Below are 144,179 nucleotides of genomic sequence, written 5' to 3'. Positions count from 1 at the left end.
AGAAGCGCTCAAAACGAGACTACAAGGCAGAAGAGAAGGAAACACAGAGAACCTTTTTTCATTCAATTTGCAAATTTAACGTTAGAGATCGTTCTCAAATGAATGACCCGGTTACATTAATTTGGGGATGCTTTTTCTCCCTTCTCCTTTCAACCCAGATTAAACGCTGAAGAAATAGGTCATTGCTTTCAAACCATATCGATTCCGCGCAGTCCTATATTGATTCATATGGTCCAAACAGACGCTGTACTGGGGTGGGGGAGAGAACGACAATAATAAAATGGAGAAAAGGGCAGAAGCTGTGGAATATTCCTAAATTGTGGGTTAGAGAACAAGCATTGACAGGCCTTTAGGATACGGTTATCAAAGGAGAATCAACACAAACAGCGTTTGCCTTTTTAGACATACCACCCACCATTACAAACAGCAACACCCCAGGCACCATTACGTCTGCGATTGTTATCCAGTTTCTGATCAAGCCGCAACATTGAGGGATATTTAGACATTGCTCAAAGTTTCCCTTTAACCCCGATAACTTCAACAAGGGTTGATTTCACAGGACAGTTTGGCAAACACAATCCCTTTCATTGCCCACGGCATTGGGCAGGGCTCAGATTGGTAGCATATCGCTTTATTCCCAGGGATATGAGCACAAACATCCAGGCTGACACTCCAATGCAGAGCTTGAGGGAGGGCTGCACTGTTGGACCAGCTCATTGCTGTTTGTGGGAGCTTGCTGTGGACAAATTGGCGGTGTGCCCCATATTACAACAGTGAATACACTTACAAGAGAACTGAAATTGGCTGAATTTGGGATGTCCTGTGGTCGTGAGAAAAAACTATATTTCCAAAACTTTCTTTCTCGATGTCCCACAGTCTCTCCATCGAATAGAGAGGGAGTGATTAGACATATAGGGGCAAGAATCGCTTAGGGGGGAAACACGATGATAACGGGTGAAAGGGGGCATGGGAGAGAAAGTATGAAAGACTGGAATCAGGAGTGGGAGGAGAGCAACAACAGGGAATCAATGACCAAATGATAGTCTTAAAAGTTTGACAGCACAAAGAGATCCTTCGGCCCATCAAGCACTTACCTATTCTAATATAGTGACTCTCTGAGTCAAAGAGCTGCAAAGGGCAAGGATCGATATGTTATATATATATTGCATTGTGGCTTGTACATGATAGGAATATATATTCTAAAATAGATAATGATAAAGTGTTAAGAGGTGGTTACAAAAGGCCCAGTTATCAGGTCGATTCTACCTGAACTCGGTATTATTTACAATGATTTCCTGCAGAAAATAGACCGAGCCAATTCAGCTGCTAGAAAATGGCTACACAAATTCTCTTATGTTCAAATTCTGATGGAGAACGTAAAGTGAAGTAAAATAATCCCAGCAGGATCACCCACCAAAAGCTCTTTCTCAATGAACCGGCTTCCCTCCATCCTCCTATTTTCTTTCCCTCAGTCAGCCTTTCCCCTCATAATTCCCAACGTGCAATTCTCTCTGCGGCCCTTCCTATTGTTGTCTCTGGCTACATTTACATGATCAGATTACAGCCAGTTATGATGAGGATGAGCTGAATTCAAGGTAATGTTGCATACAGTCCTCTGCCCCGATTCTGTTTATGCACTGGGCAGTATTAAATTACCAGCCTGATACATGCACTTGGCTTTCCTTCAGCACAGCCAGTCCCCAGGAGGTTCACATCAGCCACTGTACACCTGCAGCCCATTTTAAATATGGTTTCAGCACCTGGGAACATTTGAACTAAAATTGGAGTGAACGAACTCTGCCCAGGTTACAAGTGAACGCACTGCCAGAAATCAGTGCAATTTCACCAAGAAAACCTATCACTCTTTACAGGGAGTCTCTCCGTTTTTCCATGCTTCATTTCAGCTCTTATTTTGTCCTCGTTAATACACTTTGATGCTATGAGCTGGTGCAAGAAGCCAACAAGTAGCTGACATTGTGGAGCTCACCACTAAAACACCACTAAATATTTGCAATCTGGTACGGAAAAAATGCTTAAGACACGAATCCTGTGCGACTGAAAGTAAGAATTGCACACATCTGCAGATCCTTTTAAGAACGGCCAGCCAGTACGGGTTGTGGAGTGAGTAGAGAACAGTACAAGAACCGGCAGGGGAAAATAGAGAGGGAAGCTTACTGGGAACCCCAATTCTGTTGGCAATTTTTTAAAAATGCATTTCTTTGAGTGGTTCTTTTGTAGAAAATGTGGTCATGACTAAACAGGTGTTTAGGTAGGAACTGTTCTTTAACCACATTCACGATAATTGTGCTGATGCACACTGAACAGTTAAAGTCATTTTGTGTTTTTACAATCATAGAATAAGATGAAGAATGCACCACGTGTGCCCTCCCTGTCCATTAAATGATGACACAAAAATAGATAGGAAAGTTGTGAAGAGGACATAAGGAGGCTACAAAGGGAGATAGGTTAAGCAAATGGGTAAATATCTGGCAAATGGAGAATAATGTGGGAAAATCTGAATTTGGCAGGAAGAATAAAAAGTTTATTCTCTAAATGGTGAGAGATTGCAGAGCTCTGAGATGCAGAGGGATCTGGGTGTCCTAGTGCATGAATCACAAAAAGCTAATATACAGGTACAGCAAGTAATTCGGAAAGCTAATAGAATGCTATAGTTTGTGATGGGAATTTATTACTAAAGTAGGGAGGTTATGCTTCAGTTGTACAGGGCACTGGTGAGACCACATTGGGAGTACTGTGCACAGTATTGGTCTCCTTAATTAAGGAAATATTTAAATGCATTAGGGGAGTTCAGAGAAGGTTTACTAGACTAATACCATGAATGGGTGGGTTGTCTTATGAGGAAAGGTTGGACAGATTAGGTTTGTATCCACTAAGAGTAAGCGGTGATTCAATCAAAACCTTTAAGATCCTGCGGGGACAGAGATTAGAAATGTTTTCGCTCAGAGGATCATAGAATTCCTACAGTGCAGAAGGAGACCATTTGGCCCATCAAGTCTGCACCGACCACAATCCCACCCAGGCCCTATCCCCATAACCCCATGCATTCACCCTAGCTAGTCTCCCTGACACTAAGGGGCAATTTAGCATGGCCAATCCACCTAACCCAGTAAAGGATAATTCTCTTCCTCAAAAGGCAGTGGAAGCAGAATCTTTGAATATTTTTAAGGCAGAGCTAGATCGATTCTTGATTAACAAGGGGGTGAAATGTTATCGGGGGTTAGGTGGGAATGTGGCATTGATGTTACAATCAGATCAGCCATGATCTTATTGAATGGCTGAACAGGCTTGAGGGGCCAAGTGACCTACTCCTGCTCCTAATTCGTATGCATGTTCATAAAAGATGCCATTCATGTTGCACTCACCAGCCACTGGTATTGGCAACTTTAAAGGGGAAGGGTTTAAAGCCTGCGTTGGATTTGAGGAGAAAGTAAAGAAAGGTGCATACTTGAGAATGTTGGATAATGAACATGCTGACCATTGGTGATTGTGCTTTCAACCATCACAGCCCCAAGCTCTGGAATTTCCTTGTTAAACCTGTCACCTCTCCCTCCTCCTTGGAAGACACTCCTTAAAGACTCTTTGACCAAGCTTTTGGTCACGTGCCCTACATCTCGTGTCCTATGTCTTCTTCTTTGGATCGGCCACAATTTCTCTGATAAGCTCCTGTGAAGTGCCTTGGGGTGTTTACTGCATTATAAAGTGCTGTATCACTGCAAAATACTGCAGGTGCTGGAGATCTGAAAGAAAAATTTGTGCTGGAAAAAAACACAGCGGATTTGGCAGCATCTGTGGAGAAAGAAACAGTGTTAACTGTTTGAGTCCAATGTGACTCTTCTTCGGAGCTGAAGAGAGGCAGAAATGTCATGGGGTTTATGCTGTCAAAAAAGTGGGGAGGGTCAGGTGGAGCAATAAAGGGAAGGTCAGGGATAGGTTAGAGAGCTATTAAATTAAATTACAAAGATGTCATGGAACATGGTACATTGGCCTTTATAAATCGGAGTATCGAGTATAAAAGTTGGAGTGTTATGGTAAGGTTATATAAGGCATTGGTGAGGCCGAATTTGGAGTATTGTGTACAGTTTTGGTCACCTAGTTACAGGAAGGATGTAAATAAGGTTGAAAGAGTGCAGAGAAGGTTCACAAGGATGTTGCCGGGACTTGAGAAGCTGAGTTACAGAGAGAGATTGAATAGGTTGGGACTTTATTCCCTGGAGCGTAGAAGATTGAGGGGAGATTTGATAGAGGTGTATAAGATTTTGATGGGTATAGATAGAGTGAATGCAAGCAGGCTTTTTCCACTGAGGCTAGGGGAGAAAAAAACCAGAGGGCATGGGTTAAGGGTGAAAGGAGAAAAGTTTAAAGGGAATATTAGGGGGGGTTTCTTCATGCAGAGAGTGGTGGGAGTGTGGAATGAGCTGCCAAATAAAGTGGTAAATGCTTGGACGGGTTCATGGATGAGAGGGGTGTGGAGGGATATGGTCCAAGTGCAGGTCAATGGGACTAGGCAAAAAATGGTTCGGCACAGACAAGAAGAACCAAAAGGCCTGTTTCTGAGCTGTAATTTTCTATGGTTCTAAAAGGCAAATAGAGTGGGGATGATGGTAGTAAAGGAACAAAGCATTGGTCCAGAGTAGGTGTTAATAGCAGATTAAAAGTCAGCGCTGTCTGAAAACAAAATAGCAGAATGTGTTAATAGCAGAATAAAGGTCAGTTCAGTGCAATTTGTTGTTGAGGGCAGAATCGGACTGGACTCTCAATGAGTGAATGGGGTGCTGACACTCATTATCTAGCCTCACCAATGAAGTACAGCACACAGGTGAAATTCTGGAGGGTAACTTGCATCTGTGAAAGTGTACCCCAGTGAAGTCAATGCATTCAGTCGAGCAAAAAAAAAATGGACTGTTGATTCAAAGAATGACACAAGTCTTACCCCACACACAGAAATCTAAAATATTTGTAGGTTTATCCAGCAATTAATGCTGGCTTTTGGAAGAATTTGAAATGGTTAGATTCTCATCTAAATAGAAACACATCACGAATGAACTTGCATGCATTCTATTATAGTTAGCAGCAACAAAATGCCACCCAATTCTATCAGTAATACAATCCCATTGTGTTACTGCCTCTGCATTGTCACACCATTGCAATTCCATCGTCTCACTACAGTGTTACCATTCGCTCGCTTACCAGTGTCAGCAGCGGTAGTGGGACACAAGTGACTGTGTGACAGTGCCATGGTAATATAAAATTCAAATTGCAAAGCCATTATGTCATTCTTCTGGAATGAGAAGCAAAGTTTTAGTACAATCTATGCCATTGTTTTGCAAAACTAGAACTGATCCTTAAGGGTAAAGTGCCAAGGTTACCCACCTTCCAAGTAATGTGTTCCTTCTACATATTTCCACCCAACTTTTCCTACAGTGCTGTCAATTTTCATAATGAATTTTTATCAATAAGTCTGAAATATTTAACTCTATGTGTCCTGAAACAGTCACATCATTACTGATGACTGCTTTTCACAGCTGAAAACTGACAAATGCTCAGAATATTAACTACTAGAGAGGGATTGAATATGATATGGACAATATTAGCTGAAACATCCCATGAACATTCCCCTTTTAGCTCAAGGAGTTCATCCAGGGAGCCGCTGAGGCATAAAAATCAAGAATGGGTCAGATTCAACCCCTGGTACTGAGTTTAGCCAATTTCAACAGACGGACTACTAGAATAGGCCTTGATATTCCTCATTGGGGGACGAGGTTGGGGTGAAGAGAGAAATAAATTGGGGTTTGTCTGTCTGATCCTTGTCTATGTGAATGTAGTTAAATGCAGGATTGGATGTAATTGTGACACCCTGCATAGTCAAGTAGCCTACTGACCCACTGTCAAGCCTCATACATGAGTGATGGCTTCTTGGATTAGGGAAGTGCACCCACCCCCACCCCCAAGTTAGTGCTTACAGGAGAGCAGATGAGAAATGAAATACTGCCTGACAAAGGTGGTTCATAAAATAGGAGAGAGCAAGAACTCAACAATTGAATGCACAAAACAATTGTACCAGCAGCTTTCCGAAGGTGCCATTCTGTAGAATGTGGGGAGTATCATTAATTGGTGTTACTGGACTTCGACTCAGGTCATTTTCTCAAATGGAGTGGCTACAGTAAATGTGAATAGAGAGAGTGATCTGTATTTCTATATTAGAACATATAACATTACAGCGCAGTACAGGCCCTTCGGCCCTCGATGTTGCGCCGACCAGTAGAACCAATCTAAAGCCCCTCTAATCTACACTATTCCAATATCATCCATATGTTTATCCAATAACCATTTGAATGCTCTTAATGTTGACGAGTCCACTACTGCTGCAGGCATATTGTAGTACCTTTCGCAATGTCTGACAGCAATTAATCTCAACCAACGAAAACGTTTGCAGTGTACTCTCTATTGTATACTATACTGGAGATGTGGCATTGTGCATGTGTGCCAGCCCCATGCAGGAGAATAGGAATGTGCATTTGTTTTTGGCTGTGTAGGCAAGTTTCTGCTATACCTTGCATTGTGAGATCCACTGTGGTGTTTCTGTGCTGCAAAACCAAAACAAATCCACAACAGATAAACAGTATTAGACATTTCTCCAAAGTGAGGCAAGAGGCTTGAGGCACTATGCTAAGGAAAAGCAGCACAAGTGATGGCTCAGAGGGCACACGTATCAGTTGGCAAGGTACGGAGCTAAGGAACCAGGTTCAATCCTACTTATAGATAAGACAGGAGTAGGGGTGGATAAATTGGTCTCAATGCCCCAGGACAAAATAGGTAAATAAAATCAGTCAGAGTATCCATTCCCAAGTGAATACATTGGAAAGTGAATGTTTGGGTGTCAGATGAGAGGCATGGTCACCCGATACTCTGTCTGACCTTAAACATGGAAAATGGGCACTTAAGAACCATAGACGTCCCGGAATTAAACCAGAGCAGAATTGTTAAATACAGTCTTCAGCTTGCCTTCAGCTCCACCTCAGCACATCATTACAGCTGATGCTCCAGTGTGACATTGAGGGCATATGCATTGACGTTGCCCTTCAGTTAAGTGTCAAGACAAAGTCCTGTCTGCTGCTTCCAGTTGTTCAGGTGGGCCCTATGTCATTATTGAAGATGACCATTATTGAAGAAGAATTACCAGCATCCGGCTGGTAAATATTGCTCCATCAACCCAGAATATACTAAACTGGTCATTCATCTCATTGCTGTTGTTGACATCTTAGGAGAATCTTGCTATGTTGTAGCCCAGAAAACAACAGTCACTGTGTTGCACAAGGGCAGCAGTTACATGGGAACACCGTCATCTCCAAGTCACGCCATCCCAAGTTGGACAATTGCCATTTCCTCATCATCATTGGGTCAAAATCCTGACACTCTGTCTAACAGCACTGTGGTCGTATCTTCACCATATGGACTGCAGTGGTTCAAGGCAGTGGCTCACCACCACCATCTTCTCAGGGGCCACTAGTGATGGGCATTGCAGCAACCCCTACATCCCAACAAATGGGAAAAAAATTGGAAAGAAATGTAGTTGAAGTGCAGAAGCCTTTGGAAATGAGCCCCATATAAAAACAAAATTTTCTTTAGTGGACAAGGAAATGGCACTCAACAACTAAAGAGGAGCAAGGAGACCATTTTTGCTATCTGTTCAATTGAGACAAGATGTCAAATGTTGAAGGTCATTGTGGAGGTAAATTATATTTTTGTATTTTGTCCAGGGACAGACTACCATTAATTTTTAAACAAAAATCAAAAAGTACAATCACATTTTTAATTTCTACAAATACCATGTCTTTTTAAAAACAAAATGCTTCAACCTTTAGGAGTAATTTGATGATTTTGAAGAGGTGATTAAATGGAGTGTAAATAGCATTAAGCACGATGCTATGTTTCCCTCCACTCTGTTATTTTTCACAATACCAATAATTTGTTCCTGTTTCTCTCTTTCTTTCCCCAACATTTGCCATTTGCAACCAAAGCAAACGTCTCTCCATTCTCCTCAATATTTTGCTATTCCCATCCCAGCCCAACCCACCTTCTGTTTGGATCAAGGTGATGAGAGTTACTTGGAGCGCTGTTTGTGAATAGCATAAAGCTCTATGCTTTGAATGGGCTATGCAAGATGTCAGGAGTCTGTGAAGTTTCATAAACTTAGAGGGACCCAGTGAAATTCTTCCAATAGTAATACAACCCTACAAAATTACTATTAATCCATGAACATTTACCAGGGTTGGACAAACTTCTTTTGTCTCTTATTTTAACACGGGCGTTTATGGTATTACAGTGGCTTCATTAACACAGTCTGAGGAATCTCATCGAAATACATCGTGTTCACAAGCTAATAATGCAAACAGTAGTTTTTTGCCTTATCAATTTCACTGATGAATTTCACAGGGTGTCTCTCACCTCAGGGACTCCTCACAACCTGTGTAAAAGATACAACCCTATTAATCAGATAAGCTGAGTTGATAACATGACTGAAGTTTCCCTTTAAGATATGAAATCACTTGAGCTCTTCTACTTTACAATGCGGAAAAGTGAACAATGCATACTCCAACATTAATGGAACAAAAGAGGTCCTTCTCTCCAGTGGGTCAATCTAAAGTATGGCCTGATCATGGCCTCAGTCAATGTGCTGTGGGTAGATTGCAAGTGTGCAAATTGTACGTTTTGTCTGCATGTCGAGGCTCCTATCATGTTGACCCCAGTAGGCAGTGTTGAAGCAGATTGTACTTGTTCTGTCTGAATTCACAGAGTGTTTGAATTCAGCTCACAGCACATTGAATGTCAATGCTGCTGGCTTAGTATTTTATTTTGCAGCCACTCTTTCCACCAAGCCTCCATTCCCCAGCTCCAGAAAATGCTGATTTTGCTGGGGTACAGTTCCACAGGGTGTCCCCTCTGCTCAAGTGACCATTCTTTTGGTGTCAGGCTGGACAGATGACCACCAAACTATTTTACTGCAGAAGGCATCACACCATGTTCTAGTCCAATATTCACACACATACACAAACAAACGCATGCACTTTCCCATGGAATGTACTCGACAGTGATAAAGTGTGGGGAACCTGATTGACCGCTTAACCTCAGAGACACTAAGGGCCAATTGTAACCATTCACCACCCCTCACTGTTAGAATGTAACCAATGATAACATCAAATCTGTTATAATATAACCAATGGTAACATGCTGTGGTGGTCAGCTGACCAGCTGACCCAGTATAAATAACAAACAATTGGGAATTGTAGGGAGCTTGTATGGCCCAGGGTGTGGCCTCAAGTGTTGGAGTAATGAAGTTTCTTTATTAAATCTTTTTCTTTGATTTACTTTCTGAAGCAAGTTCTTTTTTTTGCTTGCAACTGAAGAATTCCTTCTGCTGGATGAACACTCACCTCCCTCCCTCCCCCCCGTCCCAGTCTCCCAACTGAGCTCAGTAAACTCAGCATAGACAAGGGATTAAACCTGGTTTATGTGGCTCAGTATAGCTTTATGTGGTAATGCATATAGGCACTGAGCCACTAGAACAATTCTTCAATCATTAATCCCTCAAATTCAGATTAGACACCGCTCATCATGAAAACGGCACTAAAGGTCACCAATAATATGTCACTGAAGATTATCCATTGTATATCCATAACTGAAATTATTTTAATAATAGCCTGACCAAGGAGGTTGGCAACTGACCTGTTCCCAATTTTTGGGCAATGCCGTCCTTTAACCAGGGCACACCAGCAATGCACTGGATGGCTTATCCTGCGTTTTTACCCCCATCTCTGTCAGGAAATGCCTGGACTCAACCCAATGCTACCCCTGATGGCACAGCACAGTATGTGAAGGACACAGTGACACAGGATAATTACAGATGAGGAAGGACATTCAATGCACCTTTGCTCATCCATCCAGAATGACACTCAAAAGTTCCCCAGTTGCACCAATTGGTTCTTCCAAAAATTCCCAAATTTTTCACTTCCATTACTCTATCCAAGTGTCTGCAGTGTCACTCGTATCCATAACTACAGTCCTGCAGGTACAAACACAGCAGATCAAAACAACATTTATTGTACTAGAACACCCCAAAGCGCGTTACAGGAATGTTAACAAAATTTGACACTGAGTAACATCAGGAAATATTAGGGTGATACCAAAGCTTGATCAAAGAGGCAGATGTTAAGAAGTAAAGAGAGGCGGAGAGGCTGAGAGGTTTAGGGAGTGAATTCCAGATCTTTGGGCCTATACAGCTGAAGGCCAATGGTAGAGAATGAAAATTGGGGATGTACAAGAGGCCAGAATTGGAGCAGCAGAGATTACATAAGAACATAAGAACTAGGAGCAGGAGTGGGCCATCTGGCCCCTCGAGCCTGCTCCGCCATTCAATAAGATCATGGCTGATCTTTTTGTGGACTCAGCTCCACTTACCCGCCTGCTGACCATAACCCTTAAAGATTGCAAGAGGATCAAAGAGGATGTTGTAGTGAGTCCATTCGAGTTCCTGTAAATGAAGCAAACTTTCCGTGCTTCTCCATTGACATTCACTGTGGAAATAACAAAAAAAATTCAACTTTGGGTCTTGACCATATAGATAGAATCCTCAGCAATGGTGGGGGTAATGAGGAGAGACCCTGGATTGGGCCTGTACATGGGGCTGTCACAGAATAGCTCACCAAACTCCTCATCTTAAGTTGCACCTGATTTACTGGTTACTCGAGAAGTACAAAGGTGCAAGCAGCAGTCAAGGCAACTCAACTTGTGGAGAGAAGAGATCATCGATGAGGGGGTAATAAGTTTGGCTTTTAAATGAGATTGATGGCGAGACTCAGCCTTGGGGAAAAAAGGTGACTTCTAGCGTTGCCATCACTCCAGATTGGTCTAGAGTCTCCCTGAATTAAGATCAATCTCTTGGATACTGCTGTGTGCAACCCTGAAGAAATATCGGGAAATTTTTTTTAAAAGATTTTCTTTGAACATTTCCTTTTACCGGATATAAAAATGTTGGAAATGTGGGGAGTACCAAATGTGGTTTGGCTGACTATCAAGCATCATTCAATTGGGCAATGAGTCTTTGTGCTTTCTGATTGGAGTAGGAAGGTCAGTACATCACAAGGATGGATGTGTTGGCCGAATAATGGCTGGAGCATGCAGAACAGTTGGAAATCCTAGTGACTAGAGTACAGCCAGTGGCTCTTATTTTCCAACACTGATTTAAAGAAAAGACATGAGAACATGTACTTCAGTGGGACTATGAGGTGGATCTTTCCTGCTTATCTGATGTAATGTACCCCCACAACTAGTTCATCAATTCTACTTTCATGCCCCATTTAGGGAAGATATGGTTTCGAAATGTCATTTGTGGGGCCTAACATGTAGGATTTTGTTTTCTCATCCGCAGGCTAGTGAGAATATAGGCAGCACTGACTCAGTGACATTGTTTAGTTTTCCAGCCACTGAACCCTTTTGACCTCCCAAGAATACTGTCAGAACCATCAAGAAACTTTATTACATTGAAGAGGTAAACCACAAAAAAATGTTTTTGCGCAATATACAAAAATACAATTGCGCAAACGTACAAAAACAAATTGATAAAAGTCTTTTCTATTTCTTATAATTAAAAAATTCTCCTATTCAATAAATAGTTAAGTCTTACCTTTTTGTTGTTTTAATGGGAGGTGATGCTGCTTCTTTTGCTCACAAATTCATTTAATATTAGACATGACCCACACACATGCTCACAACAACCCCTAAGCTCCTACTCCCTGGCCCCCACTCTTCATCTCTGCTCTTGGCCTCTAAGTCAGCCTCCCCTCCGTGCCATTGTAGTGGCCTACCTCAATCTGCAGCCCTCTCCGTGGTCCGGTCACCTTTGCTCTCGCACTGACTTTGCCTCTCTTTCCAGCTCGTCCAGAGGCCGACAGGACAGTATGAAACAAATCTGAAGGCAGCAGGAACTAATGGGAGGAGACGAGGCAGGTTCTAACCACCATGGAGGAGATGCTGTTAGCCATCCTGGTGAAAGGCCATGGCAGCAGGGCTGAAGCCACCAACGATGAGAGTTTCCTAATCGTCCTTGTCTCATCCCACACTCCCTTCTGATTTTAAAGTTGCTGATAGTGTCAGCATTTCTCCTGTCCGCCCACCAGAGTCTCTCTTTGTCTCGTTTCTTTCAGGTAGTCAAGAACTGTAACCTGTCCTGGAGGGTGGAGAAAGAGCAAGATGACAGTGAAGGTTCGGATACACTGTCACTCAATTCCCCAATCACATCCACCAACTCAGATACTGAAACTGCATTGGAAAGTCTGCCAGGCAGCTGGCAGTCAACATCGACGAGCATGGACAAGACTGGTGCCAACTTGGCATAGGACTTTATGCAGAGCTTGGAGTCCATAGTTTCCAACATGGAATGGGCGGCCAGCTTCATCACCACACTGATGGAGCCCAACCAAGATGCAGCGTCTGATGGTCAATGTCTCTCTTTCCAAAGCAGCATCAACCCAACAGCATTGGAAGTTCAAACAGCTGCCGTCAAGGCTCCTGAGGCCAACATGCAACATGCAAATCCCTCTGTGGATATGACCTCCTGCTCAGAGCCTTCCTCTCCGAGCAGCTTGTCTTGCTTTGTGTGGCCTCTGCTTATTCACCCAGTCATGTTCAATGCCAATAAACTTTACTGGGCCACGCGGCGATAGAAGCTACTGGTTTGTGCATAAATCTTTAAAGTTGGGAAAAAAAACATTCCTTCAGCAGCAGCCTGACCTCTCCCTGTACACCACTGAAACTTCTACATATGGAAAATGTGTGGAATTGCAGCAACAGCTAGAAAAAAGTAAAGCAACTAACCTCGAGTAGTTGCTGATTCTTCAAATAGTGCTGTTGGGGTGGAAAGAGTGGGGGTTGTCAGTGTTGTGGTCCTCCATGCTGTTCAATGCATGTTCTGCTGTGGGAGGTTAAGAGAAGATGTCAGTTCCAACATGAAGCTCCGAAGGTGGCAGCACTGGCATCAACTCAGCATTGCACAGTGATTTCAGTCACAATCTGTTTCTCTGTGGGAGTTGGATACGCCCATGCGAACCGCTTTATGACTATTGTGTCCAATGTACTTTGCATCAGAAGTGTGTATGTGTGTGCATATGCTGCATCCACCATTTTGAACCTTTAGTGCCCTGCAAAAAATAAGCAGTACAAGCCCCAATTCACACCCCAAAATTTTCCCGAGACCTTCAAAAACATCAAAGCAGCCAAAAGAAAACACATGCAACCTTGCCATGGCAGGAGGCAGTGGCAAAATGATAGAAAAATAAGTAACGTACATTTATATAACACCTTTCACAACCACCAGATATCTCAAAGCACTTTACAGCCAATGAAATACTTCTGAAGGGTAGTCACTGCTTGTAATTTAGGAAATGGAGCAGCCAATTTATGTACAGCAAGATCCCACAAACATCTATGCAAACATCCATTGACTCTGTCTACACTTCCCGCTGCCTCGGGAAAAGCAGCCAGCATAATCACGGACCCCCACACACCCCGGACATTCTCTCTTCCACCTTCTTCCTTCGGGAAAAAGATACAAAAGTCTGAGGTCACGCACCGACCCACTCAAGAACAGCTTCTTCCCTGCTGCTGTCAGACTTTTGAATGGACCTACCTTGCATTAAGTTGATCTTTCTCTACACCCTATCTGTAACTGTAACACTACATTCTGCACTCTCTCCTTTCCTTCTCTATGAACGGTATGCTTTTGTCTGTATAGTGCGCAAGAAACAACACTTTTCACTGTCTCCCAATACGTGTGACAATAATAAATCAAATCAAATCAAATCAAAAGCTATGAGACAATGGCTGGAAAATCTGTTTTTGTGATGCTGATTGAGAGATATATTGGCCAGGACACTGGGGAGAATTCCCCCTGCTCTTCAAAATAGTAAGAGTTTTAACAACACCAGGTTAAAGTCCAACAGGTTTATTTGGTAGCAAATACCATTAGCTTTCGGAGCTTACTCTTACTGTGTTCACCCCAGTCCAACGCCGGCATCTCCACATCTTCAAAATAGCGTCATGGAATCTTTTAGTGTCCGTCTTCCTGAGAGCAGAGTTCTCAGTTTAACATCTCATCTGAAAGATGACAGCTCCAGTGGTGCAGCCCCTCCCTCAGTACCGCCCCACTCCTGGCGGTGCGCCACCCACCCCCCCTCCCTCAGTACCGCCCCGCTCCTGGCGGTGCGCCCCCCACCCCCCCTCCCTCAGTACCGCCCCACTCCTGGCGGTGCGCCCCCCACCCCCCCTCCCTCAGTACCGCCCCACTCCTGGCGGTGCGCCCCCCACCCCCCCTCCCTCAGTACCGCCCCACTCCTGGCGGTGCGCCCCCCACCCCCCCTCCCTCAGTACCGCCCCACTCCTGGCGGTGCGCCCCCCACCCCCCCTCCCTCAGTACCACCCCACTCCTGGCGGTGCGCCCCCCACCCCCCCTGCCTCAGTACCGCCCCACTCCTGGCGGTGCGGCCCTTCCTCCCACAGTACCGCCCCACTCCTGGCGGTGTGGCCCCTCCCTCCCTCCCTCCGTACCACCCCCCCCCCCCCCCCCTCTTCAGTACCACCCCTGGCAGTGCAGCCCCTCCCACCCCCCCCCACCCCCTCAGTACCGCCCCACCACTGGTGGGGCGGCCCCCTCCCCCAGTACCGCCCCCGGTGGTGCGGCCCCCTTCCCCCCCACCCCCGGCAGTGCGGCCCCCTCTCCCACACCCCCAACCCTGACAGTGCGGCCCCTCCCGCCTCAGTACCACCCCACCCCTGGCAGTGTGGCCCTCCCTCAGTACCGTCCCTCTGACAGTGCGGCCCTCCCTCAGTACCGTCCCTCTGACAGTGCAGCACTCCCTCAGTACCGTCCCTCTGACAGTGCAGCACTCCCTCAGTACTGACCCTCTGACAGTGCAGCACTCCCTCAGTACTGACCCTCTGACAGTGCAGCACTCCCTCAGTACTGACCCTCTGACAGTGCAGCACTCCCTCAGTACTGACCCTCTGACAGTGCAGCACTCCCTCAGTACTGACCCTCTGACAGTGCAGCACTCCCTCAGTACCGTCCCTCTGACAGTGCAGCACTCCCTCAGTACCGACCCTCTGACAGTGCAGCACTCCCTCAGTACTGACCCTCTGACAGTGCGGCACTCCCTCAGCACTGACCCTCTGACAGTGCAGCACTCCCTCAGTACTGATCCCCTAACAGTGCAGCACTCCCTCAGTACTGACCCTCTGACAGTGCGGCACTCCCTCAGTACCATCCCTCTGACGGTGCGGCACTCCCTCAGTACTGACCCTCTGACAGTGCAGCACTCCCTCAGTACTGACCCTCTGACAGTGCAGCACTCCCTCAGTACTGACCCTCTGACAGTGCAGCACTCCCTCAGTACTGACCCCCTAACAGTGCAGCACTCCCTCAGTACTGACCCTCTGACAGTGCAGCACTCCCTCAGTACTGACCCTCTGACAGTGCAGCACTCCCTCAGTACTGACCCTCTGACAGTGCAGCACTCCCTCAGTACTGACCCTCTGACAGTGCAGCACTCCTTCAGTACTGACCCTCTGACAGTGCGGCACTCCCTCAGTACTGACCCTCTGACAGTGCGGCACTCCCTCAGTACTGACCTTGTGACAGTGCGGCACTCCCCCAGTACTGACCCTCTGACAGTGCAGCACTCCCTCAGTACTGACCCTCTGACAGTGCAGCCCTCCCTCAGTACTGACCCTCTGACAGTGCAGCACTCCCTCAGTACTGACCCTCTGACAGTGCAGCACTCCCTCAGTACTGACCCTCTGACAGTGCAGCACTCCCTCAGTACTGACCCTCTGACAGTGCAGCACTCCCTCAGTACTGACCCTCTGACAGTGCAGCACTCCCTCAGTACTGCACTGAAATGTCAGCCTTGATTTCTGTCTCGAGTCTTAGAGTGGGACGTGAACCCATCGCCTTCTGATTTCCCAAGGTGAGAGTGTTTCCCAGTGAGCCACAGCTAGCACCTAATGGGGTTTAAATAAAACACTTGGAAATCAGATTCCCCTGATGTCTCAGTGAGTTACCATATGGAAGGTCACGGAGGCTAAATCCCTGGTTTGTGCTGCATTTACTGATTGTATATGGAATACAGTAGTGGTGGAACATTTGAAGTCAACACCTGGCTAAAGGATGATAAAACAATCATTGGCTAGAGTTTCGCCTCCTGAATGCTATTTCCGACTCACTGCAACCTGTGCGCACACAGGCAGTGTTGGGCTCGGCAGTATTGCCCTCCCAGAAAAAAGGACAAACCTGCATTTCCATGGTTGAATAAGTGGTTGTCACCCAATATTTTGGCTCCCGTGTGAATAATGACCAGTTGGGGAAGGTACTGGAGGGGCAACCAGTGCTCATAGGACCCCAACTCATTAAGGAATCAACTTCTTGAGGGAAGAGGGAGAATGTGGAGAGATAAAAAACTCAGCTCATAACTCAGGCGGTCATATCTTTGGATCAATTAAACACAGCATAGGTTTTCGATAAAGTGTGTAAGAATAAGGGTAAATATTCTTATTCTTGCACACTTTCTGAACTGAAAGAATTGGCTCCAAAACGACACTCCTTTCTCTCCAAGATCTTTTCTCCAGTTTTCAGGAATGTTTTTTTTTAGAAGAGTTGGTGTAACCCCCGGTAAAGTGATTTGCTGGCTGGGATATCAGTCTTTGGCCAGTGAATTCCCGACTAAATTACAACCCCTTGCATGTAACTTCCTGCGATGCAATACGGTTTCCTCCACTTCCGAGCAAAGGAGTAAAAATAGCCAAAAGTGTGACACATTCTGGGTTGGGATATTCAATTTTCAAAAATCAAAATAAAATTGTTTTAGTTAGTAGTAAATGTACAATTAACGGAGCACACCTCTCCCACATTCCGGAATATAGTCGCGGTGCCAAAATCCATTCCAAAGACACTGGCCTTTCTCAGGATGGGAGTGAGTTGCAGAAATGTTTCCTCTGCCATTAGGGCCCGCTGCGTGAATTTTATGTAGCTCTTTCATTATAATCAGCAAAATCAATCAACAATTTTAGACAATAATCAAATCTGAAAGGAGTCATGCAATTAGCGGGAATTCATTTCAACAACTTAATCATAACATTGCCTTTCAGCTGGTGGTGCTATGATGTGCAAGCAACAGTTCTTTTACATGGGTCTGTTTAAGTGTTGCCCCTCTATATTGCAGGAGGGGAGCCATTCAGCAGCCAGTATTTCACAATCAAGTGAAGTAAACTTGGTTTACTTTGTGATTTCCCAGTTTCATGCTGTGGTTGTAAAGGCCTCGGCAACCAGTCACATGTACAGCCAGTGAGTGTTCAGTGGTCTCTGGGTCACAAACCAGCATTAAAGTCAAACCCAAACATGTCCTCACTTAATGTTGCTCCGTTTGAACTTGGGGCCGTGTGATGAGTTGGTGGATCTTAGATGGCAGCTAAGGTATTTCAATTGACATCTTTGTCCTTGGACAGAAAAATAAGCGATTCACTATCTGTTGGTCCCCAGTAGAACTATTTTATAGTCTGCAGTGCTTGAATTATCGATAATAAATGCGTACTAAGCCCCTGGATACTTAGGTTATTTAAATAACACACATAATATAGGATCTACATGTCAAACTATTGTTTCTTTGAGCGACAGAAAATAGTTTGGTGCATTCGGGGGGGGGGGGGGGGGGGGGGGGCGGTGGAGAGAGAGAGAGAGGGGGAGGGAGTGAATCACAATTGAATGTTCCTGTGGGACGGTTTACTAACACACAGTGCTAATGAGAAGTGGGATCTCGCTCCACCAATACAACTGCCCACAAGGCATGTTCCCAATCTCAGTCCAACAAATAAAATAGCAGGAATGCCAATGTGGTTCTCAAGGGGTTAAACAAATGTCAGTACAGTAAATGTAATGAGAACAGAAAACATCCAGAGAATATGACCTAGGGTTAAAAGCCAGAGGTCAGCAGCTCTGCAGATTGTTCCTGGCAGGAAGAGTCCTAAATCCCAGCGGTGACTACAAATGGAGCAGTCATTCAAGTATTTAGATGATGTTGAAACACAACATTAATTGTTGAAGTCAGATAGCTGAGGCTAGAACTATTCACAATAGGAATCCTACTGGGACCCTTAAGCAAGACAATCTTTTATGACTTACTCTCTATCTAAACCTTTTGGTGGTCTCACATCTCAATTCACAGCGAATTGTTCTTGCTCACGCCCGTACCAACCAGGAAAGGTTGTTAACAGGGCAAGATGAACCTTGGAGACCTGCACACTTTCCAGCAGCCCCACGCATCACTTTTGCTGTTAGCAACTGTCAGCTGGAGCAACCCACTCAGAAAGGAGGAACTTGTGTTTTTAAATCACTGTAAACACTTAAAATATCTCATGTCAACTTTTAATCTGATGCACACCGAGAAGCTTTCTGTCCTCTCCACCACCCTCTCACCCCCAACAACTCCTGCCCAGTTGGGTTAAAGTATTATATATACCCTCCCCAACAATGTTTCTCTCCTTTTTTGTCCTTAAAGTGTTGCTGCGGAATGTTTTACACGTCAACAGCTCTTCAGTACCTTCCCAGAGAGTAACCAGAATGATTGAGGGGATGAAGAGATTGGATTATCAGGAGCAATTATATAAATTGGGAAGGTTCTCATGGGGAAGAGCAGCTTGAGGTGATTTGATTGCTGTTTTTTTAAACAATTTCTAAAGGGAACATGAACCATGACAAGTTGTTTCACCTTGTCCAAAACATGGCCTGTGCTTGAAGGGTGCAAATTCAAAACTAGTCCACTGAGTACTTCAGTGAATGAGTGATCAATCGACGGAGCAAGAAGATGACAGAGAGTTGGGGTAACAGGAGCATTTTCAGGATGGCAACATGTAACTGGTGGAGTGCCACAGGGATCAGTGCCAGGGCCACAATTGTTTACAATATATATTCATGACTTGGCTGAGGGTAATGAATGTACTATTGCCAAGTTTGCAGATGACACAAAAATGAGGATGACACAGTCTACAGAGGGATATAGACAGGTTAAATGAGTAGGCAAAAACTTGGCAGATGGAATATAATGGAGAGAAATGTGAAGTTATGAACTTTGGTAGGAAGAATAAGGGAGCTGAATATTATTTAAATGGAGAAAGACTGCAGAAAGCTGCGACACAGAGGGATTTGGGGTCCTTGTGCATAAATCACAAAAAGCTAGCATACAAGTTCAGCAGGTAATAGGGAAGGTCAATGGAATGTTCAAAGGGAATGGAGTATTAAAATAGGGAAGTCTTGCTAAAACTGTACAAAGCTCTAGTTAGACTACACCTGAAATACTGTGAACAGTTTTAGTCTCCTTATCTAGGAAAAATATTGGCATTGGAGGCAGTCCAGAGAAGGTTCACTAGGCTGATCCCGGGTATGGAGGGATTTTTTTATGAGGAGAGGTTATTAGGGTGGCATGGTAGCACAGTGGTTAGCACTGCTGCTTCACAGCTCCAGGGATCTAGGTTCGATTCCCGGCTTGGGTCACTGTCTGTGTGGAGTTTGCACATTCTCCTCGTGTCTGTGTGGGTTTCCTCCGGGTGCTCCGGTTTCCTCCCACAGTCCAAAGATGTGCGGGTTAGGTTGATTGGCCATGCTCAAAATTGCCCTTAGTGTCCTGAGATGCGTGGTTAGAGAGATTAGTGGGTAAATATGTAGGGATATGGGGGTAGGGCCTGGGTGGGATTGTGGTTGGTGCAGACTCGATGGGCCGAATGGCCTCTTTCTGTACTGCAGGGTTCCTATGATTTCTATGAGGTTGAGCCTGTACTGATTGGAGTTTAGAAGAATGAGAGGCGACTTATTGAGATGTATAGGATTCTCAGGGGGCTTGACAGGGTAGATGCTGAGAGGTTGTTTCCCTTTGTGGGAAAGTCTTGAACCAGAGGGCATAATCTCAGATTAAGGGGGTTGTCCATTGAAGGCAGAGATGAGGAGGAATTGCTTCTCTCAGAGGGTAGTGAATCTGTGGAATTCTTTACCGCAGAGGACTTTAGAGGCTGGGTCATTAAGTATGTTCAAGGCTGAGATAGACAGATTTTTAATCAGTGAGGGAATCAAGGGTTATGGGGATAAGGTGGGAAAGTGGAGTTGAGGATCATATCAGATCAGTCATGATCTCATTGAATGGTGGAGTAGACTTGACGGGCCAAATGACCTACTTCTACTCCTACTTCTTATGGTCATTCAAATGCAAATTCTAGATATTGTTCAGAAATATTTTGGGACAGTGTACGAGTTATGACGGTCATGACATGTTCGAGTGTAACATGTTCAGGTGTTAGCATGTGAATTTCATCTATGGTTTCAAAGCTCTCCAACACTGCAGTTTTCCCCTCTCTTCTACAGTCTATCAACTCACTGTCTGAGACTGATAACAACTCCCTTATTGTTAGATCATACAATTACCAGCAAGGATGGTGGAAGGGGAATTAGATGGACCCTGTTAAGCTCGCAATCCCTATGTTAGATGAGAAAATGCACAGAGCCACATTTCAAAAATATAAATGCGCAAGGCCACCACACAGGATTGGAATTCCCAAAAAGAAAACATTCAGTCACTTAATGTTTTGGGTAGGTTGGGGTCTAAAAAAGTAGAAAGTACCGAGGTGACATGAAACTTTACTCGACAGTCAAACCCCACCTGAATCACACTGACTGACAGTTCCGAATAGAAAATTTGAACTGACTAAAAGAAACATGCTTAACGAGCCAATGATACCCAGCGGCATCCTAATTTATAAAAAGAAATGAATAAAAAAGGCTGACAGAGTTTGGTTCCCTTCCCTCGGCGTAAGGATAAAGCCAACAGCAAGTATGTCCAAAGATTCTAAAGACAGATCCCTGGTTTGCTTAGTGGGCCATGGTGCTACCGAGCCATACAAACCAGCAAAGATGGGGAGTTAGGAGTGGGCGAGGGATCAGAAACAAACCATAGCTCCCAGTGTCCAGTTACTCTTGTTGACAAGTGTGCACACATCTGCGCATATATACATTCGTATACACACACACACGCTGGTGATCAAATAGCCTGCTGACATTGATTGATCAAGTGGTAATTCCTTGTGTAAGGCAAAGTACGAGAGGATTTCCAATGTCATTCAAACTATGCCCCAGCAGAGGGCAATCTACATGCCCCACCCTCCGATTCCCAGTATTAAACTGTGTGTTTAATTCTGCAAATTAACAAACAAATGAAATAGTTTGTCCATTCTGCGAGGAGTTAAAATATGGCGGAATAAAAGACAAATACACATGAAACAAAGCAGGAAATACAATCTCTGTATCTGCAATATACAATATCAGCTTTCATAAGCATGTTAAAAGATCATTCAAAAAAAAGAAATAGGCCTCGTTTACCTCATTGCCTCTGCTCCAGTTACTGCCAGCTGTTGATGGGAGTACAAGGCCCTTAGGGTGTGGCTGTCTGTCCATCTCTTGCAGGTAGTGGCTGACACTTGGCTGCTTTCCCACACTGAAATTATTTGTAATTTTATTTCAGACGATATCTGATAAATCAACATGCTTCGTGACAGCGTATTGTCCTGGTAATCCAAACAATTTCTGATTCCAGCATGTGTGACGGGGAGGGTTGGGGGAAGGGTGGGGGCCCGGGACAGAAAGAGAAAGCCTCTGAATCATGGTTATGAACTGCTGTGACAGGAAGTAGCAGGATGTAAATACGACTTGGCTCCCAAGGCTGTTTCCAACTGGCTGACAGACTCGCGTGAGAGACAGGCACTCACACCTCATTGTATGGGTGAGGCAGCTTCAACTTGTCACTTACAACGCCGGCTGGGCATAAGGCAGAGCAAAGACACCTCCATCCACAGGCTCGTGCCTGAGCACAGGCCGGTCACTGGCTTTCAACACACACGTTGCAATGTTTTTTACCTCACAACCCTCAAAAAAAATTCTCCCTCCCCGTCATAAAACAACTGACCCTTTCCCCAGAGACATAGTCCCTGGTCACCTTTCAGTGTCTTGTCCCAGTGATCAGTCAGAATAGTCCAGCTCACTACTTGTGGCTCAGCGGGTAGCACTCTTGCCTTGGAATCACAAGGTTCCAGGTTCAAAACCCACTCCAGGACTTGAGCACAAAAATCAAGCTCTGCCCCTACAGTGGCATGCTACAGAGGTGCCATCTTTTGACTGAGATGTTAAACCCCCATCTTCCTCCTTATAAAAGATCCCATATTATTATTATTGAAGCATTATTTCAAACAAAAGCAGGGGACTTAGTCCCGGTATCCTGGCCAACATTTATCCCTCCTTTAACATTACTAAAACAGATTATCTGGTCATTGTCACATTACTGTTTGTGGGATCTTGCTGTGCACAAATTTGGCTGCCATGTTTCAACAGTGAAAGCACTTCAAAACTCTAACTCCAACTCTATTGGCTGTCAAGTCCTTAGATATCTGGTGTTTGTGAAAGGTGCCATGTAAATGCGGTGGCACAGTGGTTAGCACTGCTGCCTCACACTGCCAGGGACCCTGGTTCAATTCTGGCATTGGGTCAGTGTCTGTGTGAAGTTTGCACATTCTCCCCGTGTGTGCGTGGGTTTCCGCCGGGTGCTCCGGTTTCCTCCCACAGTCTAAAGATGTGCAGGTTAGGTGGATTGACTATGCTAAATTGCCCCTTCGGGTTACGGGGATAGGGCTTGGGAGGGATTGTGGTCGATGCAGACTTGATGGGCCGAATGGCCTCCTTCTGCACTGTAGGGGTTCTATGATTCAAATGTGAAATTTGATCCTAAAAAGGCAACAAACTCTTTTCCTTCTGGCTCAACAACCACATGAACACTATTTTCGGCGGGGGCCCCTGGATAATGAGTGAGTGGCTAATCATTAGCCCTCCCCAGCTAGCAATAGGTCGTTGGGGGCTATGGGGAGGGGGCACACCAATGCTAGTTCTGGTATTCCAACTGATATTCCATTCCAATTTTCTTGCTGCACCTAGTGGTGCACTAAGGCAGACTTTTGCCTGTTTCCATAGCTAGTAATTCCCGGAACAGGTCGCTTGTCTGTCGCCAGGGGCTTGTAGCTTGAGGGGCGCCTCTCCACATCAAGCGTGGCTGACCAGGAGTCTCCCCCATTCTTACCGCCAGCCATTTGCGTGTTTGGAAAGATTTACAGGTCAACACACAACCTGTTTGGCTGTGTTACGAATGCATCTTCCTTGGCCATCAAGTCCTGGGTGGGACTCGAACCCGGAGCTTCTTGCTCAGAGCAGGGACACTACCCACAGCGCCACAAGACCTCCCTTCCATCTGATATATCCCAGCTGGAGTCAGCTGACTCCGGTCATAGATCACATGACTCCCTTTCTTGGGCTGCACGTCTTGGTGTTACAGAAGGCCTTTATCAACCAGGCCACTGGGGGAAGCTGCATTGAACTATCCTTTAAAAATATGGTAGCAATTTCTTCCTTGAAGTTCTGTCTCCCTCACAGGACTGGAGAACCCGATTTTTGTCCTGCTTCGCCCCACTCCCAACTAGTATGAAAAACTCCATCATGGGTATCTACAAGGGCAGCAGTGCTCGAGCACAGTCTGATGGATAAAACTCGCAAGGGAAAAAAAAGCACTGGCAGTGAACAGGTGCTGCTGGCAGACTGCAGTCGGATCCTGCATCTTTTGGGGGCTGAGACGGGGGGCTGGTGAAATTAGGCAGGATTTCTGCTACTGATCAGTCTGTCCATTCCTGCTAGAACTGGCAGGTGTGCAGGTCAAGGGATGAGTAAATTGGTAGTTCAGGCTCACATACCACTTTGATCTGGTACCGGAGCACCCAGCACCCATAGGATGGCACCTTCAAAGGCAGTGAGATTAGAACAGAACTTTGGGAATAAAAAAGGTTGCTCCACAATGGTTGAATCAGATTACCTCCGCCCAGAATAAGAGTATCACTTCAATATATTGTAGCTGCGAGGCCTTCTACGTCACGATGACAGCACCCTGCTGTCCCATTCATCTTACAGATTCTGTAGAGTCGATACAGTTAATAATGGGAAAGAATGCTAAATATGTAAGTGTTATACTGGGGCAGCTTTGACTTTATTAAAATAAAAAAGAGGATTGGCACGTTGACCTTATAATTCAGTTCAAATCCAGCCCAGACAGACGGATTTACAGTCCCTGGTGCTTGTAAAGGTCCCATGTGAAATGAGCTTGAGGCCCTCTCAGTCCAGCTCCTCGTGAGTGTGGATCCACTGAAGAGGACTGCTTGTTGGTGCTGAATTTGCAATCTCTCTCGCTGAGGCCATAAGGGTGGACTGGAGAAAGGAATCTTTTCAAACAGCTGCAGTAGGGGGCACTGCAGCGATAAAGACAGAGAGAAAGAATTTCCATCGCTCATCTTTGACCAAAGCACAAATTCTAAATAAAAAGGAAGCAGAATCCAAATAAATCCAGCTACAAATTTTATAAACAGTTTATGTTCCAACCATGTTCCATTTATCAGCTTGGAAGGAGAACACAAGAAACCATCAGACCCCTCGAGCCTGCCATTCGGTCAGCTATGATCATGTTGAAACATTGTTTGAAGGGGAGAGCATGGGCTTCTTTTCAGAGCACCTGTTCCATGGTGTAACAGTAAAATCATCTTACTCAATGTTAATGGCTGAACCTCTGCTCAGCTCAGCTTGCTATTCAAAGGTTTAGCAAAGGGAAACTGAAGGGACCATACATTTCTCATATTGCTAAAAAGAGAGACATGTTGCTGAAGCTTTTCGTCTTCCACTCATCAACAAGCACAAGAATACCAAACTGCCACAATTTATACTACAAGAGAAAAGGATGCTGATTGGATGGCAAGTTGACTCTGGCCAAGGTGTTGCCATGGGTAAAGCAAGCAAAACTACAGGCTCCCCAAACTCCCAGATAATTCAAAAAAGCAGCATGTGTTGAACATAGTCCTTTTGGATGCAGAAAACAGGTCCCTATGTATAAATACATGTCACTTCTGGCAAGTGTAAATGGGCTACGTTATGAGCATGACTGATTATCTTAAATTGGTTGTTAGTGTAGCGATTAGCATACTCTGGATTGTTCAGCAAGTGCTGCCCAATTGCGGAATTGCATCTAACAGTATATGTTTTGTGCGTTATAAGTGCAGTTTGGTGGAATCTGATTTGTATCCTGCCTGTTTTAAGCAACCAAAGGAACATGCTGTTTGATTTGATCAGCCAATTGTACAGCAACTTACCTGGCATTGCTCTGGCACTGAAATCCATACACGCCGTTGCTCAATTGTGTGGTAGGCAGGCTGTCTTTTTTATTTGAACCAACAACAGCATCCTGTTAGTGGAAAATACCACTCGCGCAGCCATTGCATAGTAGCAGCGTCAACCAGCTTGCTTAACTTGTTCAATTTTTTGAGGGGATTTGCCTTTCCATGGTAATTTGAGGTAGACAGGGCACTTTTCAGTTTTGGAAGTGGAAGTCTTTGACCCATTTGTTCACTGTACATCGTGCAAACCTGTAATGTTCTGATCAAGATAGCCATTGTCCCACAGGATAGCTTTTTGATGCGCTCTATTTCTCAGTATGAGGCCAATCTTGCAATGCATGGAGCTATACAAATCTCAATGTGTATACATTGACCAGTGAAGGTAGGCTTAAGATAGACAATAGTGGAGAACCCATTAGTAGATTCCTCAACTAGTACGTCGAAGAGAGGGAACACATCAGACTGCCCATTTCAAAAGTGAATGTGTGTGTAAGGAAACCATTACACGCGGCTGTAGATTCAAGCATTGTGAGCCTATCATCTACATATTGGAAATATGCATGGGATGGGAGGGTTAGGTCATTCTGTCAAAAACACATTTTTTGTGGAAACCAACAAAAAACATCAGCGATTACTGGACCTGGAGGGATCCCATAGCTCTGCCACCTATTTGGGCATACATAGCGTCATTAAAATGGTGTGGTACAGGAAGACGATGGCTTAGTGGTAATGTCACTGGAATAGTTATCAAGAGGCCCAAGCTAATCCTCTGGGGACAAGAGTTCAAATCCCACCGTGGCAGCTGGTGGAATTTTAATTCATGTAATAAATCTGGAATTGTAAAGCTAGTCTCAGTAATGGTAACCATGAAACGATAATTGTCAAAACTCATCTGATTCACTAATGTCCCTTCAGAGAAGGAAATCTGCTGTCCCTACCTGGTCTGGTCTACATGCGACTCCAGAGCCGCAGCAATGTGGTTGACTCTTAACTGCCCTCTGAACTGGCCTAGCAAGACACTCGGTTCAAGGGGAATTAGGGATTGGCAACAAATGCCTGCGACACCCACATCCCATGAAAGAATAAAGTAAAAAATTTAAACTTGAACTTGACTGCACGTGTTCCTAGGTCCAATGAGTAGATTCAGAAAATGGTGACCTGTTTATATTGCCATGATAAAGTGACACGATGCAGAATGTCAATGGCGTCCTTCAGCAACATGTTCTTAAATTAGCTCGCAGCGTGGATGAAATTCAGTGCTGGTGCCTGTGTCCCAATGATCGGCTGATTGAATCCTTCAGCTGTATGTAGAGTGCAGATAGTATTCAACCAGCCTACACTTGCAAAACCCAAAACAAACGTCTACTGTTAGATCTGATTCCGTGATTGGCAACACTTGCTGAACAATCCTGTACAGGACCTTGGTGAGACCACATTTGGAATATTGCGTGCAGTTCTGGTCACCTCACTACAAGAAGGATGTGGAGACACTGGAAAGAGTGCAAAGGAGATTTACCAGGATGCTGCCTGGTTTGGAGGGTAGGTCTCATGAGGAACGGTTGAGGGAACTTGGGCTTTTCTCTTTGGAGCGGAGGAGGTTGAGAGGAGACTTGATAGAGGTTTATAAGATGATGAGGGGGATAGATAGAGTGAACGTTCAAAGACTATTTCCTCGGGTGAATGGAGCTGTAACTAGGGGGCATAACTATAGGGTTCATGGTGGGAGATATAGGAAGGATGTCCGAGGTAGGTTCTTTACGCAGAGAGTGGTTGGGGTGTGGAATGGACTGCCTGCAGGGATAGTGGAGTCAGAAACTTTAGGAACATTTAAGAAGCTATTGGATAGGTACATGGAGTACTTCGGGATGATAGGGAGGAAATAGCTTGATCTGGGTTTCAGACAAAGCTCGGCACAACATCGTGGGCCGAAGGGCCTGTTCTATGCTGTACTGTTCTATGTTCTATGTAATCCTGAGTGTGTTAATAGCTACACTAACAACCAATTTAAGATCATCAGTGCAGTGTGTAACATGACTCATTTACCCTTGCTAGAAGTGACATACCTTCACAGACAGGGGCTTGCTCTCTGCAAACAAAAGGAATGTGTTCAAGCCGTGTGTCTTTTTTGAATTACCCAGGAGTTAGTTTGCTGCTACTTTCTCCATGGCAACACCTCAGCCAGATTCGACTTGCCAACCAATCAGCACCCTGGTAGTGTAAATTGTGATTAGAAATTTGGCATTCTTGTATTTGTCTTGATGAGTGCAAGAGGAAAAGCTTCAGTAATGTCTCTCTCTTTTCAGCAAGATTCAAGTTGCATACTACCAAGTGACTGTTTATGAATTTCTCAGTTGCAAATATCTCTGTCTAATCAGGAGACCAAGATCGATAGTCATCTGATATGTTGAAGCTTTTTTTTAAAGGAATAGACTATACGATAAATTAAATTCAATGGATTTGTTTCCCAGTGCCTTCTCTAGTCTGGAGGTCATTACCCACCAGAACACATTCAGGGCCACAGCTAAACAGTCCAGAAACACGGCCACATCTCACACCGACTTAAGTTAATCATACACAAAGCAGACGGAGGGTCAGAGGTCCCTGGGACATCAAACATCATGAACACAAAATAAGCAGCATAACCTCTTCAGTACCAGACCACATCATCCTTGGCTGGGTTTGGGAGAGGATGTTATATATTTTCAATCATCAGCCACCTCTTCCGCTCATCTGAATCACTTCTCCTCACCTTGTGCCAGAGTCTACTTTACTCTGATAATTGCCTGCGTCGTGATATGAACAGCTAATCGCTTCCTCTGGAACATTTTCCAGGTTACCCTGTGAATCAGTTATTACTGACAGCTCCTTTCCTCTTCCAACACTGTCAAAGCTCAGCTGGCACTGCAGCAAGGATGAGCCAAGACCTTGCATCGTTAACCATTTTGCTGCCAAATCTGTTTACCTAGTACAACTTGCCATTAGCTCGGGAGTGATTGACTGCAGTGTCTAAGAACCTGGTTCCTGCCGTACTCATACAAACTAAACTTAAGCCCAATGATGCAGGCTTTGGAACAAAAGATATTAACACATTTACATTCTACTGGGTTCCCTGGAGCTTTCCGCTTCATTTATTCCACAGCTGCAATCTTTGCTCCTTGACATTCACTTCTGAAGAGAGGTGAGACCCAGTTGTTGTATTTCACACCAGTGCATCTATTGGCTTGACACAAGTAAGGGTTAAGATGCTAAACTATGGGTTAAGATAGTCACTTCTCTCGATTCTGCGAATTAGGCAGGCTCCACTCGGAATCTGTTGGCATTGCATGTGTGATGCTAAGTGGGACATTGACAAAAGATGTAACATTTACATAGCTAATGTGACCTGTATTTTAGGGAAGGGTGGGGGGACAGGTGGATAGAGGTCAAACCCTGACCCTTCACCAATTTTGCCTTTAGAGAGAGTCTGGATCATTGGCATCCAGCATGGTCCTTTCTGCCTCACTCCAGGGTTGACAGTGTTCAGACTCTTGCAGTCTTTTAAAAAGGTAATTTATGTTGGTGGAGCAGAGATGCCAGTGTGGCAACTTCAAATCACCACAGTCCATTGTTGGCCTGGAGGCAAATGGGAAGATCAAAGAGCTCCGCCCTTGGCGAGGCCAGGGAGCCATTATACTGTTAGTCCTGGCACTGGACCAGTACAAAAAACAAACAAACTTTACTTATTATAGGTCTTATCAATGGAGGGGATCTCAGGACAACTTAGTCAAACCTGGCAGCTACTTTCATATGTATCCTAGAGACTAAAGAAAAAAACCCAACTAATTATCGACGACCAACATCAATATTCTGCACAATTCAGTCTATGTACAGGATACACAAATTTAACCAATTGACCCAGTTCAGTTGTATTGCAATTCCTGTAGCAAATCTATACCCACAAAGAGCTTTTCCCTCCTGCACCTTAGTTTATTCCCCTCCTCTCCTGAAGAGATGGTTTCTTATTGGTGTACATGTCCACAGATTGCTGGCACTGTTACCCTAACTAGATGCTGGCTGCTCAAACATGCTACCGTTGCCAACTAACCACTCTTCATGGTTTTCATGACTATGAATGTTGCTAAGTTTGACCACGGGGGCCATCAGTGTGACTTAATCTTTTCATTACCCACTGCCCATATACATGCACCTACAAGAGTCGCTGAACATTGTCAGAAGTAAGATGATGATGAAAAATAAACAACTGAGAAAAGAATAGCATCAAGCACCAGCAAAAGAAGCTGAGGTAGGTGTTGTACAGAGCTCAGAGTATGGGAAATATACTGGGAATTTAGAAACTTGTGTCTCAGCAAGTTATAGATTTAAAAGCACTGATAGAAACTTGGCCCGGCCTCTCAAAAGGTAGGAATGGACAGTAAATGCATTGGATTCTATTTTTTTTTTAAAAGAGGGACACAATAGGTAAGAATATGGGTTGAAGTGGGAATACCTGCTGCAGAGGGGGTTGATATATACTAAAGAGACAATATGGTTCGAGATCAAAGATAAAAAGGAACAAAAGGGCAGCACGGTGGCACGGTGGTTAGCACTGCTGCCTCCCAGTTCCAGGGACCCGGGTTCGATTCCTGGCTTGGGTCACTGTCTGTGTGGAGTTTGCACACTCTTCATGTCTGTGTGGGTTTCCTCCGGGTGCTGCGGTTTCCTCCTACAGTCCAAAGATGTGTGGGTTAGGTTGATTGGCCATGTTAAATTGACCCTAGTGTCCGGGGATAGGGCCGGAGTGGGATTGTGGTGCATGCAGACTCGATGGGCCGAATGGCCTCCTTCTGCACTGTTGGAATTGCACTACAGACCCACAGACTAGGGGAGGGAAATCTATAGCCAGATCAAGGAGATGAGTACAACAAACCATTATTCAGAGAGATTTTAATTACCCGCTCATTGATTGGGACAAGGAGGAAATAAACAGAAAAGGGAATGGACTTCCTAAAGATGTGCAGCTCAGTACATGACCCCTCCAAGTTGTCTACCCTCTGCACCGCGGTAATATGCTCCTTAACTAATATCGCTACTCCCCCACCTTTTTTAGCCCCTCCTCTGTCTCGCCTAAAACACTTATACCCCGGAATATTCAGCTGCCAGTCCTGTCCTTCTTTTAACCAAGTTTCCGTCACCGCAACCACATCCAAATTCCGCACAAGCATTAAGGCCCTAAGTTCGTCTGTTTTACCCGTTACACTCCTCGCATTGAAGCAGATGCACTCCAGACCTCCAGGCCCAGTCAGGTCCTCCTCCTCCAGAGTGCTCCTCTTCTTAGCTAGCCTTGCCCCGGCCCCCAGCTCGACCCCAGCCTCAGTATTTACTGACCTCCTGTTTTGTTCCCCACCCCCCTGCCACACTAGTTTAAATCCTGCCGAAACACTCTAGCAAAACTCCCAGCCAGGATATTTGCTCCCTTCCAGTTAAGGTGTAACCCATCCTTTCTGTACAGTTGCCATCCTGACTTGAAGATTTCCCAGTTATCTATGAATTTAAAACCCTCCCTCTTGCACCAGTCTTTAGCCACGCGTTCAACTGTAGAATCTCCCTGTTCCGAGCCTCACTTGCACTAGGCACCGGGAGCAGTCCAGAGATTGCTACCCTGGAGGTCTTACTTTTTAGCCTAGCACCCAACTCCCTGAATTTCTCTCGTATGACCCCCCTGCTCTTCCTACCTACATCATTTCCCCCAATGTGTACAATCACATCCGTTTGACTACCTTTGACTATTGTTAATCTTTTGGAGACAACTTCCAAATCTTTACATGTGTTACGTGGTCCCCAAATTTGTTATCCTCCATCCTCACTGTGGGAACTCTTGGTGCGAGCTCCAATTTGTTAAATTCCAGATGTGATATCCCTAATTGTTACGCCCCCGGGTGAGGGACAGACAAACTAACTCCCTTTCTGTATTCAACCCCTCAGTTGGTCGCAACAAGATTTCAAAAAGGATCCCTTTCCTTTGGAACTGGGAAAAAAAGTCTTCTAAAGTATTTATATTTAAAATGAGCCACTTTAACCAGGTTTTGAGTTAGTGATTACTAGTGACTAAACGCAAGGAATATAAAATACATGCACATACATGCACACACCGAGTCCAAAAATGAGTAGATGTTGAAACATTGCAGCCATTTGAGATTAGTGATTCCAGTAGCGTTAACGGCAGCAGTTGAATAGTTGGTTTCAAAATTCCAGGGTTCTCCAGTTTAGCCAAGAAATTGCCCAGATTCCTTTTCAGATGTTGTTGATTTGGCTTGCTTCAGCAATGAGAGGGGAGGGTGAGACTTGTATTATTACCTGCCACAGTTTGGGTGCTGGCAGAGGAGGGGTCTCTTGTACATTCCTGGAAGGTGAAAATCCACAAACCAGTCTCGGACATAACCAACAGGATATAATTCTTGCTGAGATGATAATCAACTTCCATTATCTTCACAGAAGAGGGCAGCTTATGCTTGCATGGTTTCTTCCTTTCAAGTATCTGTATGAAACAGGATATGACATTCTATTGTCTGCAGCAATTCAGTCACTGAATTGACATTCTCAGAATCCCAGCCATCTCTGACTTTGTCTTATTTAAAAGTCCAATATGTCTGTACGCAATTCAGGGGTCTTGCACCAGTCCAGTTTCAAATTGAACCCTTCCTGAAATTGGAGTTCTCAGTCTAAGTTGCATTGTTCAATCTGACCAATCTTGATTAAATGTAACACTATTGTAACTGTTGTCTGTCTCAAAGGTGGTCAAAGTGATCCAGGATCTTTTCAGGATGAGAAAGGGATAACAGAGGTTCCTCTCCAAAAATTTAAAATCCACAAAAAAAATTGGAAACATAAAATATAAACCATTCAGGCAAGTCAAATCTGAAGGATTACCCAAGTCAAGCAGGAGTTTCACATGATTTGTAAAATGTGACAGCGATTAATCCATTTTACTTTTTACAGAGGGTCGTCTTGATGCTGCTCCTTTCATACAGGAAATAATAAAACAATAAAAAATTCAGTGTCCCCCCCCCTCAAGTTGTGACTCCCTTCCAACAGCTCCACGCGTGTCCATTGAGGCGAGAGATCTATTGAGAAACACAAAGAAAAGCTTGCATCAAAAATCGATGATGGAATTTGGAAAGGGGGGCATGTAAGATGGTAGTTCACCTGCTTCAGAAAACAGCTGCAGGTATAAACAGAAGCAACCATAGGCCAGTTCTACACCTAGACCTCACAAAAGGGACGACCCCTTACTCCCTGTAAGACAGAGAGGAGAAGGAATTTTAGAGGGGAGTGAATCTGTGGAATTCTTTACTGCAGAGAGCGGAGGAGCTGGGTCGTTAAGTATGTTCAATGCAGAGATAGACAGATTTTTAATCAGTGAGGACATCCAAGGTTATGGGGATAAGACGGGAAAGTGGAGTTGAGGATTAACATACAAGATCAGTCACAATCTCATTGAATGGCGACAGGCTGAATAGCCGATTTCTGCTCCTATGTCTTATGATCTTACTTTAGAGGCAGGTCATCTGCTAATTCCTAGGGAGAGAGGCCATGGGACCACAGCATGAAAAAAAGGTCCTTGGGCTTGTTCCTTCCACAGTTTGAAAGCAGCCATGATTACTTTGGAGTCGCCATCCTGCCTATCCTCCACTGTCGAGAGGGACTAAAGGACTAAACAACAACTCTGATTTTTAAAAAGGGGGAGCGATTCTGGGAGTTCTTAACTGACAAGTTGCCAAGGACAGTCACCACAGAGAATTCACATGTCAGATTTTTGAAATTGAATTTTTTTTTAAAAAACTTGCATTTAGTGACTTACCATCAGAAACCTTTCAAAAAGGTTATGAAAAATTGTGTGCGTCTGTTGTGATACAAGAAACACAATACAGACTAATTAATAACAAGCCTTGGGAAACCCCACTCCCATTTATAATACAACAGATTCATCCACCCACACCACATTCCTAGCTAGGTATACATTACTTTTGTAAATTTAAAGCGCTGTTGAAAGCCAACCTACATTTGCAGCTCTTGTTATCTCTAATCGGGGCCTATTGTTTCAGCACGGGGCACATTTCAAAGCTCATGCACAGGCAGCATCAGATGGCAGTGAACAGTTGGTGACATCCCAGCTGGAGCTGGAAAGCAGCCACGACCTTCAATGCTTTGGAAATGAGCTACAAGTGGGCCCGATGCAAATCGAGCTGTTGCACCCTCATTGATTGCTATTGAGGTTTGCTGTAACACACACCACATTCTAACGTACACATCTGGCTTGGAACCAAGAGCAACGTTATCACAAGGCACCTTTCATCAACTGGGATAGAATTAGCAATCAGCGCAAGTCGGTGGATCCAGAATTCCATACACAATTTAAAAGGTTAAACTGCAACTAAGAAAAGCAAGGCTTGCGTTTATAATAGCACCTTTCACAACCCCCAGGACATCCCAATGTGCTCAAGTCAGTTGTGTACTTTTGAAGTGGATGTATGCAACTTCTTCCGGTAATTGTCAAGTAATACCCCTCAAGGGTTTGCGCTTGATAGTTTTCAAAAAGCTGACAAACAATCTCCAAAGAGTGAGAGAACACGGTTTGAAATGGACAATCTGACATAAACCTGTGACGATTTAACTGCTAGAATCCTCACTGTAAGGAGAGAAGACTTGTGCTTACTTAACATTGGAATTCATAACCCATAGTATAGATCACTGATGTCCTGATGCTAACGAGTCCTCTTATCTCAGGAAAGATGGACTAGCATTGGAGAAAATTCACTTGGTTGATCGATCTCTAGTATGGAGGGATTTTATGAAAAGAGGTTGAATCGGTTGAGCCTGTACTTATTGGAGTTGAGAAGAATGAGAGGCGACCTTATCGAGACATATGGAGTTCTCAGGGGGCTTGACAAGGTAGATGCTGAAAGGTTGCTTCCTCTTTTGGGAAAGACTAGGACCAGAGGGCACCATCTCAGAGTAAGGGGTCACTCATTTAAGACAGATGAGGAGGAATTTCTTTTCTCGGAGGACAGTGAATCTGTTAAATTCTTTACTGCAGAGGGCTGTGGAGGCTGAGTCGTTAAGTATGTTCAAGGCAGAGACACAGATCAGTGAGGGAATTGAGGGTTATGGGGATAAAGCTGGAAAGTGGAGTTGAGGATTATCACATCGGAACAGTCATGATCTCATTCAATGGTGGAGCAGACTCGATGGGCCAAATGACCTACCTCTACTCCCACATTTGATGTCCTTAACACTCCATAAGTGTTATCCTGGGTGTGTACAGCTCAGCACAATTGAGCTAGTAGCATCTACATGACCGATGAAGTCGCAATCCAATTCCCCTTTCTTTCTTCCTTCCTTCCACAGAATGGTGTCAGGGACCTTGAATATCAACCCAGGTGGGTCCACATGGCCTCAATTTAACGTCACACCATCTCTGAATCCTGTATTGGAGATGGCAGCCTAGATTTGTGCACTCAAGTCTCTGGTGTGGGGTTTGAACCCATCTTCTATTGCAATGCTGCTCCCCACTAAGTCACAGCAGACAGCTCAATCCAATTCCCAGTCGGCCCACAAGCAGTTTGGGCAATCTCCATATGGAAAAATGGGGGAGATGGGGGTCACACTACTTCAATACCGCCTGGAGACTGATGTACATTGCTGTGGCACTACTGTGTATAGGTTTGCTACACTGGGTGAAAGGGAAAAATTCACAGGATAAGAAAGGTACTGCTTTGCTGGCTGGGTAGCAGTGTAAAGGGAACCAAAGTCACTGTGGGAATGGTTTGAGTTGTTCCAAATTTATGAGATCAAAATAACAGCAAAATGCAGTTTTCATCGTGCTTAAGGCTGTTACCAATACATCGCTTGATAAAAATTGAAATGCGGATGGAGTCGAACAGCAAAAATAGAACTCAAGGCAGGAAGAGATATTCTTATCCCTTTTGCCATTTTATAATGAGCGAGACCATTGAGTCAGTGCAACATTGTTTCATAGCTGAAACATCACCGGGTGCTGTGTGTTGCCAGCTCATTTTGATGTGTTGATGATAGATGTATGAACTGGCATGAAAATCACCCGGAACTGTACAAGTTTCACTCCTCTACATACACGTCTCCTGAGGAAACACAACTCCTCCTTTGATTTCACATTTACAATTTCCTCAGATTGCACCCAAAACATCCATCTGCATCAACACACGCAAAGACCAATCGGAAAAGGCTCATTAGGCAAAATAAATGCTTGTTGTGACGCAATCCAAATAATTAAAGCACACTTGACAGAAAGATGTACTCCACGTTTCCCGCCTTTCCTAAAAATACTGAGAAAGACAAAGCAACCCGGTCTGCTTCAACTAAAATTAGCCAGAAGGACACTCAAGCCTCAAGATTGGTACTGTTCCCAGACAATGCCAGTACATTTCCTTTCCAGCTGCCAGTATCTCAAATCACGAGAGTAACAATCAGTGATTACAATGTTACAAAGTGTGCTTTGTAGTTTTGTGATTATTTTCTTTATTTACACATTTCCCCATTTGTTTTCTCCCGTCTCCTTTGAGGTGTTGATTTATGCTGGGATTACAGGCAGTCTTCTATACTGCCCCACTAGCCAGATTTCATTTCTGACTTTAACAATGTGAATTGATGGATTCACATCTACCAAGCAGCATCCTGTCTTCATCCAATATCAGAACCCCATCAGCCTCTAGCAGAGGTCTTGTATAGTGATCAGACACAGGCAAGTTAGCACTTCGCAACTCCTCAGATACTGACGCAGTCTGTGCCTGTATTTGGCAAGGCCAGGGCAACTCAATCTTGAACAGATAAGTGGCAAGTTACATTCCAGGCAATGACCATCTCTAACAAGAGAGAGACTTCAACCATCTCCCCATGACACTCAACATGATTTCCATCGTTGAATCACCCACTATCACTATCCTGGGGGTTATTATTTACCAGAAACTGAACTGGACCTGACATACAAACACCATGGCTACAAGAGCAGGTCAGAGGCTGGGAATCCTGTGACAATTCACCTCCAAACTCCAAAGCCTGTGCACCATCTACAAAGCACAGGTCAGGAATATGATGGAATACTCTCACCTGGATGAGTGCAGCGCCAACACTCAAGAAGCTCGACACCATCAGAACAAAGCAGCCCCACTTCATTGGCACCTCATCCACAAATATTCACTCCCTCCACCACTAACAGCAGTGTACACCATCTTGGTATACCAAGGCTCCCTAGGCAGTATGTTCCAAACCCATGACCTCAACACCTAGAAGGGCAAGAGCATGGGAACACCACCAGCTGCAAAGCCCTTGCATGCACCCATGCTGACTTGGAACGAGATCATGGAACTTTCATCATTACTGGCTCAAGATTCTGGAACATTAACAATAGTGGGTGTACCTACCTTATACATACTGCAGCCGTTCAAGGTGGCTCACCATCACTTTCAGGCCAATTAGGGATGGACAACAACTACTGGCTTTGTAAGTGATGCTCACCTCCTTTGAGTTATTCATGGCTTCTTCCTCCTCCATCCTACCCAGCCACAGAGCAAGCGTGGTTTTCCTCAGAATGCTGGGCCAATACTTATTCCCTTAAACTAATATCACTAAAAAGATCATGTCAGTGTCCCATTGCTGCTCATGGGAGCTTACTGTGTGCAAATTGGCCATCATGTTTCCTACTCTACAATAGTGACTACACTTGTACATCGTTGGCTGCAAAGCACTTACGGATACCCTGATATTATAAATGTCAATCTTTTCTTTATCGCTTGTCTGAGATCAGTTACTAAGACACAGGACAATATAGTCAGATCGAGGACTATAATGTTTGGTAGGGCTTGATTCTACATTGGACACTATGTACCCATTCCTTTTGAGTTATAATCTTAGAAATAAAATATACTTACACTGTATATTGCAAACATGTATATACACACACACACACCTTAAAAACAAGGTAATTTTTAAATAACTGCTCCCAGTCACATACCAAAGGTCCCTTCCAAAAACTGCATACGTAGTAGGGGTATGTTTTCTCACATTCTCCTCTTGCAATGAGGTGGACTAGAATGATGGGCAAAAGGGACTTACAAAATGAGATCTATTTATTTTCTAGACACCACTTCCTAAATGTAGGTGACAAAAAAGGCATCAAGATGCGTGTGAACATTGGTTTTTTGACCTACAATTGCCTCCCTTCTTTAGAGCCAGCTGGAAGGTGCAGCTCCACTGATGCCTGCTGCCCTGACGGGACCCCAATAATTAACACATTTATTTTGAACAATTTTCATTAAAAGCAGGAAACTTCACTTCTTCCTTCTGACAGAGTATTAAATCATTTCTTCTGTTCTCCACCAGCTAGCTGAACTACATGCCGCAATGCGTCTGTAATTCAAGTAAATTCCAAACCCACAGATGGCGCACAGGATCCAATAAGAAGTCTCACATCACCAGGTTAAAGTCCAACAGGTTTATTTGGTAGCAAAAGCCACTAGCTTTCGGAGTGCTGCTCCTTCGTCAGGTAAGTGGGAGTTCTGTTCACAAACAGGGCATATAAAGACACAAACTCAATTTACAAAATAATGGTTGGAATGCGAGTCTTTACAGGTAATCAAGTCTTAAAGGTACAGACAATGTGAGTGGAGAGAGGGTTAAGCACAGGTTAAAGAGATGTGTATTGTCTCCAGACAGGACAGTTAGTGAGATTTTGCAAGCCCAGGCAAGTTGTGGGGGTTACAGATAGTGTGACATGAACCCAAGATCCCGGTTGAGGCCGTCCTCGTGTGCGGAACTTGGCTATCAGTCTCTGCTCAGCGACTCTGCGTTGTCGTGTGTCGTGAAGGCCGCCTTGGAGAACACTTACCCGAAGATCAGAGGCTGAATGCCCGTGACCGCTGAAGTGTTCCCCAACAGGAAGAGAACACTCTTGCCTGGTGATTGTCGACAATCACCAGGCAAGAGTGTTCTCTTCCTATTGGGGAACACTTCAGCGGTCATGGGCATTCGGCCTCTGATCTTCGGGTAAGTGTTCTCCAAGGCGGCCTTCACGACACACGACAACGCAGAGTCGCTGAGCAGAGACTGATAGCCAAGTTCCGCACACGAGGACGGCCTCAACCGGGATCTTGGGTTCATGTCACACTATCTGTAACCCGCACGACTTGCCTGGGCTTGCAAAATCTCACTAACTGTCCTGTCTGGAGACAATACACTCTTTAACCTGTGCTTAACCCTCTCTCCACTCACATTGTCTGTACCTTTAAGACTTGATTACCTGTAAAGACTCACATTCCAACCATTATTTTGTAAATTGAGTTTGTGTCTTTATATGCCCTGTTTGTGAACAGAACTCCCACTTACCTGACGAAGGAGCAGCACTCCGAAAGCGAGTGGCTTTTGCTACCAAATAAACCTGTTGGACTTTAACCTGGTGTTGTGAGACTTCTTACTGTGTTTACCCCAGTCCAACGCCGGCATCTCCACAGCACAAGATCCAAGCCAGCTTCAGCCACTATGTACATCAACTGCAAAAGTGAAGCAACCTTGTATTGCAGTGTCCCTTTCAATTTCAGGTCCCAGGTTCAAGTTCAGTCCAGACTGATGAAATTGGATGTTGCCTCCCTCCGCTGGCTCTAAAGGTCTTACTTGAAATGAGTTTAGGCATTCTCAGCTCAGTTATAATGTGTGGGCACTCAGTACAGAGCTGGTAGGCTCACAGGATGATGGTGTGGGAAGTGAGATTGATAAGCCAGTGCAATGGTAGGAGGAAACCTTTTGAGGTTGAAACAAAGAATGACTGTTGGGGCAGAGTAGAAGGAGCTTTTTATTCAGCTGCTATCCTAGTGTATCCAACCTTAAGTCTACTTAAATGGCAACACTGGGTAAAATGGAAAGCGCTCTTTACCCAGTGCCAAGATATCCCTTGATGTTGGGATTTGGGAAGGGTGGTTTGCAAAAATGGATCAAATCCTTTAATACATCTAAACCAGTGATGGGCAACCTAGGCTGGTGAGTGGGCCGCGTGAGTGGCCCCCCCTTCCATCTCAGTGGGCCACAAGATTGAATCAGGCTTGTTCAAAAACCACATCCCCATGAAGATGATTAAATATGTTTAATACACGCTGAATATTTCAGAGTTATAGAAAATGATCATTTCTATATTAATGGAACTGTCATCAACTTCAAATGGTAAAAACAAAAGAAATATTGACACTTTGGACACAGAGGGAGCGCACGGTTCTCACACTCAATGTTGAGTGTAATCAGCACACACCTCACTTCACTTACCCTTGCTTTACGTGCAAATCACTTCAGTCACACCGGTAGGAAATAAAACTACACGGACGGAAATCAGCAGAATGTGGCAACCCTGCGCCTGGAGCAATGGTCAACAAAATGTCTCATGGGGCCGCACTCAGAACCCAGATGGGCTGCACGTGGCCCCTCACCGATGTAAAGATTATGAACACGTTACCACAGCCTCTGAAGGATAGACTTTTTAAAAAATTCATTCTTGGGATGTAGGCATTGCTGGCAGGGCCAGCATTTATTGCCCATCCCCAATTGCCCTTGAACAGGGTGGCCTGCTAGGCCATTTCAGAGCAACCACATTGCTGTGGCTCTGGAGTCACATGTAGGTCAGATCAGGTAAGGATGGCAGATTAAAGGACATTAGTGAACCAGGTGGGTTTTTATGATGATCAATAGACAATAGTTCAATTGCAGATTTTTATGGAATTCAAATTTCACCGTCTGCTGTGGTGAGATTCAACCCCAGATCATTACCCTGGCTCTCTGGATTATGAGTCCAGCAACAATGCCACTGCACCACCACCTCCCTACTGTTTGGGTCTACCCTGACCACCTTGGAAATGGTCATTTTACTTCTGCTCAAAACTTTGTTTTCCTGTACATTTACCATCAAAAATCTGATTCCGTCACAAGTGTGGGAGGGAAGATTATTAAAGGAACCTCAGGAAACCCAAATGGTTATGTACTGTGTGGTTTTAGTACATCTCTCCTCAGCAAGGACTTTGGAGCAATCAGCAGGCAGGAAGCACAGAGCCATTAAAAAGAAAAATAAATTTCAAAATCCAAACAGAGTGGTGTCATTTTCTCAGCATTATCTACAAACAGCACAGGCAACATTTGAAATCAAAATTTCCTTTTTTTCAAAAAATAGAAATCCTTGTCGTGACAAACACAATTGTACTTAGTAGAATGACAAAATAAAATAGGAAGGCTTTCCTCCTACAATCCTCCCAGTACAAAGTGCTACTTGATGACAACCACTCAGGAACTGAAAGAAAAAGGCAGCTTTATAGATCCTGCCAGCAACTGGAAATCAAAGATATCTAATGATATGAAGTTAATTTGGTGCTTTGCATGCTCAAAAGTGCAGGATGATTATTTTAATCAGTTTCAAAATGACTTTCACCCCTGTTTTACAATAAACAAAAGGATAGAGACGGCTTTGTGTCTGGCAGGAAGAATGGTATGAGGTAAAGAGCTCCAATTTAGAAGCTTTACTATTTATGCAAAGTTACCAGAAATACCCCTCATCTTTTATTCCCCCCCCCCCCCCCCCTCCCCGCAACACCACACACTGCTTAGAAAATAAATATCCACAGTCCCCTCTCATCCCAAGTTACTTTGTGAACCAGCACCCACAGGAACTTCTGGTGACTACTGAATAGTAGAAATAAAGAGAGGGAAAGAAAGATTGGATTGTCAAGGAGCACCAATTAGCCCCATTTCCCTGCCTTTTCCCATAGTCTTGCAAAATCCCCCATTATAGTTCCAGTAAGGATCAGGGGATTATTTCCAGTGTACTGATTACCTTTCTATTTCGAGAAAAAGGATGTTCACCTCACTCATGACACCAAAGTTGAGAAAAGTAGGGATGACAAATAAAAACTAAAACAAGTGACTGGCTGAATCATTGTACTTGGATCACTGAGGGAAAGAGGGTACGCGTAGATGAGAGACCCAACTAGATGCTATGCAGGTGGGTCCATTCCATGACCAAAGAACAGATGCTGCCAGCAATTGTCAGATTTACAGGACACTGAAGTGAAACCCAAACCAAGGGCAAAAGTAAAATACCGCACATGCTGAAGATACAAACTGGAAATACAGGTCAGGCAGCGTTGTCTATTTTAATCTCAATGAAGTAATTGGGTTTACTAATACAGAAAATACTTTTGGAAGATTAAACATGCATTAAAATGAACTGATCCAAACTATGTTCAAGCTTCCAAGCTCCACACTTGACACAAACAAGATAGTCAGGCTAGGTAAATCACCTTGGGCAGGGGGGGCCTGATTAAGCCACTTGTAACCTGGGCACCGCACAACAGAGGCTACATCCACACTCATGCAGGACTGTATTTACTCCATATGCTCACCAAAATACTCTAGCATGTTAAGGCTTGAGAAACATACAATAGAGCATGGTTCTGCCACCATACAACATCGCGGTTGCTCCAAAAGCCACATGTCAACACACTGTCCCATCAGGAAGGAATATTGTTTTGGTGCTCACTACTCACTCGTATTATGTCAAAGTAACTCGAGTGTATTGAATTGGAGTTTGGCATAGTGGAATTTTTTAAAAAGTGCCCTTTTCTCCCAAAATTGTATTCCCATCCAAGATTTGACTATGGTGCACTTCTTTCACTGCCAAAAAAAAATATTCCAACAGAAATGTATGCAGTCCTAGCAACAATTTGTTTGTTTGAAGCAGATGTCAGAAGGAACAGACCAGCCACTAAGTAGCAACATATTTGCTGATTTGTTCAATGTGTATTTGATTGGCAGCTTGGTTTTAAATCAAACCGCTACTTAAATTTGCTTGGCCATGAATTTTATTTGGAAGGCATTTATCAATCCATCTTTCCCAAGAGATTGGAAAGGGAAAGAAACAACTAGCATAACTACACCGAAATGGAGTACTGCTACTATTCACACCATTTAAGAAACCAAAAGAGAGAATGCTGGAAAATCTCAGCAGGTCTGGCAGCTTTGACAAAGGGTCATCTGACTCGAAACGTCAGCTCTTTTCTCTCCTTACAGATGCTGCCAGACCTGCTGAGATTTTCTCTTTTGGTTTCAGATTCCAGCATCCGCAGTAATTTGCTTTCATCCAGTTTTTAAAAAAAACATTTACAAAGTTGTTTGCAGTTAAAACATGGTGTATATTATTTTGTTCCTTTCTGAAGGCAGGAGGATATGAAAAGTTAAAACCAGTGACTGAAATAAATGGAAGGTGGTACACTGCTCGTGCTACAAATTCACCTCGTTTACTGGGAATGTACAAAAGCTGTCAGAAACACTAGCCCCAAAAATATCTACAGCAAAAAAAAACCCAAACTGGTGACACACCACACAGTCTCAGTGGGGGTAGGAGTCTTAGACTGTTAGACAGGATAAGTGAAAACAAACAGGTTTTTGTAAAAAAAAGTATTTTACTTGTATTTAACAGATTGTAAACAAAGATACAGACATAGGTTTACATTACAATTTCAAATCACAACATTTATTTAACCAAACAATGTTTTAAAAAAAATACATTTTCACAGGAGTGATGATTATATATCAAAGCCATTTCACCCCAATATAGAGCAACTTTCAGAGACCAGGTTGCTGGGACTCTGGAATGCCAGGCCTCCAAAGCATTTCAGAATCCTCAACTAAAACAGCATTAAAGGATATGCCCCATGACTGAGAATTTCCACCATCCGCCCAAAAGTCCTCAGACCAGATTAAAAAATCTGAACTTTACATTTGGAATGTCAATCTTTGAAAAGAGGGACAGATATTCTGAGGGGCAAAAGCTGATGCTCACTGAAGTAAATTCCTCCTCTAAAAGTGTGGACTCATACTGGGGTACAGTTGAATGGGCACCAGCCTCTGCACCAAGTAGGCCTTCATGTGCAAGCCTAAGCAGCAAGGGCAATGCTGTTTGACTATTAAAGGCAGCAGACCAACTGATCTATATGGCTTAATAATAAACAAGGCAGTGCCTATTTCCCACTGGCCCATCTAGGGAGTGAAATGAACTACATTTGCTAAATATGTATCCAAGCGATAGACTAAGACAGACAACACATTGGAAGAAGGCACTCAGTAATAGTCATAGTCAGTTTTATAGACTGGTTTGGGGAAAAAAAAAACCACGCTCCCCAAAATGTATTTCCATCCCAACAAGAATGCACAAAACTATTTAATATGCAGAGAGCGTTCCAAAGATGACAGACATTATACACACATTACAACCAGAGGTCAACTTAATTATAAACAATCCCATTCTACATCTCAAAAACACATTTAACTTCTGCCAACGTATTTTTAAAAACAAATTTTTCAGCTAAATTGAACTGTTTAAAATGACAACTTTGAAAATTGAAAAAAATTCAAATAAAAAGATGCCAATAGAATTCATAACAGCATTAAAAAGTTTATCTGCCAGAACTGGACCCTATGACAATGTTGCAAAGATGGCTAATCTGATTAGTAAAGTCATTAACAGAGATCTACTAACTCGTCACTAACAGAGATCAGAGAAAGGAGCAACTCACCAGCTTTGCACTATCCCCACAAGGCTAATTCATTACAAAATTGCAGGAGTTGAATTTGAGAGCCATTATGAACAAGAACAAGCCCAGAATTTTGTTTCTGAAGATAACTTTGGGATCTTATTCTGGCAGTTCAGGACCTTGGGCAGATCACAAGACACCATACATCAGGTGTGAAAGTAACAATTTGCTCAGGGTCCCATGGCTGTGCTAAATAAAACCATTCTGGGCTGCAAAGGACAATTACGAATGAGACTTGTCTGTAATAAGAGCACAACACAAACATTGCACTGCTTGTTTCAGTCACAGTAGGACAAGATTCAGTTGCAAACAGTTTCTTGACCAAAAACCATCGTGATGCCAAAACTCTCTCCAGGCACGAGTCTTTAAATAAGAAAGCCAAGTGAATTTTAGAAATAATATTTTCATTACCCCATCATAATGAAAAGAGAAGCTAAGTTGGATATTAAGGATTTATGATCGGGATTTTGAGATATCCTTTTATTAAATTGCTGATGTTGACCACACAGTCCAACCAGTCTTTCTACCACCAAACCAAGGTGCTGCTTACCGACTAAATCAAACATTTTAACAAGCATTCTCCATCAGCTTCATTCATACATATTCTCATGTCTTGTACCAAAGAGGCATCAGAGAAGATTCAAGATACAAGGATGTGGGAGTTCAGAAGGTAACTCCTCCTGCAGAGGTAGGAATGCAAACGGTCCATTTCGCTTTTACAAATCATTTAGATCTCTATAAACAATAGCCATTAGCAACCAGCTGGAATCAAGTGGATTCTTTCCATCATTGCCTTTGTAGACAGTGTGCAATGGTTTCATTTGAGAAACCAAAGTCCAATTCAAGCAATGCAAGTCCATATAGTTGGTCTGGGTGGTAGTCTGCATAAACCCATGATGGAGATGTGTACTGTATAGACCTCTGGAGAAATTAGGCAAAGCAAATGCAAGGATAACAATTGGGTCACCCCAAACTGTAATTGCGGTTATCTGCCATAAAGGATATTTTAAGCAAGTATTACCGGGACAGGACTTGACTCAATATCAACTTTAAGAATGAGTGTTAGGCTTTCCCCCACCACATCCCTCCTAAACAACCTTCCTTTACTCTGGTGCTTCGGGGAGGTTCAGAGCATCGCCTCCATTCTGCCCAAGTAACTACTGCAAATCTTCAAGTTTCTGTCCAACTGTACCAAGATCAATCAATGCGTTTGGTTTCTATTACTAGTTCTTCACACCATTGATGCCTGCTGTTCTGCAGATGTTACCACTCCTAAACATTTTACAGGTTGACACAGCTTAAAACAGATGCTTATATTAAAATAAAACCTCAAATGGCATCCCAGAACCAACAACATCCTTCAGTTATTTACAACCTTTGCCAACTAGTCTAAGACTTCAACTTTATAAATTTAATAATACAGCACAGTTTTAAAGAACAGAACTGTTAATCAAAGCTTAAGGAACAGGAAAACACATCTCAAACTTGGGGGACAAAGGCCCAATGGTCAGAGTGCAGGGCTCAAATTGTAGAGCTCGTTTGTTCAACATTTTGCAGAGACAAGAGTTTTCAATTTTTGATGCCATCATGAGGAAGTTCATCAACAGGAGGGATTGAGGTGGCATAAGAGCCAGACAGTGTCTCGAGGGAGGGCAGGAGAGAGCGCCTGTCCTCCATGCACCTTTCATACTGGTTATGCAGCAGCCATGGTGGGGAGAAATGCATCGCCAAAAAAAACTCTGGCTCTAAAAATTGGTTAATGATAATATGCAATTTATTATACATGGGACTCCAGTGGAAAACTCGGATGCCTAAACTATCAGCAATTTTATAATAAACCCACAAAAACAGAACAATGGCCAGAAATCATTAACCATCATCTTGTTTGACATTGGAAGTGGTAATGGTTTCTTGACAGTCCATCTATTTAGACAGAATGTGTCTCTAATCCCATGTGCAGGCAGATAATTCAGTTAGCGCTGTTCAAATCCAGTAGAAATGAAGTGCAAAATCAATTCAATCCTTCAATCAAATGAAGTCTTAAGCTTTGGGCTGGGTAGGAAGCAGAGATTCAGTTCAAGCTCTTGACACTTGTTCCATTAACAGAACTAAAACACTGAAAGACATTAAAAACATCACCAAACATTGGGATAAGAGGTTTTCCTTAATTGGCATCCTTAGTTGCTCACTCAGTTTACAAAACACCAGTTTAGTAAAAAAACAAAATTCGCCAGTCACCAGTCCAAATTAGAATTCCAGTAAATATTGCCTCGAAACATGTAGTACATGAAAAACCACCACATTTCTCCTACCTGAATCTCAATTAAAGCGCCACTTTTACTACATAAAAACGTTCTCCAAGTCCCTGAAATATATGAGTAAATCTCACTCTCTGCATGGTTAACAGCCTGGCTTCTCAGTCAGCAGGTACTCTCCACTGCTTTCATTAAATGGTTCTGAAAGGAGCATGGCCTTGGGAGGAATATCCTGGAGGACGTTTCCCTTAAACAGCATCCTGTAATGTTCAAAACCCAGTCACTTTACAGAAAATATGTATATACATACACAAGTATATATGCAAATGGAAATTTGCCTCTCGGCTTTATTCTGAATTTCCCAGCCCTAATTCACACTGTTACCACCAGACATGGAAATCCTTCAGAGTTGCTTCATTTTGACACCACTACTAAAAAAACAGTTTAAAACAAAAACAGAAAGAACACCAATTGGTCACAGTAAACTTAAAAACACGGGCAACATCCAAGGGCAAAAATGTTTAAATAAAACATGCTAAAACCACATTTAGAAAAACCTATATTGCACGGAGTACGTAGTGTAAACATTTAACGGCTTGAAATATGTGCCTCTTTGGATTAATTCCACCCCATAATATGGTACATTTGCATAATGAGGTCCATCTCACTATGGTAATTCCAGCTCCGACTGATGTAAACAAGGCTTGGGTTTCTCTGCGGTGGGAAAGAGATATTTGATTGGGTAGGCCCAAGAGTCAGGATTTGCTGAAAAGAACTACCGTTCTATGGGCCTGGGGTTATGAGGGGCCTTGGAACTTAGAAACCCAACCGATAGCAGCATTCACAGTATAGATTTAATAGAATTCAGTCCCTTGTGTGGCTGGTCCATTTAAATTTCATCAGCCGTAACTTTCCAGCAATGTTACACGAGTCTCTTGCTGTTTGCTGGACACATCTTGGCAGAGATGCTGGATCTGGTGACTGGAAGAGGCAACCTGTCCAACCCTGAAAGAAATAAATAATGTTAAGAATCACAGTAATTTGTTGCAGAAATTTTAGTTTCTAAAAACGGGTTAAAAACCCTTTGTAGAAAAAGCTGAATGTCCATTTTGTTCTGTAATTACCCTAATTGCTTTTAAAAAAAATAATGTTGTGAAGATGTGCTTATATGGAATATTAAATCATTTCATCAGCTGGCTGTATAAAATGATTTTAAAAAAGGACAACCACTTTTAAGGAACTGCCACCTGCAAAGTCACATTCCATGGAGTTTCAAAGTCTATGGAGACCAACAGAGACAATGGCATCCCTGGCGGTGTGAACAGCTCATTCCTTGCTCATCAAGATGGAGGATAAGAACTCTGGCCATGAGTGGGGAATGCAGCCCCTCGTGCCTGCTCCGCCACTCAACGTGGTCATGGCTGATCTGATCACAGCCTCATCTTCACCTTCCTGCCTGCTCCCCAAAACCTTTCATTCCACTAATTAACTTATTTATCACCTTAAATTTGTTTAGTGTTCCACTACACTGAGGTAGAGATTTCTACAGATTCACCACCCTTTGAGTGAAGTAATTCCTCCTCAATTCTGTTTTACGTCTGCCTCCCCCTTATCCTAAAACTATGCTGAAAAGCCATTTGGCCCTTAGAGCCTGCTCCGCCATTCATTACGATCGCAACTGAATGATCAGCCATGATCGTAATGAACGGCAGAGCAGGCTCGAAGGGCCAAATGGCCTCCTCCTGCTCATATCTTCTTTGTTTCTATTCTGGAATGAGAAGTCATAGTTTCAGGATAAGGGGGAGGCAGACGCGAAACAGAATAGAGGAAAAATTACTTCACTGAATCTGTGGAAGTCTCTACCTCAATGTCCAACAAGGGGAAACATCCCACTCTACCTCTACCCTGTCAATCCCCTTTGGCATCTTATACACCTCAATTAGATCTCCTCTCATTCTTCTAAACTCCAGTGTAGGCCTAAACTGCTCAACTCGCTTCAGAAGACAAGTCTTCATCCCTGGAATCAATCTCGTGAGCTCTGAACCACCTCTAATGCATTTATGTCCTTCCTCAAGTAAGCGGACCAAAACGGTGCTCAGTGCTCCAGGATAGATCATTTGGAAATTAATGGCTGGGACATTTAAAATAAAAATCACCTTGGCTGTGAAACAACGCCTAAAGGGAGGCTATGCAAGACATGAGCTAGTTCTTTATATTCTTTGGAACATATAACCAACATGGAGAAATCATATGTTGTCGTCTGGATGCTGGAATCAGGATCCAAGCAGAGAAAACAGAAAACAGGAGTCTCCCTCTCTCTCCATAATGTTTAATCCAAGTCTGCACCCGGTTTTCTGAGTATGTATTTTCTAATACCTCTGCAGCAGACTCTTAAAAAGTCACTGGATATTCTACACCAGTGATTCCAGGGGAAAAGTGGATCTGCCAGCCACAGCTTTAAACTGATGGCCTCAGCCGAAGAACCAATGCCTCCTGATACAGTTAATCCTTACTGACTTGACCTATTTATCACCTGCACGTGGCCTTAAGTCTATGGGTGAGATTTTTTGGCCCTTATTGCTGGCGGGATCTTCTGATCCTGCCGAAGGTGACCCACCCTTAGCAGGTACCCTGATGATGGGGCGGGCGAGCCGCAAGAAACACTGTAGACAGTAGTGGGACCACCCTGCCGTGTGCAATGACGAGCTGCCCCTGCCACCCAATTTGTGCGTTGGGGAGGGGGGGGGGGGGGGGGGGAGGAGAGTGGGGAGGGGGGGGGGGAAAGAGTGGGGGGGGGGGGGGGGAAGAGGCAGGCAAGTGTGAAAAATCTAAATAATTTTGTGCACTCTTCTCTGTGCAAATGCTTGGCTTTTGTTTCATCATCCATGTGCATTGCAGGGCAAGGAAATCCAGATTCCAACCCATGAACTCCCCAGCCTACAGGCAAGTGCTGCACAATATTAACTTTTAGAACAAGGACTACGTTTCACCACTGAATATCTGATAACTGACATTACACAATTCCTCAAAATGAGGCTGGTGATAAAAGTTATTTTAAAAACCAAACAGGTCTCAAGATTTGCAATCCATGCATGAGCAGGAAAAGCAAAAATCAGATTCCAACAATCAGCTCATATAACCTACCTCTTTGCTCAGCGATAAGTCAGCATTACAAGAGTTTACAGTCTATTTTAAAGTAAAGTAATCTTATCAAATTTAATTATAAATAACTTAGCACTTTTTTTCCAGTCAGAATTCATTGTGATCAAGGAGGCCCCACTGAGAACCCAGGCCTTCTCAGGCCTGTTTGAATTTTTTTTAAATATAATCTTCACATCCAGAAATGGAAGTTAATTATTTTAGAACACAGGATTTGAGTCAATACTGCTCAAGTTCTTTCCATATTTTGGATTTATTCCAGCTGGTCAGAGACTTTAGTTATTTTGAAAGGTTGCCCTTGGTCAAATAAATTATTCAAAAAAAAATTGAATGTGAAAAATCAAAGGCACATTTGTCAATTGGGCGACTCAAGTGTCTGCAAAGCAACCTAACATTTTAAAAATACTTTACAGACAAAAGCATTTTAATTTTGATCTGAAACTCCTTTTCCATTTCATTAGGATATGTCCATACCAGATAATGGACTAAATGGCCTCCTCGGTGTCATAATTATTTCTGTGTTTCTATCATAGACAGAGTTGGGGGTGGGCCATGGGTGTGAAGAAAAACACCACCAACTACTGTCCAAAAGAAGCAGTTATGCCCAGATACCACTTGCTAGGCGATTTTGGCAAGTCACAAAAAAAAGGAACACCGACAAAATAGGATAGCAGCATCTTCTAACAAAGCAACAGAGTGTCTATCATCAAGGAGGACAAAGGCAAACACTGATCACATCAACACATTTAAAATAACTTGCATTTATTTACATGCTGCTGTTCCCATCCTCAAAACACGTCACAGCCAATTAATTACTCTTGAAGCAGTGACTATCCTGTAGTCAAATACTAATTTGAACGCAGACATCAGATATCAGGGGTCGATCACTTTGCTGGGAGTTTTCTATAGGCCGCCCAATAGTAACAGGGAGGTGGAGGAGCAGATAGGGAAACAGATCCTGGAGAGTTGCAATAATAGTAGAGTTGTTGTGATGGGAGACTTTAATTTCCCAAACATAGATTGGAATATCCCTAGGGTAAGGGGATTGGATGGGGAGGAGTTCGTTAGGTGTGTTCAGGAGGGTTTCCTGACACAGCATGTGGAGCCAAGCCAACAAGAGGAGAGACCAATGAACCTGGACAGGTGTCAGATCTCTCAGTGGGAGAGCATCTTGGGAATAGCGATCATAGCTCTATCTCCTTTATGCTTGCATTGGAAAGCGAGAGGATCAGGCAAGCTAGGAAAGCGTTTATATGGAGTAAGGGGAAATATGAAGACATAAGGCAGCAAATTAGAGGAGTAAATTGGAAGGAGGTATTCTCAGGGAAATGTACCGAAGAGAGGTGGCAGTTTTTCAAGGAATGTCTGTCTAGAGTTCTATAGGACAATGTTCTGAGCAGACAGGGAGGAGTTGGTAGGTTAAAGGAACCGTGGTGCACGAAAGCTGTGCAGGACCTAGTCGAGAAGAAAAAAGGAAAGTGTACAAAAGGTTCAGAGAGCTTGGCGAAGATAGGGATCTAGATGAGTATATGGCTTGTAGGAAGGGACTTGAGAAGGAAATTAGGAGAGCCAGAAGGGGTCACGAGAAGGCCTTGGCAGGTAGGATTAAGGAAAACCCTAAGGCGTTCTATAAATATGTGAAGAGTAAAAGGATGAGACATGAAGGAATCGGGCCTATAAAAGGTGAAGGCGGGAAAGTCTGTACAGAACCAGTGGAAATGGCAGAGGTGCCTAATGAGTATTTTGCCTCGGTTTTCACAGAGGAAAAGGACCTGGGTGGATGTACTGCGGGCTTGCGGTGGACTGAAAAGATGGAGTATGTGGACTTTAAGAGGTTGTGCTGGAATCTTTGAATGGCATCAAGATAGATAAGTCGCCGGGTCCGGATGGGATGTACCCCAGGTTACTGTGGGAGGCGAGGGAAGAGATTGCAGAGCCTCTGGCGATGATCTTTGCGTCGTCGATGGAGGCGGGAGAGGTGCCAGAGGATTGCGGATGTGGTTCCTATTTTCAAGAAGGGGAATAGGGATAGCCCAGGAAATTACCGACCGGTGAGTCTAACCTCAGTGGTTGGTAAGCTGATGGAGAAGATCCTGAGGGACAAGATTTATGAGCATTTAGAGAGGTTTAGTATGCTCAGGAATACACTCAGCATGGCTTTGTCAAAGGCAGATCGTGCCTTACGAGCCTGGTGGAGTTCTTCGAAATGTGACTAAACACATTGACGAAGGGAAAGCGGTAGATGTGGTTTATATGGATTTTAGCAAGGCATTCGATAAGGTCCCCCATGCAAGGCTTCTCGAAAAAGTGAGAGGGCATGGGATCCAAGGGGCTGCTGCCCTGTGGATCCAGAACTGGCTTGCCCAAAGGAGGCAGAGAGTGGGTATAGATGGGTCTTTTTCTAAATGGAGGTCGGTCACCAGTGGTGTGCCCCAGGGATCTGTTCTGGGACCCTTGCTGTTTGTCATTTTCATAAATGACCTGGATGAGGAAGTGGAGGGATGGGTTGGTAAGTTTGCCAACGACACGAAGGTTGGTGGGGTTGTGGATAGTCTGGTGGGATGTCAGAAGTTAGAGGGACATAGATAGGATGCAAGACTGGGCGGAGAAGTGGCAGATGGACTTCAACCCAGATAAATGCGTAGTGGTCCATTTTGGCAGGTCAAATGGGATGAAGGAGTACAATATAAAGGGAAAGACTCTTAGTACTGTCGCGGATCAGAAGGACCTTGGGGTCCGGGTCCATAGGACTCTAAAATCGGCCCCGCAGGTGGAGGAGGTGGTTAAGAAGGCGTATGGTGTGCTGGCCTTTATCAATCGAGGGATTGAGTTTACGAGTCCGGGGATAATGATGCAGCTATACAAGACCCTCGTCAGACCCCACTTGGAGTACTGTGCTCAGTTCTGGTCACCTCATTACAGGAAGGATGTTGAAAAGATTGAAAGGGTGCAGAGGAGATTTACAAGGATGTTGCCTGGATTGACTGGCATGCCTTATGAGGATAGGCTGAGGGAGCTTGGTCTTTTCCCCTTGGAGAGGCGTAGGATGAGAGGAGACCTAATAGAGGTATATAAGATGTTGAGAGGCATAGATCGGGTGGACTCTCAGAGGCTTTTTCCCAGGGTGGAAATGGCTGCTACGAGAGGACACAGGTTTAAGGTGCTGGGGGTAGGTGCGGGAGAAATGTTAGGAGGAAGTTTTTCACACAGGGTGGTGGGCGAGTGGAATTGGCTGCCGTCAGTGGCGGTGGACGCAAACTCAATAGGGTCTTTTAAGAGACTCCTGGATGAGTACATGGGACTTAATAGGATGGAGAGTTATAGGTAGGCCTAAAAGGTAGGGATATGTTCAGCACAACTTGTGGGGCCGAAGGGCCTGTTTTGTGCTGTAGTTTTTCTATGGTTCTTTCTATGTTTCTTTATCAACCAGTTTAGGCCCATTACCCCAGCCTTTATATCCTGCAGGTGAAAACATTATGCTGGACAACAGACATACAGCTCCTCACTGCAAAGCTCCCAGTCCTCCCCAACCTAGGGCCCATCAATTAGCATTGAAAAGCACTAAAATGTTTTAACATTACACATGCAGCTTGTCAGAGTCAGGATGTTTTATTGAGGATGCATAATAACTTCATACGCAAGCTTCAAAAGTACCTTAAATGAAGCAAAACCAAAAACAAAGTGGCAATTGGCATCTCAAGAAAGTCTGCCCATTCATTTAGGAATACCACAAACAATAGCAGGTAACTAAACAGTTTCAGCAATCTGTGAATTATCTTGATAAACTTATAAATACCATACAATTAGACATGCTTGCTTTTGAAGTATAAAAACCCCTCAATCCAGAAATGGCCTTTTATGAAAGATTGCGAATGTGCCAATATCCACTCCCTTCAATAGGTGGGTACAGATTCCTAATCATATGGTGCGGGCGAGGCTCTTCATCCCTCCTTATCTTGACCCTTTGGAATGAGTTGCGTCCCTGACTTTGTGCTTGGGCAGCTATTGCATTCAAATTGTTGACAATGAGAGATTAGAAATGGTTCCCAGGAGACAAAACTTTTCACAGCAACATTTCCCCAGGGGAACCAGACTGGGATTGTATTTCAGGACAAACGTCACTAGTTACTGACCACAGATCTAACATGGCCAGACCATAATTTAACCCTTCTTGATGCATTTCGAGTCAAAAAGTAACATGTGAACCTGGAACCAGTTTCATGCAAAATGCAGAATGCCAGATTACTACAACAAGGTTTCACGTTTTGTGCCTAATATCCAAAAAGAGTATTTGGCTTTGTTGGCTTACGCAAGCAAACCTACTGTAATCAAAATCTTCAGTTGTCCCTCCTCACGACAGCCAAATTTTATGCAATGATGTTTATGAGTGGCTCCAGAATCAGCAACTGCGGACTGAACCAGTGTCAAACCAATAGCAAAATATTTGGAGAAAGGGGGCGCTATAGTATCTTGTGCATGATTTGTAGCGGCAAGGAAACTAACTTTTAGAATAAGTGTCCAATTTGGATCAAAGTGGCTCCCAAAAACAGTAAATTTGGGACAGTTGAGAATAAAACAAAACGCCATTTTGTGTTCATTCACATCATCATTGCTTCCTCCTCAAACACTTATACTATAAGACATGGGAGCAGAAGGTGGTCATTTGGCCTAGTCTTATTTTAATTGATTTTGGCAAGTTGGGTGTAGATTGACCCATTTGGAGAAAACCCGAGGAGAGCAGCAAGGTCCCAACTCTTGCTGGGGAACAGTTCCGTGGTACCTGCAGCCAGAGTAACTCACCCAAGTGGCCATTCTTCATTTGCCAGCAGGCTATTTCACAGGGATGAAGAGGGGGAAGTCAGGCAAAAGTAAGGGAAAGAAATATTAGAAATGGTTAGCAATAACTTGGTCAAAAAGGTAGGCTTTAAAAGGAGAACTTTAAAAGGAGAGGAAGGTGGAAAGGGTTTTGGGAGAGAATTCCAGAGCTTGGAGCCAAGCAAGGCGGCAACATGTACAAAAGGCTAGATTCAGAGGCATGGAATTGGAGTTGTAGTGCGAGAGGAGGTTACGTCAAGTAGGATGGCAATTTGTAAACAGCTTGGCTCAACCATGGTCAGGAAAGGGGATGGGTTGAAGGGGGGGTGGGGGTTGAGTTTGTGGCAGGAGCCAAAAGGAAATATTTTTTTAAAGAAAAAAAACATTACAATTCAGACCAATCCAAGGTAAACAGGCCCGAAGCAACACTGGGCCTTTCAAAGAGTCTGAAACCCATAAGTGGCTCAAGTAAAACTCCTGATGACATTGCCAGCCAGAGGCCACCTGTACTTCGTAACAAAGCTGTTCTGTGCTCACTGCTCTGCATGCATCCCTACAGCCAGTGAAGAACTTACAGGGGCCAGAAAAAGCCACCATTAAGAATTGAACAATTAGTTGCTACCTAATGCTGTGGAAACTGGTGAATCTGCCCTGCAACACAAATGGCATGGAGCCCTGAGGTAAACACATCTTGGAGCAGCTCTGCAAAAGAAACAAGTCAGAGAATTGTGCTTGAAGCCTGCAAGCCAACCTCATTCTAGAAGATGCACCATTAATCAGCAAAAGGACGTTTGTTGTGTAATGGACTGGCTCTCTATACTGGTTTCACATGTAGCCATAAAACATTAGCTGGTATGCTTAGGTGAAGCCCAGCATCGCTGACCTACATATCTACCCGATTCAAAGGTATAGTTTTAGTGAGACAAGATGCCCCAGCTGTAGCATTCAATTAAGATTCTGTACTCAACTATTGAATGGAGCTCAAATTACAAGTTATTCACACACTTTAAAACATTAAAAACCTCCATTTATGTGGAACATCACAAATCCCATTACACTCCAAATATGATTCTAGTTCAAAAGGTGTTCAAGTCATTTTTGAATGCACCTTGGTCTCGTCAAGATGTACCAAATCAGAATGCCTGTGGTGTTATTGCACCTGTACAGGCAGCACTTACCAAATGCACGGAGAAGTTCAGCTTGCATAGCCTTGGTGAACTTTTTAACCAAACACATTGCAGTAAGGCCAGCAAAAAGCATGTTGTAGAGAAAGATGATGTAAAAATTTCCCAGCCAGTTAAAACTGCCAAAGTTCCCCAACAGGTCAAAGTTTGTGATTCCTAAAAAAAGGGAGGGGGGGGGGGGGGGGGGAGAAATAATTTTAAAGAGGTGAGCAATTCCAATGTCCAATTTAACATCTGTAGACTAAATCAGAAAACGTTGCACAACTTTTATTCAGATTATTTAACAAGATGCAGCACAGTAGGAAAAATGAAATGGTTTTAAAATTGACTTTTGTCCATTCAAATCTTCAATAAACATGCACCCTCTAAAGAGCACACAAGAAACAGATGAATATTCTTGCCATGCATTTGCACCTTCTTAAATCAAATAGTTGGTCAGTCATAATATCTAGCAGAGAGAGCCAAAACACATGCAACTATATGGCAGTGAGGAAACCAATGCCTTTGGGGGGGGGGGGGGGGAGGAGGAGATAGATTATATTTTAAAAAGACCAAGATTACACAAGTTCTCCAAAATTAAGCACAGTAGGAAAAACTGAACTTTACAGATTTTACAATCCAGCAGGTTTTACAAACTGAAAATGGGGCTTTGAATGCCAAGTGGCTTTAGTGGAGTTTGGTGCCACCTCCAGGCAGTCTTAAACTTAAACCCCAACTGGATCTAGCTTACTGGATGCCATCAGGGCCAAAGGCTTGTCATGACTTGTGTAAAGCAAATTTGTTTCTATTGCATTTGCTTCTGGGATCTCTAATTAGCATTTTGGAGATCACATTCCACAATTTAATCTGTTTTTCTGTGGAAACAGAAAACCAGTGCTTTCCTTGCTTCATACAAAGGGGCAACTATTCCTCATTATCAGATATCATATTAACGCTCTCTGGTTACCAAAGGCAATATGAAAAGCAGTCGCAAAAGGTCATTTAAATTGTCTCGTTAACAGGGAGATGATTCACTCATTGCTATTGGTTACATTCAAAATTCAGAAATGATAGACAGGCGCAGTGCAGAGATAACAGTGGATGTTTCAAAGATCTTAATTTAAATCAATAATTTGTCCAGTTCAGTTTTTCCTCCATTGTCTCCACTCCACAACCATACTGAGCTAAGCCTCCAGCATCCCGACAAAGTCACCATTCATTATGAGCGACCTCCAACAGCAAGCATTTGTAAACCATTTAACCAGAAGGAGCAAACACCTTCAAGTGCTGGACTGAGGGGAGTGTTGTGTCAGAGATAAGAGATCCTTTGAATGAGACATTAAACCGAGGCCCTTCCTGTGTGTTCAAGTGGTCACAGAAGACCCAATGGAATGATCAGTGAAGCTCTGTTATTAAAATATGAGAAAGCACTATATAAATTCAAGCTCCTTCCATTTTGTCTTCACCCAATATTTCCCGCATGCACACAAACATTCAGCAGGTTACACAGATTAACAAATTGAGAACTCTGGTTGATTTTTTCCTAAAGGATTTTATTCCCCTCCCAGGTCTGAACAGGTTGAAGCCAATTAAAATATCTAACACTGCCCCAGCGGAGATGTGTAAACTCAGTAGACCAGGAAGGTTTAAAACAGTAACTACAGGTACTGGAGAAATATACAACTGCTTACCGAGTGTCCGGGAGAATACTGGCAGGGCTGAGCTCAGAACAAGCAGTGACACACAGTTCCCGATTATCTAGATGGAACAAATGTAAAATATTTTACACAGAACAAAGGCATCCTTCAAACACCCTTAATCCCATAGCTGGAATATTGGCCAGAATTGTACCGCCCCACCCACACAAGAATTGGAGCGGGCAAGGGGCAGAACACGGAAAGGTCCGTTGACTTCGGGGAGTTTACTGTTTCGGGACGAGCAAGGCCATAAAATCCCACCCATTGTGTCCAGTTTTGGTCCCCTGCTGCAGCCACGGAAAAAGAGGGCTACAAAATGGATAGTCTGTCCTGGTAACTGAGGGCCTAGGTTAAGAGAACCAGGGTTTTTTTACTTTTGAAACAGATGGACTTCAAGGAGATATAATGGGGATTCTTAAAGTAAGTTTTATACAAATGTAAGCGTATCTTCATACACTTTTTTCCCTTTGGGAAATAGTGGGAAGTGGTGGGAAGTGGTAGCAAGACTTCTGAGCTGATTATTAGCTTGTTGAACTGCATTATGAATTCTCCTGTGACCAACAAGTCCAGCTGGAAACTGAACCTGGAGCTTCTGGTAGGTAGGGACACTAACACTGCGCAACAAGACCCCCTATCTTAAAGTAATTAAAGGATTAGACTAGATTCACATGGATAGGTTGCCTATACTCAATTGGTTAGGAAAGACTAGTAACTCAAGCATTGGTGACAAAAAGCATAGATGCTTTTTGCAAAGTCTTAAACTTTGGATAAATTGACATCAAGTGAATACAGGCTCACAATAAGCATTCAAAAAGGGAACTGGCCAAGTTCCTGTGAATGGTTGACTTCTCTACATAAAAAAAGTAGCAGAATTACTGGAGGCCAGGATCACAAGTCATTGTTTAATCATCTCCAGGATTTGGAGAGGATTGTTGCAGTTTCTTTTGACAAAAACATTTTTGTCTTCATTTTTTAAATGCGCCTTTTCTGGGACAGTGACACGGCCAATGGGTGTTGTTGGGATGGTATATGTAAGCGACGGTACATAGGGATGGGGCCAATGGTCTTTTCCTGTCCCCTCTCATGTTTGTAACCATACCACATTTAACTGCCTACCTGGTGACAATATTAATCATTGCACAACAAACTGAACTGGATCAGCCATACAAATACTGTACCTACAAGAGGTCAGAGGCTGAGAATTCTGCAGTGAGTAACTCACCTTCCAACTCCCCAAAGCCTGGCCACCATCTGAGGCACAAATCAGGTGAGATGAAATACCACTTGCCTGGATGTGTGCAGCTACAACAACACTCAAGCTCAACACCATCCAGGACAAAACAGCCCTGCTTGATCACTCCCCTCACCACTGATGCAGTGTATATCATCTTCAAAATGCACATCAGCAACTCAACACCACCTTCTCAAAGGCAATGAGGCTCGGACAATAAATGCTGGCCTCACCAGTGATGCCCACATCCCATTAAAGAATTTTAAAAATCCACAAAACAAGCCTATGGTTGTTGAGCCATTGGGCAGCACAGCTTGGTTGATGACTAATTATAATCAGCCTATGTGGCTGTTCTTCACAAATTTAAAAGTCATAACATTCACATACAATTTGAGAATCAGAAAAATAGGTGGGAGATTTGGTCTTCTCTTGCCCAAAGTACTGTCATACAGTTAACCAAACTTGTATATACAAGAAAGCAAACAGAACAATGCGGCATGTTATAATACAGCACAAGTCTATCCATTATAATCCTCAAACAGGAAACTATTTTCAACAGACGGGCTTCCAATCCTACCTTGGTCATGGTGGTGTCCTGCTTCCTGGGGGCAAGTTTGATGAAAAATGGGGAACTGTAAAACCCAACAACTGATGACACCATTAAGTAACTGCATTGAAGTCAAGGTGCAAACATGTCAGACAAGAGCATCAGAAACTACTGAGCCATCTTACAGTTGAGAAGTTGAACTGGTTGCAGGATCCTGGGGCCCCCTCTGGTGGGCCCCAGGATCCTACAACCACCATCCAAGTAAAAGCAGGTCAGTTCTCCCCAACGTCATGGCCAACCTTTATCCCTCAACTAACAGATTCTGATCATTAGCACAAAATGGTTTGTGGGAGTCTGCTTTGCACAAATGGTCTATACATTTCCTAAATTACAGCAGTAACTGGGATAGAAGCACTGGGCTATGCACTCCTTGACCAAGCCTTGTGCCAAACAAGCAAGGAGGAAACAAGAGGTCCTTACATACTCTCCACTTGCCTGGATGAATGCAGCTTCAACAACACTCAAGCAGCATGACCCCATCTAGACAAAATAGCCTGCTTGATCAGCACCCCATCAAAATTCACTCCCTCCACCACCAATGCTGTGTTCGCATGTACACCATCTACAAGTTGCACTGCAACACCTCACCAAAGCTCCTTTGACAGGACTTTTTTTGTTCTTCAGGATACCAGCATCACTGGCAAGGCCAGAATTTACTGCCCATCCCCAGTTGCCCTCAGAGTGGCTTGCTAGGCCATTTAAGAGTCAACCACATTGCTGCGGGCCTGGAGTCACACATAGGCCAGAGAGCCAGGATGGCAGATTTTCTTCCTTAAAAAGGACATTGGTGAACCAAATGGGTTTTCATGCCAATTTTATACCCTTCCAAACCCGTGCCTTCTAGGAAAGCAGATGCATGGTAACACCACTGCCTGCAAGTTCCCCTCCAAGTCACACATCATCCTGACTTGGAACTATATCAGTTGATCCAAATCCTGGAACTCCCTGCCTAACAGCACTTCTGACAACCTAGCAAGCCACTCAAGAGGACAATTGGAAACGTGTAATAAATGCAGTGGTTCAAGTAGGCAGTTCACTACAGCCTTTGAGCAATTCAGGATGAGCAACAAGATGCTGGATTTGTCAGCCATACACACATCCTATTAACAAATGAAACAAAACTTGAGGCAGAAAATTGGGAACACACCCCTCGTTCACATTGTGGTACTTGGCCTGTGCCTCCTACAGGTAGCAAAGAGCCAATGATGTTTGGGGGGGGGGGGGGGGTAAAGACAGGGGGAAAGCCTGGTGAACACAAAAGGGGAGATCACCCCATCTGCCTTTACAGAACAGATAAACACTGAAAGGATACAAAATGAGAATGACTTCCACAGCTGCTCCAAGTGAACCAAACATAGAAAGAGAGTCTTTCCCTAGAAGAGGATCCTGGAATAGAAAAAGCAGTCACATAACTACAATTGGCTTTAGGGTTCCAGTGTGCGCGGTGCGTGGGTCAAACTGCAGAGTCAAAATGTCCAACACCCTCTGTCCGGAGACCCTTTAGACAATACACTAGACAGCTGTCAACACCTGTAGCAGTTGTAGTTCAGCAAAAGGTGGGGAAGATATAAAATCCAGAAATTTACCACCACAGGATTAACCTGTAAACTCTCAGCTGCTATTTTTCTCCAAAACAAAGATACTATGTATGGAAAAGGGGGATAATAAACTGTAAATGCTGCAGGGGTACAACAGAAACATCTAGAAAGAGAACTGATAGGCCAACATTGCTCTTCTTCAGACCCTTGAGTTGTGAAGGGTCAACCCCACCTATTTCATTTCACACATGTTCCAGCATTTTCTGTTCTTCATTCAGGCATGGTGCAGGAGCTCCCCCTCCAGGTTATTAAAGATAGTACATGATGTACAATGAACACTGTTTAGGGACCGTGTTATACAAGTAGCTCAAGAGGCCATTAGGGGAACTATATACACAAGTTATTTTTGCAAATGTTGCCACATTTTGTTCCTCACTTGCACATACAACAAAGAGCTTATCTTGCCTTTATAATTCAGCAAAACGTGTCAGTTTATATAGAGTTGTTGGAAAGCTTGCAGTCAAACATTACTTGTGCAAGTGACTAAAGAGCAGTATTGAAAACAGAGCTGTACCAGGCTCGGTTACACATGTTTTCTACCATCAACCTATGGAGACGTGGCTTCTATCTTCAAGATTTGGTTTCACTCACTGCAACAGAACATTAGGTAGTCAGTATGGTTACAGATCCCATTACATGCAACCTAGGGAGACTTGAGACTTTCCCTTGATGATGTTTGGAAACTATAAAACCTCCAGACTGTGGTAATTCCAGTTATAGGACAGCACCCAGACAAAGACTGCAGAAACAGGCCTGGGAAATTTTAGCTACTATACTTCACAAGGTGTGCCACAGGAACAGGAGGTCATTCAGCCTCTTAAACTTGCTCTTCCATTCAAGTAGATCATGGCTCGGTAACCCTTAATACCCTCGCATAACAAAAAAAATCATGCTGACTTTCCCAATTCAAGGATGTGCAGCTTTTAAAAGTCAGAGTTTGGGGTGGGAGGGGTGGTAATGCTTGGTGCAACCAGGCTGTCTAGATGGCAGTCAGCCATGAGCATAACACAAATAGCAGAAGTAAATTATATGCTTCGCTTTGTTTCAAGTTCTTTACCTGCATCCCTTTGGGCATGGCTGTTTCATCAATAAGTAATTCAAGAAGATGGAATCCCACCAGCAGGACTGAGATACCCTGAAATTATAGCAAATCAAAATATATCAACCGGGAAGAAAAGTGTACACCAACCTTCCCCAGTTAGTAAGACATCTCACAGTGCCAGAGTAGCAGAGATTAAACTACATTGTTTCAGGACCATTGTCTTTATGGCCCTTAAAACTGATGGGACAATACAAAATAAGTTTTGAACAATCCCAACCAAAAGCTTAGTGAGCACAAGTCCCTCGTACAAGCCTTTGCCACACACAAACAGGAGTTGCAGAACATTGCTGAGGCAGAGCAGGATGCCTTTGGGACATTTGGCTCATGATATACCTCCGCTGCAAGGGCTTGGGGCCGATGCTAGCTGCTAAAGTCTTGCAATGTTCACGAACAAAGACACCCTCACTTGGGAAATACAACATTCAAGGAAAATCACAACTACAACATTTGGTTTGATCATGTGCACCAATTTTAAAATATTGAAGTTTTATTTTATGGATTGAGTAATGTACAATTCCTGGCTCACATTGCATCAGGACTCAAACAGAAGCCAATCATGTTTGTGCCAAAAGGTCAGCGAACAGTTCATCTTTTCAATTAGGTCTTTCATGTGAAGCTGAGTTTTCTGGATTCAACCATAAAAAGCACAATCAATTACCTCTTGCATAAAACAAGTTTGTTTTAAAACTAAAAGGGCAATACATCATTTTGAGTTATGCAGATGAGTCACTCCTAAAAACACATCTAAGGCTTGCAGCTCAAGGAACAGGAGGGACTCAGCTGAACACTTAAAACCTAAGAATTTCAACATCATAGAGTTCAAAGATGTACAAAAATAAACTCCCATATCACTACTTAATAAACCTGCAGAAACAAAGCAATAACATTTTTAGTTGACTTTTTTGTATATTTGTTACTGGGATGTGGGCATCACTGGTCTGTCCAGCATTTGTAGCCCATTGCCAATTGCCCTCAAAGTGGTGGTGAGCTGCCTTCTTGAACCCACTGCAGTTCATCTGGTGTGAGTATGCCCAGTTTTAGGGAGGGATTTCCAGAATTTTGACCCAGAAACAGCGATATAGTTCCAAGTCAGGATGGTGTGGGGCTTGGAGGGGAACCTGCAGGTGGTGGCGCCCCCATGCAGCTGATGCCCTTGTCCTTCTAAGCAGTATAGATCACAGGTTTGGAAGGTGTTGTCAAAGGAGCCTTGGTGAGTTGCTGTAGTGCATTTTGTAGATGGTACATATTGCTGCCACTGAGAGTCAGTGGTGGAGGGAATGAATGTTTATGGATAGGGTGCCAATCAAGTGGGCTGCTTTGTCCTGGATGGAGTCAAGGTTCTCAAGTGTTGCTGGAGCTAAACTCATCCAGGCAAGTGGAGAGTATTTCATCAGACTCCTGACTTGTGTATCGTAGAATGTGGATAGGCTTTGGGGGGTCAGGATGGGAGTTCGTGCCACAGAGTTTCAGCCTCTGACCTGCTCTTGCAGCCAGTGTCTTGATATGGCTAGTCCAGTTCGGTTTCTGGTCAATGGTAATCCCCAGAATAGTAATAGTGAGGGATTCAGCAATGTTAATACAACTAAATGTCATGGGGAGGCAGTTAGATTCCCTTTTGCTGAAGATAGTTCAGTATGTGATGCCAAGGTTATAGTGTATGTAAATCCTTAAGATCTGAGTGATGAATGTGACTCAATGCCACTTCAGAGCAATTAATCCAGGAATATTACAAATGGTTCTTTCAGTCTTTCTCATTGGGTCTTTTTGCTTCCATGGTACAATTTAATAGAGGTTTATAAAATGATGAAGGGGATAGATAGAGCGAACGTTCAAAGACTATTTCCTCGGGTGGATGGAGCTATTACAAGGGGGCATAACTATAGGGCTCATGGTGGGAGATACAGGAAGGATATCAGAGGTAGGTTCTTTACGTAGAGAGTGGTTGGGGTGTGGAATGGACTGCCTGCAGTGATAGTGGAGTCAGACACTTTAGGAACATTTAAGCGGTTATTGGATAGGCACATGGAGCACACCAGGATGATAGGGAGTGGGATAGCTTGATCTTGGTTTCAGATAAAGCTCGGCACAACATCGTGGGCTGAAGGGCCTGTTCTGTGCTGTACTGTTATGTTCTATGTTCGCTATTTTGCATCACAAATTCTAATGGTTATGATGCTCACTCCCAGAGTAAAACTGAATGGAGTGGCATATACACCATTGAGCAACTCGAGCTAGTTGAGAATGCTCTCAAAGCAAATTCTGATGAAACCCTGGGTTAACTACTCTCGACTTCAATTTATACTCTCCCCAACACTGCCATTTAGGAATTGGACTCCCAAGCTAGCTAGCTTTCCCATCAATTTTTCTTCTCAACATCGTTAATTGTTGGTGACTGGAAAGCTATGTTGCTAAAAAATGCACATCCCAGCAATTGAAAAGGCTTTTAGGTGGATTGTTTCCAGCAAAAATGCTTTTAAAGATTTTACAAGAAGGAAAATACACACCATTCATCCCTGATGGGATTAGGTTTTGTTTTACAGAGAAACACTCAGGATTTCTATAAACAGCACAAACATAGACAACTGGCAAACCTTTGCATTGTCATTCAATCCAAAGCAGAAAGTTCGAATACCTCTTACACTAAAAGGTCAGACTACAAAGTGTGCCGCTGTCTCCAGGTGACATTTGACAGCAGGTTGGCTGCATTTAGTTGGCACAGCATTAAAAACAGTTTACAGAACACTTTGTAGTTAAATGTTCCGTGTGATCAGCAATTCGGCACAATTGCATGAACAAGGTGTGATTAGGTACACTGCATTCTATGCTTGGACAAGGTGCGCATTGATCAGAAGAGGATCGTAATGAAAACCAAGTCTAATTTGCAGGTTTGTTTTTTGTTTCATTTCAACATGGATGAAGATGGTGTCTTTAGAATATTAAGCAAATTAATTTGAGATATCAAGCAGCCATGGAGTAGTAAAAAGATCAAAATTTGTATTAATTACAATTGGATAGGTGAGTGGCTGGAATCTCTTCACCAAAACCCAACCAATATTTTAACACTTACTGTTAATGCCAGAAGCAACAGCATTACCAATGGGTATCCCAGGTTCCTTTGCCAAGGTGATGCTCGTCTCCTAATTTCTGTGGGCAGAGATACGCTGTTAGAGGTGTCTCACTTTACACACATACACCAAAGATGATATGCGCATGAACAGTTAATTCAAATTTCCTGCTCATACCCAATTTAAGCCTCCTGGCATGGATACTCAGGAACTGATTTTTGAGGGACTCCACACTGAAAAACACCCAGCAGGATGACATCTTGCCTGCCAGCATAAGAAAAAATATACATTAGCAACAATGTTGCTTTTGAATTCCTTTCACAGTAAATTGCTTGAAAGCTTGATCAAGAAGTTTAGAAAGTTATCATTGGGCACAAAGTTGCACAGCTCAAATATATGACTTGATTTGAAGTATTGACAATTTGCTTTATGGTTTTTGAACAACATTAATCTCACATTGCTGGACAGAAAATGAAAAGGGTATCAAATTCAGTTAGGTTTATTCCATCGTCATTGATGGGGTTGGACGTGGGGTCATTCTGTCCACAAGAATTACTTTTACACACCATTTAGCTTATGTAGCACGGCAGCCTCCTCAAATCGTGTGCAGTTGAGTTGTTCATCCAGGTCTTCCAAAAGCTACAATCAAAAAGTAGAGTAAGATTGATGCATCCCATCACCCTTCAATAACATACATTGACACAGCCCTATTGACAAAATATCTCAAAGGCCCTTCACAGGAGCGTCATCAAACCCTGAGCCAAAGGAGGAGACATTAGGACAGATGACCAAAAAGGTTAGATCCAAAAGGCAGATTTTGGCACTAAAAGGAGGGAGATAGACAGGGAATTGCAGAACTTGGGGCCCATGCAGCTGAATGGCAGAACGATTAATATCATGGGTGCTCAAGAGGCAGGAATTTGAGCGCAGAGATTGAAGGGTTGAGGCTGGAGGAATTTGATCGCGGAAGAGAATCTTAAAATTAAGGGGCTGCTGAACAGGGAACCAACACAGTCAGTTAGCACAGGGGTGATGGGTGAGCAGAATTGGTACAGGTTAGGGTTCAAGTTCGATGAGCACAAGTTTGTGGGGAGTGGAAAATTGGTCAACAAAGCAAGGGAATAGTTCAGTCTGGTGGTAACAAAATGGATAAGGATTTCAGCAGTTGATGGGCTGAGGCAGTGGCAAAGAATGGTGATATCAGAAGTGGAGGTTCTTGGTAATGGAGAGGCTAAGGGGTCAGAAGTTCAGCTCAGAGTCCAGTAGAATGATGAAGTTACAAACGTGTGATTCGGCCTCAAACACTGAGGAGGGAATGGAGTCTGTGGTTAATGAACACAGTTGGTGGCAGGGATGATAAACAATGGTTAATATTGATAATACTGTATTGGAGAAAGTTTCTGCCCATCCAATATCAGGCAGCAGCGTCACACCTCAAAATAAAAAGCCTAGATAACACCTTGGAGTTCCAATACACCATAGTGAGCACAGTATTTGCAATCACACCAAAGTTTTCCTCATCTGCCTTAAATGAATGACCCTTTATTTTTAAACAGTGGCCCCTAGTTCTAGATTCTCTGACAAGGGGGGGGAAACATCCTCTCCACATCCACCCCATCAGTCAGTACCCCTCAGGAAAAAATCCATCTGGTTCACTAACGTACTTTAAAGGAGGAAATCTGTCGTCCTTACCTGGGTCTGGCCTACATGCGACTCCAGACACACAGCAATGACACTAAACTGCCCTCAAAAAATGGCCTAGCAAGCCACTCAGTTGTACAAGGTCAATAAATGCTGGCCAGCCAGCAATGCCCATGTCCCATGAATGAATATTAAAAAAAAAGAGGGGTTTTGATCAAGTCACCTCTTACTTTTCTAAAGTCTAGTGGATACAAACCTAATCTGTCCAACCTTTCTTCATAAGGCAACCCACCGATTCCTGGTATTAGTTTAGTAAACCTTCTACTCAACTGCCATAAACAAGGAAACCAATACTGTACATAATACTCCAAATGTGGTCTCACCAATGCTCTGTACAACTGAAACTTAACCTCCATACTTTTGTAATCCATTTCCCCCTCAATAAACAATAACCTTCCATTCGCTTTCCTAATTACTTGCTGTACCTGTATACTAGCCTTCTGTGATTCATGTACTCAGAGACCCAGATCCCTCTGTACCTCAAGATCTCTGCAATCCCTAAAGGGAAGCTTTCTTATTCCTGCTGCCAAATGGACAATTTCACATTTGCACACATTTATACCCCATTAGTCAATTTTCTGCCCACCCTCACTTAACCCATGTTCCTTTGTGGCCTCCTCACATCCTCTTCACAATTTAGTTTCCTATTTATCATTGTGTCATCAGCAAATTAAGCAACCCTTCAGTCCCTTCATCCAACTCATTATCAATTGTAAAAAGGCCTCAACACTGATCCCGTGGCGCACTACCTGTCACATCTTGCCAACCGGAAAAAGACCCATTTGTGCTGACTGTTTCCTATTAGCTAGCCAATCTTCAATCCATGCCAACATGTTATGCCCAACACAGTGACATTTTATTTTCCACAATAACCTTTGATGTGACATCTCATCAAATGCCTTCTGGAAATCTAAATAGAGTACATCCACCGGTTCCCCTTTATCCACAGCACGAGAGACAAGGAGAAACTTCTTCTCCAAGGGTAATGAAGCCGTGCAAGTTCTTCTGAGGGAAGTGGATCTGTGTAATATTTTACTGCAGAGGGCTGTAGAGGCTGGGTCGTTAAGTACATTCAAGGTGAATAGACAGATTTTTAATCAGTAAGGGAATCAAGGGTTATGGGAAAAGGCGAGAAAGTGGAGTTAACGATTATTACATCAGTCATAGTCTTATTTAACTGTGGAGCAGACTCGATGGGCTGAATGGCCTACTTCTGCTCCCAAATAATTCCATTGGAAAAGCTGGAGTCACGCAACATTACCTTAGATGACGAGAGTTTGTAAAATAAGATTCCTTACCCTGGGTTTTACAAGAAGTTGGCCAGTGACAGTGAACATACGGGACAAGCCAAAGGGAGTGCACACTGTGAAGAGAAGGAGACAAGTTAATTCTGGAAATCCAAAACCTATGCAATTTGCTCTCTACATTCTGAATACTGATGAAGCAGACAGATTTAAACTCTCTCTCAATTGTGTAATTCTGCACTAATCTGTAGCTTTTTAAAAAATTCCTTTATGGGATGAGGACACCACTGGCTAGGCCAGCTGCCTATCCCTAATTACTAGAGATGATGGTGGTGAGCCACCTTCTTGGACCAAGCAGTCCATATGTTGTAGGTGCACCCACAGTGCTGTTAGGAAGGTAATTGCAGGATTTTGACCAAACAACACAGTGAAGGAGTGGCAGTATATTGGCTTTTGCTACCAAATAAACCTGTTGGACTTTAACCTGGTGTTGTTAAACTTCTTACTGTGTTTACCCCAGTCCAACACCGGCATCTCCACATCATGTATATTTCCAAGTCAGGGTGGTGAGTGATTTGGAGGGGAATTCACAGGTGGTGGCACCCCCATGCATTTGCTGCTCTTGTCCTTGCTGTCTAAAGAACCTTGGTAAGTTGTTGCAGTGCATCTTGTAGATGGTACATACTGCTGCCACTGTACATCGGAGATGGAGGGAAGTGGATGTTTGTGGAATGGTTGCCCATTATGCAGGGCTGCTTTGTCCTGGATGGTGTTGAGCTTCGAGTGTCATTGGATCTGCATTCATCCAGGCAAGTGGAGAGTATTCCATCACACTCCTGACTTGTGCCTTGTAGACAGTAGACATGCTTTGGGAATCAGGAGGCGAGTTACTTGCTGCAGGATTCCTAGCCTCTGACCTGCTCTTGTAGTCACAGTATTTACATGGCTGGTCCAGTTCAGTTTCTGGTCAATGGTGACCCCTCAATATAGATAAGTGGGAGATTCAGTGATGGCAATGCCATTAAATGTCAAGGGTTGATGGCTATATTCTCTTTTGTTGGAGATGGTCACTGCTTAGCACTTGTGTGGCGTGTACTTGCCATTTGTCAGCCCAAGCCTGGATATTGTCCAAGTGCTGCTGCGTTTGGACATGGACTGCTTCAGTATCAGAGTGGCAGTGAATGGTGAACAGCGTTTAACTACCCACTAACTTGCCCACTTCTGACTTCATGATGGAAAAAGTGTTATTGACAAAACAGCTGAAGATGGTTGGGTCTCGGACATTACCGAGGAACTCCTGCAATGACCTCAAACTGAGATGACTGACCTTCCATAACCACAACCATCTTCCTTTGGGCCAGGTATGACTCCAATCAATGGAGACATTAGCCCCCAATTCCCATTGACTTCAGTTTTGCGAGGGCTCCTTGATATCATACTTGGTCAAATGCTGCCTTGATGTCAAGGACAGTCACCCTCACCTTACCTCTGGAGTTCAGCTCTTTGGATCAACAGTAGGCAATTGGATGGGCTGGATTTGCCCCACTTTTTCTGGACATGGTGTATCTGGCCATTTCCCACATTGCCAGGTAGATGCTAATGTTGTTGTTGTATTGGAATAGCTTGGCTAGGGGAGTGGCTACTTCTGGAGAACATTGTCAGCTGGAATGTTATCAGGGCCCATTGCCTTTGCAGTATCCAGTACCTTCAGCTGTTTCTTGATATCACCTGGAGTGAATCGAATTGGCTGAATATTGGCATCTGTAATGCTTAGGAGGAGGCAGAGATAGATCACCCATTCAGAACTTGTGTCTTAAGATTGCTGTGAATGCTTCAGCCTTATCTTTTGCGCTGATGAGCTGGATTCCTCCATCATTGAGGATGGGGATATTTGTGGAGCCTCCTCCTCCAGTGAGTTGCTTAATCGTCTACCACCACTGATGGCTGGACGTAGCAGCACTGCAGAACTTAGATCTGATTCGCTGACTGTGGGATCGCTTAGCTCTGTCCATTACTTGCTGCTTCTGCTGTTTGGCACACAAGTCATCCTGTGTTATAGCTTCATCAGGTTGACACCTCATTTTCAGATATGCCTGATGCTACTCCTGCACACCCTCCTGCACTTTTCATTGAATCAGGATTGATTCCCTGGTTTGATGGTAATGGTAGAGTGGAGGATATGCCAGGCCAGGAGGTTATAGATTGTGGTTGTATACAATTGCTGCTGCTGATGGTCCCATAGCACCTAGAATGCCCCGTTTTGAGCTGCTAGATCTGTTCCAAGTCTATCCCATTTAGCACTGTGGTAATGCCACACAACCCCGACGGAGGGGACCCTCAATGTGAAAATGGGACTACGTCTCTGCAAGGACTGTGCGGTGATCATGGACAGATGCATCTGTGACAGGCAGGCTGGTGAGGATGAAGTCAAGTAGGCTTGCCCCTCAGTTACCTCACCCAGTCTAGCAGCTATGTCCTTCAGGATGGACCAGCTTTGTTAGTGGTGGTGTTACCAGGCCACCAAGAGTGAAGCCCCCCCACCCAGGGTACAATATATGTACACTTGCCACCCTCAGTGCTTCTTCCAAGTGGTATTCTGGAGTAGTACTGATTCATCAGCTGGGAAGGACCACTATGTGGTAACCTGCAGGCTGTTCCCTTGTCCATGTCTGACCTGGTGCCATGAGACTGGAGTTCCAGAATTGATGTTGAGGACTCCCAGGGTAACTACCTGGTGACTGTATACCACTGTGCCACCACCTCTGCTGGGTCTGTCCTGCCAGTGGACAGGACACACCCAGGAATGATGTCTGGGATATTATCCACAAGGTATAATTCCATGAGCATTATTATGGCAGGCTGTTGCTTGACTAGTCTGAGACACAGCTCGCCCAATGTTGGCACAGGCCCCCAGATGTTAATGAGGACTTACAGGATTGAGAGAGCTGGGTTTGCCATTGTCATTTCTGGTGCCTAGGTCAGTGCTAGGTGATCTGGGGCAGCACAGTGGTTAGTACTGCTGCCCCTCCGCTCCAGGGGCCCGGGTTCAATTCTCGGCTTGGTTCACTGTGTGTGGAGTTTACACGTTCTCCCTGTGTCTGCGTGGGTTTCCTCCGGGTGCTCCAGTTTCCTCCCACAGTCTGAAAGACGTGCTGGTTAGGGTGCATTGACCCGAACAGGCGCCGGAGTGTGGCAACTAGGGGAATTTCACAGTAACTTCATTGCAGTGTTAATGCAAGCCTTACTTGTGACTAATAAATTAACTTTACTTGTTTGGTTTCATTTCTCTTTGTAAGACTTTGAAATGGCCTAGCAAGCCATTCAGTTGCATCAGAGAGCAGTTAAAAGTCAACCAAATTGCTATGCGTCTAGAGGCCAGACCAGATAAGGATGGAAGATTTCCTTCCCTGAAGGACATTAGTGAACCAGTTGGGTTATGACCATCGACAGTGGTTTCAAGGTCACCACGAGACTAGCTTTTTAATATAATTCCAGACTTATTAATTGAAGTTAAATTCCAACAGCTTCTGTGATGGGATTTGAACTAGTGTCCCCAGAACGTTAGCTTGGGCCTCTGGATTACTAGCCCAGTGACATTACCAAAATGTCATTACCTCCCCTAAAGGAATGCATGCTTTAAACAGAGAAATCTCTCATGCACTTACATACATACTTCACAGGCACTGAAGTGGGGGGGGGGGGGGTATTGGTTAGATAAAATTAAACTAAAGCATTGACATTTCCATCTTAATTGCAGTAATGAAACTCTACACAACATGACTTGTTGTAGAAAAGCAACATTCAACCCAAGGTTGAAGAATTAGCTGCTTTGAGAAAGAAAAATAAACCTCAATATTCTCTTTGCGTCAATGGGGGAAGTTAAACGTGACAGGTGGGATTCTCCAGCCCCGCTCACCCAAAACTGGAGAATCTCACCCAAGGTCAATGGACCCTCATTATGATTCCTGTGGTGAGCATGATGGAAGAATTCCCCCCCGACAAGTTTGGCCAGTTCTGCTCCAGTCATGTGGTCCAACAGCCTTAATCTGCTTTGTCCTCACACTGGTCAAGTTTAAGCATGCAAATTAACATTTGCTCCAAGAACACAATTTACAAACTATTGGAATTCAAACCATTTGAATTTAAGGACTGGGCTATTTAAGCAAACCTCATAATAACAAAACCTTCACAAAAATGTTTTCAAAATTCACCAATTAGGAAAAATAACAATCTAAGGTAGCACAGGCCATCATTTTATCCTCGGAGGAGTTACTCACAGAGAAGCAGCAGAACTCCAAATAGAGAAATACAGGAGTAGAGGTACGGAAGGTAATAGTCCCACAGATCTGTTGGTAAAAGAGAACATGTATTAAAATATGGACTGAAGAAGAATGGATGACTTGAACAAGAGTCCCGCTCTCAGCTTTTAGACTTGCCTTGGTTGCAACATCTCGAAAGGCTGAGACACTAGGATATATAAATCCAAAAACAACAAGAACATTTGAGGAACATGTTTCTCCAAATCCCATGTTAGCACTGAGACACCCACAAGTTCTCCAATCCTGTATTAAGTTTTTTAAAAATTAATTATACTTTTTGCCACTACTCCTTTTCCAGCAATGACTCCGATGATGGGATAGAAAGCAACATACTCAAATTTGCTAATGACAAGGATAGATAGCATTGCAAGTAGTTAGAAAGTTAGAACAATGCGTAAAATTACCAGAGATACTGAGAGATTAAGTGAATGGGCAAAACGGATTTCAAATTTAGACAAATATGGAGTCATGCACTTTGGACCTAAAAAAGGACAGGATAATTCCCAGATGGTGAAAAAAACTTGAAACAGTCGAGGTCTAGGAAGTCCAGATACACAGATCCTTAAAAAAATAATTAACGGGTACATAAAACTAATCAAAAAGGCTAATGGCATGCTGGCCCTCATCTGGAAGATTAGAATGGGGATGGGAGGAAGTCATGCTTCAACTACACAAAAGTCTTGGTTAGACCACATGTGGAGTCACTTGAGCAGTTCTAGGAAGGTTATATTAACCTTGGAAGGAATACTATGTCGATTTACTCTGACACCTGGACTCCAAAAGGTTACAACTACACAGAGCTTATACAAACTTGGGTTCTATTCCCCGAAATTTAGACGGTTAAGGAGAGATTTTGATTGACGTTTTCATGGCATTAGGGTGAGCAATTTAGGGTAGTGCCTTTAGCAAGATACTCACCATAAAGAGATTCTCGGCTCGCTGCATCATCATTAATAATTGCCGATGCCACCCACACGATCCCCAGAACCAGGAGGGTCAGAAGGAAGAGGACAACAAATGTTTCATAAACCCGAGCCATAATTCCCTGTGGATGGAGACAATATAATCTAAGGTAGAGTTCCTGTATATCAAAAAAGATCGGAGCTGAAACTCCAGGTCAGGTGAGATGTTAAAACCAGCAACCATAATGTCAGCAGCCAGTACCACCAGTATCAAGTCAAGACAAAGTGCTGTTTAATTAACCTGGTTGCTCAAAGTGCTAACAGCTTCAGCCAGTGTGTGTGTGCAGTGCAATCCTCGCTGAAGAACGTGCCATCAATAGGCAAATCCGCAAATCCTTGAAGTAGCTGGAGTCCATAAACTGCAACAGGTGGTACAACTGCAGTACACAGCAAGTCAATGAAAGACTAATAAAAAGCCTCAATGATAGATGGTGGACAGCTGCAACCATCCCCTGGGTTAAGCAGCTTAACCACCTTCAAAAATCACAGCCAAACACGCGCTTCAGGAGATCAGAAAACAGACCGGCTTACTGAACCATTAACAGCAAATACAAGGCCCAACAAGAAACAATTGGTTTAGCAACAGCAGCAGATCCAGCTGGAACAAACTGATCAGATCCTGCACTCTTCTGTCAAAACTATTCCAGGATCAAAGATAACTCCCAGCTTCTCAAACTGCTCTCCATCCTCATCAACAACAGGAATTATGAACTTTCGCCATGAAGATAGAGAGCATCCATTTAGCTTCTTCTGCTACATTCCTCCCTTTCCCCAGCCCGCCAAACCAAACCCGCGCCAAAGTCACTTCCTGCAACAGCAGGCCCAAACTCACATCTTATTCTAGCTTATCTCTGAACTTTTCCTGGGCCACCTATTGCTTTTTCAAGAGCTGTACAGATGCTGCTCTGCCATGGAGTATTGTACTTCACGTCAGCCAAGTTTGATGAGGACATACCCATGCGTCAGTTCATTTAGCATATTCACACTTCCTACTGAATGATTGCGTAGTTATTGCACTACAAAAAGCAACCATCACCATCCTATTTCATAGCAATGATTTGAATTATATTCAGCCATTTACTGCTGATTTTCCAGTCTTCCTGCAACACCACAATATCCCTGCTCACCTTTTTTGAGCCAGCAAATCCCTCTGACTCAGTGAAGAAGTATGCAAAAGGCATCAGGAACACCAAAGAGACGTTGGAAAAGAGGAAAACCAAATTCCACAGACCTGCAGGGAGAAGACATACAGGACACTTAACACCTGACCAATTCATTTTGAATGTCTTTGTTGCACTATAATTAGGTTCTGCAGCCAGTACTGGTGTGAGATAATCAAAAGGAAGCTTAATTATTGGAAATACCCACCAGAATTGTCATTGAATGTTAATTGGGAACTGATGTGCGATTGATTCACACGGGAAGCTAGGACATACCCGGGAATAAAGGCTTTTATTCACAACAAGATTCGAGCACACTACTTAACAATATTATCCCAGACTAAGGGCTACTAGGAAGTAGCAGTGACCTTTATACTCCTGTAAGAAGGCGGAGCCGAATGGAGTGTACCACAAACAATAATAACAGGTGGAACACCCAAACCCTAACCCCAACAGTAACAAGAGTAACATATGTACAAGTACCCATAGTGGTAACCATCTATGGTTCAGTACCCATAGTGGTAACCATCTATGGTTCAGTACCCATAGTGGTAACCATCTATCGTTCAGTACCCATAGTGGTAACCATCTATGGTTCACCACATTCACCCCTCCTTTAAAAACAAAGGCCGGTGGGGTAAGGAGACAATACGAACTGTCCACATGTTCACAAGTTCAGCCGTATCGGGGGTCCGCACCGTCTCTGCGACCTCCGCAGCACTGGCTCCAGTGCCGGTTCCAGTGACCGTGGTGACGACCCTCTCTCCGAGGTGGTGTCCACTGACTCCTCCAGTTCCTCACACACCTGTGGACCTCGAGGTGACGACAATCTCCTGGACTCAGGCAAGCTGTACACGGGAGTAAGAGGATTAAGTTGAGGTCCCGATGCTGCCCTCGCCGTGTCAGGAGGGGAGAGAATGGGCAAAGGAATCCTAACCAGGGGTGCGGGAGTGACGGGGGTTTCCAGGTCCCCTGCAGGCGCTAGATCTCTGATAGAGACCGTGTCCTCTCGCCCGTCAGGATATGCCACATAGGCATATTGAGGGTTGGCGTGGAGGAGATGGACCTGTTCAACCAAAGGGTCGGACTTGCGGGCCCTAACATGCCGCCACAGGAGGACAGGTCCTGAGTACGTCAACCAAGACGGCAGTGAGGTCCCAGAGGATGACTTCCTAGGGAAGGTAAACATCCGCTCATGTGGGGTAGCGTTGGTTGCCGTACACAGGAGGGACCGGATTGAATGGAGCGCATCAGAAAGTACCTCTTGCCAACGGGTGACTGGAAGACCCCTAGACCTTAGCGCCAGTAAAACAGCCTTCCAGACTGTAGCGTTTTCTCTCTCGGCCTGTCCGTTACCCCTGGGGTTGTAACTCGTAGTCCTACTTGAGGCAATTCCCTTAGAGAGCAGGTATTGCCTCAAGTCGTCGCTCACAAACGACGAACCCCTATCACTGTGGATATAACTGGGGTAGCCGAACAGGGTAAAAAGACTCCGCAGGGCTTTGATGACCGTGGCAGAGGACATGTCAGAACAGGGGATGGCAAAGGGGAATCGGGAGTATTCGTCAACCACGTTGAGGAAATACACATTCCGATCTGTCGAAGGAAGGGGCCCCTTGAAGTCGACACGCAGTCGTTCAAAAGGGCGAGTGGCCTTAATGAGGTGTGCCCTGTCAGGCCCGTAGAAGTGCGGCTTGCACTCTGCACAAACCTAAGGCATGGATAGGGTGAACGGTGGGAAGCTTTTCCCCAGGTCGGTGGTGACGTTCACGAGGGGTCATAGGTTCAAGGTGAAGGGGGGGGGGGGGGGGGGGGGGGGGGGGTTTAACACAGATATCAGAAGGACATATTTTACACAGAGGGTGGTGGGGGCCTGGAATGCGCTGCCAGGCAAGGTGGTGGAGGCGGGCACACTGGGAACGTTTAAGACTTATCTAGACAGCCATATGAACGGAGTGGGAATGGAGGGATACAAAAGAATGGTCTAGTTTGGACCAGGGAGCGGCACGGGCTTGGAGGGCCGAAGGGCCTGTTCCTGTGCTGTATTGTTCTTTGTTCGAGTTATCGACCTGACATCCTCTATGGAGTAGGGCAGATTCCGAGCCTTTACAAAATGGAAAAACCGAGTGATCCCCAGATGGCAGAGATCATTGTGGAGGGCCTGTAACCGGTCCTCCTACACACTGGCACATGTTCCACGCGACAGGGCATCTGAGGGCTCATCGAGCTTCCCCGGACGGTACATGATATCATAGTTGTAGGTGGAGAGTTCGATTCTCCACCTCAAGATTTTATCATTCTTAATTTTATCATTCTTAATTTTTCCCTTTAACGTGTTGTTGAACATGAAGGCCACGGACCGCTGGTCCGTGAGCAGGGTAAACCGTTTGCCAGCCAAATAATGGCGCCAATGCCGTACGGCCTCCACAATGGCCTGAGACTCTTTCTCCACAGAGGAGTGCCGAATCTCAGGGCCTTGGAGGGTGCGAGAGAAAAAGGCGACGGGCCTGCCCGCCTGGTTAAGTGTGGCGGCCAGGGCGAAATCAGATGCATCACTCTCCACCTGAAAAGGGATGGACTCATCAACAGCGTGCATCGTGGCTTTCGCGATGTCGGCTTTTATCCCTGCAAAGGCTAGGCGAGCCTCTGCTGTCAGGGGAAAAGAGGTAGATTTTATGAGCGGACGGGCTTTGTCCGCGTAATTGGGGACCCACTGTGCATAGTACGAGAAGAAGCCTAAACATCTTCTCAGTGCTTTGATGCTAGTGCGTAGGGAAAATTCAAGGAGGGGACGCATACGGTCTGGATGGGGGCCGATGACCCCATTTTCCACCACGTATCCGAGGATTGCTAGGCGGTGCTTGCTAAATACGCACTTCTCCTTGTTATAGGTCAGGTTCAGGAGAGACGCAGTGTGTAAAAACTTCTGGAGGTTTGCGTCATGGTCCTGCTGGTCATGGCCGCAGATAGTGACGTTGTCCAGGTACGGGAAGGTAGCCCGTAGCCTGTTTTGGTGCACCATTCGGTCCATCTCACGCTGGAAGACAGAGACCCCATTAGTGACGCCGAAAGGAACTCTTAAAAAGTGGTAGAGACAGCCATCCGCCTCAAAGGCCGTGTATTTGCTGTCCTCTGGGCGAATGGGGAGCGGGTGGTAGGCTGACTTCAAGTCGATGGTGGAGAACACCCGGTACTGCGCAATCTGGTTGACCATGTCAGATATGCGCGGGAGAGGGTACGCGTCCAGCTGCGTGTACCTATTAATGGTCTGACTATAGTCTATGACCATCCGGGGCTTGTCTCCAGTCTTAACCACCACGACTTGTGCTCTCCATGGGCTAGTGCTAGGTTGAATGACCCATTCCCTGAGGAGCCGCTGAACTTCAGATCTAATAAAGATCCGATCCTCAGCGCTGTAACGCCTGCTTTTAGTCACGATGGGCTTGCAGCCTGGCACGAGATTTTCGAATAGGAAAGGCGGGGTAATTTTGAGTGTTGAGAGGTCGCATGTGGAGCGCGCTGGACAATTTGGAGGCTGCTGTTTTCCCACTGAAAGTGGAGGGAGTGGCCCATCGTACTGCAGGGTCACTCCTCAGGTGGACCACAAAGTCTAGTCCCAGGAGTACTGGAGCGCAAAGGTGCGGTAACACGAGGAGCCTGAAGTTCTCGTAGACTGTGCCCCGCACCGTTAAGGTTACCACACAGCTCCCAAGAACGAGGACAGATCGGGACCTCGACGCCATGGAGATTGTCTGCCTGACAGTTTGCACACAGAGCGCACCGTTTTACTGTATCCGGATGGATGAAGCTCTCCGTGCTCCCGCTGTCAAACAGGCAACGCACCAGGTGCCCGTTTACCTCTATGTCCATCATGGACTTGTCGAGTCTGTGAGGCTTGGCCTGGTCCAGGATGATTGACGCCACTGTTGGATCCCGAGCGTAACTGCAGGCAGCTGAGATAGCCGACGACGAGGACCCCTTCTGCGGCCGGTGTCGACCAAAGTGGCTGCGCCCATGAATCGCACGTGGTCGATGATGTTGAAAGCGGCGGCACCAGCAGGTCGCACGTGGCTTGCGTCGTCATCATAGGAAATGGCAGCGCCCGTGGATCACACGTGGCTGAAGACATCGACGAGGCCGGAGACGAGGAGATGGATCCTGGGGAGTCGCACGCAGCACTGCTGGGCTTGGAAGGGGTCTTTGCTCGGCACACTTTTGCATAGTGCCCTTTCTTTCCACAGGCGAAGCAAAACACCGCCCTGGCCGGACATCTCTGGCGAGGATGCTTCGCCAATCCGCAGAAATAGCACCGTGGGCCTCCAGGAGCTGCCGCAGCCGTCAGGTCTGAAGTTGAGAGCATTATCGCGCAGTTCCGAGGAGCCGCCGAGTACAGTGGAGGCGGTGGCTGTGCTTGCCACGCTGTTCCCACGTGGTCGGTGGGGTAGGTTTCGTGATTTCTGGATGCCGTTTCCATTGCATCGGCCAATTCTACCGTCTTAGCCAGGTCCAGGTTACCCTGCTCTCGCAGCCGCAGGCGGATATAGGATGAGCCGATTCCTGCCACGAACGCGTCCCGAATGAGGTCGTTGGTGTATTGAATAGCCGACACCGCCTTGCAGTTGCAGGCTCTGGCTAGCTGTTGAAGTTCGCGCAGGTACTGTCCCATAGTTTAGCCGGGCTGCCGCCGTCGAGTGGCTAATAGGTGATGAGCATGAATTTCGTTCGGCTGTTTATTATACAGCTTCTTGAGTAATTCGATAGCATCTTTGTAATTTTGGGAATCACGGATTGTTGCATACACAGTGTCGCTCACCCTGGCGTGGAGGACCTGCAATCTGTCAGCGTCGGACTGGACTGCTGTCGAGGCCTCAACGTAATCCTCGAAGCACTTCAACCAATGGTCGAAAGTATTCAATGCCCCAGCGGCACGCGGATCCAAGGTTAGCCGATCGGGTTTTGGCACCTGCTCCATTTTTTTTCGAACAAAATTTTCAATATTTTGTTGTGAATAAAATTGATGCGCGATTGATTCACACGGGAGGCTAGGACGTACCCGGGAATAAAAGCTTTTATTCACAACAAGATTGGAGCACACTACTTAACAATATTATCCCAGACTAAGGGCTACTAGGAAGTAGCAGTGACCTTTATACTCCTGTAAGAAGGCGGAGCCAAACGGAGCGTACCACATTAACAATAATAACAGGTGGAACACCCCAACCCTAACCCCAACAGTAACAAGAGTAGCATATGTACAAGTACACATAGTGGTCACCATCTATGGTTCACCACAGGAACATTAGCTCTATTGGAAGGTAAAAAGAAAATAATTTTCATACACTTAAATTTTAAAAGCCTTTCATAATTTCTATCACACAACTCAAATTGGATCTCAGGATGGATGTATTTCTGAAGATTTCAACACATCAGCCAAAACATCCCAGTGAACTGCCTTCTCACACTAATTGAAAACTCAAACAGACTTAGCTGATTGGATGACTCTTGACTGTCAAACAATTCCCTGTTGTATTGCCAAATATTTTTATAACAAACAGAAATCCCCAAAGAGAGAGAAAAAAGAAAACACTTCCTAATGTTCTCCTGGGTTGTCTGCAGTGGTGTCCTGGAAATGAATCTTTGATACCTGGGCACTTTGTCAATCCTGCAGGATTGACATCGCAAGTTATAACCAGTATTTTAGTTACTGTAAGTGACTGATGCCTACATTACAGCACAATTGAAAAAAAAACATTTAATAGCAAGGAGAAAAGAAAATGCCAGAGTCTAGATTTGGGTGATACGGGTCATCTTCCCCTTTTTTTTTTTTAAAACCTCATTATAATCTCCCGCACTGCAACTCCACAGGTACAGCAAAACCACCACTCCAACAAGCATGAAAAAAACTAGAAACTGCATTTACTTGTGTTACCCCACTTCACCACGAGATGGCAACCTTAACTCACTCCTGCAAAATCTGTCACATGCAGAAACATTTTTTAAAAATCAGTAGTTAAAATTTAAAAAGCCAACAACCTCAAATTAAAAGCTCATTTTCAGGTCATGCTTTTAGCTGCATTAATGATTCAAATTGTAACTCAGACTGATATTGGGTAGACAAATGTGGCGATAAAAATCAAGTGTAGATCATTGTGAGCAGTGGATGACTGTTGACTGTCAAACAGTGGATTCGATTTTGAATTCTATGGCCAGCCAATGTAACAGAGATAGGAATGTGCAAAACCAGGAATGCCAATGTTCCTCTGTGGAGGTTTTCTGTTGCCGATTTTCTCCCATTCTGAAGGTGGTGACACTTGTTGGCCCCAATGGCCCAAGGCACACCCCATAATACCCATTCTTTATGCGAGTTGACACAGCGCGAGCCAGCTGACAAATTCACACATGTTTTTAGTAGAGTTGCTGGTCAGTGATTAGCTCAAGGAGCCCTAGCTCATTTTCCTTCTCTTCAGCCATGAGAAGTGACCAAATGCACCAGCCTAATTACTGCTTCAGCTAAAATCAGCTAACTCACAAGAAATGCTCTTTATCAACTGTTGTACTTTTGTGGCGCACAGATAACAATGGCCTTGATTTTGTTTTAAAACCCTGGCAAGGTTCCTCTTAGATTGTCTCATTACAAGCTTCCAAACTGTCAATTCTCTGGGGCTAAGTACCAGTTTGATCACTTTTGTACAGCTTTTCCTTGGCATTCAAAATGAAGCTGGAGATTGCCATTTGCAAATACGCTGAAAAAGGGCCCTCAATTTGATATTTTCCAATTTACAAGAATGCAGCTCTTTTATTAGATGTGCTGCCCTATCATAGCTAATGCAATAAAACTGTTTTGTCAATTCTATACATTACTTGGATCCGAACAACATTTGAGCTACCATTTACTCACCATGAATAAGGGAACCATTCAACCACTGCATGTAATAATTTTCTGGAAATGAAAGCAGGATCTCATTGCTAATAATTGAAAATGGAAGTAGGAAGACTGCACCAGCAGATACTGCAAGGGTGAATGTGCACATCCATAACCTATTTTTAAACAAAAAAAAGAGGTTACTATTAGTCATGTGTTCTGTTGGGTCTAACCCATGTTACTGCAATAGATCAACACCTTCCACTGAGCATGCTGTTTAGATGTGACACATGGCACAGCTCAGTTCTTTTTCCCTAATGGAAGATTCTCTTGCCTTCAGCTGCACTCCTATAAATATACATACTATTGCACAGGGAGCCAGTTGCAGAAAAGGAGCCACAAAAATACCTGCGCTCTGAATCTACCAACAGGTTATGGTCACATGCTCTGGGAGAACAGACGGTGAGAGCCAGTCATGTATTTTTGAACCAACAGCTTCTCAAAGCATTGGAGTCACCTTTCCCACAGAGAGTGGGGGGGCGGGGGGAGAGTTTCATATTTCAGTAAATAGTGTCTTACTGTCTGATTAGATTTTAAGGGAAAAAAAAGACTCGTCAGCATTTCGAACAATGCAGATAATCCTCTGAACACATTGGCAGCAGCAACAGTGAGATAACCTACTATCCAGTTCAAGGTATAAGAACACTATGACATTGACATCTAAACACTTGCAAAACAAGTGACTACACTGCAAGTATACTGCATTAGCTAGGGAGCATTTTGATAAAGTTCTGAGGGTGTGAAAGATGCTTTATTACTGCAAATTACTCTCTTGCACCCCCCCCCCCCCGGGACTTTTGTGAACCGGATTTTTTTAAAAATCCAACAGTTTCATGGCTACTTTGACTGATTTCTAGATTTTTAACAAATTCATATATTCTCAAATTGCCATGGTGGGATCAGAACTCTCATTCTCCAGATAATTAGTACAGTAACAATCACCATGTCACAATAGGGCACCATATATATTTTTAAAAAAGACAAGAGGCCAGATAACTGACATAATTACAGATGTGGTTGTTCAAAGGACAGAATGGGGATGTCATTAATCTTTCAGTATACTGACAGATACAAAGTCCAGTTGACTAATGATGCTTCGTGTCATTTAGTCCATGTAAAACTGATGTCTGAGTCATTATACATTTGTGGCTTGAGGAAGTAGTCCCCATCCAAGCCAGACCAATAAGACCAACTGGGTTACACTAATTTAATAAAAAGATTAAAGTGGGGGATGGAGTTTGATTTTTTAAAAGTTACACTTACGTGATGCGATTGACTGTTGCATCTTCATTATTGTCTAGAGAAGATAGATAATTTCACATTATAAACTTGTTAGAATTAATGTTTTACTGTTTCTTGGATTAAACTGGGAACATGCTCTGTAACACCTTTAAGACTGAAAACTGGTTCTGACAGCACACAGATGATAACACAGCTCTCAGGTCAAAGTTTCAGTTCCAGATTTTAGCTTATGGACAATAATCATTGACGATCTTTTTTAAAACATAATCCAGATTTTCAAAGTGAATCAAGTATTGCTTTTGTTTAAATTTCCAGAGTCTTAAAGGTACAAAAACTGAAGCAAGAAAAGGCCATTTCTTGACACCGTCAAGCTCACTCCATCCAGAGCAGATACACAATTATTCCATCCTAGATGCCCCTATTTCAGGGAATATCAAATTTGCTCCCCAAAATTAAACTAGTACTCATTGCCATCTCTATAGCCTTAAATGCTCAGTAGATGGCGCTTCATTTTTGTGAGAAAGTGTCGTCTGATCCTAAACCAACCCAGAATCCTTTCCTCCACACGTTTACTACCCTGTAGGGAGTGGGGGGGGGGGTAGTAGTGTTTTTCCCTCCACTAATCTAACTTTGCCCTGACTCAACAATTTAATTCCCCATCCCACTGACCTTTGTTCTACTATACAGCCCCAATGTAACTCAAGCACATCACCTTCCTTGAAGGCACTGAGCAGCTTTCTGGTCTTAATATTGATGAGGTATATTCCAGGACGTTGTGGGAGGCTAGGGAGGAAATTGCGGGTCCCCTAGCCGAGATATTTGAATCATCGATAGTCACGGGTGAGGTGCCTGAAGATTGGAGAGCGGCAAATGTTGTGCCTTTGTTTAAAAAGGGCTGCAGGGAAAAGCCTGGGAACTACAGGCCAGTGAGCCTCACATCTGTGGTGGGTAAATTGTTGGAAGGTATTTTGAGAGACAGGATCTACAGGCATTTAGAGATGCAAGTACTGATTAGGTTCAGTCAGCATGGCTTTGTGAGTGGAAAATCATGTCTCACAAATTTGATTGAGTTTTTTGAAGGGGTAACCAAGAAGGTAGATGAGGGCAGTGCAGTTGATGTTGTCTACGTGGACTTTAGCAAGGCCTTTGACAAGGTACCGCATGGTAGGTTGTTGCATAAGGTTAAATCTCACGGGATCCAGGACGAGGTATCTAAATGGATACAAAGTTGGCTCTCCAGAAGCCAGAGGGTGGTTGTAGAGAGTTGTTTTTCAAACTGGAGGCCTGTGACCAGCAGTGTGCCTCAGGGATCAGTGCTGGGTCCACTGTTATTTGTCATTTATATTAATGATTTGGATGAGAATATAGGAGGCATGGTTAGTAAGTTTGCAGATGACACCAAGATTGGTGGCATAGTGGACAGTGAAGGTTATCTCGGATTGCAATGGGATCTTGATCAATTGGGCCAGTGGGCTGACGAATGGCAGATGGAGTTTAATTTAGACAAATGCAAGGTGATGCATTTTGGTCGATTGAACCAGGGTGGGACTTACTCAGTTAATGGTAGGGCATTGGGGAGAGTTACAGAACAAAGAGATCTAGGGGTACATGTTCATAGCTCCTTGAAAGTGGAGTCACAGGTGGACAGAGTGGTGAAGAAGGCATTCGGCATGCTTGGTTTCATCAGTCAGAACATTGAATACAGGAGTTGGGATGTCTTGAAGTTGTACAAGACAGTGATAAGGCCACACTTGGAATACTGTGTGCAATTCTGGTCACCCTATTATAGAAAGGATATTATTAAACTAGAAAGAGCGCAGAAAAGATTTACTAGGATGCTACCGGGACTTGATGGTTTGAGTTATAAGGAGAGGCTGGATAGACTGGGACTTTTTTCTCTGGAGCGTAGGAGGCTGAGGGGTGATCTTATAGAGGTCTATAAAATAATGAGGGGCACAGATCAGCTAGATAGTCAATATCTTTTCCCAAAGGTAGGGGAGTCTAAAACTAGAGGGCATAGGTTTAAGGTGAGAGGGGAGAGATACAAGTGTCCAGAGGGGCAATTTTTTCACACAGCGGGTGGTGAGTGTCTGGAACAAGTTGCCAGAGATAGTATTAGAGGCGGGTACAATTTTGTCTTTTAAAAAGCATTTATACAGTTACATGGGTACGATGGGTATAGAGGGATATGAGCCAAATGCAGGCAATTGGGATTAGTTTGGGGGTTTTTTTTAAAAAAAAGGGCGGCATGGACAAGTTGGGCCGAAGGGCCTGTTTCTATGCTGTAAACCTCTGACTAATATTGACCTTTAATAGTTTTTTACAAATAATTCATTTTTCTTTACATTAGGAGATGCTTCCAATCCAAGAGGAACATTTCTGTTAATGAAGGTGGTAAAGTTGGATTGGCTCTTGAATTAAGATGGAAGGCTGCACAGTTGGGACTGGCATTTTTTGGCCTGCAGTGCTGGATTCTGTTCCACTTGCCAACCTCTCCTGTTAACATGTTTCATCCATCTGGACCACAACACACCAAGAGGGAAAGCAGCAGCTTCGACCGGAGCGAAAAACAAAGACCAATATGTGGACAATATTCTATTTCACTGGTCTTATTACAGAAAAATGGTGTATGTAGCCTAGTCTGATTGGAACTTCTCAATTCTAAATTTAAAGGCTGGGAGAAGGGGGTGTGGAATAGAGTCAGGTGAGTGAACAAAAATAGGGAAGTGATGCAGGAGGCCATTCAGCCCACCAGCTCTCTGAATGAGGATTTCACCAAGTGCCATTCTCCTGCCTTCGCCCCGTAACCCTGCACATAAATTAATTCCCTCTTGAATGCCTCGACTGAACCCACCTCCACTACAAGGTACATTCTAGACTCTAACCAAATCGGTGCCCTCTCACTCCTTTCACGAGCGGGAACATTTTGCCTGTCTACTCTATCCAGGCATAGAGTACCCTTGGCTTTATTAAAAGGGGCATAAAGATTAGCGAGGTTTTGTTGAACTTGTCCAAGACTAGTTATACTTCAGCTGCAGTATTGCAGAGTTCTGAACTTCATATTTTAGGAAGGATGTGAAGGCATTGGAGAGAATGCACAAGAGGTTTACAAGAATTATTCCAGGTTTGAGAAGCTTCAGATATGATGGACTGAAGAAGTTGGGACTCCTTTCCTTGGAGAAGGTGGAGAGGGGATTTGATAGAAATATTGTGAACATCATTTCACTTTCAACCTATTCTTAGGGTTCAAAAGGAAGGCAACAATAAGCAAGAGAGGTTAACTAATGATCTCTTTGCATTGGGCTGTGCAACAAGGGAGAAAGTAAAGTGAAAGAACATGCACATGAAGCTAAAACATACACTTGAGTTAGATATAAAGGCAGATTTATACCATGTAGAGGTAAAGCAGCACCAGAGAGTAATTATAACACCTTTAACATTAAAAACAACCCATAGCACAGAGGAAGGGAGCAAGCACAGTCTTTGCAAATGGGTTGGGAAGCATTCTGAAAGCTTTGAAAACTCCAGAAAGGCAGAGGGAGATGCACAGGGTTTGAAAAGGGACAAAGTGCACAGGAAGCCAGATTCAGAGGACTTGGAAAATGGTTGCAGAAAGCAGAGTGAAACCACTAAAGGAATGTGCAGCTGAAGACAAGAATTATAAAATTTTCAATGCACTGAGGGGCAGGGAGTCCATTTGTGCAAGCTCCTCCAGACCTACAATCTTTCAAGAACTCCGTGCTCCTGCAATTCTCACCACTTGTGCATCCTGACTCCAAGTTGTTTTGCCATTCCATTGCACATTTTTCATTCAGCTTGGTCAGACTAGACACACACCTTATTAAATAACATGCCATATTGACACCACTGGGTGGCATCTCCTCGTGCAAAGAGAAAGGAATTATTTTTTTAAAATTGTTAAAGGTCAATAAGACCAGAGAGCTGCTCAGTGCCTTCAAGGAAGGTGATGTGCTCGAGTTACATTGGTGCTGTATAGTAGGACAAAGGTCAGTGGGATGGGGAATTAAATTGTTGAGTCAGGGTAAAGTTAGATTAGTGGAGGGAAAAGCTCTCTCCCTCTTTCTACAGGGTAGTAAACATGTGGAGGAAAGGATTCCAAATTGGTTTAGGATCAAACGACACTTTCACACAAAAACGAATAGCTGAAATAACATGAAAAGATGAATAAAAATAGCTTCTGCAGCTGTTAGCCATATTCACTTTGTGCAACAATGAACTATCCGCATATTCTCTATGTCCTGAAGCTTCATGCCGTCCGAAATTGGCAGGTGCAGCCCGCACCCCTCCAAAGCTTTGGAAACTGTCACTGCTATTTGTAGCTGAACCAAACAAGCCAGCCAAGCCCTCGATTTGATCCTTTGCTCATGTGGAATTAGTTGACCTCAACAAGCAAGGGTGGGCTGGGAGGAAAATATATAATTCTGTCAGTGGAGAACACCAATTTCAGATTGAGAGCAGCAGACATCAACAACGTAATGCTACATAAAACAATGATCCAATTAAAAAATGTTTAGCATTGCAGGGTTCTGTCAATAACAGTTAGATAAATTAAGCACCTGGATGTGGTTAGATGTACAGATCAACAAGGTGTTGTGTTCAATCTACGGTCTATGCTAAATGATCCTAGGTACTAGTGGGGTTATGACGTGGCCTTTCAGGACGAGAGAAAAATATGTTATACTTGTATTCAGCGAGGTCAAGAGTATCCAGTTGCAGCGCCTTGAAAATTTGTGAAACAATCTGTTGCCATGGAAAATTTCTCAATGTTAGTATTTCTTCAATTGAACTCTTCCAATGGATCGGTGGAGAAAACACAGATTTGGGAGCGTAGCATGGAAATTAGTGCTCAACATGCACTGGTCTTCAGTTTTTCCACACAAACCCTTGCCTGGCTGACAGGCTGAACTGTAATAACCTCGCAGGTAAATAAATTAAACAGCCTTCTAAACAAATCCAATAACAGAAACATGCCATGTGAATGGAAACAAGCCTGAACATTTAAAATGAACCTGATGGAACAAAACCATCCCCCACTCCCAGGGCAGGTTTGTGTCTTGGGACAGCTGTCCAGACTTTAAGAACAAAAACAGCATTGATGAGTGAGACAAAGACAATCGGACATCAATTGTGGACAAAGCCTTTTGTCATAGAGACACAGTGTGCTACAGGCAAGAGAGTGTACGTCACTCTCAGGACAGAGAATATGCGGATAGTTCATTGTTGCACAAAGTGGCTAGATGGGTGGAGAACTGGCTTGGTCATAGAAGACAGAGGGTGGTAGTGGAAGGGTCTTTTTCCGGCTGGAGGCCTGTGACTAGTGGTGTACCGCAGGGCTCTGTATTGGGACCTCTGCTGTTTGTGATTTATATAAATGATCTGGAAGAAGGAGTAACTGGGGTGATCAGTAAGTTTGCGGACGACACAAAACTGGCAGGACTTGCAGATAGTGAGGAACATTGTCAGAGGCTACAGAAGGATATAGATAGGCTGGAAATTTGGGCAAGGAAATGGCAGATGGAGTTCAATCCTGATAAATGCGAAGTGATGCATTTTGGTGGGAATAATGTAGGGAGGAGCTACACGATAAATGGAAGAACCATAAAGGGTGTAGAGACGCAGAGGGACCTGGGTGTGCAAGTCCACAGATCTTTGAAGGTGACGTCACAGGTGGAGAAGGTGGTGAAGAAGGCATATGGCATGCTTGCCTTTATAGGACGGGGCATAGAGTATAAAAGTTGGGGTCTGATGTTGCAGATGTATAGAACGTTGGTTCGGCCGCATTTGGAATACTGCGTCCAGTTCTGGTCGCCACACTACCAGAAGGACGTGGAGGCTTTGGAGAGAGTACAGAGGAGGTTTACCAGGATGTTGCCTGGTATGGAGGGGCTTGGTTATGAGGAGAGATTGGGGAAACTGGGGTTGTTCTCCTTGGAAAGACGGAGGATGAGGGGAGACTTAATAGAGGTGTATAAAATTATGAAAGGCATAGATAGGGTGAACGGTGGGAAGCTTTTCCCCGGGTCGGTGGTGACGTTCACGAGGGGTCATAGGTTCAAGGTGAAGGGGGGGAGGTTTAACACAGATATCAGAAGGACATATTTCACACAGAGGGTCGTGGGGGCCTGGAATGTGTTGCCGGGCAAGGTGGTGGAGGCGGACACACTGGGAACGTTTAAGACTTATCTAGATAGCTATATGAACGGAGTGGGAATGGAGGGATACAAAAGAGTGGTCTAGTTTGGACCAGGGAGCGGCGCGGGCTAATTGTTCCTGGTTTCTCGTTTCAAGGCTTCATTCTACGATCATCTTGCTGGTGCCAGTACAGAGTGAGACTGCGGATAGTTGGGAACCTGTCTCGGGGGCAGGGAATTCATATGGTGTTCGTGGAAGTGGAAATGACTAGGGTTGGGAAGCATTTTCCGATCGGGGCCATTGTGATCTCCTGGACTCGTTTCGATCGCCTCAGGGGGTCGGAGAGGAATTTCCCAGATTTTTTTTTCCCCATATTGGCCCTGGGGTTTTTCACTCTGGGTTTTCGCCTCTCCCTGGAGATCACATGGTCTGGAATGGGGGGGTGGGGGGTAAGTTAATAGGTTGTAATGAACAAAGCATCGTAGCTGTGAGGGACAGCTCGGTGGATAGGATATTGGTATGTAGATAGGCTGGAAAATTGGGCGGGGATCCTGGATTCAGGATTCAATCCTGGACCAGGGAGCGGCGCGGGCTTGGAGGGCCGAAGGGCCTGTTCCTGTGCTGTATTGTTCTTTGTTCTTTGTTCAAGGGCTTGCCGATGCAAGTAAGCCCTGGAATCTTGAGAATTCAGAAAAGAAAACTTGAGCCAGTTCAGGAGGGTGGAACTTCTGAAGGAGAGTCCCTTAATACATGAGGTGGAAAAAAGTAATATATTTTTTAAGTGGGTTAGTTATTTCTCACAAGTATATTATAGCGAAAAGTTTTATTTTTTTTAAATAATTGTGTTAAGTTCTGGTAATTTCCCTATTGCAGTCCACTATCAGTAGCCTACAGAAATCCTGATAAATGATAACTGGTCATCTGTTTATCAAAGTATATAAATTTAGAGAATAGTTCAAGCCAATATATTTCAGATATGACTCATCTTTCCTGAATTTCATTAACTGACAAACAAGTTTAGCTCTCAAATCAGAGATTTGATTGCCTTGGGGTCATCATGCCACAAGGAAGGAATGATTTAAAACACATTAGAACACTTGGAATGAGATACAGATGCTGCTCAAATGCATGCAATCTTTTAACATTTCAGCACAGTCCAGTCAGGCTGGTTTACAAAGGTGACCTTTCATCTCGCCACTAGATTGACAACTTTACTGGATTAAAATAAAATACTAATTTCGAAACCGTAGATGCAACCTGCATAATTAAACACAGTCACCCAACAGGATTCTCAGACTGATCGCCACCACCCACCGACACACACTTGCATTTCTAAATCACACCTTTGATAGGAAAATCTCCCCAGAAGCTCACAGAAGCATAGTTACATTAACATGCGGGTTAGTGCAGGCAACTAATTTTAAGCCCCATCTCAAAACTGTAACCAGACAAAAGGAAGCATGCAACACAAGTAGTGGTGTGCACACATGTGCCTGTGCTGGTGGGCAAAAATAAAATTACAAGCTTAGAATACCTTACCACCCTGGTGACAGCTATCCAGGATCAGGATGTTCCCACCTGCAAGTATCACAGACTACTAGGCTTTGGAAAGAGCAAGTTACAGTATATATTGCAAATGGTTTAAGATACAAGGTACAGTGAATGGCTTATGCTGTATTTATCTAGATCAGCACACTACAGAAACAGAGTATCAATGACCTACTGGTGCCACCACCATTGGAAACATCCTTAATCTTAATCAATTATTCATGCCACCCAAAACCTTGAATCTAAAACAGTCATCTGAGACCAAGTCAGAATAAATTATTTCAGAGTTGGTCATAAAATATCTTTTCTCACCTGCTGCAAAATCTGCATTCTTCTTAAACCGAGCGATCACCAGGTAGGAGAGGATATACAGAGCAGTGAACAGTAGTGCACAGATCTGTGGAGAAAGAACAAGAACAATGGTTAACAGAAAGGCAATAAAAGTAGTCACTGAAATTATAATTCACCCTTCACCAATCACCACCTGCTGAAATTCAGACACAAAAAAGTCAAACCCATATATTCATCTGGATGTGACAGAAGAATCTGCACAAAACCAGCATTGCCTATAACGTGAACAGCCTTACTATGATGGAACTGAGCTGGTGCAGAAAGTCTGTGGTTGGTTACTTTGTCAGCACCAAGTCAACTGGGTATCAGAGTGCTTGGTCCCATCACCTGTTGGGTAGTACAAGATCAGCTGCAATACATCCCAATTATGGAACTGCTTGGCAGCATTCCCTGTCAGGTTTTGCATATGACAAATGGTCCCTTGACTGAAGTACCAGAGGACTGGCACAGTAGCGCTTTCGGGGAGGGGGGATTTTCCCCCAACATCAACCTCTGAAAACAGCACCTCTCTTTCACCCATCCATTTACGAAACAAATCCAGTCTCAACATACTTCACTTTAATTGGGAGGATTTGGTCATGTGCTCAGTGCAATAGTCGTAACAGGATCAAAATACCTCAATGTTTTGCATTCAACTTTGCTTCTAAAATCAACAGAAGGAACTCCTCCCCCCGCACCCCTACTGTTTTTGCAAAATGGTGCACAAGACACTTTTTCAAATCGTGCTGCATTTGCTTCTTCAACCCACGTGAAGAATGCAGAGCTGCAGCTCCATTCTTGCACTGCTTCACAGAAGCATGTTGTTTGCGCAATTCTACAACTTGACTGATCGCCAAACTCAACTGCATTTTAAAATGTTAGCAGAAACACTGGGATGGCCCCACCACTGCAATCAAGCAAACAAAAGGGAAGGAAGGGCATGCTCTCAAATCCCAACACCATATTGTTTGGGCTTTTGCCATTTCCTATAGAGTGCAAATCACATTTCTATGAGCTGCTGGGTTATTTCACACAGAAACTGCCACTTCTGATCCAAATTAATTTTCAGTCTCATTCCCTTACTTGCAAATCATGAATCAAATTTTATACTTTAAAATGCTAAATATTCCCTTGTAAAAATGTTATCTCGGTATACTAAATCACCAAAACAAAGGGAATGTAAAAATGGAGTTAGATTTTTGTTGGGATATGGAGGAAGGTAGGTAAAATGGAGTTGAGCTACAGACTAGTGACAATCTGATTGAATGGCAGAACAGACTCAGCCTATACATGTTCCCATAACTGCAAAAAAAGCTTTCACTTAGGAGTGAAATCCTTTGTCAACGATCACCTTTTTTGTATGGAAACCTGGAGTTTTCAGTGAGCTACTACAGCATTGAAGCAAGCAGCAACTGGTCTCTCTTTAAAAAAAAATGAAGTTTTACAAGTTCATAATTTAAGCCTGGCCCAGACCCAAAATTAATACAAAAAAATCATTTGGAGAAAGCAGCCCATCCCTGCAAACAAAACTGGTTCCATTTTTATGGGTTTTAAAGCTCCACAATGACAGAGCAGATGTAGAGGCAGGTTTGAATCGGTTCTACAGTTTGTGATCGGAGCCAGGCACAGGCTGTGATACCCCTCCATGGCAGGGTGGGAAATCAGAGGGAACGTAACACCTGGTGGGGGGGCATCAAGTCCACTCCACCATCAAGCTAATCTTGGACTTCAATTCCATTTTCCTGCCTGCTTCCCACATCCTGAGATTCCAAGATCCTCCACCGCCCCCCCCCCCCCCCCCAAGAAACAATCTCTCAGTATCCACCTGAGCAAGTCCCTTCAGAATCTTGTTTCAGTGAGATAATCTTTCATTCTTCTAAGCTCCAATTTACTCAGCCTATCATTGAGCAACCCCCTCATCCCAGGGACCACTAGTAAACCTTCACTGTACCCCCTCCAAAGTGTAGCCTTGCTTAGATATGGAGAATGAAACTGCACACAATATTCCAGGCACCCTAGCTTTTGGTGCCTGATGATCAAGTTTCTCTAAATCAAAAAAAGGTGTCAGGGTCTTTAATGCATTTTGGAACAAAATCCCACCCCTGCACCTATATAAATGAAAATTCATTGACCTTGCATGATTAAACCTTCTTTATGAGAACCATAAGAGGAAGCTAGATGAACATGAGGCAGGACCAGAACAGAAGGTGATAGTGAGAGAAAATGGAAAGGGAGGAGGCTCACATGGAGCATAAAGACTAGCATGGACCAGCTGGGCCAAATGATATACAACATGCTCCTTCTCAGCCCTGTGAGCAAGTCAGGGGAAAGAAAGCACGTAACTGCTTGAATCCCAAGTCCAGATACAGAAAATCTGCAGGTTACCAAGCAAGGGGCAATACACTACCCAAATTCTCAGATACACCCCTTAAACCCGGGGGGGGGGGGGGGGGGGGGGGACGACGACACACCACCAGATTCTTGCACTCAAAGCAACCCATGTAGGATGGCAGTGGGAGAAAAGGAGATTCGTACACAAGGTTGGTTGTGATGTTTCCCATGACTGGATAATTTGCTAATTCTTACTGCTAAAGCAACACATCAACGACGACCATTTCAACGAAGTCCAGAGATCACCCACTGAGCAGAAGGGACTGGTCTTCTACTCATTTTGCCATATCTTGCGCATTACTCTTCAGTTGCTTGCAAGATCCTCCCATTTTCAACTTCAATGAGCAACACGACAAGAAAAAGAATCTAGGGTGGTTTCCCATTGCCTTCAAGTGTGTTGAAAAGGAAGCACAAGTCCTCTTCCTGAAGGATCTCCACCTGTAAGCATCTGCTGTCTCTCAAGGTTCCAGCCCACCACAGAAGATTCACTGGTTCAGTTGTTGGACATGACTTGTTAACGCTGAGCATGGAACACTTACCCGAGCCTGGGGCAACTCACAGAAGGGCAAGGATGGCCACTCAAGTCTCAAATGATCCTGCTGTGAAACAGCACCTCCGCACGCAAATTCAGCGCCTTCAAGGAGGTGGAAGAAAATTTTTCTTCTAAAACAAAAAGAGGACATTACTCGGGGAGGCGATAGCCTAGTGGTATTATCACTCGACTATTAATCCAGAAACTCGGCTAATGTTCTGGGGACCTGGGTTTGAATTTGAAAGGGATTAGCGGGTAGGGCCTGGGTGGGATTGTGGTCGGTGCAGACTCGATGGGCCGAATGGCCTCCTTCTGCACTGTAGGGTTTCTATGATTCTATGAATCCCGCCACGGCAGATGGTGGAATTTGAATTCAATTTTTAAAATCTGGAATTAAGAATCTACTGATGACCATGAAACCATTGTCGATTGCCGGAAAAACCCATCTGGTTCATTAATGTCCTTTGGGGAAGGAACTCTGCTGTCCCTACCCAGTCAGGCCTACATGTGACTTCAGAGCCACAGCAATGTGGTTGACTCTCAACTGCCCTCTGAAGTGGCCCAGCAAGCCACTCAGTTGTATCAATTACTACAAAATCTCAAAGAAATGAAACTGGACGGACCACCTGGCATCAACCTCGGCACCAGAGAAGACAACGTCAAAACAAACAGCCCTGTTGACCCTACAAAGTCCTCCTTACTAACATCTGGGGGCTAGTGCCAAAATTGAGAGAGCTGGCTCTCAGACTAGTCAAGCAACAGCCTGACAGTCATTCTCACGGAATCATACTTACAGATAACACCCCAGACACCACCATTACCATCCCTGGATATGTCCTGTTCCACCAGAGGTGGTGGCACAGTGGTATACAGTTGGGAAGGAGTTGCCCTGGGAGTCCTTAACATCGACTCTGGACCCCACGAAGTCTCATGGATTCAGGTTAAGCATGGGCAAGGAAACCTCCTACTGGTTACTATGTACCGTCCTCCTTCGGCTGATGAATCAATATTCCCCCAAGTTGAACACGATTTGGAGGAAGCACTGAGGGTGACAATGGTGCAGAATGTACTCTGGATGGGGGATTTCAATGTCCACCACCAAGAATGGCTCGGCAGCAGCACTAGGACCCGACCAGCTCGATCAGTAAAGGACACAGCTGCTAGACTGGGTCAGCGGCAGGCGAAGAAACCAAGGGGAAAAAACATACTTGACCTCATTCTTACCAATCTGCCGGCTGCAGATGCATCTGTCCATGACAGTATCAAAGAGTGGCCACCGCACAGTCCTTGTAGGGACAAAGCCCCGCCTTCGCATTGAGAATAACCTCTATCATGTCGTGTGGCACTATCACCGTGCTGAATGGGACAGACTTGGAACAGATGCAGCAACTCAAGACTGTGGACCAACAGCAGCAGAACTGTACTCCAGCATAATCTGCAACCTCACGGCCCAGCATATCCCCCACTCAACCATTACCACCAAGCCAGGGGATCAATCCTGGTTCAATGAAGAGTGCAGGAGGGCATGCCAGGAGCAGCACCAGACATACCTAAAAATGGAGGAGTCAACCTGGCGAAGCTACCAAACAGGACTACTTGCATGTGTCAAACAGCAAGTGATAGACGGAGCCAAGCGATCCCACAACCAAGGGATCAGATCTAAGCTCTGCAGTCCTGCCACATCCAGTCATGAATGATGATGGACAATTAAACAACTCACTGGAGGCAGCGGCTCCACAAATATCCCCATCCTCAAATGGAGGAGCCCAGCAAATCAGTGCAAAAGGCTGAAGTATTCGCAGCAATCAGCCAGATGGAACCATCTCTGCCATCTCCAAGTGTACGCAGCCCAGCTTGGATGCCAGTCTTCAGCCAATTTGATTCACTCCACGTGATATCAAGAAACAGCTGAAGGTACTGGATACTGCAAAGGCAATGGGCCCTGATAACATTCCGGCAATAGTACTGAAGACTTGTGCTCCAGAACTTACCACTCCCCTAGCCAAGCTCTTCCAGTACAGTTACAACACTGGCATCTACCCAACAATGTGGAAATTGCCTAAGTATGTCCTGTACACAAAGCACAACAAATCCAACCCGGCTAATTACCGCCCAGTCTACTCTCGATCATCAGTAAAGTGATGGAAGGGGTCATCAGCAGTGCTATCAAGCAGCACCTGCTCAGTGACGCCCAGTTTGGGTTTCGCCAGGGTCACTCAACTCCTGACCTCATTACAGCCTTGATTCAAACATGGACAAATGAGCTGAATTCCAGAGGTCAGGCGAGTGTGACAGCCCTGGACATCAAGACCGCATTCGACCGAGCGTGGCATCAAGGAGCCCTAACAAAACTGGAATCAATGGGTATCACAACAAATATATATTTGTTACTAAATATTAATAGTAAATTGGAATATTATTTAAATGGAGAAAAATTACATCGTGCGACTGTGCAGAGGGACCTGGGGGTCCTTGTGCACGAATCGCAAAAACTCAGTCTGCAGGTGCAGCAGGTGATCAAGAAGGCGAATGGAATGTTGGCCTTTATCACGAGGGGGATAGAATATAAAAGCAGGGAGGTCTTGCTGCAACTGTACAAGGCACTGGTGAGGCCGCAACTGGAGTAGTGTGTGCAGTTTTGGTCCCCTTGTTTGCGAAAGGATATATTGGCCTTGGAGGGAGTGCAGAGAAGGCTCACCAGGTTGATACCGGAGATGAGGGGTGTAGCTTATGAGGAGAGATTAAACAGATTGGGTCTGTACTCGTTGGAGTTTAGAAGGATGAGGGGTGATCTTATAGAGACACAAGATAATGAAGGGGCTGGATAGGGTAGAGGTGGAGAGATTCTTTCCACTTAGAAGGGAAACCAGAACTAGAGGGCACAGCCTCAAAATAAGGGGGGGGCCGGTTCAGAACAGAGTTGAGGGGGAACTTCTTCTCTCAGAGGGTAGTGAATCTCTGGAATTTTCTGCCCATTGAAGTGGTGGAGGCTTCCTCGTAGAATATGTTTAAATCACGGGTAGATAGTTTTCTGATCGATAAGGGAGTTAAGGGATATGGGGAGCAGGCGGGTAAGTGGAACTGATTCGCTTCAGATCAGCCATGATCTTGTTGAATGGTGGGGCAGGCTCGAAGGGCCAGATGGCCTACTGCTCCTATTTCTTATGTTCTTATGTTCTTAACCACATTAAAGCAGCGTTTTTCCAATTTACAACAATCAACTTGGCAACTCAAAAAATGCACATCTGATGTTCAGCCACCATGTTCCACAGCATTTCAGTTAAAATGAGTTTTTAAAGCAGCCATTTAAAAACAAGGTCCCATTAAGAATTCATGGCTCTTCTTCTGCTGGTTGGAGTCATACCTGGCATATTAGGTATGGTTGGTTGCGGAGGTCAGTCATCTCAGCTCCAGGACATCTCTGCAGGAGTCCCTCAGGGTAGTGTCCGAGGCCCAACAATCTTTAGCTGCTTCATCAATGACCTTCCCTCCGTCATAAGTGGGGATGTTCACCAATGATTGCACAATGTTCAGCACCATTCGCGACTCCTCAGATACTGAAGCAGTTCATGTTCAAATGCAACAAGACCTGGACAATATCCAGGCTTGGGCTGACAAGTGGCAAGTAACATTCACACCACACAAATGCCAGGCAATGACGATCACCCTTTGACATTCAACAGTGTTACCATCACTGAATCCCCCACTGTCAACATCCTCGGGGTTACCATTGAAAGTTTAAAAATCACAGGCTGAAAAACAAAGGTCTTCTTACAGGAGCCTCCACAGACAGACACCAAGGCCATTAGTCTGGCAAAGCACATAAATCAGGCATCTGTAACTGGAAAATGGGAGTGATCCATAAATACAAAAACGAGCTGTACAATGAAGTTTTCATGCTGATTGGATATTATAATGAAGCAAGCATAAAGTGATTGTGATTGCAAGTAATTAGCATAAGCCAATCGATTTTGAAAACTGTAATTGCCTTTGTATCTTGGAATACACCACTCTGGCTAGCTGCAGGGATGTGAACTGTAGCTTCCCAGGGTCCTTGCCATAGCTTGTATTGAAAGCCGTTTGAGAAAACTGTTACTTGTCTGGTTCTCAAAGGGTAAAGTTGCGATCAATTAAAAGGTTGACAAAGCCCACAACACAACCAGAAACTCAACTGGACTCACCACATAAACAGTGGCTACAAGAGCTGGTCAGAGGCGAGTAACTAACCTCCTGACTCCCCAAAGCCTGTCCACCATCTACAAGGCACAAGTCAGGAGTGTGATGGAATACTTCCCACTTGCCTGGATGGGTGCAGCTCCAACAACACTCAAGAAGCTCAACACCATCCAGGACAAAGCAGCCCACTCAGTAGCAGCAATGTGCAATTCACCAAAGATCCTTAGACAGCATCTTCCAAACCCATGACCACTTCTATCTAAAAGGACAAGGGCTGCAAACATGAGAACACCACCACCTGCAAGTTTCCCTCATGCCTGACTTGGAAAATTGCGCCATTCCTTTGCAGTCGTTGGGTCAAAATCCTGGAATTCCCTCCCTAACGAATTGTGGGTCAGGTCAGCCCACAGCACATGGACTGCAGCGATTCAAGAAGGCAGCTCACCACCACCTTCTCAAGGGCAACTAGAGATGGGCAATAAATGCTGGCCAGCCAGCGACACCCATGACCCACAAATGAATAAAAAAACCATTGCAGGCGTTGCAAATCTTTATCGGTCCGCTACCCAGAAATGTTCCTGCACAACATAAAAAACTAAACATACAGCCAATTGACACACAACATTAAAACTGGGAGCTACTTTGTTAAATACAAGGAAAATTCTTGCATTGCTTAGAGTTAAACAAATGGCCCTTCTGGATCACATGCAATCCAAGCTTTGTTGTTGAGTGCTTACAGATGTGGAAAGAAATTATTCAATTCACTATGCCAAATTTACACTGGGAAGGCTGGGGCGTAAAGGAGGAAAAGCAAGAGGGAAAATGAAAGAAGTGACTTCTGCACTGCCAATTGTGAGGGACCCAATTCCAAACCTTGATGGGCCCCTGCATTGGGTGTACACATATTAAATCAGAAGTTTTGTTTGCACAAAGAAACAAAAAAAAAAGTTCATTCATTTGATGCAAGGTCCAAGAATAGACACAAATGTGCAGCGGTCAAGTGATATCTAAAAGCCATACCAATGTATTTTTGTGTCAGCAGATATCTGGTGTCTGTATAACCCATATTCCAGGAATCCAGACATGACAGATATTCTGTCAGACCCATTGCTTACAATTTCTTACAGGAAGAAGTTTTTAAAATTAAAGTTTATTTATTAGCGTCACAAATAGCTTTACATTAACACTGCAATGAAGTTACAATCGGATTTCAGTTTTTAATATGGTAAAAGGTGGCTTGACAGCCAAGTCCAATCCTGTACTCATCCAACATCTACATTGGCAGTTTAACAGACATCAATTGAGGGCAACAGCCTTGACCAATTTTCCCCTTGGTCTAGAGAAAAGAAAATTAACCGTGTCAAAACTCCCATGCTCAGAAAACCCGAGATCGGCTTGACATCCAATCGGCAGATACATGCAGATGCCACCCTGGCTATGAATAGGTAGCTAGGTTCTTTAGCCTTAGTTGCACCGCACTTCCAAGATTAAAAAAAAGTGAGGAAGGCAACACCTTCAGCTCCTCTTCATTAATAAAAGTTACTCAAAAACTTCATGTCTGACACTTGATTTTGGATCTCTTGCCCCAGAGGCAAACACAAGATGGTCAGAAGTAGTTCATATTTTTTCGCTGTATGATTAATGGGTTGCATGGAATCAGAGCAATTAAGTCTTTACCATAATTCAGTTGTCTACCAGGGATCCCAAACAAAATTAAAACATGCATTATATGCCTGGGTTAATGCCCAAATAGATTGGTATTAGACAATAGGAACAGTCCATTTGAAAAACTGCAAATGACATTAAGTGCCTAATTGATTTGATTGAACAATCTTTGTAAAAAAAGTTAAGCACTGAATCACTGCCAAAGCCGAAATATTAACCTCGTTAACTTGTAGATCACTGAATGGAATTGTGCAATATCAGTATCATGTACAGAGCATGTCACTACTGCAAATACAACAAAGCCAACCATTAACGATGAGAGCCACAGAATCCACATTTCTTTTAAATTCTCTGCAACTCTCCCAAGGACCGGCACTCTTAAATTCTGACGCATTTAGGACGGGATGTGGAGTAAAATAGTCACAATATTGCACAAGTTAGTTAACTCCTCGCAACTAAAGACTTTGTGATGTAGTTTGTAGTTCTGCGAATAAATGACACGGTCAGTATAAATCCACCCCACCAAGAATAAATCTATAAAGCCTAGAAATATACATTTGTATACAAACTGCTTACAGCACATTATCTAAAGTGTCTGCTTGCATTTCTAAACCTGCGATACCCTCAGGGTTGATCCTGTTAAATTTACTCAGTTTGATTGCACAATATTGCTGTTCGAAACCAGACCCAGCAGCAGTGAAACACAAACAGATACAGTTGCTCAAAAATAGCACTCAGCACTTCCCAAAGGTAGGGGAGTCTAAAACTAGAGGACATAGGTTTAAGGTGAGAGGGGAGAGATACAAAAAAGTGTCCAGAGGGGCAACCGTTTCACACAGAGGGTGGTGAGTGTCTGGAACAAGCTGCCAGAGGTAGTAGTAGAGGCGGGTACAATTTTGTCTTTTAAAAAGCATTTAAACAGTTACATGGGTAAGATGTAAACCCCCCCCCACATACGCTCCTCAAAGCCAACCTCATTGACCAAGTTTTTGGTCGACAGTATCAATACCACTGTGTGGTTGTGTGTCAAATGTTGTTTGCTAATACTTTAGTGAAATGCCTTGGGATGTTTGCTTATGTGAAAGGCACTATTAAAAATGAAAGTTGTTGTAAAAGCAGCTCAGCTCTCGGTATTGGCAGGCTGAGCTTAATTGCCATTAAACATGCCTGTCAGAAGCTCCCATATTCATTTGCAAGTACTGCCCAAAAATTAGGAGTTACATAAAGAACTGAAATTATTGCAGTCTCTAACTGTATGGTACATTTAAAATATACACATTAGAGTAGGAGAACATGGGCTCATTTCTACAATTCACTAGTCAATAAGTTACCAATCTTGAGCATGTCATTGCAAAAGTGGGGGAAGAAAACACTCAATTTCAGGGCAGCATAGTCATTAGCACTGCTACCTCATAGCGCCAGGTTCGATTCCCGGCTTGGGTCACTGCCGGTGCAGAATCTGCACCATGTTGGCGTGGGTTTCTTCCCACAGTCCAAATGACGTGCTGGTTAGGTGGATTGGCCATGCTAAATTCTCCCTCAGTGTACCTGAACAGGTGCCAGAATGTGGCGACTAGGGGATTTTCACACAACTTCATTGCCGTGTTAATGTGAGCCTACTTGTGAATAATCAATAAATTAACTTTACATTACCCAGCAACTTCAACATTTAAAAATTTTGAACCTCAGAAGCACCTCCCTCAATTATAGAAGGACAACATTTCAAAAGTAACCAACTAGGTGTGAAGTACTATGAGATGTCCAAAGGTCACAAAAGTGGCTTTATAAGCAAGTTCTCTCCTTTAACGATTCCCATCTTTCAGAAGCTATTCAAGTGGACATTAAAAAAAAATCACATGACATGATTTGAAGAGCAGAAGTTCTCCCAAAATTCTGATCCAGTTTCCCCTTCGAATCAGCAGCACAAAAGCAGATTAGCTTAGGCATTGATGCCTTTGCTAGATTGGGGTTCTTTCTTGCAAGTGAAAATTGGATTACCTACATAAACGCTAGTCTGTAATTTATTGGCTCTGAACTGCTTTGGGATTCTCAGAGGATGTGAAAATGTACTGTACATATTCAAGCTCTCCCTTCAAGGCTGATAAATGTAAAAGAAAAAAAAACAGGCTCCCGAGTACCAATTAGAAACAGAACTGCAGTCTTTCCTGCTTGGTGTTAAGTGAACATTTTCACACACAAGCTGGAAGGATGCCCCACAGCTCCAGGACATAGGGCAGTAAACATCCTCAGGTCTCAGATCTTGCTGTTTCTCACCAAAACACTGCAATAAACTCCATTGGGAGCAACTTGCTCAATCAGCCTAGAACAGTTTCCTCCCAGCTGGTTGCTTTTACTGTAGCCTTTGGCCCTAATACAGCAGCAGACACCAAACCAAAAGCATGAGATCAGCAAACCAGTGGTGACTTGCATTTCTGTCCTTCTGCCCTCAGTGCAGCAGTTTAACTATTAAATGAACTTTAACTCTGTTACTGAAAGTTATTAGTCACAAGTAAGGCTTACATTAACACGGCAATGAAGTTGCTGTGAAATTCCCCTAGTTGCCACAGCCCGGCGCCTGTCTGGGTCAATGTACCCTAACCTGCACATCTTTGGACTGTGGGAGGAAACCAGAGCACCCAGAGGAAACTCTCAGACATGGGGAGAACATTCAAACTCCACACAGACAGTGACCCAAGCTGGGAATCGAACCCGGGTCCCTGGCGCTGTGAGGCAGCAATGCTAACCACTGTGCCACCCCCAGAGTTAAACTAACAGGATCAGATCTGCTCACATCCAACACCAACAAACCTGGCAACTAATCAAAAACAGCATTAACAATGGTTCAGGAGCCTCTTTTTTGTGTCTCAGCTCACAGTTACACAGTGGGGAAAAGAATAAGTGTAGAAATGGCATAGAAGACAATTTTGGTAGGAGGATTTTACCAAGGTAACCAGAACAGAAGAGATTCTCACTTAAAAAGTCGTTGAACCAGAACTAAACAGGAACTATTTTAAGGCAAAGTACAATATCAGTTACTTTGCCCAAGTATTGGGGGTTCAAAATAAAGGGGGTTCCTTAGAAAAGCTGCCAGTTGCAACACCAAGCTAAGTAATAAAAGCAGCATACTTCAGATGCTGGAATCTGAAACAAAAACAGAAAATGCTGGAAAATTTCAGTAGGTCTGACAGCATCCATGGAGAGAGAATAGAGCCAACGTTTTGAGTCTGGATGACCCTTCATCAGAGTGACTTACATTTACAGAATATTGGAGACTCAAATGCATTTACTTGCATGAATCGCTGGATTAGTGCACTAATTTCTTTGAGACTTTTGGGCTGCTTCCCCCATCTCTACTCACATGACAAGGATTTAAAATTAGTGCACGGTGTTGGTTTTACATAATTACTACAAGCCCTCAGTAAATATTGAAAAATCATGAGATTTTGGAAGGTATACAGTTGAACAAGTATCAGGACAGTGTGAACAGAATTTGAGATTCAACGTCTCTCAAATAAGGTAGAGAGAGACAAATGGACTGAAGGTCACCAATACTGAACTAGTAAAAGAGACAAACAATTCAAGATTCTGGGAGTCTATTCTACCAAGCTTATTTTGGGGCAAGATGGAAACTACCCTTCCTACAATGACCAAGATGATAAACTTCTGAAAGTATGTTTTAGAATCCTTTTACAGAGTGTGTGAATTTGAATTCATGACCTCAAGATATCTCAAAATACTTTCCAGCCAAGCAAAGCAAGTCTAATCACAGTTGCAATAAGGCATGTTTTATGTTACCAGTTGAGGAACAAAGACCAGCAAAGACACCAGGGAGACTCACTGTCATAACAGTACCATGGGATGTTTTAAATCCACCAGAGATGGTTGACAGGGCCTCAGTTCAACATCTCATTTAAAAGATGGCATCTCCAACAACACAGCACTCACTCAGTACTGGGGCTTGAACCCACAAACTTCTGCCTTCAGAGGTGAGAGTGCTACCCACTGAGCCAATACTGCTTGACAGAAGAGCTTTTTAATATGCTTTGCCTGGATTCAACTGACAGGTTTAAATAGCTTTGCTAACTGCATCTGTTTCCTGTTCACTGAAAAACGTGACAAAGGAACTGCATTGTTTATTGAATTATCTTGTTGTGCACAAACCCGAGGGCATCCTGCAGCAAATTGTTGAAGCAGTGAATTAAGAAATGGTGAAAGAGGTGGGGGAGCAGAAAGGTTCAAATGTGAAAATTTACATTAAGTTTGCAAGAACTGCAGCACAAACAAGGGAGTGAACTTTGAACCAAGGTGTGAAACATCAAAAGCATAAAAACTAGAGTGAAATGCTGAAAAGGTACTGTAGTCTTACTACCGTTGCGCACATTCGCTTTGAGCAAGGGAAAGGTATAATTCACATTGAAGGAGACCAAATCATTCAAAGTCACTGCAGAGTAGTGCTATGGAGGTTGCTGATGGGATTGTTAAGACGAGCACCTGCTGCCTTCACAGCTTGGGAGAGGTGGGGGGAGGAGAAGAGGGGAATCAATTTGAAGTAAGAATCCTTGGTTCTCTCCTGTGGTGGGCCCTGTCACAAGGAATCTGCTGGGAACAATTCGCTGGTCAACTATTTCCACAGAAAAACAAGGTGGGAGGAGAGGGTGATCATGTGCACCATTACAGTAATAAATTCTCTTTTCTTCATTCACAGGATGCGCGTGCGGTCTGCATTTATTGTGTATCCTCAATTGTCCTTGAGAAAAGAGGTGGAGTTTGAACCTCTACAGTCCATGTGGTGCTTATTATGCCCTGTCATAGCAGTTTGATACAACAGAATACCTTGCTAGACAATTTCAGAGGGAGTGAAGAGAGTGTGGAGTCGCATGGGACCAGGTAAGGATGGCAGGTTTTCTTCTTCCCTAAAAGGGAACCAGGTGGGCACCATTGCTGATACTAACTTTTTGATTCCAGAATTAATTGAAATTAAATTCCCCGGATGCGGGATCTGAGATTTGCACTCATGTCTCTGGATCATTCGACCAGTAACATAACCACTACCACTGCCACACCCTTAATGTTCCAAGCAGTTCACATATAGACACAAGAATATGAGCAATTAAGGATTATTTTTAAAGGAATTTGTAACAGTGGAGATAAATTTCGAACAGCAGTTGAGAATTAAATATAGGGATGGATAATTCCATACTTTAAAAGGTGGAGGATGGAAAACAGCAAGAAGAGCATCGGCATAATCCAAAGTTTGGAGGTGACAGTTTCAACAACATGGGGTGGAGGAAGAGCGTGGTGTGATTTGCAACTGCCTGTCTGGAATGTATTTAATGTTCAAAGAGGACATCCTGTCTTTGTTTGTGACTCCGGTCAAGAAAGTAGTTTCTTGTGTCCAAATTCATTGCTCAGCCTCCGGTTTAGCATCAAGCTATTGGCATTGCCGACAATTGTTAGAAGATGTAAAACTCACCTCGGTGACAAAAATAGTTAATACTGATCACCAAGTGGTCACTGATCCACTCTCTCTCTCAAAATGCTGACTTATCTATGCATTTCCAGCATTTTGTGTGGAGTTTGCACATTCTCCTCGTGTCTGCGTGGGTTTCCTCCGGGTGCTCCGGTTTCCTCCCACAGTCCAAAAATGTGCGGGTTAGGTTGATTGGCCAGGTTAAAAATTGCCCCTTAGAGTCCTGGGATGCGTAGGTTAGAGGGATTAGCGGGTAAATATGTGGGGGTAGGGCCTGGGTGGGATTGTGGTCGGTGCAGACTCGATGGGCCGAATGGCCTCCTTCTGCACTGTAGGGATTCTATGATTTCTATGATTTCATAAGATCAGAAGAATAGGAGTAGACCATTCAATACGATCATGGCTAATCAGATTGTTGCCTCAACACCACTATCTTCCCAGTCTCCCAAAACCCTCCACTCCTTTGTCAATCAGGTTTCTCACACCTGCAGTTCTTGCTTTTCAGGTCAATTACCCCCATTTCCAGCCAATTGCATTTATCACTGCACCCAGCCTCAAAACTAAATGTAGACTTGACTGTCCCTTCAAAATGCTAGCTTATAACATAACAGATACACGATCCTTTTCTAGACAGCGTTTACATTGCTAATTAGGACCATAGGCATCTCTCTCCAGTAGAGATAGTGTGTTGCACATGCACACACAACACAATCGTTTATATAGCTTGAGGGACACTACTCCACGAGCAAGCTCCACAAACTACCAGAGCCAATACAGAGATTGAACCCATGCTGTTGGCATCATTCTGCACGACAGACTAGTCAAGTAGCCAATTTCAGCTAACCAACACCCACCTCCCACAAACCCCTTTGAATAAACTGCACAAATCTACAGCCACCTCACCTTTTTCGTCAATGCATTTCACCAAAATCATCCTCGTCTACTACTGGAGACTATTCATTTCCCTCCACCATTGTGAATATACAAGTCAAGTCTACAAGAAACACAAAACTAGATTCAAGTGCAACATTTGACAATCTAGTTTAGGCTTTCGTCTTCTGGGCCAATTTCTACAAATATGGTTGAAAAACCTGCACTCGGGAACTGGGTAATATCAGCAAGTCAAATGAGTAGGAGACGACTGAAATTCCCATTGCTTGCTTGTTTTTATTGGGATCACTGCAAAATCATTTTCAATACAGTTACAAGTTAGTAACAGATTACAGTGCAAAGCTGCAGCATTTCAGTCATACAATTCACAAAGGATGTCCAGTGTGGAAAATGGAAACAGTCTGGTGAATTTAAAGGTGCTCCAAGACTTGTACTATACAAGTCACTTTGCAAACAATTTGCATTATAATCCACCGAGTAGTAGCTGTACCAGCATTAATTTGGATCACAAAAATGCTCTTTTTGCTTATCCAAATGCTTAAAAAGTCAATCCTGTTACAAAACCAAGTTTTGAACATTCCTCTATTCCACAAGAAATCAAACTGAGATGCAAGAGTCAGACATATTGGATGGTCCCTAGTCTTTGCAGTTAGCCAACCTCAGCTACAATGGGCCTCAATGTCTCTGGGGGGGACAAAAGGCCCCATTTTCACTCATGCGCATTATTCATCAACACCTACTAAGAAGTAGGCATTTGTACAAGATCAGCTAAAAGTGGGATGGATTCAGTTATGTTGTTCACAGGGGCAAACAGCTTGACAGCATCCAATATCCAGCAGTACCTCTGTCCTTTCTCTTCACCACTTTGAATTTGCAAAAATTGGCTCACTGTGCATGAAGTCTACAAAAGAAAACAGTAAGGAAATCTTATTCCAGGATCTAATTTATGCTTTCATCAGGTTTAAATTATCCCCATTTCCTCCAAGCAACCGGATCGGCTTTAAAAAACTGCACCCTAGGAATTGGGCAATAATAATCAGGAAATAGGACTAAAATTGCTACTGCTGGTAAAAGTCACAAAAAAAAAGGCAAATGCCAATCTCTATCTGAGGATTAGATCTTTGGGTTAGTAGAAGAGGAGAGACATAGTTCTTATGGAGAAGTGGAAGATGTTGGAGTAGTAACTGAAAGTCTGTGGGCATGAAAGAACCTTGAAACAAGACAGTAGATAGGTGCACCTTCAATCACACATACAGCTACTTGCCAATCAATGCTAGATTGCTGGAAGACGACCCAGGGTAAGGAAAAAAGATGCAAACCTAAGTGATTCTCATGCACTTCCTAGCAACTAATTACACAACAGGGAGTTAGGACCTAGGAGCATGTAATTTTGCTGATCAAATGGGGTAGGGCATGGCATGTTGTGCTGTGTGATTTAAAGCAATGGCTCCCAACTGTGTAGTGAATATAGATTCAAAAATCCATGTAATTAAACTAAAACTATCTTTCATCTTTAGCTCTGTGGTTGGCATCTCCAAGACCTGACGAATCCTGGGCCTCCCAAGCATGCACCAGATAGGAAAGATCAGCACATGCATGGTTTACATTTTTTATTTTGGTCAAGCCCATCCGCATGACCAACAGGACTTACAGCTGAAGACAAAGATCCACACGCTCGCACAAAAAGGGCGCAAAAACCCTGGGAGAAGCGAGAGACAGAGAGGGGCTAAAAATACAAGCAAGAGGAAAGGGAGTAGTTAAAAACAAAGCTCGCAGTAAGGGAAGACGACAGAAAATAAGAGGTATGCCTCAAAAGATTTTGTACTGTGATATATTAAAAAGTTGGGAAACACTGATCTAAAGAGAACCTTTAGGATGTTGGTGGTGGAGGGTAGGGAAGAAGAGCAGAGATAAAAATTGAATACACTTTGCAATTTTAATCGCTTAGAAATGATAAATGATAACACTGTACAATGCAAGAAAAAGGAATCCACTGTGCTCTGCAGAAATAGGCAAAAAAAGTTATCCTGCATTAACAAGAACAGCGGGATCAAAACGCAACTGTTGCAAAACCTCCAGATGACCTCTAATCCTAATCCTGCAATTTGATTTTGTAATCTACAGATCATGACATAATGCTTACAATAATTTGCAGATTCATCTAATCATACAAGCTTCTGCTAAAAATGTACATTGCCAAGATATTTACAATCAAGTATTTCTCACTTAGATTAGAGTATCAGCAGCAGCCGGGCTGAGGCAGAGGCAAAAATAAGCAATGTTATAGAGCTAGAAGTGGGCTTTGTGACGGAGACGATATAGGGTTGGAAGCACCCACTCAGGGTTGAAAAGGACAGAGGTTACGAGCAACTTAGTTCAACCCAAGACTGTGACTTAGGAGGGGAACGCACAGTAATCAGTGACAAGGGCACAGATATGGTGGCAGGAGGCAGAGGAAAATCATAGAAATCATCATAGAATCCCTACAGTGCAGAAAGAGGCCATTCAGCCCATCAGGTCTGCACTTGACTCTGACAAAGCACCTTACCTGGGCCCTTTCCCCCACCCTATCCCCATAACCGTACATATTTAGCATGGCCAATCCACCTAACCTGCAGATTTTTTGGACTGTGGGAGGAAACCGGAGCACCCGGAGGAAACCCACGCAGGTATGGGGAGAATGTGCAAACTCCACATACAGTCACCCAAGGCTGAAATTGAATCTGGGTCCCTAACACTGTGAACCACCGTGCTACCCAATCATTTCAGTCTTTCCAATATTCAGGAGGAGATAATGGGCTAGAATCCAAAGAGCAACAGAAAGATGAAAGCATTTTGGATCAAATTGTAAAACTGTACCTCAGCAAGAAGTGCAGCAGGAAGGGAAATAAAGCAATCAAAAGAAAAAAAAGAGGAATGACTCTTCCTAGTAGTGCCACAATCATGATGTTCGAAAGCACTTTACAGCCAATGAAGTACTTTTTTAAAACAGTGAGCATACCTATTTTTATGGCGGCAGAGTGGTTAGCACTGCTGCCTCACAGCGCCAGGGACCCAGGTTCAATTCCAGCCTTGGATCACTGTGTGGAGTTTGCACGTTCTCCCCGTGTCTGCGTGGGTTTCTTCCGGGTGCTTCGATTTCCTCCCACAGTCCAAAGATGTGCTGGTTGGGTTGATGGGTCAATTTAGCATGACCATAGTGTCAGGGGGATTAGCAGGGTAAATATGTGGGGTTACGGGAATAAGGCCTGAGCGGGATTGTTGTCGGTGCAGACTCGATGGGCCGAATGGCCTCCTGCACTGTAGGGGTTCTATGATTCTAAATGTGTGCGCTCAAGTCTCAGGAGCGGGAATTAAATCCACAACCTTCTGGTTCTTAAGGAGAGGGCTGGTACCAACTGAGCCATAGCTGACACTTAAACATAACTCAAACATACCATAAAAGCTTCTTCAACCAGCCATTCCAATTAATGCCTTAGTGACAGTGCAATTCCACAGGCACTGAGAGTCATTGGTACCTCAGTGATCATCATTGTTGAGTGGACCTGGCCAATGAGCAATAACAGGCCATTAAAGTGCAGGATGCATCATAGCTAAACCCAATCATATTATCAACAGCCACACACTTTCCAGTAATGGAACAAGAGTGGAGATCAACAATGGAAACCTTAACTGACCTTTCTCCTCACCAACCTGAGGGGATGGGAATGTAATTATAGGCACTTCTTCCTTGTATCTTTGATTATCATGCACAGTTACTGATATTTGCAAAGGATGAACATTGTTGCAAGCTTGTCACAAGATGCTAACTTTGAACACTTGCAAATGATAGATCTCAGTTATTCCACAAAACAGAGAAGCTACTTCCAAGTAATTTCACAAGACAGAAGCCACTTTTGTAGTAATCCAGCAAGCACTGTCAACTGTAACATATTGATTACCAATTTTGATAATGCTGACATATAACTGGTTAAAGGTACACTTTATGGTTCCATGTTGCAACAAAAAGAGAACTTTGTGCCTCGTATCTCAACAAGTACTTTAGCACATGTGCTTTAAAGTTCATTCCTTCTACCCCACCCAAGAGATTAATTCATTATATTTTTCATTGGTTAAGGATTGGCACTATTTTGAGAAGCAGGTGAGTTCTTCCTGACATCCTGGCCAATATTTATCCCTCAATTATCACAGATTATCTGGTCATTATCACATTGCTGTTTGTGGGAGCTTGCTGTGTGCCAATTGGCTGCCGAGTTTCTTGCCAGTCCAAAGGTGCTCAAATGCTGGGATACAATACAGGGGATGCCAGTCAGCTGGTATCTTGCCTAAGTCACCATTCCTCAGAAGTGAATATTAACAAGCTTCTCAACTGACACTGGCATCATAGTAAAAGACTCATTTTGTTCTTTCTCAAAGTCCACACACATGCTTTGTAGTCACGTCACCAGATAGCAATCAGGACTGGGAAGGTTTTTTGATTCCACGTCACAGCCTTAATCTAGCCAGAGATCCTCTTGATCAGTATGGGTCATTAGATAATGTATTTGCCAATTAAGCTATTAGAATAGCTTATTGCCTAGCGGCAATTAAATTCTGATGTAAAATGTTTGTTAGTTAATATTTCAGTTAACTAACAAATATTTCAGTCAAGTGTGGGCGTGGGATTGTCGTCATGTCTCCTATGGAGAAGAATGGTGTGTAATATGGAAGTCACACAAACTTTTCTGAAGAATGCTACCAAATGCAAAATATTCATGCCAAAACTTAATCTAAACACAAGTCAGCACAAAATGTTGAAAAGCTAGACAATTTACCAGAGCCGAACACCATATTGGGTTAGAAAACAGTACCAAATATAATTCCTTCAATGTAGGGTAAACAGATTACATCCACCACACTGACAATGAAGAAGTGAAGAAGATTATATCAACCCATTTTACGATACTATTGAATGACATATTCATTGAAAGAGATAAATCAGGATACAACTTCAACTATTTCCCTCAATGACTGCAATGCCAACAAAATATACTTTTATATTCAAGCTTTAGCTACTCATTAAGTCAGCTATTACTCTGGGATTATCCTGGAGTGCAAGCACAATCCCAAACTCCTCTTTACTTCTACCACTTTTGCTCCCCCAATCTACATCAAGAATGAGCAGCTCATACATTTCTTAAATTGCTTTTAACATGGCCACCGGTTTGGAGATCCATGGCCTCACCTCCCGTTATCTCTGTAATCTTCACCAGCCCCATAACCATCCGAGATATCTGTGCTCCTCTAATTCCGGCCTCTTGTGCATTCCCAACTTGAACTACGCCACTATTAGTGGCCGTGCCTTCAGCTGCCTAGGCCCCAAGCCCTGGTTGATGATCAATGAATGCACCTTCCCTGGTTAAGTCCTGGGATGAGACTTGAACCCAGAGCCTCTGGTTTAGAGGCAGGGAGACTACCCACTGCAACACAAGATCTCCTCCCTCCTTTAAGACACCCCTTAAAATCTACCTCTTTGACCAAGCTTTTGGTCATCTGACCTAATTCCTTATGTTGCTCTGTCATATAAAACTCCTGTGAAGCACCTAGGGATGTTGTATGTTAAAGTTGCTACATGAATACAAGTCCAAAGATGTGTAGGTTAGATGTATTGGCCATGCCAAATTGCCCCTTAGTATCCCGGGATGCATAGGTTACAGGGATTAGCGGGGTATATATGTGGGGTTATGGGGGGCCTGGGTGGGATTGTTGCTGGTGCAGACTTGATGGGCTGAATGGCCTCCTTCTGCACTGTGAGTCTATGATGATTTCTTGTTGTTGCTGTACCCACCCTGTCCCCACATACATGTTTGCCCCTGTTCCTTCAAATACCTTTGAAAATTAATTCTTCGAACATTAATCCCGATAGCACATTCCACAGCTTCACAAAAATTATCTCCATCTCGGAGAAATCTCTCTCATTTAATCTTGTACATAACTCCTCATGCTAGACCGCCAAATTATTTTTTTCCTATATACTTTATCCCATCCCCAACACCTCAATTAAAATCGCCCTTCAATCATCTCTTAAAACATACCTGATCAAAGTCCAAATATGCCAGCAATCACTGCACAATACTCTACCTAGACACGTGTCCTTTTTTAAAAAAAGGACATTATGGCATCCTTTCCCATTTTCCAGTCTTATTCCTATCGCCCCAGGCTTAGGTAGTACAGAGCACTGCTCCTCTAACTAAAGGCGGCACAGTGGCTAGCACGGCTGCTTCACAGCACCAGAGACCCGGGTTCGATTCCTGGTTTGAGTCACTGTGTGGAGTTTGCACATTCTCCTCGTATCTGCATGGGTTTCCTCCAGGTGCTCCAGTTTCCTCCCACATTCTGAAAGACATGCTGGTTAGGTGCACTGACTCAAACAGGCGCCGGACTGTGGTGACTAGGGGAATTTCACAGTAACTTCATTGCAATGTTAATGTAAACCTTACTTGTGACTAATAAATAAACTTTAAACTTTAACTCATCCACATACACCACGTCCAAGACTCAATCCTTAGCTTCCTCTTCACTACTGAAAGCTTTGGAGATGGTACAGGATGGTTCCAGGGATGAAGAGTTCAGTTATCTAGATAGAGCAGAGAAGGCGATCTAATAGAACTGCTCAAAATCATGAAAGGTTTCGATAGAGCAAACTGAAAAGGCTGTTTTTAAAAAAGCTGATTACCAGATTTAAGAAAATTGGTAGAAGGGCCAGAGGAAAAAAATTGCTTTAAGGCAATTAGTAGTTCTGATTTGGGATGCACTGCCTAATAGAATGGCACATTGTACAAATACATGAGAAGTTGCAGAAATATGGGGATTACTCTTCAAAAGTGTTGACGATGGGCTGAGTAACCTCCCTCTGTGCTGTACCACTCTTTGATTCTATCTACATGCTGTGCCTGACCAACATCACACACATATATTGTACAGCATTTGGATGAATATTACTGCTATATTAAAAGTTCAAATCTCCACTAATGTCCATACTGTTGGAAACCAGGGCAGGATCCCAACATAGTACACAATAGACAGCCTCTAAATAAGTAATGTTGAAAGAAAATACTCCCTCCTAAGAGAGTCAGGAATGGGAATATTATGCACAGCTAAAAAGGTTTGCAGTGTTCCATTCTAAAGTTCTATCTTTTCACAGGCAAGACAACAGTACTCTCTTATGAGGCACTTGTTTCACCGTTAGCATACTAGAGATTTGATGAAAGTAAGAGCAGCATGATGGCTAGCACTGCTACCTAACAGCATCAGGGACATGGGTTCAATTCCAGCCTTGGTGACTGTGTGGAGCTCGCACATTCTCCCCATGTCTGCATGGGTTTCCTCTGGGTGCTCCAGTTTCCTCCCACAATTCAAAGATGTGCAGGTTAGGTTGACCAGTCTTGCTAAATTGCCACTTAGGTGCCCAAGGCTGTGTAGGTCAAGGGGGTTAGCAGGGTAAATACATGGGGCTACAGGTTTAGGGTCTGGGTGGGATGCTCCATTGGCGAGCTAGCGCAGACTCAATGGGCCAAATGGCCTGCTTCTGCATTGTAGGGATTCTGAGAATCAGAATGGTTACAGCCCAGAAGGTTCAACCCATAACATCGAGGCCAGCTTTTCAAAACACAGATTCATCCAGTCTCACTCTCTCGCCCACATTTTTCCTCATCAGATAATCATCCAATTCCCTTTTGAAAGCCATAATCAAGTCTGCCTCCACCACCCTCTCAGTAAGGTTTTTATTCATTCTTTGGTCATTAACCTTAAATCAGTGCCCTCTGGTTCTTGATTATTCCATCAACAAGATGTCTCACTATCTGCTCTGACTTCTTCACATGCTTCCTAAACTACAGTTATCAGAATCAGATACAACATTTCCAGCTGAGGGTAGACTTTTTTAAATATTAAAAACTCCTTTTTAACACTCTGTACCTCACAACAACTCAGAATCCTAAATGCCCTTTAAGTATTTCCTCAATCTGGTCATATGTATCTGCGCCCCTTTTGGAATGTATTTTATATTATCTCTCCACGTTCTTATGAATCACTCCGCATTTCTCCACGATAAAGTTCATCTGGGAGGAAATGCTATTCGCATATTTTTCATACCAAGCGATAAGTTGACGACCAAAAGGAGGGGGTCTTTCAGGCGATGAATTCAAAGGCAAAGTGTTGCTTTTCACCTCCATTAAGAATTAAAGGGAAACCAAAAACAATCGCTGCTAAAGTCCAAAAACAAACTTACAATAGACTCCCGAACTCGGTTGTGGAAGAGCTTTGCTCTAATCATAACGTCGTCTTCCATCGCAACCCTTCATGGCGGACCAAACGCGCGCTACCTGTTGCCTGAAATCAGTGAAGTTTTCTCTCTCCACAGCTCGAGCTCCGCGCGGCTGCAAGCGTCTAATCTGCCACCCGCTGCAGCCGCCCCATGGAACACGGCTCCGGATTGGCTGCAGCCACCACGCGCAAACATAGCCCCGGCCACACCATTGGCGGGGCTAGCTTCTCAAATGGTATGCGACGTGTGATTGGTTAGTATTCATCACAGGCGAAACCGATTGGCGAGAAGCGTGAAGAGCTCCACCAATAGGAATAGAGAATGGAAAGCGTTTGCGCAGATGATTGGTTGCGATCTTGTCCGAAAGACAATTGGCTGAAACACGAGGAGACACCAGATGAACTTTATCGTGGAGAAATGCGGAGTGATTCATAAGAACGTGGAGAGATAATATAAAATACATTCCAAAAGGGGCGCAGATACATATGACCAGATTGAGGAAATACTTAAAGGGCATTTAGGATTCTGAGTTGTTGTGAGGTACAGAGTGTTAAAAAGGAGTTTTTAATATTTAAAAAAGTCTACCCTCAGCTGGAAATGTTGTATCTGATTCTGATAACTGTAGTTTAGGAAGCATGTGAAGAAGTCAGAGCAGATAGTGAGACATCTTGTTGATGGAATAATCAAGAACCAGAGGGCACTGATTTAAGGTTAATGACCAAAGAATGAATAAAAACCTTACACGAGAAACACCGGATCCTTTAATTGGATGAACACCTTCCATTTAAACCATGCGTCAATGCTGGAGAATATGACTGAAAAAAATTAACTTTTAACATTATTGGTGTCGTGGTACAACAGATAGATGGAAGGAGAGCCTTACCGGCAAATTATATTTAAAATCTGAACCAAAGTATGCAACATTTGAGCTCGTAAGGAGTCTAACAACACCAGGTTAAAATTTGAACGACACAGACGAAATGGAGGTTGTGTCAGGCTTTATTGACATTAACAAGTAAGACTAAAATAACAGTAACGTATTGTGAAGAAGCATGTTCTTTTTACAAAACATGTATATATTCAATATGTTCCCCTTTTCTGTAAGGTGACTGGGTTGTAGGCTTCTGTATTGTATCACTACGATTTGCAAAGTATTGTCAGTTCACTCCAGTTTTAACCCTTTTTTGTAGAGATTTAGAGCCTTTTGCTGCAACGAGTACAGAGAAAAGCCAACGGTCGTTTAAATGAATTAACATTCAAGAGAGGGAAATTTAAATTGACCAATCAACAGCTGCTTGTAAAGCAGCAGAGACACACTGCCGCCTGGAGGCAACCCCCTGCATCTGGCCTTCCCTGGACTTTCTAAATGCAACTCGACCAAATGTTAATCCTATCTTCTTTCTGGCCTCTCCGAACCTCTAACATCTCATTTTGTGCCCAAACCAAAGCATGATAGAAACACCCAGCAATCAGATGGAGAAAACCATTTTCCCATTAGATTTCCAGTGTTTTTATTTTTGATATATAATGTGTGGCTTGCGTAATTATTGTCTGGATCTATCTTTTTTTGATCAAGACATCCCGTTCTAGCTTAGATAATATCCTCACTACAGTAAAGACATGTAATGGAAATACTGCGATCGAGATATCAAAAGTGAAGCGCATGATTCATAGAATCCCTACAGTGCAGAGGGAGGCCATTAGGCCCGTCAAGTCTGCACTGACAACAATCTCACCCAGGCCCTATCCCCATAATCACCCTGCTAATCTCCCTTACTAAGGGGCAATTTAGCATAGCCAATCAAGCTAACCCACATATCTTTGGCGTGTGGGAGGAAACTCACGCAGACATGGAGAGAACATGCAAACTCCACATAGGCACCCGAGGCTGGAATTGAACCCAAGTTCCTGGCACTGAGGGGCAGCAGTGCTAACCACTGTGTCACTCATAATTCAAATCAAAGTAGATGATCAATCAAAGTTTATTTATTAGTGTTACAAGTAGGCTTACATTAACAATGAAATTACTGTGAAAATCTCCTAGTCGCCACACTCCGGTGCCTGTTTGGGTACACTGAGGGAGAATTTAGCATAGCCAATACACCTAACCCGCAAATCTTTGGACTGTGGGAAGAAACCAGAGCACCTGGAGAAAACCCACGCCGACACGATGGAGAACATGCAGACTACACACAGAGAGTGACCCAAGCCAGGAATCGAACTCGGCTCCCTGGTGTTGTAAGGCAGCAATGCTAACCTCTGTGCCACCCATGATCATATTGGATAACAGAGCTCCTATGTTCCTATTTCTTAAAATATTGACCTATTTCACAAGTGGACAGTTATTATTCACAATTAGTTTGTATGTAAAAACATAGTGCTGTATGTTTTGAGACTACAATCCTACAATTGTCCTCAGAATCCTTGAACTACCACAATTTGCATTTATATGACACATTTAATGCAATAAAAAGTACTAAGACGCTTCACAGGAGCACTATCAGTCGATATTTGATAATAGACCAGGTGAGAAGGTTCTAGGACAGGTGACCAAAAACTTGGTCAAAGATAAAGAAGCATCTTAATAACAGAGGTGGAGAGGCAGAAAGCTTAGAGCAATGGTGGGCAACCTGCAGCCTGTGGGCTGCATGCAGTCCATCCATGTTGTAAGCGCAGCCTACTTGACATTTTGTTGACCGTTGCCAATGTGCAGGGTTGCCAGATGCTGCTGGTTTCCGTCCACATAGTTGTTTTCCTACTAGTATGACTAAAGTGGAATCGAACCCGGGTCCCTGTCGTTGTGAGGCAGCAGTGCTAACCACTGCGCTGCCGTGCCTCCCCACTGAGACTCCACACAGACAGGCAGCCAAGGCCAAAATTGAACCCAGGTCCCTGTACTGTGAGGCAGTAGTGCTAACCACTGTGCCACCCATAATTCCTGGCTCGGGTCACTGTCTGTGTGGGTTTCCTCTGGGTGCTCCGGTTTCCTCCCACACTCCGGGTTAGGTGCATTGGCCGTGGTAAATTGACCCTAGTGTCGGGGGACTAGCAAGGTAAATGTGTGGGGTTACAGGAATAGCCCTGGTTGGATTGTGGTCGGTACAGACTTGATGGGCTGAATGGCCTCCTTCTGTACTGTAATCTCAACATTGATTAAACACAACATTGACTGTGAGAGCCATGCACTCCCTCTATGTCCAATCAAAACGCAAATATTTCTTTTGTTTTACCATTTGAAGTTGACGATAGTTCTATTAATATATGAATGATTAATCATTTTCTATAACTTGTCATGAAAAATTCAGCGTATGTTAAATATATTCAATCTTATTCATGGGGTCACAGTTAGTGAATATGCCTGATTTCAATCCTACAGCCCACTGAGATGAAGGAGGGCCACTCATGCGGCCCACTCACCAGCCTAGGTTGCCCAGCGTTGCTGAGAGGAAGGAATTTCTGAGCTTCGGGTCTCAGCAGCTGAAGACAAAGAGGCAAGCACAAAATAAAATTATTTTTCTTGAATTCTTTCCCTAAAGGCAAACAACGGCTAAGCACCATGATTTTTTACTGGGGTAGGGTGAGGAGGCAGGCCCCCAGTCTACCTCAGCCAGAACGGGGATCAAACCCAGTGCTGTTTGCAGGACCAAGAAAAGCAATCATGGTGCTTCTCCTCTTTCCAGGCCCCTTATTCTCCACCCCACTTAACCCTTCCCCTCAATCATGCTTTATAATTTTTCCCCTTTCTGTGATTCACCAATCACAGACAGATACTAGTAAAATGATAATGTCCATTGTTGGCATCTGGTTACAAATATTATCTGATTTATTTGCAGCATTGGTCATGAATATTAAGAGTAGCAACAATATAATGCAGTGTTAGTTTATGTGTGTTCTGTAGGTGATCACACGGCTATTGAACAAACCAGAGAGTACAAATCACTGAGGTCCAAAGATGTGCGGGTTAGGTTGATTGGCCATGCTAAAATTGCCCCTTAGTGTCCTGGGATGCGTAGATTAGAGGGATTAGCGGGTAAAATATGTAGGGATATGAGGGTAGGGCCTGGGTGGGATTGTGGTCGGTGCAGACACGATGGGCCGAATGGCCTCTTTCTGTACTGTAGGGTTTCTATGATTCTATGATTAACAGCATTGTGCAATATTGTTAATTTGACAGGAAAATATCCTATTAGATAGTTCTAACACGGTGCATACATTGACAATGATTTTGGTGATTGTCTCAGCCCTCATTAACATGTTCTGCACATTCATATGAACATGGTGACAAATTCATTTTTGGGACAAAGATTCAATACTTGCAACCCAGATAAATTGCACAAGATCTTTTCCAATCTATAGAAGACTTCCGCCTGCCTGGGTGCATGATATTATTCAATATAATTATTTCATAGAAGAGGTGTAATTGGATTTATTTTATCAGTAATATCTCAGGGTAGAAAGATCAAATGACTCCTGAGCAGCAAAGTGGAATTGGAAGTGGATTGAACAACATAGGTATTCACTGTCAGTGAGAAGCATTGGAGTCCTCAGGTGTCTCTGTGCAACACATTTTTTTAGGCCAGCAGACAAAGACTGAATGGTTCACAATTGTATCTCTGTTTTCTTGATCAGCAAGTCTGAAGACTGCTGATTGCTTCTTCTTGTTACAATATATGTTCAATATTACTTTGCAACACAACTTTATCACAATATTTAATTCCTCAAAAAAGCTCATAAAAGCAACAAGACAGAGTGGGATAATAGGTAAGTAGACAAAAGGACAATATTGAAGTCAATGGAAAAGGCTGTTGAAAATTATTTGCAGGATAAAACAGGTTACTAAGTTACTATGAGCCCATCATATAATGGATGCATTGGTGACCATCTTTAAAATTCTGTAGATGCTGGAATGGTGCCTGCAGATAGAAGGTAGCAAATGTGACCCCACTATTTAAGAATAGAGAGAGAGAGAAAATTGGGCTATAGACCTGTTGGCCTGACAGCAGTAGTAAAGAAAATGTGAGAATCTATTCTAAAGGATGTGACAACTAGGCATTTTAGAAATTAATGATGAAATTGAGCAGAATCAACATGGACTTATGAAAGGGAAATTATGCTTGACAAACCTATTTTTTGAGAATGCAGCTAGCAGAATAGATAAGGGAGAACCAGTGGACGTGGTGTAATTGGATTTTCAGCAGGCTTTCGATAAGGTCCCACACAGGTGAGTAAACAAAATTAGAGCTCATGGGATTGGGGGAAATATATTAACATGGATTGAGTGGAGAAAAACATAAAGATGGGTACATAACACATAAAATGGCTGCCTGGCACATAAACAGTCACCTGGGAAAGAGACATTAAGCAGGCACTGACTTTTAGTGCAGACAGCTACTTGAAATTAAAACATGAAGGACAGACAGTTATTTAAAGTTAAACATGCAGGAATCAGATCCTGCAGGAAGCCAGCCAGGGCTTGAGGCACTTTTTAGGATAAGGACAGATCTAGGACAATAAGGACTGATAAAGAGGTTAGTCACAAACGGGAACGGGAATACATAAATGCAGGAAAACCAATTACTGTATGAATAGACCAAAACTAAGTCATTGATAGGGAAAATGTACCCATTCTATGAAACAATGCGATGTTAAAAGCCAATGTCTGTATATGTCTGGCTGTAACGATGTGTTAAACTATTGATCCTACTCAGCTATAACGATGTGTTAAATGGCTAATGTCCAGACTATCCATTGTCTGAAAAGTATAAAAATGAACCACTCCTATTGTATCATTGAGAGAAGGTAGCTGCCTAAAGCACTGCGGAGTGCCAGTGCCTTTTCTCCATGAAGCTTCGTTAAATAAAACTGTATTGTTGAAACCTCCACAAGTTAATGGACAGAAAACAGAATTGGGATAAACTGATCATTCTCAGGATGGCAGGTTGTGACTAGTGGGGTACGACAAGGATCACGGCTTGGGCTCCAGCTATTAACAATTAATATCAATGATTTGAATGCGGGGATCAAATGTAATATTTCCAAGTTTGCTGTTGACACAAAAGTTGGTGGGAATAGGAATTGAGAGGAGGATGCAAAGAGGCTCCAAGGAGATTTAGACAGACTAAATGAATGAGTAAGAACATAGCAGATGGAATATAATGTGGAAAAATGTGAAGTTATTCACTTTGGTAGAAAAAACATGAAGACAGAGTATTTCATAAATGGGGAGAGGTTGGGAAGTGTTGATGTCCAAAGAGACCTGGGTGTCCTTGTTCATCAATCACTGAAAGCCAACATGAAGGTGCAACAAGCAATAATGAAGGCAAATAGTCTATTAGCTTTTATTGCAAGGGGATTTGAGGACAAGAAGTCCAGGTCTGAGGCGTTCAAGTCAGGTGACACTGACCTATACAAGAAAGCCAGATACAATCTCAGGAGATCCATCAAAGATGCCAAAAGACAGTACCGGACCAAGCTAGAGTCCCAGGCTAGCTACACCAACCCCCGCCGACTATGGCAAGGTCTGCAAACATAACAGGCTACAAAATGAAGGCATGTAAAATCGCCGGCTCCAACGCACCCCTCCCTGATCAGCTCAATTCTATGCCCGTTTTGAGAAAGAGGTCAGCGAGAGCATGCCCTCTACCCTGGAAGCCCTGGATGAACCTGTATCTGGGGTCACCATTGCAGATGTCAGAACAGCTTTCTTGAAGTCAACCCACGGAAAACAACTGGCCCGGATGGGGTACCCGGACGTGCACTCAGATCCTGCACGGATCAGCTGGCGGAGGTATTCACAGACATCTTCAACCTCTCTTTACAACAATCTGAGGTCCCTATCTGCTTCAAGAAGATGACCATCATCCGGCTACCTAAGAAAAACCAAGCAACATGCCTCAATGACTATCGGCTGGTGGCTCTGACATACATCATTATGAAGTGCTTCGAAAGGCTAGTCCCGGACTACCTGGATCCACTACAGTTTGCCTACTGCCGCAACAGGTCCACAGCAGATGCCACTTCCCTGGCCCTGCACTCAACCTGGAACACCTAGATAACAAGGACACCTATGTCAGACTCCTATTTATTGACTACAGCTCAGCCTTCAACACTATTATTCCCACAAAACTCATCTCCAAACTCCGTGGCCTGGGCCTCGGCACCTCCCTCTGCGACTATCCTGAACTTCCTAACTCACAGACCACAATCAGTAAGGATAGGCAACAACACTTCCTCCACGTAATCCTCAACACCGGTGCCCCACAGGCTGTGTTCTCAGCCCCCTACTATACTCCTTGTACACCTATAACTGTGCGGCCAAATTCCCCCCCAATTCGATTTTCAAGTTTGCTGATGACACCACCGTAGTAGGTCGGATCTCAAACAATGACGAGACAGAGTACAGGAATGAGATGGAGAATCTGGTGAACTGGTGCGGTGAAAATAATCTCTCCCCCAATGTCAACAAAACGAAGGAGATTGTCATCGACTTCAGGAAGCGTAAAGGAGAACATGCCCCTTTCTACATCAATGGGGACAAAGTAGAAAGGGTCGAGAGCTTCAAGTTTTTAGGTGTCCTGGTCCCCCCCCATGCTGACACTATAGTTAAGAAAGCCCACCAACTTTCTCAGAAGACTAAAGAAATTTGGCATGTCAGCTATGACTCTCAGCAACTTTTACAGATGCACCATAGAGAGCATTCTTTCTGGTTGTATCACAGCTTGGTATGGCTCCTGCTCTGCCCAAGACCACAAGAAACTACAAAAGGTCGTGAATGTAGCCCAATCCATCACGCAAACCAGCCTCCCATCCATTGACTCTGTCTACACTTCCCGCTGCCTCGGCACAGCAGCCAGCATAATTAAGGACCCCATGCACCCCGGACATTCTCTCTTCCACCTTCTTCCTTCAGGAAAAAGATACAAAAGTCTGAGGTCACGTACCAACCGACTCAAGAACAGCTTCTTCCCTGTTGCTGTCAGACTTTTGAATGGACTTACCTTGCATTAAGTTGATCTTTCTCTACACCCTAGTTATGACTGTAACACTACGTTCTGCACTCTCTTGTTTCCTTCTCTATGAACGGTATGTTTTGTCTGTATAGCATGCAAGAAACAATACTTTTCACTGTATGTTAATACATGTGACAATAAATCAAATCAAATCAAAAGAGTAAGGAAGTCTTGCTGCAGTTGCATAGAGCCTTGGTGAGACCACACCTGGTGTCTCCTTGCCTAAGGAATGATATACTGGTCATAGAAGGAATGCAACAGAGGTTCACCAGAGTAATCCTGGGGATGGCAGGACTGTCTTATGAGGAGAGATTGAAGAGACTGGGCCTGTATCCTCTTGAGTTTAGAAGAATGAGAGGTGATCTCATTGAGGTGTGCAAATCTTTACAGGGCTCGACAGGGTAGATGCAGGAAGGATGTTTCCCCTGGTTGGGGGGGTGGGGGCGACTAGAACCAGTGGATACAGTCTCAGAATAAGAGGTTAATCATTTAGGACTGAGATGAGAAGAAATTTCTTCAGTCAGACGGTGGTAAATCTTTGGAGTTCTCTACTCCAGAGGGCTGTGGCAGCTCAGTCATTGATTATGTTTGAAGCAGAGGTTGATAAGATTTCTGGATATTAATGACATTAAGGGATACGGGGATAATGCAGGAAGATGACATTAAGGAAGACAATCAGCTGTGATCTGGTTAAATGGCAGAGCAGGCTCAAAGGGCCAAATGGCCTATTCATGTGTCTATCTTCCTATGTTCCTATTATACAGTCCTGTCTCAGCAATTTTACCCCACAAAGCCTGCTCACAGTAAACTTTCATTCGCAACAAAATAAACTCCAGTAATTATTTCACTCTCTGTCTGCAAGCTAATTATAGATGATTAAGGCCATCTATCCCAGCTCATCTCACTCATCCAGAATGACATACAAAGATATACATTTGGAGCAGAAGTAAGCCCCTGGAGCCTGCTTCACCATTTGATAACACTGCCTACATTATACCAACTCAAAAGTATCTAATTGGCTGTGAAGTTATTTAAGACTTTATGAAAGGTGCTGTATAAATGTGGATTTTATATTTCTTTCATTATATCTGTATGCAGTAGGCAGAGTGACTGTACAATAGTGAAATTGGAGGCCCACTGCTAAATCTCTAAGAATAATGAATTACAGAGCAATTAACTGATATTAGGAAAGCGGCAACAAAGAAATCACTACATTTACAAAACAATTCAACTCTGTAGCGAATACAACCTTACCATTCTGACTTCTCAAGCACCAACTCACAATATATCATGAATGGCACCTTCTCATTTTATGCTAATGACACTGTCTCCAGGATTTGTCAATCAGACATTTACCCAGCATCTTATAAAAATTCAGTTTGAATTGTTGATCTGAATATTTTTAGAACTGAATGATGCAAGATACTATACATAAATTCAGCAGGGCCTTAACTGAAGAACTGATTGTTTCCTCTTTTCCCAGAAACTGCCATACAAATTGTGTTCTACCTTATTAACTTACAACCTAAAACGGAAAAATGTAATTAATAAATAAGAAACTCAAACAGCAAAAGAGTGACACCCCCACCCCGCCTCTGCCTCCAATACCCCACAACCTCCGTTCACCCCTCAAACACCCTTCCAACCTCCTCCCACTCCTCCAACAACCACCAACCTCCTTCCCTTTCCTCCAATTCCCAACCTCCTCCCACCCACTCCTCCATCATACCTCAGCATCCCCAGAACCCTTCCAACACCCCATGATCATCTCCCTAACAGCACCCGCCCCCGCCCCCCCCACCCCACCCCACCCGGCCCCCGTAGCCTCCACTTGTCTCTCAATAGAAATTTCACTTCACATTTTTTTTTCAAGCAAGAATACTCTCAGTTGCTGCGCTGCTGTTGACCTGCGGGAAGCTTTGTGGTTTACTAGCTTTTAAACATTGGAACCATGAAGCAGCAGCACAGCAACTCAGTGAAACTGACCCGACAGACTGGATTTAAACAAAAATGGGAACTCTCAGGATGATGGTTTTGATTTTATTTTAAGTTGGTCTTTCAGGTCTGCAGCTCTGCCTCTCAGGCTGGTGGACAACAAGAAACTCCATTTAGCGCAATGAGCCCTGACTCCTCGACAAACCCCCAGCCCCCGGTGTTTGGCACCGTTTGCACCCCTCATCTCCGGAGCCCTGGCTTTTAGCATTAATTTGATCTACACACTAGCTGTCTATCCAACTGAGCCAGCCATTTTTAAGACACAACACTACCCTCTCAGGTAGATGTAAAAGGTCCCATGGCACTTATCAAAGAAGTCATGATGTGGAGATGCCGGCGTTGGACTGGGGTAAACACAGTAAGAAGTTTAACAACACCAGGTTAAAGTCCAACAGGTTTATTTGGTAGCAAAAGTGGCTTTTGCTACCAAATAAACCTGTTGGACTTTAACCTGGTGTTGTTAAACTTCTTACTTATCAAAGAAGGACAGGGCAGTTCCCTCCAGTGTCCTGGAAAATAGTTATCCCTCAATTAACATCATTAAAACAGACAAACTAACCTTTGTCACATTGATTTTGTGGGAGCTTGCTGTGCGTAAATTGGCTGCTGCGTTTCCCACACTATTACACTTCAAAAATAACTTATTTGTTATAAAGTGTTTTGGGAGATCTTTGATACAGTGCCATAGAAATTCAAATTCTTGATAAATAAATGCTAAATCAAATTTCTCCCATTTTCTGCTGGTGAGTGTGCCATAGACAGCTCTTTCCTTGTCTTGCTCATTCTAACTCAGCAGTTAGAAAATGCAGCAGCTCTTCCACTTCAGGCACTAGCATCTGCTGTAGAGGCTGGTAATGTCACTATTGCCTATTATTTGTTCTTTTGCTGCAGTCTTTTCACAAATGAGTGAATGGGCATGTCAAAAACATGTACATAGACAACTAACTATGTTTTGTCTGGACATTGAGTGTCAACAGGTTATTTGTCCATGGTAGCAGCTGAAGGGCATCACAAACAAAGCAAATTTTGGTCTCATTCTCCTTGAAAGACTGAAAAGCTCATGAGCTCCTCCTACTGATATAGCAGCCCCACTACACTTTATATGTGCTATGGTCATGATTGAGCCAAGATCCATTTTGACACTTGAGCTAGACCCAGACAAGATACCTGACTCACAGATTCTAATTTTTGGTATTCAGAAGGCTGACATGTGCAGCCATCCAGTAAAAAAGGGCTATTTAAATTTGTGGATTAACAAACTCCTGCCATATTCTGACAAAGCCAAATCTCGGTGCTCAGGTAGCCAAAGTCCAGAAGTATTTTGACTTTGAATTAAAATATGTCCTGAAGTCTAAGAACATAATCCTAGTCCATCTCAACTTGTGTTACTTGTAAAGAATTTTATTCAGCACCTTAACCATGAGCCTGAAGAAGAATTGCATATGGAATAGAGACCACGGTGAAGGGAATTTAAAAAAAATTTGATCATAGAATCAATAGAATCCCTACAGTGCACAAGGAGGCCATTTGGCCCATCGAGTCTGCACCGACCACAATCCCACCCAGGCCTTATTCCTGTAATGCCACATATTTACCCTGTCAATCAAACTAACCCGCACATTTTTTGGACTATGGGAGGAAACCGGAGCACACGGAGGAAACCTACGCAGACACAGGGAGAATGTGCAAACTCTACACAAACAGTGACCCAAGAGTGGAATTGAACCCAGGTCCCTGGCACTGTGAGGCAGCAGTGCTAACCACCGTGCCACCATATTGGGATATGGATGACACTGGCTAGGCTGCATTTATTGTCCATCCAAACTTTCCCGAGAAATGGTGGCGGAACTTCTCAAGCTGTTCCAATCCACATAAAAGGTTACGGCACGAAAACTCATGGTGTTGAGGGTGATATATTAACATGGATAGAGGATTGGTTAACTGACATGAAACAAAGTCAGGATGAATGGTTCAGTTATACAATAGATAGGAAAGCAATTTGTGAGGATAAAAAGATTCTGCTAAGAGATATAGAAAGGTAAGTGAGTGGGCAAAAGCAATAGACAGATGGAGTATAATGTGGGAAAACGTGCAGTTGTCCACTTTGGCAGGAGGAATAGAAAATCAGATTATTTGAATGGATAATTCCAGAATGCTACAGTAGAGGGATCTGGGTGCCCTTGTACATGAATCACAAAAAGTTAGCAAACAGATATAGCAAGTAATTAGGAAGGCGAGTGGAATGATACTTTTATTGTGAGGGAGATGGCATTTAAAAGGGAAGTCTTGGTACAGCTGTACGTGGCCTTTAAGTGAGACCACACCTGGAGTAGTGTGTAGTGTTGGGCCGGGATTTTATGACCTCACTCGGGTGAGGCTCATAAAATCCTGACCGAGGCCAACGGAGAATTCCGTTCGGGGCGGGCGAGGCGGTAAAATTCCTGCCTTGGTCTCCTTACTAAAGGAGGGATATACTTGCATTGGAAGCAGTTCATATAAGGTTCATTGGGCTGATTCCTGGGATGAAAGTGTTGTACGAGGAAAGGCTGGGCAGTTTGGACCTATACTCATTGGCGTTTAGAAGAATGAGAGGTGATCTTATTGAAACGGATCAAATTCTGTGAGGGCTTGAAAAGCAGAGAGGAAGATTCCTCTCGTGGGAGAATCTAGAACTTGGGGGCAGTTTAAAAACAAGGGGTCTTCCATTTAAGAAGTTTAACAACACCAGGTTAAAGTCCAACAGGTTTATTTGGTAGCAAAAGCCACACAAGCTTTCGAGGCTCTGAGCCCCTTCTTCAGGTGAGTGGGAATTCTGTTCACAAACAGAACTTATAAGACACAGACTCAATTTACATGAATAATGGTTGGAATGCGAATACTTACAACTAATCCAAGATGTTTTGTTTCTTAAAGACTGGATTAGTTGTAAGTATTCGCATTCCAACCATTATTCATGTAAATTGAGTCTGTGTCTTATAAGTTCTGTTTGTGAACAGAATTCCCACTCACCTGAAGAAGGGGCTCAGAGCCTCGAAAGCTTGTGTGGCTTTTGCTACCAAATAAACCTGTTGGACTTTAACCTGGTGTTGTTAAACTTCTTACTGTGTTTACCCCAGTCCAACGCCGGCATCTCCACATCATGTCTTCCATTTAAGACAGCAATGAGAAGGAATTTCTTCTATTGGTGGATCATGAAGTCTTTGGAATGCTCTTCTATGGAGAGCAGTGAAGGCTGAATCTTTGAAAAAATGCAAAGCTGAATTTGACAGATTTTTCTTTTGCAAGGAAGTCCGGGGTTATGAGGGTGAATGGAATGAAGGCCACAATCAGCAAAGATTTTACTAAATGGCAGAACAGGCTCAATGGGTCCGTTGGTATACTCCTGCTCCTATTTCTTACAATCTTGTGATTGTGCTCCTATTATTGCGTTCTAAGGTTTTGACCCCAACAACGAAGGAATGTTACTGCACGGATAGTTTATGACTTGGAGGAAAACATCTACATTTCCCAATCTACCACTATTTAAATAATATTCTACCATCCCTAATCCAAATCATTGATGTGTATTGTGAATAGCTGGGGCCCAAGCACTGATGCCTGCAGGACCTCACTAGCGACTGCCTGCCACTTCAAAAAACACCCATTTATTTCCAGTTTTCTGTCTGCTAACCAATTCTTAATCCATGCCATTACCCTCAATCCCACACTTCATCAAAAGCTCCGAAAATCCAAATACACCACATCCATTGGTTCACCCTTATCTAGTCTACTAGCTGCGTCCTCAGAAACAGTAGGTTTGTCAAACATGATTTGCCTTTCATAAATCCATGTTGACTTTGTCCAATCTTACTGATATTTTCTAAATGTCCTGTTATTGCATTCTTCTTAATACTCTTAGCATTTAGGCTAACCAGTATACAATTCCCTATTTTCTCCCTCTCTCCTTTTCTTTTAAATAGCACGATTACATTTGCCACCCTACAATCTGCCAAGAGAGTTCTGGAACCTACACAATTTTGTAAGATGACAACCAACACATCCACTATTTCCATGGCCACCTCCTTTAGTACCCTGGAATGTAGTTTATCAGGCCCTGGGGATTTATCAGCTTTCAGTCCCATAAATTTCTCCAGCACTATTTTTCTAGTAATACTAATTTTCTTCAGTTCCTTTCCCAAACTCTTGATTTCTTAGCATTTCTGGGAGGTTACAGGTGTCTCCCTCTATGAAGACACAAGTAATTGTTTAATTGCTCTGCCATTTCCATGTTCTCTATTATAAATTCTCCTATTTTGCACCCATGTTCTGCACCCCCCCCCACTCCGCCCCATAGAGGATGGGAATGTTTGTGGTGCCTCCTCTTCCAGTTAGTTGTTTAATTGTGCATCACCATTGATAATTGGATATGGCAGGACTGCAGAGCTTTGAGGGCATGGTAACCTTGGAATCACACTCAGTGAGGGTGAGGGAACTGAAACCTAGACAAATACATTTCAAAATTACATTAACAGACTGAACTTAACTGAACACACAATGGATTGATGTTTGCCACACTACCTAGTTTAGTTGACCTGCATTAAACTTTCCTTATCTGTTATTAAGCAAAAGGTGCCTGAGCAAATACTTACTTAAAATAAATAATGCATTAGCAAGCAACCTATTAAAAGACTTGCGGATGTGGAGGAAACTAATTTAGACAGATTTACAACTAAGAATGCTAATGCATCTGCAACTATATATAATTTTCTGTCAGGTTGTAGTTTGTCACAAAAATTACAGAATGGATTCTCCAACTTCATCTGCAGCTGGGATTCTCTGGTCCTGCTGTAGTGAACTGAGATTTGGCTGAGCACCAAATTCTCTGTTCTTGCTGGCGAACAGCCAGAGAATTCCAGCCTATATCTGCAATCTGTGCTGAGTTAGCAAATCTTGAAGAGGGTAGCAATTGGGGTGACCTCACATGACCTCAATCACCAGAGTGATGCTACTGATCTCAATCCACTGTGCTTAAAATTTCGTGCCAACACTGATGAGGTTCACAACCCTATCAATAGACATTTATAAGAAGTACCAGGGAGTCACTGGCATCAAATAAAAACTGCATCCAAGCAAAAAAGAAAACAAAATCAGCATGCGAGGGATGATTGACTGAAAAATACGTACCAGGCATCGTTCAAGACTCAAGAGACAATATTACAGCCCCACCCCATGTGCAGGTTCAAGTGCAGTGCGCACAAGGGTGGGATTGTGACTTATCCTCTTGGCACCTGCATTTTCTGTTGACCTAAATGTTGTGCAACCTGGATTGTGAAAGTCAGTCTGGAGACACTAGCACCAGTATGAAAGACATCAAAACCCAAGTACATGAGAGCCAGCACGTTGAGTCAACAACACAAAACTGACAGCAGCACCCGTTCCTGGCTTGCTCACTATAAAGGAAGTAGGCATTTTGAAAGTTGTTGAGATCAACCTAAAAATAAGAAAAATGCTCACCTCTCTTTGCAAAACAAGGATCTTATTTTGGATACTGAGAGCATGATACTAACTACTTCCTTTTTGAACATTCATTGCACTGCAATTGTCATAGTTAAATGAAAAGCTGAATTACTGACTGACTGCATAGCTTTAGCAACCTTAAACAAGTTTCTGGTTTTCAAGTTACTCACACCAGTAACAAAAAACATCAAATCAAACAAAAATATTTGCTTCATTTAATGGCTTGCCAAGTGGCTTCTCTTAAAATTAATCATGGGATGGGGACAGCACTAGCTAGGCCAGCATTTATTATCCATCCCCAAATTAAAGCCAGAAGTCAAAATGCTTGGGACAAAAAAAGTTGAAGGATATGGGGAGGGTAGAGAATTTGGATTGTAGCTAATACAAATTCCATGACTCAATATTTTGAATGAAATATCATTTTTCTAAATTATGTATTCTCACTGAGTATCAAGCCATTATTTTTCCTCCCAATGAATTTAACCACCCAATCCTCAAAATGGAAAATTATTGAAGACAAGTGCCCTTTTCTGTGGTTCCATCTAACCGCAACAATTAATAAGTCCCAATAAGGTTGGGGGAAGTGGAATTAAGCAACACACGCAAGAGAAATAGCATCAGATATGGTTCCACACAAGGGACTGTTACAGCAATGTTCCCTATGGGAATGTATTGTCAGTAACTTAAATGGATGGAGAACAGAATAGCCAAAATTACTGACAATACCAAGTCAGTCATCTAGATGGACAGAAATTTATTAACGGACATACTCAATCTATGGCAAGTACAGGTAATGGACCCTACATCCAGGAAGCTAGAAACTGGACACTTGCTGGAGCTTTTGGGTGCCAGACCTATCAAACACTACAAAGAAAATTGCTACCCAAGGCACCAGCTCAAAACGTAGGCAGTTTTCTGCTCCTTCCAGCTTTTGGAACACAGTACCTATACAAGATCAATCACTTCTGAAAGATAGGAATATTTTCTAACTGCTTAAATCTGCACTTAAATACACCAAGTAGGAATATCTGGTGTGAGTGCAAAAAAAAAAAAGGCATTCCCTCAAAATTAAAAGCAGATCATTGAAGGGTGATGTCAAAGTGAGATGTCCAATGCCGTCAGTCAATTGAAACTTTGAACATGATTAAGTCAAGGGTATGAATGATATGATGAATCATAGGCAAGTGAAATAAAGATAAATATCAACATGATTCAAGTGAGTGGTGGCAGAGATTACTTTTGATTCAGAAATAAATTCAAAACGATTTAAGCTCCTTTACTGCATCCAACATTAAAAAGGTTATGCATAGACATAATCAAACATGACCAGAGATCAAAGACAACCATAAAGATAGGTATGTACTACACACAGTACCATTTCTAACACCTTGGCTGTGTAACATCATACATAGTTCAACACTCAAATGAATTGAGCCGAGAGCTTAAGACACAAAATGCATGCTTGAGAATGGGATGGGATTGAATCCAAAGTTAATATTCTTCCCCTTCCTCCTCTCCTTCCCCTTCTACGGAGTCAACACCAACTTCTTCATAATCTTTCTCCAGAGCAGCCATGTCCTCACGGGCCTCCGAGAACTCCCCTTCCTCCATACCCTCACCAACATACCAGTGAACAAAGGCACGCTTGGCATACATCAGGTCAAACTTGTGGTCAAGGCGAGCCCAAGCTTCAGCAATGGCTGTGGTGTTACTCAGCATACACACAGCCCGCTGAACCTTGGCCAGATCACCTCCAGGTACCACAGTGGGAGGCTGGTAGTTGATACCAACCTTGAAACCAGTTGGACACCAATCCACAAATTGGATGCTACGCTTGGTTTTAATAGTAGCAATAGCTGCATTGACATCTTTTGGCACCACATCACCACGGTAAAGGAGACAGCAGGCCATGTACTTGCCATGGCGGGGGTCACATTTGACCATCTGGTTGGCTGGCTCAAAGCAAGCATTGGTTATCTCAGACACAGAAAGCTGCTCATGATAGGCCTTCTCAGCTGAGATAACTGGTGCATAGGTGGCCAATGGGAAGTGGATACGGGGGTATGGCACCAAGTTGGTCTGGAACTCGGTCAGATCAACATTCAGGGCACCATCAAAGCGGAGGGAAGCAGTAATAGAGGACACTATCTGGCTGATGAGACGGTTCAGGTTGGTGTACGTTGGTCGGTCAATGTCCAGGTTTCGTCTGCAGATGTCATAGATGGCTTCATTGTCAACCATGAAAGCACAATCAGAGTGCTCCAGGGTAGTGTGGGTGGTCAGGATAGAGTTGTAGGGTTCTACCACTGCAGTAGACACTTGTGGAGCTGGGTAGATGGAGAATTCAAGCTTGGATTTCTTGCCATAGTCAACGGAGAGACGTTCCATCAGCAGGGATGTAAAACCAGAACCAGTGCCACCGCCAAAGCTGTGGAAGACCAGGAAACCCTGGAGACCTGTACATTGGTCAGCCTGTAAAGACACAAATATAAAAAAAAGCAAGCACATCAAGAAGTGCTTTCCCAAAAGCAGCATCACGAGTCTGGTAACATCCATAACAAATGAATGCTATTTGGAGGAGTTAACTTCAAACGTACAGCAGTCATTCAAAGTTCATTTCTCGATGATACAGTTAACAATTTAAAAAAATACACACAACCATGGTTCAGTAGTTACAAAATTACCATGAGTCAGAAGCTCAAAGCTACAAGTCGCAGTCCAGAGACTGAGGCAACTAATCTAGTCTGACTCTTCCAATGCAATACTACTAAAAAGATGTTGTATTGATGTTAAAACTACCCTGAGATGGATGGAAAGATCTCTACCATCACTTGATCTTCTCATTGCTGCCGATGACCGGTTACATTTAAGGTGGAGAGAGCAGACCCCATAAACAGGATTTTGAGGCTACAATCACATCATTTGAATATGTAACTCACCAGTTTACGGACTCGGTCCAGAACCAGGTCAATGATCTCCTTGCCAATTGTGTAATGACCACGGGCATAGTTATTGGCGGCATCTTCCTTCCCGGTGATAAGCTGTTCAGGGTGGAACAGCTGGCGGTAAGTACCAGTTCGAACCTCATCTGGAAAACAAGGCACAAAATTGATCAAATACAGTCAGATTACAATATATTGCGTGCTGTGTATGAAGGTCCACTTGGTTCTGAAAAGCTTTGAGCTCCAAAGTACATTGCATACGTTATCTTCCCAATTGATTTGAATTGGCATTTTCTCTGTAATGTTGCTTCCTTACCTATGACAGTTGGCTCCAAGTCCACAAACACAGCTCGTGGAACATGTTTGCCTGCCCCTGTTTCGCTGAAGAAGGTGTTGAAGGAATCATCTCCACCTCCGATGGTCTTGTCACTGGGCATCTGCCCATCAGGCTGGATGCCGTGTTCCAAGCAGTAGAGTTCCCAGCAGGCATTACCAATCTGGACTCCAGCCTGGCCAACATGGATACTGATACACTCACGCTATGGGATGAAAAAAACGAACATAATGCAGTCATTAGTGGTGGATTGTACTGCATCTTATTTCAAATGAACATTACAGAAAACTCTCAAGGAGCATGACAAAAGCCAATTAGGATCTGCAATTTTAAATTGCTGACTACAGTATTTGCACACGTTCCAACAAGACTATGTTCAATTTTAAGGTTTCTCTTGAATGATTTAGCTCCTCAGAAGTCGTGTCCTTTTCTTAGATGACACTTGGACAATCTCGTGCTCCTTGGCGCTACAGTCGGGAAAGCTGCACATGCGCAGGGAGCGGGACACGGGATTATGGGAGATGTAGTTTCCTCCCGCCTCTCCATCTCGTCGGGAAGCAGCGATGGAACTACACTACCCACAATGCAGCGTGCACTGCGGCACCTACAGGCCAGAGAGTGTCCGCCATGTTAACACCCAGACTGTAGTGCACTGTCTCCATCCATCAGTAGCAGCTGCCGCTAGATTCCTCTGCGGGAATCCAGTTAACCGTGCTGAAGGAAAAAAAATCGCGGAATGGACGCAAAGGCCGGTGCGGTTCACGACTGGAGCCGGTTTACCGCAGAAACACTTGATGAGGCTCGGCAGCCATTATATGCGGCGGGCGCTCAGTCATGGAGCAATTTAAATTAGAGCGAAAATGACTATTGTTGTGCCGCCTCCACCCTCAAATCTGCTCCTAGATTTTAAATTGCGCACCCTCAAGCTAACCCGAGTGCTATCAAACTCCCGCACTTAGTACTCAAACATAAACCCTTCAAGCTGTTCTGTGGTGCGCTTTAAAAGCGGCAGGATGAGAAGAAAACGGATTCTGATTCTCGCGGGTAAACTTCATGTTCAAAAGACAGCAGCGGCCCCACATGAGACACATGGATGTGACAAAGATCACTCATTTTCTGCTTCAGCCGAGCGAAATAATTCATTAGGGAATTTTCCCAAACGATGAAAATGTTTACACCCTGGAAAGTTATCTTCCAGGCAAGGATGTGGTGGGAATTGAGCGCCATGGAGCTTTAATATGACATTTCAACGGTGAATTGGGTCTCATTGGCTTTTAAAAACAATGTTGCCACGTTAGTTACTTCATGGAGACATTGTTTTCATTCCCAAAGCATATTGCACTTCAAGAAATGCATCACTTTGGTGACAAAGTGGATTTTACTGCGAAAGGTAATTTTGGTGTCACTCGCACCATAACTATACGGACTGCCCGATTATACATTTGTTTTAAATGAGAAAATTGCGAACTCACCATTTTTGTTTCAAGTTATATACGGATGAAAATGACTGTTACTTCGCCCGACAGTAACGAGTCGATGTAAGTAACCGAATGCGAAATGCTGGCGGATGGCACCTTTTTATATTGATGGAGGCCGGCCTTAGTCTAGTCTTTCATTGACATTGGTTCCGAAGTAGAAAGGAGGTGGCGGGAGAAGATGTCAGTCAGACTGGATTGGGCAAATGTCGTTATTTAAAAACACGTCAGCTTTAACGGTACAAATCCTGTTTCGGGAACTGCGCAAAAAAGCACTGCAGAATGTACTAGAAAAGGGGCGAGTACCTTTTGCTTTAAGCAAGTGCTGAGATTTGAAGTGGAACATTTTTTTCCTCCAGCACATTTCTACTCCATCTGACGAAGGAGCAGCGCTCCGAAAGCTTATGGTGTTTGCTACCAAATAAACCTGTTGGACTTTAACCTGGTGTTGTGAGACTTCTTACTGTCTTCAATTTTACCAGCAGTCCAGCCACACCCTTAATCTTCCTTCATAGACCAAATCTTCAAAAAAAAGTGACAGTCTGAAAAATCCTCACATTTCATCTACTTAATATTTGTACATAGTTAAACAAAGACAAAAGCTGAAGGAGTAGTGGAAGCTTTAATAGGGTTTGCCGTATAAGAATAACGAAATCTATGTCCTGCAGGCATCTGCAGTAAGGGCGGAGATTGCAGAATGCGGACTATGAGAAAAGCAATTTGACCAAGCCCGCAGTTGCTGCAGAATTTATATCACACTTCCATCATGTATCCTTTTTATTTTAGAATGTGGAAAGGATGGACCTTACGCACAATATTGTACTAAAAATACGCCAAGCATCAGTATTTTTAAAATGCCGTATCTTGTTACAACATTCAAAATATAATACCGTTTATATGTTTAAATCTGTGATTTTGGCGCACATAACATTGAAATGGAAATGTTCTGTGCAAAGTTTCACAATTCTCATGTTTGAGTTATAATAAGTAGAGGATTAAAAGCATCTGTGTCTGTGGCAGCTCTCACCTCTGAATCGGAGTTTGGGGATTTGAGCCCAAAAATGACATCTGAGGCAGTGGTTCTCAAATTTATTTGATTGAAGGAATTATTTTCAAACGGATTAGTAATCATTGATTCCCCCATCATACACTGCTCATATTATGAAAGTGCTGCATGTAAGGCGTGTTTCAATAATGGAGCCCTTTTTAGAATCAATCGATTATCGTTTTAATATTAGCAACAGTAAATTCTGCACTAATATGGTCTAATATATTTTGTTTTCTGCCTAAAGGTCATTCAATGCTACATTCCTCCTTATCCCACCAAAACCTGAGAATAGCAGAAGTTGGAGACACAATCATCTATCAGCCTTCTGGCATCCAGCACCTGCTGTTCTTCACCCTCCCATGCCTGAGACAGCCAGTCCAGTCTATGTTGCACTTGTGGTGCCTGCAATCCATTCATTCTTCCCGGCTTGCACCAAGCCTGCCCTACTCTTGCCTTGATCAAGGCTCCACTCTGGAAGTAATTGTAAATTGTGCAATTCTTAAAATGCTTCTTTCGTGCTAACCATTGTAAGGCATTATACATATGATTACATAGGCAGTTAAACAGGCCATTTGGCACAACCAGTCCATGCTGGTGTTTATGCTCCACTGAAGCCTCTTCCCATCTTTTCTCATCTAAGTTTATCATTATAACCCTCTATTCACTTCTCCCTCCTACTTAACTAAAAGTAAAATCCTGAGGAAATCTGAAATAAAGACAAAGTGCTGGGAAGACTCAGCAGGTCTGTGGAGCGTGAAACAGTGAATGTTTCGAGTCAAATATGCCTTCTTCAGAACTAAAGGGTGGTAGAAATGGTATTGGACCAATGTTGTTGGAAATGGGGAGGAAGAACAAAAGGGAAGGTCTAAGATAGGATGGAGGGCAGGAGAGATTAAGTTACAAGGATGTCATGGAACAAAAGACAATGGAAGTAGTAAAGAAACAAAGCATTGGTTCATAGTGAGTGTGAATGGCAGAATAATAAACAGAAGAATGCCATTAACACTCACTCGACCAGTGATGTTGAGGTTTAGTAACTTTGCAGATGATATCAAAATCTTGTAAATGACATTTAAATACACAATGACAAATGGCATTTAACTTAGATTAATGTGCTATCATACAAATTGGTTGTGGCCAACACAGCATACATGTATCATTTGCAGGGAACATTACCGAAAGAAGTTGAGAGATTAGGTGTTATTGTGCACAGATCACTGAAGGTTTGTGTTGAATGTAGAGAAGCTGTAGTGCAGGCAGCACGGTAGCACAGTGCTCAGCACAGCTGCCTCACAATGCCAGGGACCTAGGTTCAATTCCGGCCTTGGGTGACTGTGCAGAGTTTGCACGTTCTCCCCATGTCTGCATGAGTTTCCTCTGGGTGCTCCAGTTTCCCCCCTCAGTCCAGAGATGTGCAGGTCAAGTCGATTGGCCATGCTAAATTGCCCGTTAGTGTCGCAAGATGTGTAAGTTTGGTGGATTAACATTGGTAAATGCACAGGTTACAGAAAGGTGGGGCGGGGGCAAGGGGGGCTGGGTAAGATGCTCTGTCAGAGAATTGGTCCAGACTTGCTGGGCCAAATGGCCTCCTTCTGCACTGTAGGGATTCGATGATTGATAGGATATTGGGTTGTATTGATAAAACCATTCATTGTAAATCAAAGGGCATCATTCAGTCACTATATAGGTCATTGAAATAATAGAAATCATAGAAACCCTACAGTGCAGAAGGAGGCCATTCGGCCCATCGAGTCTGCACCGACCACAATCCCACCCAGGCCCTACCCCCACATATTTACCCGCTAATCCCTCTAACCTACACATCTCAGGGGCAATTTTAACCTGGCCAATCAACCTAACCCGCACATCTTTGGACTGTGGGAGGAAACCGGAGCACCCGGAGGAAACCCACGCAAACACGAGGAGAATGTGCAAACTCCACACAGACAGTGACCCGAGCCGGGAATCGAACCCAGGACCCTGGAGCTGTGAAGCAGCAGTGCTAACCACTGTGCTACCGTGCCGCCCTTGGTTGGACCATACCTGGAATATTGCCCTTGAGCAAGGAAGTGTATAGCCATGATGCCTCAGCCATCATGGTGGGGGAACAGGCTTGATGGACCAATTGGTCTTTTCTGCTCATCAGTTTATTTTGCCCATCACCAATTTTCCTTACTCCACCATTGGCAACTGTGCCTTCAGCTGTACAGACCCTAAACTCAAATTTTCTCCCAACCTCCCTCTCTTCCTTTAAGATGCTTGTTAAATAAACAAAACCTATCTCTTTGGCCAAGCCTTTGCTCACCTGTCATAATATCTCCTCATGTGACTTGATATTAAAATTTGTTACCCACTCCCGTGAGGTACCATAATTTTACTACGTTAAAGGTGCTATATAAATGCTAATCAGTGTTGTTGAAGTAAGGATAGAAAATTGGTTTTGGAATGCAGCTGGCTAACAAAATGTGGACTGCTCACTGGGCAGAATAACTTACTCCTGTTCCTATATATGTTCCTAGGTGCAAAGTCCAGATAAGGGAGGAATCAAACTTCTAGGTGCTGGCTTCCCACCACTTGAGGCTCAAAAGGAGAGCAGCGGTTTGGTAAGATTGACAAGCTGTGGGCCTAAATCCCAGCCAAGGGTAAAACTTCTCATTTAACCTTGCACTAAGTTCAAAAAATATTAGTTTTATTGCTGAATATACTTTAAAGTAGTCAATTGTGCAACATTTTAAATGCCTGACTTCACTTTGTCTTCCCCCCCACTTTGTTTCATGCATGCTAGTTGCTTTTGGTACTTAGACTAAGTGGCAGTTCTTAACATGTGACCCCAGACAGTGAATGTTGTGCTTGTCAACATGCATCAACTATACAAACTTTTACTTTTCTATGAAGTCACAATTGATTTTGGGATTGGTTGTTTGACATTCGACGATACACTGTGCGTCATAGCTCCCAAGTCATCTGGTGCTAGGATAAAGTAATATTAACTATGGATCTGCGGTATTTTTCAGACTATAGCTGAAATGTTCTGCTCTTGTGATTTAGGGAAAAGAGTTTGTGCTAATAGTCTATGACATGGTAAAAACATTCGTGGCTGGTTCCATCCATGTTTCATTCTTTTCTCAAGGGCCAGCTCATGTAGTACAGCTGAATCCATTCTACATTCCATGGGTGCTGATAGCTTTCAGTAGTTCAGCTGTGTATGGGTGAGATGGGTGCATGGGGTAGGGTTGTCCTCACAAAAACTAATTATACCTTCCACCTGTCCAGTAGAATTTACTGTGCAGTAAGCAGGAGAAAACTGATTTTTCTTCTTTTTAACCAGGCCAGCTATCATACTGATAAGGCGACTCTGGTTGAGCTCAGCTAACTTATTACAAACCAGGTACTGACATTCATATGCTGAGTTTAAGTGTTAAGACTATCAAACTGGGTGACTGACAAGATGCACATGGAACTACAATGCAACAATAGTGTGTCAGTGCTCCTGGTTAGAGTACAAAAATGTTTACTGAGGTCTCCCAAAAGTGCATTTATCTTCTGACTCTTGTTAGAATTGAGGTAATCTAAAATTCTGCTGCCAAAGTTGCAGCAAGTCCTATTCCTCTATCACCCCTGTGCTCGCTGACCCGCAATTGTTCCTGATCAAGCAATGGGTGAAAAGAGAACCCGGAGGCAGTTACCACTACTTAGAAGAGCGGGGGAAAAGGACCCGAAGGCATTAACCACTACCCAGAAGAGTGAGAGAGGAGTAGCTGGACCATTCACAGTGAGAGAGGGGAGCAATGGGGACATTCAGAGAGAGAGAGGAGCAATGGGAACATTCACAGTGAGAGAGGAGCAATGGGAACATTCACAGTGAGAGAGGAGCAATGGGGCCATTCACAGCGAGAGAGGAGCAATGGGAACATTCACAGTGAGAGAGGATATATGGGGCCATTCACAGCGAGAGAGAGAGGAGCAATGGGGCCATTCACAGTGAGAGAGGAGCAATGGGGCCATTCACAGCGAGAGAGGAGCAGTGGGAACATTCACAGTGAGAGAGGAGCAATGGGGCCATTCACAGTGAGAGAGGAGCAATGGGGCCATTCGCAGCGAGAGAGAGAGGAGCAATGGGAACATTCAGAGAGAGAGAGGAGCAATGGGGACATTCACAGAGAGAGAGGAGCAATGGGGACATTCACAGTGAGAGAGGAGCAATGGGGCCATTCACAGAGAGAGAGGAGCAATGGGGACATTCACAAAGAGAGAGGAGCAATGGGGACATTCACAAAGAGAGAGGAGCAATGGGGACATTCACAGTGAGAGAGGAGCAATGGGGACATTCACAGTGAGAGAGGAGCAATGGGGCCATTCACAGCGAGAGAGGAGCAGTGGGAACATTCACAGTGAGAGAGGAGCAATGGGGCCATTCACAGTGAGAGAGGAGCAATGGGGACATTCACAGAGAGAGAGGAGCAATGGGGACATTCACAGTGAGAGAGGAGCAATGGGGCCATTCACAGAGAGAGAGGAGCAATGGGGACATTCACAGCGAGAGAGAGAGGAGCAATGGGAACATTCAGAGAGAGAGAGGAGCAATGGGGACATTCACAGAGAGAGAGGAGCAATGGGGACATTCACAGAGAGAGAGGAGCAATGGGGTCATTCACAGCGAGAGAGAGAGGAGCAATGGGAACATTCAGAGAGAGAGAGGAGCAATGGGGACATTCACAGAGAGAGAGGAGCAATGGGGACATTCACAGAGAGAGAGGAGCAATGGGAACATTCACAGAGAGAGAGGAGCAATGGGAACATTCACAGAGAGAGAGGAGCAATGGGGACATTCACAGTGAGAGAGGAGCAATGGGGACATTCACAGAGAGAGAGGAGCAATGGGGACATTCACAGTGAGAGAGGAGCAATGGGGACATTCACACTGAGAGAGGAGCAATGGGGACATTCACAGAGAGAGAGGAGCAATGGGGACATTCACAGTGAGAGAGGAGCAATGGGGACATTCACAGTGAGAGAGGAGCAATGGGGACATTCACAGTGAGAGAGGAGCAATGGGGACATTCACAGCGAGAGAGGAGCAATGGGGCCATTCACAGTGAGAGAGGAGCAGTGGGAACATTCACAGTGAGAGAGGAGCAATGGGGCCATTCACAGTGAGAGAGGAGCAATGGGGCCATTCGCAGCGAGAGAGAGAGGAGCAATGGGAACATTCAGAGAGAGAGAGGAGCAATGGGAACATTCAGAGAGAGAGAGGAGCAATGGGGACATTCACAGAGAGAGAGGAGCAATGGGGACATTCACAGTGAGAGAGGAGCAATGGGGACATTCACAGTGAGAGAGAGAGGAGCAATGGGAACATTCAGAGAGAGAGAGGAGCAATGGGGACATTCACAAAGAGAGAGGAGCAATGGGGCCATTCACAGCGAGAGAGGAGCAATGGGGCCATTCGCAGCGAGAGAGAGAGGAGCAATGGGAACATTCACAGTGAGAGAGGAGCAATGGGAACATTCACAGAGAGAGAGGAGCAATGGGGACATTCACAGAGAGAGAGGAGCAATGGGGACATTCACAGAGAGAGAGGAGCAATGGGGTCATTCACTGAGAGAGGAGCAATGGGGCCATTCACAGCGAGAGAGGAGCAATGGGGCCATTCACAGTGAGAGAGGAGCAATGGGGACATTCACAAAGTGAGAGGAGCAATGGGGACATTCACAGTGAGAGAGGAGCAATGGGGACATTCACAAAGTGAGAGGAGCAATGGGGACATTCACAGTGAGAGAGGAGCAATGGGGCCATTCACAATGAGAGAGGAGCAATGGGGACATTCACAGTGAGAGAGGAGCAATGGGGCCATTCACAGTGAGAGAGGAGCAATGGGAACATTCACAGTGAGAGAGGAGCAATGGGGCCACTCACAGTGAGAGAGGAGCAATGGGGACATTCATAGTGAGAGAGGAGCAATGGGGCCATTCACACTGAGAGAGGAGCAATGGGGCCATTCACAGTGAGAGAGGAGCAATGGGGACATTCACAGTGAGAGAGGAGCAATGGGGACATTCACAGTGAGAGAGGAGCAATGGGGACATTCACAGTGAGAGAGGAGCAATGGGGACATTCACAGTGAGAGAGGAGCAATGAGGCCATTCACAGCGAGAGAGAGAGGAGCAATGGGAACATTCACAGTGAGAGAGGAGCAATGAGGCCATTCACAGCGAGAGAGAGAGGAGCAATGGGAACATTCACAGTGAGAGAGAGAGGAGCAATGGGAACATTCACAGTGAGAGAGGAGCAATGGGGACATTCACAGTGAGAGAGGAGCAATGAGGCCATTCACAGCGAGAGAGAGAGGAGCAATGGGGACATTCACAGTGAGAGAGGAGCAATGGGGACATTCACAGTGAGAGAGGAGCAATGGGGCCATTCACAGTGAGAGAGGAGCAATGGGAACATTCACAGTGAGAGAGCAGCAATGGGGCCACTCACAGTGAGAGAGGAGCAATGGGGACATTCATAGTGAGAGAGGAGCAATGGGGCCATTCACACTGAGAGAGGAGCAATGGGGACATTCACAGTGAGAGAGGAGCAATGGGGACATTCACAGTGAGAGAGGAGCAATGGGGACATTCACAGTGAGAGAGGAGCAATGGGGACATTCACAGTGAGAGAGGAGCAATGGGGACATTCACAGTGAGAGAGGAGCAATGAGGCCATTCACAGCGAGAGAGAGAGGAGCAATGGGAACATTCACAGTGAGAGAGGAGCAATGGGGACATTCACAGTGAGAGAGGAGCAATGAGGCCATTCACAGCGAGAGAGAGAGGAGCAATGGGAACATTCACAGTGAGAGAGAGAGGAGCAATGGGAACATTCACAGTGAGAGAGGAGCAATGGGGACATTCACAGTGAGAGAGGAGCAATGAGGCCATTCACAGCGAGAGAGAGAGGAGCAATGGGGACATTCACAGTGAGAGAGGAGCAATGGGGACATTCACAGCGAGAGAGAGAGAGGAGCAATGGGGACACTCACAGTGAGAGAGGAGCAATGGGAACATTCACAGTGAGAGAGGAGCAATGAGGCCATTCACAGTGAGAGAGGAGCAATGGAGCCATTCATAGTGAGAGAGAGAGAGGAGCAATGGGGACATTCACAGTGAGAGAGGAGCAATGGGCCCATTCACAGTGAGAGAGAGAGGAGCAATGGGGCCATTCACAGTGAGAGAGGAGCAATGGGGACACTCACAGTGAGAGAGGAGCAATGGGAACATTCACAGTGAGAGAGGAGCAATGGGGCCATTCACAGTGAGAGAGAGAGGAGCAATGGGGCCATTCACAGCGAGAGAGAGAGGAGCAATGGGGCCATTCACAGTGAGAGAGGAGCAATGGGGCCATTCACAGCGAGAGAGAGAGGAGCAATGGGAACATTCAGAGAGAGAGAGGAGCAATGGGGACATTCACAGTGAGAGAGGAGCAATGGGAACATTCACAGTGAGAGAGGAGCAATGGGGCCATTCGCAGCGAGAGAGAGAGGAGCAATGGGAACATTCAGAGAGAGAGAGGAGCAATGGGGACATTCACAGTGAGAGAGGAGCAATGGGGACATTCACAGTGAGAGAGGAGCAATGGGGACATTCACAGTGAGAGAGGAGCAATGGGAACATTCACAGTGAGAGAGGAGCAATGGGGCCATTCACAGTGAGAGAGAGAGGAGCAATGGGGACATTCACAGTGAGAGAGGAGCAATGGGGACATTCACAGTGAGAGAGGAGCAATGGGAACATTCACAGTGAGAGAGGAGCAATGGGGACATTCACAGTGAGAGAGGAGCAATGGGGCCATTCACAGTGAGTGAGAGAGGAGCAATGGGAACATTCACAGTGAGAGAGGAGCAATGGGGACATTCACAGTGAGAGAGGAGCAATGGGGACATTCACAGTGAGAGAGGAGCAATGGGAACATTCACAGTGAGAGAGGAGCAATGGGACCATTCGCAGCGAGAGAGAGAGAGGAGCAATGGGAACATTCAGAGAGAGAGAGGAGCAATGGGGACATTCACAGTGAGAGAGGAGCAATGGGGACATTCACAGTGAGAGAGGAGCAATGGGGACATTCACAGTGAGAGAGGAGCAATGGGAACATTCACAGTGAGAGAGGAGCAATGGGGCCATTCACAGTGAGAGAGAGAGGAGCAATGGGGACATTCACAGTGAGAGAGGAGCAATGGGGACATTCACAGTGAGAGAGGAGCAATGGGAACATTCACAGTGAGAGAGGAGCAATGGGGCCATTCACAGCGAGAGAGGAGCAATGGGAACATTCACAGCGAGAGAGGAGCAATGGGACCATTCACAGTGAGAGAGAGAGGAGCAATGGGGCCATTCACAGTGAGAGGCCAGTGCCATCCTCCTGAGTTAATGAGGTTGCCACTGCACTTTATGAATCCCAGGGAGAGAGGTCCTGTGGGAACGAAAAAGGAGGACAGTCGGAGTATTTGGCTTGTAATCCTAGGCCCAATGCGGTGCCTGGTCTCCGGTCATCTTGGACTCCCTTGCCACTGGGCCTTACTCTGTCAAGCCCGTGGGTAGTTGGTGAGCAGCGGCCACCCCATGTTTAAAGAACTCGTACACAGGCATTCTCCACCCCTTAAAATGAAGTTCGGGACCTGGAACATCAGAACCCTGTGGACAACCCAACAGTGACAGACCAGAATGACATACTGCTATCGTTATCTGCGAGCTGGGACATTTCAACATTGATATCGCCACCCTAAATGAGACCCAGCAGGCAGGGGAAGGCCAGCCTCAAGGAACAAGGTGGCAGTTACACCACCTCCTGGAAAGGTAAACCAGAAGAAGATTGCCTTCTCCACGATTCGCCATTATAAATAAACTAGTCAGCCGTCTCAGAAACTCCCCTTGTGGGATAGACAAATGCCTCATGACCCTTCGGTACACCCTTGCCCAGAACCAGTGAGCTACAGTCCTCAGCGTATACACCCCAACAATGGAAGCTACAGATGAGTCCAAAGAAGAATTTTACTCCAGCCTGGAACAGTCCTTGGCCTGAGACTCAATGGGCGACAAGCTGATCCTCATTGGCAACTTCAACACCAGAGTTGAAAAGCTGTAATCTGCATAAAGGGGGTAGGGAAATCCAACAGTACCTCACTCCTGACAAAATGACTAGAACCTT

The 144,179-nt window shown here is 44.0% G+C and overlaps 3 protein-coding genes across 5 annotated transcripts in view; all 3 read right to left on the bottom strand.

Annotated features, from left to right (window-relative positions):
• The window catches only part of LOC144481847 (sonic hedgehog protein-like), a 60,539-nt gene extending 32,252 nt beyond the window's left edge, over positions 1–28,287 (bottom strand). Inside the window, exons 1-2 of the mRNA XM_078200998.1 lie at positions 28,106–28,287; positions 10,477–10,592 (exon numbers count right to left, since the gene is read on the bottom strand). Coding sequence (XP_078057124.1) covers positions 10,477–10,592; positions 28,106–28,287 — 298 coding nt within the window. The remainder of the gene's footprint in view (positions 1–10,476; positions 10,593–28,105) is intronic.
• An 18,274-nt stretch (positions 28,288–46,561) lies between these two features.
• lmbr1l (limb development membrane protein 1-like) lies at positions 46,562–113,832 on the bottom strand. Of its 3 annotated transcripts, XM_078201251.1 has the most exons (18): positions 113,656–113,804; positions 90,244–90,328; positions 89,923–89,961; positions 82,252–82,285; positions 80,965–81,104; positions 74,034–74,137; positions 72,863–72,989; positions 71,903–71,971; positions 67,680–67,744; positions 65,247–65,319; positions 64,858–64,944; positions 64,683–64,759; positions 61,571–61,648; positions 60,228–60,301; positions 58,886–58,976; positions 57,072–57,138; positions 55,396–55,557; positions 47,039–47,248 (listed from the first exon to the last, which is right to left on the bottom strand). In XM_078201251.1, exons 1-18 carry the CDS (start codon positions 113,713–113,715, stop codon positions 47,166–47,168), a joined length of 1,515 nt encoding a protein of 504 aa, XP_078057377.1. In that variant the 5' UTR covers positions 113,716–113,804; the 3' UTR covers positions 47,039–47,165. The 3 variants fall into 3 exon arrangements, with proteins under 3 accessions (XP_078057378.1, XP_078057377.1, XP_078057379.1); XM_078201252.1 differs by lacking the exon at positions 89,923–89,961 and having other exon boundaries at positions 46,562–47,248; positions 113,656–113,832; XM_078201253.1 differs by lacking the exons at positions 80,965–81,104; positions 82,252–82,285; positions 89,923–89,961; positions 90,244–90,328; positions 113,656–113,804 and adding an exon at positions 74,765–74,795.
• A 16,610-nt stretch (positions 113,833–130,442) lies between these two features.
• Positions 130,443–134,021, bottom strand: LOC144481993 (tubulin alpha chain). The gene is made up of 4 exons (XM_078201233.1): positions 133,940–134,021; positions 132,450–132,672; positions 132,131–132,279; positions 130,443–131,663 (listed from the first exon to the last, which is right to left on the bottom strand). Exons 1-4 carry the CDS (start codon positions 133,940–133,942, stop codon positions 130,683–130,685), a joined length of 1,356 nt encoding a protein of 451 aa, XP_078057359.1. The 5' UTR covers positions 133,943–134,021; the 3' UTR covers positions 130,443–130,682.
• Positions 134,022–144,179: the final 10,158 nt, after the last annotated feature.

Source organism: Mustelus asterias, chromosome X (assembly GCF_964213995.1).
Source record: "Mustelus asterias chromosome X, sMusAst1.hap1.1, whole genome shotgun sequence".
In the NCBI taxonomy this organism is placed as follows: domain Eukaryota; kingdom Metazoa; phylum Chordata; class Chondrichthyes; order Carcharhiniformes; family Triakidae; genus Mustelus; species Mustelus asterias.
Note: the sequence above shows the minus strand (reverse complement) of the source record. Positions and strands in the feature narration are given on the sequence as shown.

Excerpts from the sequence above, each read along its gene's own strand:
- lmbr1l (XM_078201251.1), bottom strand. The coding sequence starts at position 113,715 with ATGGAAGACGACGTTATGATTAGAGCAAAGCTCTTCCACAACCGAGTT. Across the intron at positions 81,105-82,251 it reads GCAACAGTCAATCGCATCAC|GTTATGGATGTGCACATTCA; the intron begins GTAAGTGTAACT and ends GTTTAAAAATAG. Across the intron at positions 61,649-64,682 it reads TGTTGCTTCTGGCATTAACA|GGTATCTCAGTCCTGCTGGT; the intron begins GTAAGTGTTAAA and ends CTATAATTTCAG.
- LOC144481993 (XM_078201233.1), bottom strand. Across the intron at positions 132,280-132,449 it reads CTTGGAGCCAACTGTCATAG|ATGAGGTTCGAACTGGTACT; the intron begins GTAAGGAAGCAA and ends CTTGTTTTCCAG. Across the intron at positions 131,664-132,130 it reads TGGACCGAGTCCGTAAACTG|GCTGACCAATGTACAGGTCT; the intron begins GTGAGTTACATA and ends GTGTCTTTACAG.